General features: G+C 36.8%; 1 long non-coding RNA gene across 1 annotated transcript; it reads left to right on the top strand.

The window, feature by feature from the left end:
* Positions 1 to 71,441: 71,441 nt before the first annotated feature.
* LOC118522175 (uncharacterized) lies at positions 71,442 to 108,300 on the top strand. Its single transcript, XR_004910513.1, has 6 exons — positions 71,442 to 71,466; positions 73,158 to 73,336; positions 103,051 to 103,101; positions 105,715 to 105,757; positions 106,261 to 106,406; positions 108,052 to 108,300. It is a non-coding gene; the product is annotated as an uncharacterized LOC118522175 (long non-coding RNA).
* The last annotated feature ends 35,879 nt before the right edge of the window (positions 108,301 to 144,179 follow it).

Genomic DNA, 144,179 nt, shown 5'->3' with positions numbered 1-144,179 from the left:
TAGTATCACACACGCCACCACCTCAGCTAAGCAAATTGCATGAACTTCCTATCTTAAGACATATATCTATATATGGAGTCTGTAGTTGACACATTTTCGAGTTGTTGGCAGAGCCCTCCGCCATTTTTCTCCGAAAAATACTCTTAAATCTAAATCCCACTTCAGGCCATATATATAACTCTCTGACCCCACCCCCTAGCCATAGAAGATTGGAGTTCCCTCAAGGTGAGCCAGTCCAATGTCGAGTACTGAATGTTGTGGTGCATTGGATCCATCATACCTACCAACACTTCTTATTTTATGCTACTCTGGGTTTTTAAACCTGTCCTGAATAAAAATCACATCCTGGCAATAAACTTTGTTAAATAAATCAGTGTTATCAATACCAAAATTTTATTGGGAAAGGTCCTTATTGAATGCTTATTGTGTGTTAATGGCTGTCAATCAGCCACTAAAGGATAAACAAGATAGAGTCCCTTCCATCTGGGAGGCATGTAAAGAAATAATTACAATACATGGATAGCTGCTGAAATACATTCATGAAGCCAGCAACAGGAGCAGAGGAAAGGCCTACTTCTGCTTAGAATGTGATCCTCTGGTTTTATTCTACTCTGAGAATCCTTAACCTCCTCCGAACACAGTCATAAACCAGGAAAATGCTTGAAACAAGATTTTGGTCTCTCCCTGCCCTCCCCCCCCCCCCCCCCCCGCCATCAAAATGTAGTAAGAAATCTGCTTAATGTGAATTCAGGTTGGATTCCACAGTCAAGTTTTTATAACCTTTCTTTGTGGGTTTGTTTTTTCTCTTCTTCATTCTGGGTTACTGAGCAGAAGCTGAGTAACTCTGGCCTGTTCTTTCAGTCTGGAAACCATGTCCTTGTAGGTTGCCAGACCTCAGGGACAGATCTCCAATACATAAGCTCTTGAGGGGTGGGGGGGTGGGTGGCATCATACACCGAAGGGTCTCCAATTGGGAAACTCAGGGATGACAGGAAGTCCGGTCTCTATTCCTCCGTTTGCCCTGTTTTATTGGAATATGAGCCTCACTGAGGCAGCTGGGGTATGTGTGTTAGCAGCTAACAGGGGCAAAAGCTGCCCTGAAAGGAACTACTTCCAGAGAGGAGATCCTGTTTCCACCATTACCACTTTCCTAGGACTTACTCAGCACCCAGGCTCCAGCAAGATTTATGAGCTGCTTAAAACATTCATGTTTGCTTACTGCTGATCACTGGAAATTCAAAGGTGCGAACTGGATTGTTAGCAGTCAGGGAGCCTTCTGTTCCAGGCCCTTGGGCTTCTGGACACCCCCTTAGATTTATCTCTCTATGCCTGCCTTCACAGCTTCCCCTGAGGCATGCCACAGATTTCCTCCTGGGCTTTACTTGAACTTGCCAGAATTCAGTAAGTGTGCAACAGATGGGAGAGCTAGAAAATAACCACATAACCTGTATAAAACTCATATTTGTGAAGTAGTTTATGGTTTACAAGGTACATTCACATACATTATCACCTGGTTCATTTATTCATTCATCCAATCATGCATTCATATATTTGTTAGACATTCAATAGGTGCCAGGAACTGAGTCTTGTCCTTGTATGTTAAAAATAGAGAATACTGCTTAATTTCTGTGGACCTGTGATTAATTCTGTAAAATCTATTTATTTAACATTTTTGAAACAACTTAGGTTGTTTCAAAGTTGGTCCAAACAACTTAGGTTGTTTCAAAAAGAAAGAAATGCTCTTCATAAAGAAAAGCATTATGTATGGTACCATGAGCAGAATGTGTGGGATATATCAGAATCAGTAAGTTGGGATAAAGATAACAAAGATATGATCTAGTGAGGGAAATAGATGTGTATATAGGCAAAGCAAGGAAATGAAATGGAGTGGGCAGAGGAAATGGGACTAAATAAGGAATCACAGTTCCTAGGTTTCAAAGTGGAACAAAGGCTAATGTTGAAGTGCTGGATGGGGGAGGTGGGGCTCTTTTCAGTTCTGATTAGTAATCACAATCAGCATTAATCCCATCCAAGTCTAGTGTAAAGGGAGTTATGCAAAAGAGCTTCTTTAAATGTGGAAGTGTTGGAGTACAATAGTGGTTTTAAAAACTGGACTCCAGGTATTTTGCTTTGTTGCTGATAAACACTAGTGCAGCTTTGCTTTTTTCCTTTATTCACATTGAACTTCAAAAGTAAGTTTTTATGTGAATAAAGGGCTCTAAGGTTAAAAAAGGAATGAAGGAAGGAAGGAAGGAAAGAAGAAGGGAAGGAAGGAAAGAAGGAAGGAAAGAAAAGAAAAAAAAGAAAAAAGAAAAACAAAACAATGGACTAGCCAGTTTCTAACATCTTGTGATTCTGTTACTATCACTGTTAGTTCATCTTGGACTATTTGCATTTTATTAAAAGAAAACATCACATAAGCAATAATTCTGTAATAAATTCTGGATATCATGCTAGAATGGACATGGTAGGGGGAAGATGGCTGCTAACAGCTTCATATCCCCTCCTCCAACAACCAGCCTTGATGTCCACATTATTTAATCCTTGCCCCAGTTTGATATACTTAGGTTTTAATGGTATCAAGATACAATAAGATATGCCTTACCTTAGCTCAAAATAGAACTTTGACTCTTCTTAATTTTCAAAGTTCCTTAAGTCATCTTTTCTGGTTAATGCTTTGAGAAACTTAGGAAAGCACAAACCCCTGCTCCTAGTGTTTTTAGAATGGTCTAGTTTCTTCATCTGGGAACTCAGTAACCTAAGACTCATGGGAAGGTGGGTTTATTTCCAAGATGGCAGCCCGCAGAGGGTTGCCTTTATTGGGGAGGGCCCCAGTAGTGCTCTGAGCAAGGTGCCATGTGTGGGATATTCCATGTGTATGCAGCACCCACCTTTTAAAAGATACTAAGAAGTATGTATGGGGAGCTTTCTTAGATACCTACAGGGTATGAATAATTCTTTCATGGGGGTGTCAGGGTCTTTTCTACTTTATGAGCATGGACCCTCACCTCACTGAGCAGTAGCCTCCCAAGCTCAGTGACTGCAGGTTGCGTGCTGAGTATTAGCTGGGAAGTGCAGGCCTGACCCTACTAACCACTACCTAGATGTTTATGTCACTAGAAACAAATACAGACCCTATGCAGATGCAAGCACAGCCTTCTTGTTCCTTCTACAAGTATTCTGGGCCAAGGAAGGAGGATCCCCAAAGATGCTTATTCTTTTAGTCAAGGGAAACATTTATTCTCTGGCTTCAAGTTCCCCAGGGTCTGTTTAGCCTCATTTTCTTGTTGTTCTACATGCGTTTTCTGGGGGAACATGTATACTTTCTGGCTTCAGCTTCATTCTGAATCTTTGACGACCAATAGAAATTTTCATCTGGATGCCCCACAAGTATGCAAATTTAAATTTAATATCTGCTCCTTTGCAATGTAAACTGCTTCCCACTGTCATTTAGAGACCAAACAGTAGTCTTTAGAGATAGAAATATTTTCTTTCTTCCTCCCAACCCAGCCCATCTATTTAGGCACTAAGACCTGTGAAATCAACTTCAGAAATGTCTCTGAAATCTTCTTCTTTTACTTTATTTTTTACTTCAGTTTGTATTGAGCACCAGAGGGCTTGGATAAGACCCAGGTTTCTTTACTAATGATGTGAGTATGGGGATATGGGATAAAAAAATAACATTTGCAGTCCAGTGTGAGAGATGGTTCAATAGAGCTATGCACAATGTGCTCTGGGAGGGTAGAATCTGGTAGCAGTCCCAGATTATTGTGTATGTTCAATAAACCTGTTGAATCAAAACTAAACTCAAGTGGTGATGTACGTTCTCATTCCTGAAGAATGAATTTGTCAGACAACTGATGGGATGTTATTCTAGGCCAAAGAAATAATATGTGTAATATAAGCAGGAGACAGTGTGGCATTAGTGAGAAAGAGCAAGATGATTTGATAAAACTGGAAGGGAAGTAGTTAGGAATGGGGCTGGAGAGGTAGGCAGGGTCTTATGTTTCTCATTAATGAGCTTAGACTTTAAAGCAAGGGGACACTATACAATAATTTTAGGCATGGAACAGAACTGACCAAAGGAGTCTGAAAGGATATGTGTTGGGGGTGGGGGTATGTTGAAATAGTCTAGGGTGTCAAAGAGGCAATAAATTTCGGAAGAATTTATGAGGCAGACTCATTAAGACACTGGTAATATAGAGGATGGGGATGATGGAAGAAGGAAGAATGGGAGTCCGGAGGAGATTCTGGAGTTTCTGACCTGGACATATAAGTGGGGTACTGCTTGAGTACACACCCCCCTCTCTCCCTCTGGTGTCATCACAGTAATCCTCTAACTGGTCTTGCCTTCAGTTTCTCCATCTTCCTTACTGAAGAAAGAGTTCTTCCCTACGCTAAAATCTGGCCAGATGACCATCCTGCATAAGGCCCTGTATTGATGCTCATTGCGTGCAGTACCAGAAAGTCTAAGCTTAGTTATTGTCTTCTACCTACCATTCCAGTCTCACTCCCCTGCCACACCCTCTGAAATGCTCACCTCATAACCCCAGCCACACTGAGCTTCCCGGGCATGGTCTGCATCCCCCTGCTCTGTGCCTGTACACATGTTGTTTACTCTGCTTACAAAACTTATCTAATTCCTCTCTCAGTAATGCCACCTATTCTGGAAAGACCTTCCTTCCTCCCCCAGGCCTAGTAGCTCCCAGCCTCTTCTCTGCTCTTTTTTCTTGTTGAAATTCTGAAAATGAACTTCACGTGATACTGAATTATCATATCTAAATCCACGCCTGGCACTATTCTCTGAAGTTTGAAACTATTATTCAGAGTTACATACCTTATCCTTACTATGACTTATCGAGGGCACTTCATAAAGTTTTCTGAGTGAACAGAATTTTCTTTTTTGTGCTTGACCACTATCACCAGTGAAAACAGGGGGAGGACTGAGAAGAGAAGCAGCAGCAGCAGAAGAAGAAAAAAAGCAAGATTTTCCTTTGGATAAACCTCGTGTTGGAGAACATAGCAAGTTTGAGAGTTTGGGAAGATATTTTAAGGTCTAGAATGAACAGTGTCCTTATGAAAGCAAAAATTTTACAAATGGAGACCCCTGTAGCATGTCTGGACTTATAAAGACACTTACTCGTCAGGTCCCCCGAGAGAACATACTTTGAATCAGAAAGATTTCTGCTGGCTCAGTATTTCAATTTGAAAAGCTTTTTGTTTCGAGGCTTTGATATGTGTGTCTGTGTGTATCAGAGAGAGAAAGAGAGAGAGAGAGAAAAAAGGAAGGAGGGAAGAGAGGGATGACAGAGAAGTGTGAATGAGCATGTGACTTTTCCATTTTTTTGCAGATTTATTTGTGAGTACATTTGCAAATCTCTTTGTGTTTGCATATTATTTCCATGTGTTTATGTGGGTGTGTTTGTTTATGAAGGAGTGAACTGTATAAAAATGTGTGGTTTTCCTGTGTCCAAGTAGTTCAACAGAGTAATGTGTGCATATAGGTAGTAATCTGGTGTACTAGGTCTATCTGTGGGATATTGTGAATTTTGAAAGCATGCTTATAAACATATATAGGATTCTACCATTATATTAAATTTTGACATGTAGTAACTCTCTCAGTAAGGATTTACAAATGAACAACTGTTTGAAGTAACAGACATTAAACCCATTCAATAATACATGCGTGTATCTTTAGTTTTATCTTTCAAAATGATAAGTTTTGTGAAAAGCACAGAAACTGTAGAAGCTGGAAAAGGTGGCAAAAGGATGGTTTTCCTTAGCTTCTTGATTCTTTGGGTAAGGTTTGGGTAGGGTAGTCTGTAAGAACTAATGACTATTGTCCTGCCTTACATGTGCGTCAGTGACACAAGCCCATCTCTTTGCTCACTTTGTACTTCTAAAATAAACCAGTGACAGAAGAGAAAGATGGGGGCTAGTGGCCATTTAGGACAGAAGGCTGATGTGAGTCTGTATCAGTATCTGAGAGGATGACAGTATGGTGCAAAGGCAGAGGCTTGGGAGTCTTCTGGAACTGACTGAGCCATCTGAATCACAACTTCCCACCTGGGTGGCTTTAAGCACGTTGCTCCACCTCTTCAAGTCTTAGTTTCCTCTTCTATTCAACAAAGCTGATAATACCTACCTTACCTTTAAGGGTAGTTGTGAGAAAACTACCTTGTATGGAGACTGAAAAGAGGTGGGAGCACAGCAAGTATGAATGCCTTTGTCAGAAGGAGCAATCAAAACGTAAAATAATGGTGTAAAGAGACATACCTACTTGCCATCTCCCTAAGATCTGCTAGGAAGACAAGTGTGAAGATTGTGAGCTAGACTGGCTGAGAGGTGACTGAGAAATATATTAAGCCAGGTTGGCTGAGAATAATATTTTCAAGGGACTATAGCTCTGTGAATGATGAGGAGTGGAGAGGTACTTTAGTCAGACAGGGGCCACTTCCCTGAAGCTTCCCAGTTCCCAGCCTTCTGCCTCTGTCCCCAAAGCTCAACCCAATCAGGAGCCAGAACAGAAAGAATCTGTGCCCCCTCCCCTCCCTTTAGGGCCCACCTAAAAGAAAAGAGGTCTGAGCAAAGGTATTGCATTCATGATCAGGCTGCCCATGTGCTTATCAGAGAGTATATCTTATTTGTGGGGAACAAAACAAAACTAACCTAGGACATAAACAGGAATGTATGCGAGCTGTCTGAGTCTGGGAGTTAGCAAGTATCTTGATTCCTGCAAAACGGAGCCAGTGTGAGCTCAGCATGGTGATTAAAGCCAGTATCATATTTAATCAATTGAGTCATTAATTACTTTGAGGAGAATGAACACTTAATTTCTAATTCATGTGCAGTTTAAAAGGGGGAATGCAATCCATATGGTTCTGATTCAATTACACTTATATCATCAAAATAGACTTTTTTTTTTTTTTTTAAAAAGCTATATCTTGGCCAAAAAATTCAATGAGCTTTTTTAACAAGCAGTTTAAGCCTTATTTCTTAAAAACAGGAAGTCATACTTGACTTTGGGTAAGCCAATTCCCTCTGGACAAGTTCTAGGAGTGGCTAAGTTTTGGACACTTGCAAATCCCAAGTTGGTTTCAATCATGTGGAAACCAATTTTTTTGCACTTCTGAGCAAACTATCTCAGACCAGGCGAGTGGTGACCATATTGCTCAATAATTATGCTCTGCAAAATACCGGCCTGCTGTGTGTGGTGATACATTCAAAAATAGTTCTGTTTTCTGTAGGCGCTCTTGCCTACCTACTGTGTGATCTCAGGCAAATAAATCCCTTACAGTGGATCATTTAGATCATTCACATGTAGTGGTCTGTGATTCTATGATCAGCAGACATTTAGAAAACACTGCACTTTGGTGCTGTTATAAATCTAGATGAAAATTCTGTACTCAGACTTACTATTTGACCTTGGGAAAATTATTAAAACTCTGGGCCTCAATTTTATTAACTGTATTTGAGAAGATACATATTAAAGGATCTACCATAGCACCTAGTTCAAAGTAATTACGTGTATCTTTGCTCCTTTGTTTTGCCCTCCCTGCTTCCTTTCTCTTCGTTTCCTCCTTCACTTCTCTCTCTCTATCTCTTGTCTTTCCATCATATTTTTACCCTTTTCTAATATGGTGAAGGCTCTTAATGGCTTACACAGTTCCTTCTCAAAAGACTCATCTGTGTGATTGCATTTCGAGTAGTTGGTGACCTGTTAGAGAATTGAGCAATTACTTCTGTTTGAAACTTACCAGTGATGCTCATTGCCTCACCAAGGGTCGCCTGAATGGGCATTCCTAGGTTAATGCTATGGCTGCACTGGCCTCAATGTTTTTGATAACTCTGTATGATTATAGAGAGATTCTGTAAAAGGACCTTTTTACTCCCTTGAGGTTCACCTTGTAGCTTTAAAGTTATCACATCATCTTAAATATAAAACATGGATTTTCGGTGCTGCTTAAATTCTGTACTTACTCTTCTTAGGGTAATTTTATATTCCTGGAGAAAAAGTCATGCAAAAGGCCTTATACCTTTCTAACTATAATACTGCTAATGAAATTTAAATCCTAGAGAAAGGAAATTCAGAGTCAGACATGAAACCAATGAAGCAAGACTTATTGCCCTTCCATGAATACTCTACAAGTCATGTTGAGACTGTATCTGGGCTGTAAAATTTAGAGCTTCTGATGCCTCAACCAACTAAAGGTGTGTTGATCCTCACAACATGAACCAAGACATTTTTCAGGGACTATATTTGCTAAAAATGCCCTTTTAGCAGTTCCTATACTTATAAAAACAATTTCAGCTGCACTTTTTTGTCAAATAACCTGTCTCCTTAAGAATCCAGCATTTTAGACTCTTCATGTACAACTGTCCCTTAGAGTAATGTCTTCCAAACTTTAATGTACATGTAAATAAACTGGGGATCTTGTGAAAATATAGATTCTGATTCAGCGGGTCTGGAGTAGGGCCTGAAATTCTGCATTTCTAGTAAGTTCCCAGGCAAGGCTGAGGCTGCTGGTCCACAGACAACACTATAAGTAATAAGGTTTCTGGTAACTAAGCATTTGAATCAGCGTGGATCCCAAATCACATACTGCATGACAAGTGTGAACTTGAGCTTTCACAACAACATTGGCCTTAGTATCTCCCTGTATAGATTGGAGAGGTGATGACCTATGACCTTTCTTGTTTCAGAATTTGTTGATAATCTATAAGATCAGCAGCAGCCCATGAAACCCTTCTATTTGAACTTTAGTAAGTTTCTCCCTGGCCTTTGCTCATGTGAGTTAGAGAGAGAGCAGATATAGTATTTCTGTATATTTGGTGCTTAGGAGAAGGTCACAGTTGCCAAAGTGTTCCCACCTCCTTCTCTACAGCACTTTTGCTGAGCCAAGATAGTGCGGCTGAGGGCCCCTCAGCTTCTCTGAGGGTGATAAAGTGAGAGCCTATACCATATGTTAGGTTGTCATCTCTACCTAATCCTTGTACACAAATCCTATTAGACTATGTTTGTATTCAGAAAATTTGAGTAGGGGGTGTAGAGAGTGCTATAGAAGGAGGTATGGCTCCCCGGTTTACTAGCTGTGTGACTTTGGTCAAGGAACTTTACATCTCTTTGTTTCAGTTCCCTCTCTGTAAATTGGTTAATACCAATCTGCAGTGTTGTTGTGAGAAGTCAAGATAATTTTTAAGTGCCTGCCCAAAGAAATGGTAGATAGTACTATTGGTATAATTACATTTGTCATTAAGTGCACTCTCATATAGTTGTTTAAGGCAACTGGGGACAATGGATGAAGCCATTTTGTTATTCAGACCAATTCACTGTATAGATTTGGCCAGAATAAAGATAATTAGTCAATTCTGGTATTAAGACTTATAAATACTTCATTGTGTCAGTATTCTCATTACAGTTTTGCATTTAAGCTTATCCAGTATAATATATTAGCTTTATAATTGGTAAATGTGCTTCTAATAAGCTGACCAGGTAAAAGTAGATAAGGGCTATGTGATTTGCACTTCAGCCCCTTCCCAACACACACCTTAAAGTAGGGAATAAGCAGAAATCTGAGGCAGTTAACAAAATGCTTCCTAACTGGGTTTGGAGTACAGTCTGCAAAAGTGCCTGCCCCATTAACTCTGCCTTACTGTTTCCCTAAAAGTCCTCTGTAAGGGACATCCTGGTGCCTTCCTTAGATCTCCCAATGCAGTCATACTAGAAACACTTCAACTTTGTCCACTTTATTATCATTTGTTTCTCTTCCTTCTTCCTCCATAACTTTCCTCTCTTTTCTTCTCCATCTGACATTGGAAAGGAGTGAATGCTCCCTCATTGATCGATGTTGGTATAAAGGCCCCTAGCTTCACTTTAAAGAGAGTAAGAGGCAATAAATAGAGTGAGTGGGCTGTGCATTAAGCTAGCTGGTGCCGAGCAGAAGCAGATGCACTAGAGGACTAGACTGGGAAGCGGGGGTTCTGTGTTTGTGTCCAGGAGGCAACTCAATATCCTCTACCCTGTGTTAATGACAGTTGTAATCAGGGGAAGGCTTTCCTGCTCTTAGCCCCTTCCCCTTCTTCCTCCTGTGTTTTCATAAGTACAGTGATATTTCTGAGAAATAAAGCATGCTTTTCCATGTCCTGCACTTACCCAACCATCTAACTTTTCTCTCATTTTTTCCAAAGGACCATATTATTTAGGGAGCCCTCACCATTTATTCAGTTCAACAAAGTGAAGAAGGAAACGGGTTGTAAAAATGACTATTTCCTTTTTAGTTTTAGGAATTAACAAATCCCTTAAGCTACAGCATGAAGGCTCCCAGGCTCTTTAGTCACCCTGGCTGTTCTGTATGCACACCTTTGTATACAAACAAGTGCATTTATACAAATGTGCATAAATGGCTTCTGGGCTTGGTTATTCTGTTTAATTGAGGCACTAAAGCTAAGCACATATATGGTATACACTTGTAAATGGCTTGATGCACACATTTGCAGGTAGTATATGTCTGTGCTATCAACTTAGCATGTGCTGCTGACTGGAGAATTCATAGACTATGTAGTTTCAGAGTGGAAGAGTCCTCAAAGACAGTCTTTTAAAATGACTCATCTGATGCTTGAACCCTCTGTATGACTTCCTCATTTTACAGTCTACCAGCTGAGGCTTGAACACCTCAATTATCAAGAACCTCTCCAAACTGGATCATCTTTGATTGCGTTTCTTCACGTGGATTATATGTTACACAGGTGGATCTATTTCACAGCTACCTATACCTGTGGTGGGGCGCCTATCTATAATATGCAGAGTTGATGTCAAGTCAGAGTTCTGCCTCTGGAAGTCTGGGCACCACAAGCACACTGAACACAGGGCAGTCATCCATACCCATGCAGACAACCTTTTTGAGGAGTGTGTGCCCAGTGTGTGTGGAGCTGTGACTCTGAAGACTGCCAGTACGTATGGATTTCTCTCAGCTCCTCTCTTAACTGCACACTTGGACCAGTTCCTGCTCACCTGCAGCACTCTGTCAACAAGCAAGGAAAGCTTTAGGGCAAAAGCCTAGGACAAAGCCAGGCTCTTGAAATCCCTCACTGGGCCTCAGGGTGAACCCACACTCACAGATGGGATGGCTTCCAAACATTAACTAAAATACTCACACTTGTTTTTGACAACAGTGTTCAGGTTAAGTTTCACCAGTTGCTATTTTGGGTAGCGAGCTATGGCAGAAATGCCAGATTCTGGGTGGCTGTAATGCCTCTGTAAAGCCACCTTTCAACATGCTCCATTTGCTGTGCTTTCAAGGACTCAGCTGTATTGTTGCTTTCATAAGATTCAGCCCCAAAAGGTGAGTGGGGAGACCTGGGAAGGGCTTCTGAGGAGAGGGAGCTCCTGGGACAGGCTATTCCAGGAGTCTCCCTGCCTGAGTTGACTCATTCTTTGATATGTGGAAGCAACAGCAAGGGATGGCTTCCAAGGGCCTGTCTGTGATGATGGATGTGTTTGGCCCTGCAGCCTGGGGAACAGATAGGAGTCAGCAGAACACAGATGTTGCAAGGAAGCCAAATTAATCTTTAGTGAGAATGTACAAGTTAGGCCCTCATTAGAATATCTAATGGCTTAACCTCATTGCAAAGCAAGAGCTAACCTAACAGAATGGACTCTGGCCTAGAAGCTTCTAGGACTTGTCAAGGTTGAGGCAGCAACTGAATCATGTGTGTCAGAATTTCTTAAAAATCTCTCAACTGTGGGGGAAAGATTTCACAGCCAAGAAGAGCATAATTTGAAATGCACACTTTCTGCAGTCCTTCTGGGGGAGTTGAAGCTCTGGGTTGTGGACACTTGAGCTTTATCTGATCAGACAGGATAAGGTACAAAACAAAGTAAGACTCTAAAGCTATGGGAATCCCTCGGTGAGAAGTACCCTGTTCTTTAGAAATATTTACAGAGAAACATGTATTTAATGGGTAGGGAACTCTACTTTTTTTCTATAAATAAAAATTATATGATAATTGACCTAGATTAAAGTGGCCACTTGGCTGTGTAGAAATGTGTGGAAAGTGTTGTTGACACCAGAGACTAAATGCATCTTAGGTAGTTTTTATTCCCCCAAATTAGAAAGAAGGTGGTATATTGATCTCTGTATTTATTTGTAGAATTATAAAACTTTCAGGGAATTTATTTCTAATTCTAAGGGTGCCATGGAGAAGTGGATAGTCTGGTGAATAAATTCTCTTTTGGTTGGTAGAATTTATAAATAAAGAAGAAAGGTGAATTAGGAAAGAGATATTTGCCATAAAATGGATTAAAAAAAGTATGTAAAAAGAGAGAAGGTTACATCAGATACTGGCAAGTCCAACAGAAATTAAGGTACCATGCTTATGAGAGGCACTGATCATGCATTACATCAGGACCGCCTAGTGGGTCTTTAGCGAACACTCATAGATAAACCATCCAGAGAAAAGAGGCAGTGTGGATAATACCAAATGCATGAGATTTGTTGACAGACTGGCAGACCCAGTATGGAATTCTCTGAGCCTCAGATCATTTCTATGAAATAAGGGTAATGATACCCATCTTGCAAAGCCATTGGAGGATTTCAGATCTAATTTTTAAAGTGCTTACAAGAGTAGGCATATTCTTGTCAAGTATAATGATAAATAATACTAATGGTTGCTTCTATAGCTCATTATTATGGAGAAAAGTTTAGGTTTAAGGAGTTTTTGGCAAGACCATCAGGGCCTGGGTAGTAATCTTAACTTTCATTGCTCTCTCCCAGAAAAATAGGAGATAGAAGCACCATCCATATCAGGAATTTGGTAGAGAATTTGACCCATCTCTTCTGGAGATGATCTATCCTTGTCTTGTGCAGCCATTTTTTGTACTTTCACAAATAGAGTTAAAATTAGCACTCTCTAGAAGAAAAAAACAATAAAGAGAGAGAATTGATGAAATTAACACATGGAGACTAAATATCTATTATAAACATGCACATGGATTTAAAGGAAAAACTTTATCATAAATAGGAAACAAATAAGAATCTAAATAGAGAAAAGGAGACTAAAAAATAACCAAATGGAAATTTTAGAACTAGAAAATACAATATCTAAAATGAAAATTTTGCTGAATGGGTTTACTATCAGATTAGATACTACAGAAGAAAATACTAGTGAACTTGAAGACATTGCAATGGAAACTAGGCAAATCAAAACACACAGAGAAAAAAAGGCTGACAAGAAAATGAACGGTGAACCTCTAGAGCCTTTAGTGACTTGTGGGACAAAATGAAACAGTTTAGCATATCTGTAATTAGAGAGCCAGAAGAATAAGAAAGAGAGATTGACACAGGAAAAGAATATTTTTAAAAGGTAATAGTTGAATATTTTTCAAAATTGTTGAAAACATAAATCCACAGATCCAAGGAGGTCAATGGACTTCAAGGAGTATAAAGAGTCAGAAAGAAACACATTACAAAGTTACTAAACCAATGATAAAGAGAAGATCCTAAAAGCAACCAGAGAAAAAGACACATATAACAGAAGAACAATAAGACTTACTAATAACCTCTCATCAAAAATGATGGAAGCCAGAAGATAATGTAATGAGATCTTTAAAGTACTGGAAAAAGGAACCAACCCAGAATTTCAATTCTAGTGAAAATATTCCTCAAAATGAAGGCAAAGTAAAGACATTTTTGGTTAAATAGAGTGAAGGGAGTTTTTCCAGGAGACTTGCACTATTAGAGTTATTAATAGAAGTTCCTCAGAGTGAAGAAAAATGAAACTAAATGGAAACTCAGATCTGTAGAATACTGAGAATGGCAAACATGTGGACGAATAAGAGATATTTTTTCACTTCCTAATTTGTCAGAAGAGTATTCTCTGGTTAAAGCAAAAATAATAATGTTTTGTGAGATTTAGTACATTAAGACATAAAATGTAAATAAGAATAGCACAAGTAATGGGAGGAGGATAATTGTAGAATACTGTTGTAAGGGTCTTACATTATACATGAAGTTATATAATATTAATTCAGAGTTGATTGTGATTGCTTCAAAACTCTACAGCAATCACTTTAAAAAATAAAACATAAAGGTATAGTTAAAAGCCAGTAGACGAGATACTAAATATTTTTTTTAAATGCCCAGTCCATACAAGATTGAAAAGGAGAGAAAAGTTTGAAAAGGAGAGAAAAGAAATAACAGTAGCAACCAACAAATGCCATAACTAAAAAAAAAAAAAGAAAAATAGCAATATGGCAGACACACCAACCATACTGATAACTGTATTAGAAAGTAAGATAGACTATATCTTTACAAGTAAGACACTTTAAGCATGACAGAAATAGTTTGAAAGTGATACAATGGAAGAATAGGTATCATTTAATCAATACACACACACAAAAAAATGGCCTGGATGTATTAATATCATACAAAATACACTTAAAAACAAGTAGTATTACTAGAAATAAAGAGAAATCTCATAATGGCAAAAGGGTGAATTCATCAGGAAAAAGAAAACAAGTCCAACAAATTAGGTATAATTCCTGGTTGATATTAGTCTACTGCTTTAGTTTAGTATAAAGAAATAATGGGCCATAAGAAAAGTGTAACTAGTATAGAATAAGATGTACAGAAAACGCCAAACAGCACTGTAGGGCTAAGGGAAACTTCCTAAGTAAGAACACACTTTGAGGGGAGAATCACTGCCCAAAGCCAGAGTTCAGATCTCACTGGAGAAGGTACAGTTCAGCTCAATGAATGGCAAGGAAATTTCCTGTGCTAACCAGACCATTGTTGGAACAATTGGATATCAGTATGCAAAAACATGAACATAGACCATTACCTTGTACCATATATTTTAAAAATTAGCTAATGGATCAATGACCAAAATGTAACAGCTAAAACTATAACACTGCTAGAAGAGAACATAAAAGAAAATCTTTATGACCTTTGGTTAAGTAAAGATTTCTTAGATAGGATACAAAAGTACCAACTGTAAAAGAAAAAAAAAAATTGATGAATTGGATTTCATCAAAATTCAAATTACAAATACAATGCAAAGGTAAGCCACAGAGGTAGAAAATATTTGCAAAATAGAAAAACTGGTAATTCTCTTGTATCCAGAATATATAAAGAATTCTTACAGCTAAATAATAAGACAACCCAACTGAAGAAATGGACAAGAAATTTGAATAGACATTTAAAGTAGATATATTAATAACATAAAAGCACATACAAAGATGTTTATTGTCATTAATTATTAAGAAAGTACAAATTAAAATCACAATGACATACTGCATACCTACTATAATGGCTAAAGTTAACAAGACAAACAATATTAAATGTTAGTAAGGATGTGTTGGAGCAGCTTGAACCCTCATATGTTTCTGGAGCAATTACAGAGTGGTATGGTCAATTTAGAAAACAATTTTATGGTTTCTTAAAAAGTTAAACATTCACCTATCATGCAACCTACCAGTCTCACTGAAGAATTTACCCAAGAGAAAACAAAAACATGTGTTCACACAAAGACTTATATTTATATAGTTATTGCAGCTTTATTTGTAACACTCAAAACTTTGAAACAACTCAAATGTCTATTACATACTTAATGTATAAACAAACTACCAAGGAATGATCTATTGACACAAAAACAATGAGGGTGAATATCAAAATCATTATGCTAAATTAAATATAATTCCATTTATACCAATTTCTATAAAAAGCAAAAATATAGTGTTAGAAAATATATCAGTGGTTCCAGAAGCCAGGGTTGGCAGGAAGGGGGATGAGTGCAAAAGGGCATGACAGAACTCTTTGAGGTAATGGAATTGTTCTGTTTCATGATTATTGTGGTGGTTACATGATTGTATACATTTATCAAAACTCATTGAAATGTACATTTTAAATTGTTGAATTATATTTTATGCCAATTGTACTTCAATAAAGCTGTTTTTAAAAATATATATATCAAAAAGGAAAAATTCTCTTGTACCTGTAACTCAATATCTGTGTATTCTATTGTACGAAAATGATTAGAAAATTAAAAGGCAAAAATATGGTTATAATTATTATATTATAATTATATAATTATGTTTGTAATTATTGTGAAAATACAGATAACTGCCCGACAACATGCAATAATTTTAGAAGAATAAGTTTGATATATTTATATAATGCACAGTGTGGAAAACTGTTTTGGCTCTTGGAGAAAAGGTTGACAAGGTAATTGTGGGGCTTGATTCCATTCCCAGACTGAGAGAAGAAACAGGATCCTTGGAGACATTACTCTAACTTCCCACTTAAAGGACTGGGCCTGTGACCCTGAATTCACAGTTTAGCCCCAGTAGGTAACAAAAGGAAGTCCCCAAATATGTCATTAGGGAATGAAAGACATAGCCCGATGATGTTCAGAACTGAGACATTTTCTGGTGAGCAGCAAGGATGACAGGGTCATTGGGACAGATGTGTAAAGAAAACTGTTTCTTAAGAAACAAAATGTCCAGACTTAACACCAAAGTCACTGGAAATGCTAAATATTACACAGAAGTTCCTTCATACTGCTAGTCCAATTAGGCCAGAGTCAGCCAGCCCTAAATATTCCAAAATGTGAGAAAAGAAATCCCCAACAATCAGTTTGCAGCAAGTTTTTGCTGCACATATTTTGTTTGTTGGCTCAGTAGTTTATACTTCAGTCAAATCCAGAGTATCGAATTTGTTGTGGGTATCAGAACCTTATTTTCCTTTAGAATCTTTGCTTGCCCTGATCAGGACTGGGGTTTCAACTTCTCCCTAGCAACCACAGGAAGCCACTAAATACAGATCCTGATGGGAAAGTCTCCAAGGAATGCAAAACCTGGTATAGTGCTTAAGAATGATAACTCCAGGAGTGCACAGAAACAATCAATAACAATACTGAAGTTCAATCTCTTGGGGGAATTTGTATTTGATCTAGAAGCAGGCACTGTATGAATATTCTGTTTTTTTTTTTCCAAGAAGGATGTGGTGAGAGGTAAAACTTAGTGATTTCAAAATCTAAGAGGCAAATAATCTCTCTGTAAATGGTTCATCATTTATTCACTTATTCAACAAATATTAGTTAAGCATATCCTATGCAAATACAATACTGTAAAAGTAAAAAAATATATATAAGACAATGTCCCTGTTCTCAAAGGGCTAAAACTTTTTTCAGTAAAATAAGAAATGCATTCATGAGAAATTCAGTAGCCATACATGATAAAAATAATAACAGCAACTATTGAATTGAATGCCATCTTTTGCTGAGTAACATAGTATATTTACTATGAGAATGTATATAGGCTCTGGAGCCTAACTGAGTTTAAACCCTGGATCTCCTTTTGACTATAGAACAATGTGTGGCACAAACTAAATTCTGTTTAATTGTATTATTATATTTTGTTTTATAAGTATTATCTGTAATCTGGGGTAGCTAAATGGCTCAGTAGGTTAAGCATACAACTCATGATCTTATGGTTTTTAAGATTGAGCCTGCCTCTGCTCAGAGCTCAGTGGGGAGTCTGCTTAGGATTTCTCCCTCTGCCCCTCCCCCACATGAGCGTGGGGGTGGGGGGCACTCTCTTTCTCTCTCAAACAAATAAATAAATCTTTAAAAAGTATTATCTGTAATCCTCAAAGCACTCCTATAAACCAGGGATAATAATACCTCTTTTTGAAGACCTGAGGTTCATAGAGGTAGTAAATGATGGAACTGAAATATATTTCACTGTGGATGGAAGTAATCAGAGAAACACAATGGCTGATGTAGGATTTTATCTGAACTACGAAGGATGAAGTAGGATTTCCAGTAGATAGAGAATATAAAGAAGAATATTAGAGACTAAAGATACAGTAATAAGCAAAGGGATAGAGGCAGGAGTAAACCTGAGGGATGATTATTCCAGATTAGTTTGAGTTTTTCTGTGGGGTAGGAGTTAATTGCAGTAAAGATATGAAAAGTAAATGTAATTTAATTTTTAGAAAAATTTAAATGCCAAGCTCAAGGAGTTTAAAACTAGTACTGTAGAAAGCAAAAAGCCATTGAATCTCAATAGTTTAAAATTGTAATAACCTTAAATGTTACCTAGTTATTTTCACTCCTCTTTATTATCACCACCAGTGTCGTTCAATAGAGCAAGGGTTCTTCTGGCTTTAACCACCAGAGCAGGGCTTCTGAACTCTTGTTTGAATTTGGCACTATCAGCGCTTGATGCCTCATGGTATCTTGCTCATATTTTGGAAAAACTGTTCAAACTAACATCACAGAACTGAGATTATTTAAGTTGCCAGTCATCACAGGGAAACAGTTTCCAATATAAGTCCAGTAAAGTCAAGTACCTGCTAACACACACACACACACACACACACACACACACACACACACCCCCCAAATCAGCACTCTTCAGAGGAATATAAAAGAATCTAGTGTCTACAGCATATTATTCACAATGTCCATGATATAATATAAAATTTGTTAACATGGAAAAAAAAATTTTAAATGTGTTAACATGGAAAGAAATAGGAAAACCTGACCAACTCTCAAGGAGAAAGACAATCAGTGGAGACCAATCCTGAGATGACTTAGATGTCAGAATAGACAAGAATTTTAAAGGAACTTTTATAATTATGCTTAACAAAGTAAATGAAATATTCTCATAATGGATAAAATGGCAAAATTCTTAGAAGAGAAATAAAAAAGGAAGGGAGTAGTACTGAAAGATACAATACTTGAAATATAGGAAATGTACTAGATGGGCTTAATTACAAAATGGAGATGATGAAAGAGTCAGTGAGCTTGAAGATGAAGCATCCAAGTTGGAGAGCAGAAATAAAAAATTTTCTGGGAGATGAATAGACCCTTGGAGACCTGTGGAACTATATCAAGAAGTTTAACATACATGTACCTGGAGTCCTCCATGGGTAAGAGAGAGACCAGGGACAGAAAATAATATGTGAAGAAAGAGACATGAATCCAGTAAATGGTTAAAGTATTATTCATTAATAGTGGCCTATCTGGGAAGGGGCATTGAAAGCAGTCCTTGCTGGGCAACCAAGAGGGGGTACTCTTTTTGAGGATAATTATAAACAAAATAAAACTGAGTCAAAGTTCATCTGTTTTTTTTATTATCACTATGTCCTGGAAATTTTAAAGAACATCAGTGATAAAATACATCTTCCCCTAGAATTTTTTGTTGGTCTAAGTTCTAAACAATTGCTACAGTTAATATTGATTTTTTGTAATGAATATTTAAGCTTCTAATAAGCACATTTTTTACTTAATTTTTAATAAATATTGTATTCCACAAAGAAGTTAATTTGGATTACTCCCAGGTGCCTACTTGGTCCCCAACACAGTTAGACTCAAGTATATATATGCATTCATTCCAAGCATAAGTTAGTAAAATTCAGAATAATTTGAGTGCACTTTGTGTACAATTTCATCTATAATTCTTATAATGCTATATATAACTGCATTTAAACTGTAGATTTGAAGTAAACAGTGATAGCATTGTGATTGTAGTAATGAAGAGACAGAACTTGAATTACTTCCATTTTGTCATTCTATATGGCCACATGGAATTATTATTTGTGTTTAAAATTTAAACAGTGGAACAAAGTGAAAACTGTGAGGTGTAATATTTTTCTTTGGAAAGTGCAAATTTTATTTCATACATAAAATTTTTAAATGATCTTGGAAAATAGTTAAAAACTTTAAGTGTATTCCCTTTTAAATTGTTCACTATTTGTTTTTAAGCCAAAAAACAAATCTAGAAAATAAAACATTTCTCTAGTGGTACAATTCAGTCATTATATAAATTGACCCTTTTGAAGATATTCTGGCTGTATTAAAATTCATTTATAGTTTTTAGATAATTATTTCCATAAAAATATTTTACATAAATATTGACAAAAACACCTAAGTTAAAACTGCCAGATTGATATAAAAGCTATCAAATTCTGCACTCTTGTCCTATAGAAACTTGAAGGACCTTTCAGTCATTTGGAATATTGTTCTGAAACCAGAAAGTATTTGATAATTTTTCTGCATTTGGTAAAGAAATGTGAAGTGAAAAATCCATACCAACATGAAAGGGCAACAACCCAGTGAAGCCCAACAAAGAAAATCTTTTAAAAAAGCAAAAGAGGCAATTGTAGCAATGTCTGGATCTATTTTGAAATATGTAATGCCTTCAACATTGCATAGAGTTTATGAAAATTGTGAAGAGTGCAAGTTGACACATCCAAAGCATGGATACTAGAAACAACACAAGATTCAGACAACACAGGGATGAAAGACAACAATGAATCATTCTCTATAAGCATTGCCACCAAGGAAGAGAAAGGAAATGTTAGCATAGACACTGACAGGATTGAAAAAAATAAAAAGGAGAAGAAAATTGCACGGGTAAAGCCAAGACTTTGATGAAGATAAGACAGTGAATGATATTTTAATCTATTTTGATATTCCTGTTTGGTCAATACTATGTCCAGATGAAAAAAGTTAATCTGGTAAAGAAAGGAAGCGAACCTTTTCAGAATAAATATGGACCATTCTCTGCAGTTCAAAGACAAGGAGAAAAGAGCAAAGGAAGCAGTCAACACTTGACATCTTCATGATTTTATAAATCTTTACCAAACGCTGAAAAAAAAGCCAGTTTTTTCAAGACTGAAATAATTATTTTGTTTTGGCTGTAGACTGTGGATATTGGGACAAAAAATGAATATCCAACCTTTTAACTGCTTTAAACCTGGTAGAAATGAAATCCTAAGGTCTGTGAGATATCTGAAAAAAAAATCTCTCCTGTTTTTTTTTACCATTATTATTCATTTTATTTAATGACTGTTACTGACAATTTGTTATATAGAGGATGGTGTGTCAAGCATACTGGGTATGCCATTATTCATTAATAGTAATAATAATACACTCAGTAATTCTTCTAAAGTGATCATCTTGATAATAGATATATGAATGACTTGTTGAAGCCATATTATTTTTTGGTGACTCTTTTTTCTTAGACTTCCAAAAATCCACAGATGAGCACAAATAGAAAACAAATATAAAAATTGCTTATCCTTTATATTAACTAGAGTAGTGTAAATCAAAGCAAACTGATGGTGTCATTTTACATATATGAAGCTAGATTCTTCAAATTATCATTATAATACTCAATACTGGTAAGATTAGCACATCTATATAGTACCGATAGCAGTAAAAATATGGACAGTGACATGGCAACAAATAGAAAAGCTAGTGAAATGTTTGTACACTAGGTCCAGAATCTTAAATCTTATGTGTGGGAAAATACCTTCCCCCCATATATGTGTTATATAAAACATTGCATGTATCAGTTATAATGTATAATATGCAGATATACCATAGTTTATTCTACTACTCTCCTGTATTTAGGAATTTAGAGTATATCCAACATTTTGCAATTATAAACAAAGCTCTAATGTGCACATTTATTTTGATATTGTTGGAGGGAAACTTTAAGGTAAATTTCTAGACATGAAATTATTGAGTCAAAAGGTAAACATATAACTTAGTTGTGTTAGTTATTTTTAAACTTCCTGCCAAAAAGGTAAATGCCAATTTGCATTCCTATCAACAATATGTAATTATTCTTGTTTCCCCAAAGCCTCGAGAACAGAATGTATTGTCATGCTTTTTTCATTTTTGACAATGCTATAGGTAAGAAATGATATTTCAGGTTATAATTTTGGTTTGAGTTTTGGTTTTATTTTACCTTTGGGCCACTACAAATTTTATTAGCTTAACTATATTCATAAAAATTTTTTAAATTGTGGTAAAATACATAAAATATACAGTCTTAACTGTTTTTAAATGTACAGTTCAGTAGTGTCTTCACACTGTTGTGCAACCAATTTCCAGAACTTTTTCATCATACAAAACTGACACTCTATACTAATTAAACAACAACTACCCATTCCTCTCTTCCAGGAGCCCCTGATAAACATCATTTTACCCTCTGATTCTATGAATTTGCCTACTTTAGATACTTCATATAAATGGAATCACACAGTATTTGTTTTTTTGTGGTTAGCTTATTTCACTTAGTATAATGTCCTTAAGGCTTATCCATGTTGTATCATGTGTCAGTTTCCTTCCTTTTTAATATTCCATCGTATTATATGTGCCACATTTTGTTTATCCATTTATCTGTCCAAGATATTTGGTTATTGTAAATAATGCTGCTATATGAACATGAGTGTTCAGATATCTATTTGGGAAACTGCTTTCAATTCTTTTGGATATACACTGAAAAAGTGAAATTTCTGGATTACATGGTAATTCTATTTTTAATTTTTTGAGGAACTCCCTTACTGTTTTCCATAGTGGCTACACCATCTTACATTCCTACCAATGATGCACAAGAGTTCCAATTTCTCCATATCCTCACCAACACTTGTTATTTTCTTTTTTTTTAATAGTACCTATTCTAATGGATGTGAGGCAAAATCACATTGTGATTTTGATTTACATTTTCCTAATGATTAGTGATGTTAAGCATCTTTTCATATGCTTGTTGGCCATTTGTATATATCCTTTAGAGAAATGTCTTTTTAGGTCCTTTGCCCATTTTTAATTAGAATATATACAGTATTTGATTTGTAGACGTTCTTTATATGTTGTGGGTATGAACTCTCTCTCTATAGATGACAGATAGATAGAGATATAGATAGCTGTGATCTGCAAATATTTTCTCCCCTTCTGTTGGTTGCATTTTCACTTTGTTGATTGTGTCATTTGATGCACAGTTTTTAATTTTGATGTAGTCTAATTTATCTATTTTTACTTTTATTGACTGTGCTTTGGATAGCATATCCAAGAAATCACTACCAAATCCAATGTCATAGAACTTCCTCCTATGTTTTTTACTGAGTTTTACAGTTTTAGCTCTTAAGTCTTTGATCCATTTTTGTATATGGTATAAGTAGGGGTCCAACTTCATAATTTGGCATATGGATATCCAGTTTTCCCAAAAGTTTTTTGAAGAGAGAGTATTTTCTCCACTGAATGATTTAGCACCCTTGTCAAGAATCATATGACCATCTATTCAAGGATTTATTTTGGTGCTCTCTAACCTATTCCATTAGTCTATATTTTTGTCTTTATGCCATTACTACACTGTTTTGATTACTGTAGCTTTGTGATGAGTTTTAAATTCAGGAAGTGTGAGACTTTTAACTGTTCTTTTTTAAGATTCTTTTGACTATTACAGGTTCCTTGAGATTCTAAGTGAATTTTAGGATGATTTTTCTATTTCTGCCAAAAATGCAACTGGCATTTTGATAAAGATTGCATTAAATCTGTACATCACTTTGGATATTGATATTTTAATAATATTAAGTCTTCCAATCCATGAACACAGATGTTTTTCCATTTATTTGCATCTTCTCTAATTTCCTTTAGCAATATTTTGTAGTTTTCAGTGTACAAGTCTTTCATCTCATGGGTTAAATTTACTCCAAAGTATTTTATACTTTTTGATGTTATTGGAAATGTTTTCTTAATTTTCTTTAAAGATTGTTCATTATTAATGTATAGAAAAAAACACAACTGATTTTGTGTGTGTGTGTGTGTGTGTATTAGTGGTTATATTATTTATTTGAAAATAGTTTTAAAATGTAATTTTTTTTCATTTATTTTAAAAATTTATTTTTATTTTTCATTTATTTTAAAATTTCCCAGTAGGAGGACTTTTTTTTGTTTATTTTCAGATTAGACCTTTAAAAAAAGATTTACTTATTTATTTGAGAGAGAGAGAGCACATGTGCAGGGGGAGGGCCAGAGAGAGAGGGAGGAAGAGAATCCTCAAACAGACTCCCCACTGTGCATGGACCCTGACCAGAGGCTCATCCAGTGCTGCAGGGTTGCAGGGTTCTTGTCTCACGGAGTCGAAGAATGAATCTTGTAGACACAAAAGGATGAAGTGAAGTGAAAGTTTATTAAGTGAAGGTGAGAACATAAAGGAAAGGAAAAAAGCTCTCTAGAGTTAGAGGGGTCCCGAATGGGTGGCAACTGAGGTCTATTATGGTTGGTCTTTTATAAAAAACTGACCAGGGAATGTAAATCTTCTTGATGTCACCACTGGTAGCACCATGTTTACTTTATCCTTTGGAGTTTGGTAACTTTCAGTGGTCAATTTGTAACTTTCATGAAAATACCTTGTCTATAACATTTAAGACAAACCAGGTGGTCTTCTTAAGTTCCCTTATCTCTGGTTTTGTTTGTAACTATCATGAAAATATCTCATCTATAACATTTTTCCACATCTGGGATTTCTGTGAGCCTGGTCACATAGCCCCCTACCTATCTCTCCCTACCTAGCTCTGCCTGTCCCTTACTCACCAAGACCCTGAGATCATGACCTGAGCCAAAATCAAGAGTTGGACGCTTAACTGACTGAGCCACCCAGGAACCCCCATATTAGAATTTTTAAACTACACTTCTATACAACCTAACAGATCAACAAAGAAATCATAATGGAAATTATTAGAACTATGCATGAAGAAAAACAGCATTTGTAAAAATATGTGGGATATAGCTAACATGGTGGTTTAAAAAAATTTATAGATTTGCCTACTAATACTGGAAGAGAAAAAAGTCTGAAAATTGATGTACTATGCATACAACTTAGTGAGAAAAAAGAACAACAGAATACACCTGTAAAGTAGAAGAAAATAAATAAGCTTGCTAAGAAAAACAGAGAGAGAGAAGGCACAAATATCAGATTTTAAAAGAATATAATATAACCACAATTGTAGCAGGGATGGAAAGATAATAAAATGAAATTATGAATAACTTTATGTAACACATTTAAAAACATGAAATATTTAATTCCTAGAAGAAATATAAATTATTAATTGTATTCAATAAGAAACAGAAAACCTGAATAGTTCTACAACCACTGAGGAAATTAAATAGTAGTTTTAAAAACATCTTACAATGAAAATAATAGGCACAAATTTTTGTAGGGAACTTTAACAAAACATCTATGGGTTAGAAAATACAAATAACACAAAACTTCTTCCAGATCATGCGGGACTGGGGAGAGGGAGGAAATAATCATGGTCTAGTATACTCTTGATATCAAAACCAGACAAGAACAGTTTAAAAAATGAGAAAGAAATGTTATAGGTCAAACTCATTTATAAACATGTATGCCAAAATCCTAAATAAAATATTAGCAACTGAATTTAACAGTACATGGGAAACAGTACTATGACCAAGTAGTGAATATTTCAGAATTCAGTTTAGTTCAGCAATGGGAAAATAATATATTGATGTAATCCATCTCAAGATAAGCAAGAAAAATTACATGACTCTTTTCAATAGATACAGACAAAACACACACACACACACACACACACACACACACACACACAAAGACAAAGCCCAGTAACCACTCATGATTAGAACTTCTGTCAAACCAGGACTTAAAGAGAAATTTCTGAACATAATAAAGGATATTTGTAAAACTTAAATATCATATTTGTAAAATATTAAAAGCATTCCACTAAACTATGTCTGACATCATCAATTGTATTCAACATCATACTGGAGATCCTTATCAATGGAAAAATGTAAGAAAAAGAAAATAAAAGCATAAGAAATGGGGAAAAAAGACCAAAAGTATTGGTAAGAGCAGATAATATAACTCATATAGAAAAAAAATATAATCTAGATATGTTAGGAGAAAACAAATAGAGTGCTTGTCTGATATAAAATCAACATAAAAAGTTATTTGCAGTACTGTATAATATTTAAAACAACAGCAATATTTATTTAAATATTTAAAACCCTTTAATATTTAATATTTAAAACCCTTTAAAACAACAACAGCAAATATAAGGTGCTTTTGCTAGATATACAAGTCCTATATTGAAAAAAATTATATTAAAATTTATTAAAGAAGGTTTAAATAAATAGAGAGATATACTAAGTTCATGGAGGAGGAGACTGAAATTATAAAGAAGTAAATTTTTGTCAAATTTAGTGAAGATCTGATTAAAATCCCAACAGTGTTGTTGTTGTTTTTTTAAAGATTTTATTTATTTATTTGAGAGAGGGAGAGAGATAGCGAGAGAGATAGCATGAGCAGGAGGGAGAAGGAGAAGCAGGCTCCCTGCCCAACTCTGGGCTTAATCCCAGGACCCCAGGACCACAGCCTGAGCCGAAGGCAGACACCCAACTGACTGAGCCACTCAGGCGCCTGCCCCCCCAACAGTGTTTTTATGGAACTTACTAGCAGCTTGATTCTATAATTTATAAATTAAAATTTATACTTTATGGTGTAGTAAACAGTCAAGAATAGCCAAGTCTCACTTGAAGAACAGAGTAGTAAATTTGCCCTACATATAAAAAGACAAATTATAGGCCTAGAGTAATTAAAAACACATGATTTTGATACAGATATAGACAAATAGACCAGTGAAACAGATTAGAGAGCCAAGAAACAGAACCATATATTCATGGGTCCTTGGTTCATGAGGAATGATGGTCTTTTCAAAAAATGGTACTTGGTCATTTATCTAACTATATTACGGAAAAACAAATCCTCCCTCAAACTATATATAAAAATTAGTTTTATGTGTATTATAAATCTAAATGTGAAGAATAAAAATAAAACTACAAATAAGGGCTCCTGGGGGGTTCAGTTGGTTAAGTGTCTGCCTTCGGCTCAGGTCATGATCCCAGGGTCCTGGGATCAAGCCCCATGTCAGGCTCCCTGCTCAGTGGGGAGCCTGCTTCTCCCTCTCCCTCTGCAGCTCCCCTGCTGTGCTTGGGTGCTCTCACTCTCTCTCTGTCAAATAAATAAATTAATTAATTAAAAAAAACTAGAAAATAAACAGGGGGATGGGTGAAATAAGTGAAGGGGGTTAAGAGTACACATACAATGAGCACCGAGTAATGTACAGAATTGTTGAATCACTATATTATAAAACTGGAACTAATATAACACTATATAGTTAACAGTTGTTAGTTATACTGGAATTAAAATAAAAAATAAAATTTTTTAAAAAGAAAATAATGTAGGAGCACCAACCATAAAGGAAAATACTGATAATCTGAATAATATTAAATTTAAGAACTTCTGATAATCAAAAGATAGCATTACGAGAATAAAAAGGCAAGCCATATATATATATATATATATATATATACACACACAACACGTATAACTAACAAAGGAGTTGTATCTATTTGAAATATATAACCCAGAGCAGGTATCCAATATACATAAATTTCAATAAGAATTTCAGACAATTCATAGAAAACTAGACAAAAGACTTGAATAGATACCTCACAAAAGAGGATATCCAGTAGATCAATACACATATGAAGAGGTGCTCATATTTACTAATAATTAGGAAATTGCAGATTAAAACCAAACAAGGTACCACTACATATCCATCAGAATGGCTAAATTTAAAGACGAACAATGTCTTTTATTGGCATCGATGTGTCACACCCACAACCCTCACACACTGCGGGCAGAATTGTAAATGGCTTTGACTATTTCAGAAATCCCAAAATATCTACTAAAATTGTGCATCCCCATACTTTATTACCCAGGAATTCTACTCCTAGGTATATACCCAACAGAAATAATGGCATGTTTTCCAACAGACATGCACAAGAATGTTCATATTGATAAGTATTATTGGTAACAATGCAAACTGGAAACAATAACTGTCATCAACAGTGGAGTGGATAAATTGTACTATAATTCATTCAATAATGTATTTCATATCTCAATGAAAATCAACAAACTACTGTTAAATGCCACAACACAGATGAACATCAAAAACATATTGTTGAATGAAAGAAGAAGCTGAACACAGAACATCACATACCTTTTCATTCCGTTTACATGAACTTTGAAAACAGGCAAAACCAAACTATTGGGTTAGAAGCTAAAATAGTAGCTATATTTGGTGGTAGGCATGGAATAGTAACTGGGAGAGAATATGGGGAGAACACTGAAGGACTGGCATATCTTCTATTTCTTGACCTGGGAGGTGGTTACACAGGTGATCATTTTGTGACAATTAATTTATTTACATTTTATGAACTTTTCTATATATGATTACACTTTGTAATAAAAAATGTTTTTAAAATATTCAGAGGGCACCTGGGTGGCTCAGTCAGTTGAGCATCAGCCTTCAGCTAAGGTCATGATCCCAGGGTCCTGAGATTGAGCCCTGCATCAGGCTCCCTGCTCAGTGGGGAGCCTACTTCTCCCTCTACCACTCCCCCTGCTTGTGCTCTCTCTCTCTGTCAAATAAATAAATAAATCTTTTTAAAAAATATTCAGATAGAATAAATTTGGGATGCAAAACTTAAAACTTTTTAGAATCAATATAGTAGAATTCTTTATGACTTTAGGATAGGAAAAGATTTATTGTACAAGACTCAAAATACGTAAACCATAAAGGAAAATACCTGATAAATCTTACATTAAAATTAAGTTATTTTTCATCAAAAGATATCACAAATAAAATGAAAAGATAAGCCACACACCCAACAAATATACTTGTAACATATAACACATAAAAGAATTAGCATTCAGAAGATATAAACAAGAAAACAAACAACCCAATATAAAAATAGACCACATTAGCAGGTAATTCATAAAGGAAGACACATGAATGACCAATAATTACATCTGAATATATTCACCCTCATTAATAATCAGGAAATGCAAATTAAAACTAACAAATTGGCCAGAACTATAAAATGTGACCATTCCAACTGCTTGTATGGATATGGAACAAGAGGAGCTCATACATTTTTGGTGAAATCATAAATTGGTATAATCTCTCCATTGGTAGACACTTCCGTATAATCTGTTAAAGTCAGAGATGCACGTGTACCGAATGACCAGCAATTCCACTCCTGGAGATATTACTTGACAAACTCTGAAATGTGTACTAGAGAAGATATACAAGCAAAACACTGGAATAACCCCTATGTCTATCAATAGAAGAAGGCATTATAAATTATGTTTAGCTATACAGTGGAATATTATACAACTGTAAAATTTAAAGGACCATATGCGTCAGTATGGGTGAATTTTGGGAATTCTACACTGAACAAGAAAAAGCAAGTAAGAAAAGAATACTTAGTATGATTCCATTAAATGAAGCTTAATAAAAAGGCAAAACTAATCAATTTATTTAAGGACACATACTTTTGTGGTAATGATACAAAGAAAAGCAAACAAATGATAAAACAAAATATAGCATTGTAGTTAGCTTTCAGGAAAAAGGAGGGGAACATAGTCAGAAAGGGACCCACAGGAAGTTGTAGGTATTGGTGGTAATCTATTTATTAAGCAAGATGTTTGTTTATTGTTATTCTTAAACTCTACAACTATATTATACATGCTCTTTTGTATGCATGATATATTTAATAATAAGTTGTTTACAGTCCTTATGTATCCTCTATAGAAAATGCATCATTGGAGACCAATAACAGAAGCCAGGAAATCAGCAAGTTCCAAGTGTCCAGCAGTGGCTGATATTGAACCAGAGCATTGACAGAGAAGAGTAGAGATAGTTAATAGGTGCAGTTCTCAATGTTGTCACTAAGATTTTATTTTGCTCAATGTCTTCTTAGATTCTTAATAGGAATGAGGAGAACACATCAAGAGTTGATGGCCAGATGCCATTTCATACTGGATTATGACTCCAATTTTCTTAGCAATCCTATGCTGTTGGAATTGGGGCAGATGCTGTCCATTTTATTTGATAAATCAAGAAACTGGGTTGAGAGAGCTTAAAGCAAATTGCTTCAGGGCACACTAATAAAGGCGAAAACACTCTTGACTTCTCTTTACACTCACCAGCTTTCCTCAGTTGTCTATGCACAGAACTGTCAGCAACATCCAGCTTTGCCAGCACTCATGCTTGGAAGCACTCAGCCTGCCTCCGTCTCTTTGGGGCCATCTCTGGGCTGTGAGGGAGGTGTGATATACTGGGTATGGTGGAGGTTAAGTATCCATTTCCTCTGACTCTCTGCTTATTAGTAGTGGCTGTCCCTGAGCAGCCTTTTGACTTAAGCCCTCTGCTCTCCTGAAAGCTGAGGCACTGGGCCTACAGAGGACCTTGATATTTAAAGGTACATTTGCAGAGAGGAGACCCTTTGCTGATCTAAGGAACAGCATGTGAGAGTGGGACGGGTGAGGGGGGCCAAAGCTGGAGCATGTGAATGATAGCTTCATCAACTTGACATTCCCTCAGGTCCCACCACCTACATAGGGGTTCTTTCCTGGCTATTTCCCCACCAGATGTAAAAATTATTAAGCATATTTGGCTAGAGTTTCTTGGGGACTCTTCTTTCTCAATTTTTTCTTCATGTTATTTCCCTCTCTGCCCCCAGTTTTTATCTCCATTTTTATTTTCTCCTCTCACATATGCTATAGCCAAATGGTTCCTAAATTTGCTCAAGTACTAAGGTAGGGAGAAGGAGCTCCCAAGAATTCCCAGTACTAGTGTTGGGCCCTGAGGTATTTTCCCAGGATCCTACAGAATTCTGGGGTGAGCCAGACCCAATAACGGGGGTGTTTCTTTCCCCAACAATTCAGTAGTCCAGTAACCCTAGACTTAGAAAAGACAGAGCTGGCTTGGAAAATTCTCTACAGCTTAAAAGAATTCAAGAAGCAGTTGACTAATAAGCAGATGGGTTTACAAAACAAAGTGGAAAAGTTGTCACAGGATTTTTTCATCACTTTTCACTGAAGTGTAAGGACTTCAGGAGAAAGTAATGAGTGAGTCCAGGTCATAGAAGATACTGGGGCCTTGAACTACTGGTTCTACAGATAGGGAATTAGTCATATACACTGCATAGGTATGGCTGTATACATATATGCATATGCATAAATATGTATATGTTAGTAATATATACTCCTAATCTACACAGTGAGATTTGGAGACCCTAGATAGCCCCTTGCTTGTTCTAAAATCTATTTATTAGTGGCTCTAAAATCTCTCTGTAAATTTCTATTCAAAAGTTGTTTCTATGGCTTAACTTTTAGAATGTTCAGGATCCCAGTGTTAAAATGCATTTGCCTCTGAAAGAGTCATATTAACCACAACAAAAATATTTGTTGAGCATGTTACAATTTATAAGCACATTTACAACATAGTGCCTCACTCAAAACAACAACCTTGTTTTTTTCTCACCATCTTGAAGAGCAGGAATCTTAGAAAATTATGCATTTCCAGGCCTTTGGTATAGGAGTTAGAACTGAACCTGATATTTGACTTTTATTCTGCTCATTACTCTTCAGTCCTGATGCTAACTATTAATGTCTTAGCATAGTTTTATCATGTATGAGATGGAAAGTCAGCTTGATCTGGCCTGAACCTCGGACTGTTAGCAACCAGTCCCCAGACATCATTCAGGGCAATTTTCCCCCCTTGAACTTTGGTATGCAGATCACCTGGAATACAATTATTCTGGGGGAGAGGGGTTATTGTTAAAATTTCAGGTTCTTGAGATCTGTTCCAGGCCTACTGACTCAATTTTCAGAGATGGGAACCTGCCTTTGTAAGACAAGCATCCAGGTAAATTTTACATGCTCTAGGCTTTGAGAAGCAGTGATTTAGCAGCCACACGGTCCTTTCTAAACCCACTGGCCACATACCTCGTATGAGTTTCTGGGGCTCTGATTGCTTTGGGAGAAATATGTCACAGTCAATATAGATCCCTGAAAATTCCTGGTTAAAATTTGATTCATTGGCCAAAAATTCCTTCCCCATCCCACCCAAAAATGCAGGATTTTTTTTCCAGGCTGGCCCAGAAGAAAGGCTAATCATTGTTCTCATTCTGACTAATTGGAGACAGTCTGGCCACAAATATCCCCCTTTGTGCCTTTTCTCTTCTACAGGGCTTGGGCAGGGCTACAGAGAAGCTGTTGGAAGGCGGCCTGGGTGGGACCCAGAGGAGAATAATTACAACTGCAATGCCTTCTGTCATTAAGCCCTGAGTGGAATGCTGAGTCGAACAATGGAAAAGGTCTCTGCTGTCCTTGGGAACATTTTTGTTATAGTCCCAAGCCAAGGACTTGAGTGTCGAATGGGATTCTTTTATGTCTGTATTTTTTCACAATTTTTTGGAATTTCCTATGGTCTGCGAAGTAATGACAATTTGCTTACAACCTTGCAATTGGCTATCCTCAATTTGTTAGAGTTGGTCTGGGAGTCTTTGGGTAAACTGAGTGGGCTACAATTAGGAAAGACTATTGTTTCCTTTTGAATTCTTGGAGAAGGAAAGAGGGTAAATCATTGTCTCTAATATATGGGAAGGAACCTCAAATTTTCTACCAGCAGCAATACCTTCTTGTATGGTATAATACTGCTTTGAAAACTTTCTTCAGATATAAATCCTATGCACAAATAGTAGCAGTAGTGGTAGTAGTAAACATTTATGGAGTATTTATTTTACTCCAGTTCCTGTGCTAAGAGTTCTTTGCACTTTTTTCATTCAATCCCTCAGTAGCTCTGTAAGTTAGAACTGTTATTATTATTCTCACTTTAGAGATGAGAAAATGGAGTCTTAGAAAGTTGAAATAAGTTTTCTGAGGTCAAATAGATAAGCATTGTAATGGCGATCTGTACCAGAGAAGTCTAGCCCCAGAGCCATAGTCCTTTTTGCTACAGCCTATGTCCTTCCCTGGCATGTATAATCTCTCCTATAACACAACATACCCACATTTTAAGCCTTTGCTTAAGATGATGAGAATATTGAGTTTGATTATTGTGGTAGCTATATTTTTTAATTAAAAATTAGGACACTCTGGAGGATATAGGAGTGAAACTTTTGAATTGAAGCTGTCCACAAAAAGACAAAGATGAAATCTCTAACATCCCATAGAGACCACACCAAGGATATCAATGGGATCCTTTCCCTTAACCCTTTAATAAAGGACTTTCAAACATACATCCTCCATGTGTGGAACCATTTATAAAACATGTAGTTAGGCATATTTAATAAATATTTATTAAAGGAATGAATATATTCCTATCTTCAAAGAATTTCTAACCTAGTAAGAACAATAAGTCAAACAATTGTAATTATGTTAAATGCTATTAAAAAGGTAGCTGGTATCTTATGGGCATGTAATCAGTATTTATTGAGGAAATAAATGAATCCATAGGGTGATTAGGGTCCTGAGAGGGCCAGGAAATAATTCCCAGAGGCACAGTCAGCTATGATGGGACCTAAAAGACAAGTAGGCATAGGCCAAGTGAAAAGGAATAGGAAAGCCATACCAGGCAGAGAGGGCTGAATTAACAAAGTATCAGAGGCAAGAGAAAAAACACAGAGTGTTTACCAAATTCCAGTCTTTCAGTATGGCTGGAACATAAATAACAGTGAGGGGATTTGGGGGAAAGATGGTGAAGATGAGGCTGACAGGCTAAGCAGGATCAGATCATTAGGGTCTTTCATGCTGTGGAGCTTAGACTTTATCATGCCTTCTATGGGTAACTTTTGAAAGATATGTAGTAGCAAAATGACATAATTGTGATTTTGTAAGTGTAAGTATAAACATGCATGTTTAATAATCTATATATAATTCACTCTCCAGCATGGGACCTACTCTTCACAACTAATCTTTTTATAGCTTTGGGGACTAATTGTTGACAAACCAAGAGAGGGCTTAAATACTGTGATAGAACAGGATTTCTCAATCTTTCATGTTCATGGGATTACCTGGGAATTTGTCTAAAAGTATATTCCAATTCATTAGGTCTGCTGTGGGGCCTTAGATTCTGCATTGCTAGGTAATGCCGATACTGCTGGTAACTACACTTTTAAGTAGCAAGTTAGTAGGAAAGGAGCAAGACACTGTCTCAGGAAAAATGAATATGTTAATGGAAACCAAAAGTGGGGATGGGGCATAGAATAATGGAGGGAGCACAGAATAAAAGAGGCAGCCTTGGTGAAATAAAATTTAGGCAGATAAGAGAGAACAAGAAAATACCTAAAAAAGGCATATCAAGTAAATAGTAAGAGAGTACCCACTCTTGGCTGATGGCAAGGAGACGAGAAAAACATTTCTAAAAGGAAATGAGGATTTGCTGACACCAATGACTAAGCTATATTGGGGGCAAATCTATGATAGTGCACCATTTCCCAAATTGTTCTATAAAATCCTAGAAGTATAGGAATTTATAAGTGTTTTTGGCTAAATCTTTTATAGCCAAATAAGTTTGGCAAATGCTGTTAAAGTTAACTAATTTCTACATTTTCGTAAGGAACATCCTTGTCTTAATCTATTCAAGTTGCTGCAACAAAAATACCACAGACTGAGTGGCTTATAAGTAATAGACATTTATTTCTCAGTTCTGGAGGCCAAGAAATCCAAAATCAAGGTGCCCACAGACTTGTCGTCTGCTGATTCTCAGACTACACTATTAAGAAGCAAGGCAACAGAAAAGGAGCAAGACAATATCTCAGAAAAAATAAAATGTTAATGGAAATGAAAAATGGGGATGGGGCATAAAATAAAGGAGGGAGCATATATAAAGTGTGGGCAGGCTTTGTGGTTCATAGATGGCCATCTTTGGTCATTTTCTCCCTGTGTCTTCACATGGTGGAAGGAGGAGGGGAGCTCTCATTGGACTCTTTTATAAGGGCACTTATCCCATTTATGAGCTCTCCACCCTCATAATCCAACCATCTTCCAAATGCCCCAACTCCAAACACCATCACACTGGGAATGAGGTTCCAACATTGGAATTTTGGGGGGACACAAACATTAAGTCACAAGACACCTAACTAACATCTCAAGTCCCAGGATTTTCACTGAGCACAATATTAGAAAACTTGATTGACTGGAAAAATTTGGATTTGGAGTCAGGTTTGGGTTGAAGACTCATCTCCTTTATAAGTTACTTAACCTCTCTGAGCTACAGCGGCTTTATGAATAAAATGGGCATCCATTACCAATCTTTCAAAGCTATTATGAATATTGAATAGGAGAGTATAGGAGAAGGAGAGAATAAGAGGATAGGAGAGTATAAACTCCAAAGCATTATGATATTATGCCTCTTTTTGGCTACTTACCACATTATCTTATACAATGTTTCGTCCATTGGGTTCAATCCTCAATGAAAGAATAAATTAATTAATTAATTGATGTCAGAGTCCAAGAAATCCTAAAGGGACTTAATAAGAGATCTGGCAGTTGATTTTCTCTCGAAAAAGGCAAGAATTAGGAAGAGGCCAATGAAGGATATGGCTTGATCTGTTATTTTATTTTTCCTCCTCTTTTCTGTGTGCTCTTATATTGCTAAAGGGTGGAAGACAGGATCTAACTTCTAGAAAATAATAATTCTTTGCAATGCAAAGGATGGATACTACTTGAAACAGGAGAAATTTGGAGAACAAAGTCAGCTCCCAGGTTCCGGCGGGTGGGCCAGTATTAATTAATAACAAATGAGTGTTAGGATTTTTCATAACCCATCCCATGATGAGTAATACATAGTTTTGGCCATATAAATATCCAGCCAGAAAATTAATACTTTTCATATCTCAGGCTATGAAGGGTCTCCTTGTACCTTACCATACTTAAGCATCTCATGAAAGAGGTTAACTATTACAGGGGGGAAAATGAAAGGAGGTAACTCATCCACAATTAGACTACATTTGAAGTTTAAAACATCTGGATATTTACAAAGCATTCAATTGATTATATATTTGGTGGTCATGTCGCAAAATGTTGAGTCATTTGAAAACATCTGGATGACTGAATGTTTATCCAGATGTTCAGGCTTGAGTAGATGTTTGACAACTGCAAAATACAATTTTCCAGTTGCTTGGTCTGAATTTTGCTGAATTTTTTTAAAACAATAAGTCAAATAGTTGTTCTCTATCTGTGCCATTGGCCTGGCTTCAGACTGGTCAACTGAGAACAGGCTTAGGAATAAAACTCCTAAGTCAGTGTGGGAACAATCCCACCTTGCCCAATAGTAGGTATTGCTCTTTTTTAGTTTACTTGGTGGTGTTGAGCAAGTATAGAGAAGCCTTTGTAAGGGTTTAGAGAAGACAGTATGTGATAACAGAACACTGTGATTGGGCATCAGAAGACCTGAGTTCAAATTCTGACTGTACCTCTTACCTACTGTCTAAACTTGGGCAGCTATCATGACCGTTTAGGAGCAGTTATTCTATAAAATAAGCAGTTATTCTATAAAAATAAGTGTAATAATAATGATAACTTATCTCCAGCTTTGAGGTTTGTTGCAATAATCAAGTAAGACAATATCAAGTAAGACAATAATCAAGTAAGACAAGAAATAGGAACTTGTTAATTGCTACATGTTTTATCTGTGTATGTAGATATTTATGTATATGCTTATGCCTATGTAAGATGTAAATACTCTCATTTCTATTTCACGCCAGATAAGTACAATTAGTATTGCAAGTGACCAGCTTTGTGTTAATACGAAGAATTTTAAAAAGTGACTGGAAAACACATTACAATTTAAAGCAGAAAAAAAATTAATGTGGCCAAAAATGTTGATAAACATTGTCAAAAGATTCTGTACTTGGCCTTGAATTTCATCTCCCCACTCTTTTAGTTAATAGGTGCTTTGCCTCTAAGCCTTCTTCATTTTTCTAACTCTGGTTTTCTAAAGCTATTCTCAATACTTGGAATATTCTTCCTTTATGTTTCCACATGTTTGAGTCCTATGAATGTTTCATGTTCCATCTAAGATGTCAGCATCCCCTATGAATATTGTATTCATCCTTCTACCTAACAGTCATTACTTTAAAGACCTGGATTTGAAACCTGACTCTTCCACTTAATAATTGCATGACATTGGCCACTGCAATTATTGTCTTGAAATTTTGATTTCTTCAGTAGAAAATATCATATATCATAGAATGAACTGAGAATTGAGTGAGATAATACATATCCTTCTAATAGCACCTATCCTTTCCAAGAAGCCCTATTAAACCTTCCGTGTCTCTAAAGAAACAATTCAGTTTCCTTCTTTCATTTTTACTTTTATCAATATGTATTCTTTAAAAAATCAAACAGTGCCACATGATTTATCAGAAAAAAGAGTTTCTTTGTATCCCTAACTACCGTTATTTTATTTCCATTGGCAACTACTTCCAACTCTTTCAGTCATTACTTTTATTTGCCTCCAGATTTCTAATTACCATCTTTATACTGCAATTTATTGACTTTTCAATTTTAATTAGTAGGAAAATGAGGATCAACCTCTTCTTCCATGACATGCATATGTTTGTCCTCCCCAATTCTCTCAATATATCTCACTGTTTATTATTATAATTGTTGAAATATTATTCACATGTAAGGTAAAAAGAGGACAACAATTTTATTTCCTTTTTTGTACCATTTTTTAATTTTCCCTGGAGTTAATGATTGCTTTATTTTTTAATATCAAAGTTTACATACTATTTACTCTTCTACTTTCTTTTCTAATAATATTTCTTTGACTGCCTTAAACCTTTTGGACAGTCTGTTTTTTGGTGCAGTGGTAAAATTGAATACAGTAAAATGTGAAATGTACTTTGACTTGCAGCTGTGCTCTTATCAAGCCCATATTACATTGATTCATTGGGTTAGTCCAATGTGATGACACCAATCTAAATATCCTCTCAACAAGAAAAGTATTCTTGTTGAAATCAAAGTATCAGCTAAGAATTTTCTTTACTAACAACAGCAAGTTTTTAGGTTTTTAGGAATTAGTTTGCAGCTCTCCAAAAACATACGTCCACTTTGTATTTATGTTTGTTTTGGTAGACCAACTGTCAATCAGGTCCTTTGCACCTATAAATCCATCATATAGTCTATTTGTGATTCTCATGATTTCTGTTACCTGGTGTACAGGCCATGTATAATCCCCTCATGTTGAGTGTGAGTGTGACTTTGCATAGGATGTAGTTCACTCTCATGATGAAGTTATGTTATATGACAAAGGCAAATAATTTTGCAGGTTAAATTAAGGTCCCTAAGTCAGTTAACTTTGAGTTAATCAGAAAGGAGGTTATGCCTGGTGGGCCTGACTTGATCAGGGGAGCACTTTAAAAGGCCTTCCTGTAGGAAGAGATTCAAAGTGAGAGAGATATTCTCCCGGTGGCCATGAAGAAGTAAATTGCTATGTTATAGATAGGGCCACCTGGGCTGATGACAAAGGCCATTAACAGAACTGAGAGCAGTCCCCACACAACAGCCATCAAGAAAGCAGAGACCCATAAGCTTGGATAAGGACCATGAGTTATCTGATACTTTGATTTCAGATCTACGAGATTCTGAATAGAAGACCCAGGTAACACCATGCTTAGACTTCTCATCTATAGAACTGAGAAATGATAAATGACATTGTCCTAAGGCACTAAGTTTGTGGTAATATGTTATGTAGCAATAGAAAACTAGTGCACTATTTGCATCTAAATTGTCCCTCATTGGCAGACAGTCTCCTTTGCTGTCCTGCCTGCTGCTTCCTTGTAGTGTATTCAATAAACTTTTATCTTTTTTTTAAGATTTTATTTATTTATTTGACAGAGAGAGACACAGCGAGAGAGAGAACACAAGCAGGGGGAGTGGGAGAGGGAGAAGCAGGCTTTCCATGGAGCAGGGAGCCCGATGCGGGACTCAATCCCAGGACCCGAGGATCATGACCTGAGCCAAAGGCAGATGCTTTACGACTGAGCCACCTGGGTGCCCCTTATCTCTTTTGTTCTGGGTGAATTCTTTCACTGCCTCTGCAGCCAGCCTCCACCTGAATGGGTTGCCCCATATTTGGTGGCCCATATGGGGACCCTCTGCTGTCCAGGGCCTTCCCCAGGTTCTCCAGGAATTTCTTGGGACTTTCCTTCAGTGCACCAACTCTATCACTCCTTTGGGAACTGATGACCTCCAGCTGAGGTTACTCCTTGGTGAGGATATTAAACCCAGGGGAAATCCTCAGACCAACCTTGACCAAAAGGGTGAGAGATTCCCCCTGTTGCCCTTCAGAGGAATCCTTCCCTTCTTCTTTCTCTTTTCAGCCCTTCCATGGTTTAACCCTAGTATTACTCAGATAACTGAAGATCTCTGGCCAGGGTGGCTCCCTGGTGTGGTCTAAAGATCTGAGGGCAAACAGGTCAGACTGCCCACGTCTATGAGTGCAAAGGACCCCTTTCTTTTCCTCTCCTACTCTGTCTGCAGCTCATCCATGGTGAATCTGCACATGTTAAGGACTCAGTTGGAACCTTTTTCTGATGCTGGCTGACTCTCAGCCACCTTGCTTCTTTTGCCCCACCCCCCTTTCCCTTTGTTCTTGCAGATCCAGCTGCCATCTTGATCTATAGGCAAAACACATTCCTATGTGTCTGAGTGGTGAGTCCTCCACCTCCTTTTTCTGGCCTGGTTTGGCCACCCAGTTGGCTTTTCCTGTTGCAAGGGATGCCCCCGTAGGCACTGCTATTGCCTTTTGCCATGACCCTCTCCTTAGTGGGACACCCCAGTAGAGTCAGTCAGCCTGTATAAGGTCCAGTCTTTTTCAGGTCAGTGGGATGCTCTGACTAAAATTATGACCATGAGTTAGAGCTCCATTCCCCTTGGTGGGATCCTTTCAGAATCGGCAGCTGGTTTTTCCCATTATGGGACAAACCCCTCTCTATTCCTTTGGACTTGTCCTTGGGCTGTATTCTTAAAAGCTGGAAGAAATTTGACCCCCCCTCTCCAAGACCTGAGGAAAAAGTCTCATCTTTTTCTATAATGTTTCCTGGCCTCAGTACAAACTCCCAGATCAAAGGGTATGGCCCCTTCATGGAACTCTTTCTTATAATACTATTTTCCAGCTTGACCTCTTTTGCTGGTTGGAGGTCTCATATGTGCAAGTCTTCATGACACTGTCCCAAAAATTCCATTCTCTGCAAAAACTATAGAATGTGTCTTACTCAGTTTCATGGTCCATTTGACCCTGCATTTAGATTTCAAAATCTTTGGTAACTTGAAACTTTAAGTTTTGCTAAGTTAAGTGATAAATTGGGTTTAATTCATTGGATGTTTAAGTCTTTTCCAAATAAGATAAAGTACTGAAACATTAATTACTAAACATAAGGTCCATCTGCTTTTGACTTCTTATTGAAGAGAAACTAAAGATACTTGGGTCTGTTGGAAAACATGCTTTGTGCATTATTGAAACACTATACTATGAAAAATGCATATTCCTAAAAATTATGAAATGTATTCATAAATTTGCCATCTAAAGAATCTTGGTGTAATAGATAGTTCACCATTGGTTACTACTTAGTTTTCACTGGAGACTGTTTCTTAGAGCTAAAATTCTGCTAAAGGTAACTAAGACTGATGGAAATGATAAGGAAAGCCAATCTGTATGTAGGAAAGTAGGAGATGGGTAAGAAAGATATAAGGAATGAGAATAAATTTTTGTTGAGGGGAAAAAGAATGTAATTTTGTCCTAAAATGAGACTAGTGTTTTGGAGAGAAAGGCAAAATCTGAATGCAAAAGGAGGTTGTAGAAGGTTTATGAAGAGAAAGTTTTAGGAAAGAATTTTATGTGTGGTCAGGATGGACTAAGATTGAAATGACAAAGTTTTCTTGGATTGTTTGTCCACTCTTGGCCAGAAAATATAATTTTCTTTAATTTCTATAAATTTTTTCTTTTCTTTATCTGCCCAGAAAACCAAAACTTCTATGTTTTGTCCTTATTAGGTCTTTGATTACTTCAGAAAGTTAAAACTCCTCAAGTGTTAAAGGAGCTAAGTTTTGCTAACAACTATATAGCTTCCTATAGAATCCCTTTTTGCCACCTTGGTTAAATGTAAATAATCCTAGTTAGGCATGTGCTTTAAAACTTCTAAGGTTTTTAACAAACTTCTCTAAGATTTGAATTGTAAATGAAGTCCTTTTTTTTTTTTTTTTTTTACTAATTAGGCTTGTTTATTTGGTATATTATGTTCTAGTATAAGGTCATACTTGATATTCTGATTATTGAAGTGTTATGTGTCATAGAAATAACTGGATTTCCTGAGTTAATATAGTGGAGGAATAGGGGACCCTAAGTTCATCTAGTCCCTGGAATTCAGCTAGAGAGTTATCAAATCATTCTGAACACATGCAAAATCAATCGGAGATCTGAGAAAAGAACTGCTGAAATTCTACAAATAGAAAAGCAACCACTTTTTGGAAGGTAGGAGGTGTGGAGACTTAAATTTGGGGCGATATAGCAGAGGATACAGAGAAGGGAGACAGCCAGCTTTAGGAGGGTATTGCAAAGTATTATAAGCAGTGGAGTGCAAAATCAGAACTTTCAGAAGTCTGCTACAGTGGGGGATGTCTCTGGCTTAAAGGTGCTCAGGTGGTAAAGCAGGGCAGAATCCCAGGTGGGACAGCCTGGTCTCAGGATCTCTGGATTCACAAGAAGAATTGGGGTGCCTGAGTGCAGCAGAGTTCCCAGGCATTGGAGTGGGGACTTTCTGCACAGTGTTGCCATAAACTGCAAACTGCTGCATGGTCCTGAGACCACTTTCCTGGCTGGGGCCCAGCAAAAGGCAGAAGCCTGGCAAGACCCTCCTCCCTCCCCCAGGAGGAAGAGTGTAGGTCTGCACCACAGGAGTCCCTAAAATTTGGATTCTTGAAACTCAGTCATGTGCCTGAGAAAAAAAACATTCAGTCCCAGGCTGGGTGAACACAGAGTTTGGAGGGAAACCAGGGAGACAAAAATAATTGACTGCTGTTCTGTGAGGGCTTACTAAAGAGTGAGGGGGTGCAAACTTTCAGCTCTGGGGCTAGAGAGCAGGGCACCGCCATATTCATCCCCCCTATCAGTGCTGAAAACCTTCAGGGAGCAAAACAGTGCCACATAGTGCAATCTGGAGCCCCTTACACTGAGCCCAGCCCCCTGGCAAGGGAGGTGCTCAGCACATCAGGCCCCTCCCCCAGAAGACCAGGAGGAACAACTGGCTAGCACCAAGTTTATGGATCATAGAGAAATGTAAAACCTCAGCTCTTGGGGAAAACATATAGCATTCTTTTTTAAAAATTCTTTAATCTTACAGTTTTATTTTTTTCAGCTATTTTCTTATTTTCTCAATTCCTTTTTTATTCTTTTTTAATTTTTATTTTTACATATGTATTATATATATATATATATATATATGGTTTCCACTCATTGTATTTTATTTTACTTTATATTTGTATATATTTAAGTTTTTCTTTCTTTCACATTTTGGGATCTACTTCCTTTTAACAAGCAAACCAAAATACACCCAGGATCTAGTATTTTGTTTCATTCTGTTTTGTTTCTGGTTTGATTTTTTCTTATTTTGTTTTCTTCTGGTTTGTTTATTATTTTTTTCCTGTTGTTGTTGTTGGTATTGTTGTCTTTTCTCTCTTTTCTATTATTTTCTAAATATAATGATGAAATGGAGAATTTCACCACAAAAGAAAGAACAGGAGGTAATATTCAATGCCAGGGATTTAATCAATATGTATATAAGTAAGATGTCTGAACTAGAATTTAAAACAATGGTTATAAAGATACTAGCTGGACTTGAAAAAAAAGCATAGAAGACACTAGAGAATCCCTTACTGTAGAAATAGAAGAACTAAAATCTAATCACGCCAAAATTGAAAATACTATTACTGAGATGCAGTAAAAAATGGAGGCTCTAACAGTGAGGATAAATGAAGCAGAAGAGTCAGTGATAGAAGACAAAATGATGGAAAATAAGGAAGCTGAAAAGAAGAGAGAAAGACAACTACTGCATCACAAAGGGAGAGTTCAAGAAATCAGCAATTCCATAAAGCAAAATATCCAGATAATAGGGGTCCCAGAAGGAGGAGAGAGAGAGAAGGGCAGAAGGTTTATTTGAACAAATTATAGCTGAGAACTTCCCTAATCTGGAGAAGGAAATAAGCATTCAAGTCCAGGAGTACCCCCTTAAAAATCAATAAAAATAGATCAACACCTAAACATATAATAGTGAAGCTCACAAATTTCAGAGATAAAGAGAAAATCCTGAAAGCACCTTGGGACAAGAGGTCTCTAACCTACAAGGGTAGAAACATAAGGCTGGCAGCAGACCTGTCCACAGAGATCTGGCAGGCCAGAAAGGACTGGCATGATAAATTCAATGTGCTAAATGGGAAAAATATGCAGCCAAAAATACTTTATCTAGCAAGATTGTCATTCAGAATAGAAGGAGAGATGAAGAGTTTCAGGACAAACAAACACTAAAGGATTTTGTGAACATTAAACCAGCCCTGCAAGAAATAAAGAGGATCCTGTGAGTGAAGAGAGAGCCCAAAAGTAACAAAGATCAGAAAGGAACAGAGTTGCAATAGCAACTTTTATAGGTAATACAATGGAACTAAATTCATATTTTTCAATAATTACTCTGAATGTAAATGGACTCCATCCTCCAATCAAAATACATAGGGTAACAGATTAGATAAAAAAAATAAGACCCATTGATAAGCTGTCTACAGGAGACTCATTTTAGACCCAAAGACACCTCCAGATTGAAAGTGAGGGGGTGGAGAACCATTTATCATGCTAATGGACATCAAAAGAAAGCTGGAATAGCAATCCTTATATCAGAAAAATTAGATTTTAAGCCAAAGACTGTAATAAGAGATGAAGAAGGATGCTATATCATAATAAAAGGGCCTATCCAACAAGAAGATCTAACAAGTGTAGCTGGGAGCAGCCAGATATATAAACTAGTTAATAACAAAATTAAAGAAACACATTGATAATAATGCAATAATAGTAGGGAACTTTAACACCCTAATCGCAGCAATGGACAGATCATCTAAGCTAAAGCTCAACAAGGAAGCAAGGGCTTTGAATGACACAGTGGACCAGATGGACTTCACAGGTATATTTAGAGCATTTTATCCTAAAGCAACAGAATACACATTCTTCTCGAGTGCACATGGAACATTCTCTAGAATAGATCACATACTGGGTCACAAATCAGGTCTCAACCAGTACCAAAAGATTTAGATTATACCATGCATGTTTTCAGACCACAGTGCTTTAAAACTTGAACTCAATCACAAGAGGAAATTTGGAAGGAACACAAATACATGGAGGTTAAAGAACATCCTACTAAAGAATGAATGGGTCAACCAGGAAATTAAAGAATTTTAAAAATACATGGAAGCAAATGAAAAAGAAATCATGACAGTTCAGAACTTTGGGATACAGCAAAGGTGGTCCTAAGAGGAAGTATATAGCAATACAAGACTTTCTCAAGAAACAAGAAAGGTCTCAAATACACAACCTAACCTTACACCTATAGGAGCTGGAGAAAGAACAGCAAATAAAGCCTAAACCCAGCAGGAGATGAGAAATAATAAAGCTCAGAGCAGAAATCAATGATATAGAAACCAAAAGAACAGGAGAACAGATCAATGAACCTAGGACCTGGTTCTCTGAAAGGATTAATAAAATTGATAAACCCCTGGCCAGACTTATTGAAAAGAGAAAGGACCCAAATTAATAAAATCATGAATGAAAGAGATCACAACCAACACCACAGAAATACAATTATAAGAGAATATTAAAAACAATTATATACCAACAAATTAGGCAATGTGGAAGAAATGGATGCATTCCTAGAAACATATAAATTGCAAAACTGAAACAGGAAGAAATAGAAAACCTGAACAGATCCATAACCAGCAAGGAAATTGAATCAGTAATCAAAAATCTCTCAATAATTTTGAGTCCAGGGCCAGATGGCCTCCCAGCAGAATTCTACCAATCATTTAAAAAAGAACCAATACCTATTCTTCTGAAGCTGTTTCAAAAACTAGAAATGGAAGGAAAACTTCCAAACTCATTCTGCAAGGCCAGCATTACCTTGATCCCACAACCAAAGACCCCACCAAAAAGGAGAACTGCAGACCAATACCCTGATGAACGTGGATGCCAAAATTCTCACCAAGATACTAGCCAATAGGATCCAATAGTACATGAAAAGGATTATTCACCATGACCAAGTGGGATTTATTCCTAAACTACAAGTGTTTCTATATCTGCAAATCAACCAGTGTGATACACAATATTAATAAAAGAAAGGACAAGAACCATATGATCCTCTCAATAGATGCAGAAAAAGCATTTGACAAAATTCATCATCCATTCTTGATAAAAACTCTCCATAGTGTAGGGATAGAGGGAACATACCTCAATATTATAAAAGCCATCTATGAAAAACCCACAGCAAATATCATCCTCAAGAGGGGAAAAACAGAGCTTTTCCCCTAAGGTCAGGAACACAACAGGGATGTCCACTCCCACCATTGTTGTTCAACATAGCACTGGAAGTCCTAGCCTCAGCAATCAGACAACAAAAAGAAATAAAAGGCATCCAAATTGGTAAAGAAGAAGTTAAACTCTCATTCTTCACAGATGACATGATATTCTATGTAGAAAACCCAAAAGACTCCACCCAAAAACTGCTAGAACTGATACATGAATTCAGCAAAGTGGCAGGATATAAAATCAAAGCACAGAAGTCAATTGCATTTCTATACACTAACAATGAGGCAGAAGAAAGAGAAATCAAGGAATCAATCTCATTTACAATTGCACCCCAAACCATAATATACCTAGGAATAAACCTACCCCAAGAGGTAAAGGGTCTATACTCTGAAAACTATAGAACACTTATGAAAGAAATTGAAGAAGACACCAAGAAATAGAAAAATATTCCATGCTCATAGATTGGAGGAACAAATATTGTTAAAATGTCTCTGCTACCCAAAGCAATCTACACATTTAAAGTGATACTTATCAAAATGCCATCAGCATTTTTCATAGAGCTGGAACAAACAATCCTAAGATTTGTATAGAACCAGAAAAGACCCTGCATAGCCAAAGTAATGTTTAAAAGAAAACCAAAGCTGGAGGCCTCAAAATTCCGAACTTCAAGTTGTATTACAAAGCTACAATTATCCAGACAGTATGGTACTGCCACAAAGACAGACGCATAGATCAATGGAACAGAATAGAGAACCCAGAAATGGACCCTCAACTCTATGGTCACCTAATCTTCAACAAAGCAGGAAAGAATATCCAATGGAAAAAAAGACAGTCTCTTCAACAAATAGTGTTAGGAAAATTGGACAGCCACATGTAGATGAATGAAAGTGGACCACGTTCTTAACACTTTACACAAAAATAAATTTAAAATGGATGACAGACCTAAATGTGAGACAGGAATCCATCAAAATCATAGAGGAGAACACAGGTAGCAACGTATTTGACCTTGGCCTCACCAGCTTCTTGCTAAAAACATCTCCAAAGGCAAGGGAAACAAAAGCATAAATGAACTATTGGGACTTCATCAAGATAAAAAGCTTTTGCACAGCAAAGGAAACAGTCAACAAAACTAAAAAGCAACCTACAGAATGGGAGAAGATATTTGCAAATGTCTTATCAGGTAAAGGGCTAGTATCCAAAATCTATAAAGAACTTATCAAACTCAAAGCCCATAAAACAAAAAATCCAACACACAAAAAGCAAAAATCCAAAAAATCCATGGTCAGAAGACATGAACAGACATTTCCTCAAAGAAGACATACAAATGGCCAAGAGACACAGAAAAAATGCTCATCATCACATGGCATCAGGGTAATACAAATCAAAACCACAATGAGATAACACCTACCACCAGTGAGGATGTGAAAAAAGGGGAACCCTCTTGCAATGTTGGTGGGAATGCAAACTGGGTCAACCACTCTGGAAAACAGTATGGAGGTTCCTCAAAAAATTAAAAATAGAGCTACCCTATGACCCACAAATTGCACTACTAGGTATTTATCTAAAGGATACAAACATAGTGATTCGAAGGGGCACGTGCACCCTGATGTTTATTGCAGCAATGTCTACAATAGCCAAAATATGGAAAGAGCCCAGATGTCCATCAACAGATGAATGGATAAAGAAGATGTGGTGTATATATATACAATGGAATATTACTCAGCCATCAAAATGAAATCTGACAATTTGCAATGATGTGGATGGGACTAGAGGGTATTATGCTAAGTGAAATATGTCAGTCAGAAAAAGACAAATACCATATGATTTCACTCATATGTGGAATTTAAAAAACAAAATAGATGAACATAGGGGAAGGGAAAGGAAAATAAAATAAGATGAAAATTGAGAGGGAGGAAAACCATAAGAGATGCTGAACTCTAGGAAACAAACTGAAGGTTGCTGGAGGGGAGGTGGGTGGGAAGAAGGGATAATTGAGTGATGGGCATTAAGGAGGGCACTTGATGTAATGAGCAGTGGGTGTTATATGCAAATGATGAATCACTAAATTCTACTTCTGAAAGTAATTTAAAAAAGTAACTGTTAAGGATTTATCAATAGAAAAAAGAGTTAATTATATTAGTACTTATTTCTCTTCCCTTTTGAACAGGTTAAATTATTGTATTCATTTTTTATGAATTGAATTCTTCTTTGGAAGATATGTCATCCATCTGTATGAAACAAATATCACAAGAAAAAAAGGATAATTATATATACACCCTCCCAAAAAGTAAAATTTTAAAAATATGTGTTTTAATAACTAGAATTTAAGTAAAAACTTGATATGTAAAAAAAAGAAATAACTGGATTTCCTTGTCAGCTACATTATAATGAACTCTCATATCAGATCTTTAACCATGTCTATTTCTGAGTTTTTTTGGTCATTTATAGTTATTGTTCTGATGCTTTTACAAAATGAGTTTTACCTTCAAGGAGATTCATGAAAAGGATTTTTTTTTTTTTTGACAATATAGGTATTTGATATTTTTAAGATCATAAAACTGAACTGGGTAAGGATTTCGAGAACTAACAAAAAAGCTGTGAACAACTAAAATTGGTAATATGGGACTAAATGAATTGAGAAAGATGATTATAGTTTTTGTGACCTTATTTGAAACATTGCTGGTTCTCTACCATTTGCTCTTCCAGATTGAGAAAGTTTTCTCTTAAAATATCTATGACTTACAGAAATATGATAAAGTATTCCTTTGGCACAAACTGAAACATTTAACTTTTCTCCCTACCTGAACCCTCTGAAATTCAGAAACTCTCAGTGACTATTCTTTCTTTCATGGCAATTAGTTATTTGCATAAGTTCAATGAGAATCTGTTCTCCTTGTAATAGGACACCATTGGAAACACTGGTTATATTACCAAGGTTTTGACTGGAATGTCATATTTGAGAAAGCCATACATAGATTCAGATATGAACAGACAGCTCTAAGGAATTAAGGTTGACTTTATGGAGCCAATGAAGCTCCTTGAAAATACTGCCCTGATACCTTGCTTTCAGAGTACCCAGCAACCTTACTAGGTGAGTAAAGAATGTCACTTCCTGGCCGGTGCAGGAAGCTCAGTGTATTTTGGGGACCTCAAGAAGACGAATTCACCCAAATCTACAGGTACTGCAGACATGTATGATGGCAAATTCTTGGTTTGGCTTTTGGCCTCTAGTGTCTATTAAAAGTTCAATCTAGAGATTCCTTATAATACATTTCAGTAAAACAAATTTTAAAGAATGTATATGGTAAATCATTGTTCTTGCTGAGCTTATGTAAATAATTAGGCCAAGTTTGTTAAAACTTGTTTTACAAACAAATTAATCTTGATTTGGCTATCTCTGGAAATAAGGGTGAATTTAGAGAGAAAAATTGTTTCAATAACACACCTTTGTGGATGTTAAATTCTAGTTCTGATTGTCCTTAAGTGTTTGTTGTTTGCCTAAGCTAGACAATTTGAGGTAAACTTCAGAGAAACTACCACAATAACTCATGAACAGACAATCTTCATGCTTGTTACTCTGTGGGGATAATAACAGGACCCCATGGACATATGATTATTTGAACATTAGAAAATGGGATGGACTCCTCCCCAACAATTGTATAACTCAACTACCACCTTGACCAATTCTGGGTGGCTGGGATGACAAACCACTCCTTAAATATCAGAGCATACCCACTCCATAAGTTAACTAGGTGCTTATGGAAATAATGGATGACCCCACATTCCTTATGATTGGATTGGATGGTGCACTTGGGGATGCCCTTATCTCCTGAGACAAGTCTTCTCCCGCTTGCCAGCAATTCCTCATAATTAGGATTATAGAGAGCAAAATGGAGTCCCTCAGGTCAAGCAGGGGCCTGTGTCAAGCAATGACGCAAGCAGTTAAGGTACTGCAGCTAGGAGATATCGCCGGACCAACATCAGCTGACTCTCCAGAACTGATAAGGAGCAGAACCAGAGGAGGTCTGCAGAGACCCAAAACTGATGAAATCCCTTTAAAAAGGGAAGGATTTTGGCAGCAAACCATCAGACTCTTCAGACCTTGACCCCTCTATGTCTGACCACTTAAAAAAGGCAACTGCCCTCGAAGCCTCTGCCCGATGGATCTCTGAACAGAACTGAGATCCTTCACTCCTTGAACATCAGAAGCCCTAAGTGCTGAGAGCTGACCCGGACCAGACTGAGGCCTTATCTCAACTGCACGCCCACAGACTGACTTCGCGTTTGGTTCATTAACTTCCTGCACCCTTCTGTTATCTTCTTTGTTGCGTGGCTTGTCTTCTGTCCTGCTTTGTGTGCTGTGTAAGAAGCCAAGTTTAATCACATGGTGAATTGTCATGGAGTTCGGAATCGTGAACCTGCTTTATAATTGTGATTTAATTTTGCTTTATGATTGAATAAAGCTGACCTTGTGGAAAGACACAACTCATGTATGTGCCTTCATAGTGTGCTCATGACAAGGGTATTGTTAAGGCTAGACACCAAAGAGAGCTTCTTGATGGTTTTATCCCTTAGCTGTATTTGTCCTAGGAGCAGCCTTTATTGATATAAAATTGCAAAGAGATGCTTTAGCCAAGCATAAAGCAACCACCTTTAACTAAACCCAACATGAATTCACCCACAATTCAAAACACGGCCCTCCAAAACTGAATGGCCCTTGCTTCATCTCAAAGAGGAACCTATGTTTTCATTAAAACCAAATATTATATATATATTCCAGATTACCACCATAATGTGACAGGGTTACTAAAAGACATGAATACTCAAATTAGTGCTTTAAACCATCTCTCTCTCTCTCTCTCTTTTAATTGGTTAAACTCCTGGACTGGAGGAGGATTTTGGTCAACTATCAGAGGTCTTTTATTCTGGCTTCTCTTTCTAATCATCATCATCATCATCATCATCATCATCATCATCTTATTTTGTTGTCTTTTCCAATGTCTTTCTGCCTGCTGCCAAGAGTCCTTCACCGCTACAACTTCAAGCTGACAGATGATCATTTCTACCCAGGGAGATTCATATATGCATTCTACCTTGGATTTGGCTGCCTCTGCCTCTTGTAATTCCTACATACAAATTCCCAACTGACCAATGTGAACTCATAGGTGGGGACATCTCTGCACCCCCCATTCAGCAGGAAGAAACTAGTGAAGATGAGACCTCTGCCCAAATGCCAAAGATCTGTCATTATTGATTTGTCAGGGGAATGTGGAGGCCACTTTTAGGCAACAAATCGGCCCACAGCGACCACTAAGCTGAACATAAGCAGGCTCATTAAGCGAACCACCTCAAAATCACTGTAGGCCCTAACTAACCAATGGGCCTCTTAAAACCAGGCACAGCTACCAAAAAAGGGAAAATTCCAATGTTCCTCCTCACTCTATCCTATAACGTGGCCTCTCACCACTGCCTTGCGGCAGAGAGTCTCTCCTTTTCCTGTTGCTCCCTGTAGCATATTCAGTAAACTTCTATCTCTTTAGAAATAAGTAATAAGAGGCCCATCATTTTCAGACATTATTTCTAAAGTACACTGAATATCATCCTAAGTTAAAGCTCTCTTTTTCAGAGAGATTTGTTTTAAAGCACAAAAGTTATCTGAATTTATGAAATTGAAGTTGGATTCAAAATAAGCCATAGTTTTAGCAAAGAAATTTAAAAAGTAAAAAAAAAAAAAAGAAATTTAAAAAGTTCTGTTTGACTTGATTGCCTTTTTATGGTAACTTTGTGTTTTGTTTTTGTTCTTTAGGTCCAAAGCAGTTTTGTGTCCAACAGTATGAATTTTTGTCACAACATCTGTAACATCAAACAATCCAGGTGCCATTAGTTCATCCTTTTCAAGGCTCCTTAGGGTTTCTTCAAAGACTGTTAAACAATTTTGGTAAAACAGCATATACATTTCTGTTTTGCTGTAATTCTTTTCTCTATGCTCACCCTCAATATATTTCTAAATTAAATAAAAATATTCTTCTTATTCCACACTTTGAAATACAATTTTACTTCAGGTCAACATTTTAATATCTTTCCCATGGCTGGCCACAATAGCCATCTCATAAGCATATGTTTAAGAAGGCTATCTTCTCTTTCCATTCAGTCAAAAATCTCATTAACTGCTTCTTCACACTTCAAAGAAATTTTTAAAAGTAACCAAAAATTTCACTATGGAAGTCTCAATATCACTGGTAAACAGGTCATATTCCTTTTTGGCAGTGTTGTATACAAGGTGCGTAGGATATTTAGCAAGTAATAGCTTTTTGTTTTCTTTAGAAAAAAGTTTATAGGCTGAATGGAATTTGCCAAAATTTACATTTGTACCATCTGCCAAATATGTAGATGGATGAGCAATGTCTAGTTTGTATTTGGATGTGTTTCATTTTCTGCAGTTTCATTAAAATTTTTATAGAAATTAAGAGGACAACTAGAAACTACATGGTATTTATGGTTCCACATAAATTACAGGATTGTTTTTTCTTTTTCTGTAAAAAAAACTCCATTGAATAGAAGCATTATTGATAAGATATAATAGAATCAGCTTTACACTTTAGAGGGCTAACAAAATTTCCCTATTTTGATTTATATTCCCTCTTGAGATCCCAGTATAAAGATAGTAAAGGAATTTCTTAAATTTCAATGCATAACCATGAATAAATGTGAAAAGAGATGAGTAAGGAATGAGAGATGTCAACAAAATTTGGAGGTTGAAAGTAGATGGCCAGGGAACAGGAGCAAGATGGCAGAGGAGTAGGAGACCTAAATTTCTTCTGGTCCCAGGAATTCAGCACATAGGGATCAAACCATTCTGAACACCTATGAACTCAACAGGAGATTGAAGAAAAGAATAGCAGCAACTCTCTGAACAGAAAAGCGACCACTTTCTGGAGGGTAGGATGTGCCGAGAAGTGAATCCAAGGCGATATTTGGGAAGATAGACAGCGGGGGAGGGGACCTCCATCAGCCACTACCGGCAAGTGATAGAGCAGCAGAGCACAAAATCGTAACTTTTAGAAGTCGGCTCCGCCGGCTAAGCGGGGGGATGGAACCCTCGCTGGGACAGTGTGGTCTCAGGACCCTTGGGGTCACAGAAAGACCGGGGGTGCCTGAGTGCGGCAGAGCTCCCAGGTATCAGAGGGGGGAAGCTGGCTGCTGAGATGGAGCCGAGGAGCAGGCTCTGAGCTTGGGGTTGCCATAAACCATGATCCACGGCACAGTCGGGCCACTGCTCTTCCAGCAGGGACCCAACAAGCGGCAGATCCGGGGAGTCTCCCCTTCCTGCCCTGGGAGGAGTGGTGCAGGAGCGCACTGCAGGACTCTGCTGTGTTTGGAGACTCCACACCGAGTCGGGTGCCAGAGATAGAGATGCTTGGTCACAGGCCAGGTGAGCATGGAGTGCAGCCGGAGACCAGGGAGATGGGAGTGATTGACTGCTTTTCTCTGGGGGCTCACTGAGGAGTGGGCCCTGAGTTCTTGGCTCCTCCGAGGTGGAGATTAGGAGGCCACCATTTTCACTCTCATCCTCCAAAACTGAATAGAAAGCTTGCAGGGAAAAAAAGCTCCCGAGAGCAAACCCGAGCAGATTACTTAGCCCGGACCGGCATGTGTGGGGCAATTGCACCTCCAGCAAAGACATTTGGGAACCACTGCAACAGGCCCCTCCTCCAGAAGATCAGCAAGAACTGCCAGCCAAGACCAAGGTTACCGATCAATGAGAACAGCAGAACTCCAGTGCTAGGGAAATACAGCACATAGAATTCATGGCTTTTTTCCCATGATTCTTTAGTCTTTCAAAGTTAATTTTTTTTTTAACTTTCTTTTTCTTTTGAATTTTTCTTTTTCCCTTTTCAACCAACATCTTATCAATCCCTTTTTAAAAAAATCTTTTTTATTTTTCATTTTTAGAGTCATATACTATCCCTTCATAGTAGTTACCCTTATTTTTGGTATATATATATAAGTTGTTCTCTCTTTAAGATTTTGAGATACAGTTTCTTCTAACAGACCAAAATATACCCTAAATCTCTAGTGTATGGCTTTGTTCTAGTCTCCTGCCTGATCACATTCTCTCCCCTTTTTTTTTAATCCTCTTCTTTCTTTTTTCAACCAACTTCTTATCAATTCTTTTATAAAATCTTTTATAATTTTCATCTTTACAGTCATATTCCATCCCTTCATTGTATTAAACCTTATTTTTGTACATATATAGGTTTTTTTTCTTTAAAATTTTGGGAGGCACTTTCTTCTAACAGACCAAAATACGTCCAAAATCTAGTGTGTGGCACTGATCTATGCACCAGCCTGATCATATTTGATCATATTCTGGTGTTTGGTTTGTTTGTTTGTTTGTTTGTTTTTATCTTTTTCTTTTTCTTTTCTTTTTTCTTTCTTTCCCTTTCTTTTCCCCTGGTTTCAGGTCCCTTTTGATTTGTTTGGTGTATATTTTTCTGGGGACGTTGTTACCCTGTTAGCATTTTGTTCTCTCATTCATCTATTCTCCCCTGGACAAAATGACAAGATGCAAAAATCACCTCAAAAAAAAGAACAAGAGGCAGTACCAACTGCCAGGGACCTAATCAATATGGACATTAGTAAGATGTCGGAACTAGAGTTCAGAATGATGATTTTAAAGATACTAGCTGGGCTTGAAAAGAGCATGGAAGATATCAGAGAAACCCTTTCTGGAGAAATAAAAGAACTAAAATCTTACCAAGTCGAAATCAAAAAGGCTATTAATGAGGTGCAATAAGAAATGGAGGCTCTAATTGCTAGGATAAATGAGGCAGAAGAGAGAATTAGTGATATAGAAGACCAAATGATAGAAAATAAAGAAGCTGAGAAAAAGAGAGATAAACAACTACTGGATCATGAGAACAGAATTTGAGAGATAAGAGATACCATAACACGAAACAACATTAGAATAATTGGGATCCCAGAAGAAGAAGAAAGAGAGAGGCAGAAGGTATATTGGAGCAAATTATAGCAGAGACCTTCCCTAATTTGGGGAAGGAAACAGGCATCAAAATCCAGGAGGCGCAGATAAATTAAAAAAAATAGGTCAACACACTGACATCTAATAGTAAAACTTATGAGTCTCAGAGATGAAGAGAAAATCCTGAAAGCAGCTCGGGAGAAGAGATATGTAACCTACAATGGTAGAAACATTAGATTGACAACAGACTTATCCACAGAAACCTGGCAGGCCAGGAAGGACTGGCATGATATATTCAGAGCACTAAATGAGAATAATATGCAGCCAAGAATACTAGATCCAGCTAGGCTGTCATTGAAAATAGAAGGAGAGATAAAAAGCTTCCAAGACAAACAAAAACTAAAGGAATTTGCAAACACAAAACCAGCCCTACAAGAAATCTTGAAAGGGGTCCTCTAAGAAAAGAGAGCCTAAAAGCAACATAGACCAGAAAGGAACACAGACAATATACAGTAACAGTCACCTTACAGGCAATACAGTGGCACTAAATTCCTATCTTTCAATAGTTACCCTGAATGTAAATGGGCTCAATGCCCCAATCAAAAGACACAGGCCATCAGATTGGATAAAAAAACAAGACCCATCAATATGCTGTCTGCAAGAGACTCATTTTAGACCCAAAGACAGCCCCAGATTGAAAGTGAGGGGGTGGAAAACCATTTGCCATGCTAATGGACACCAAAAGAAAGCTGGGGTGGCAATCCTTATATCAGAAAAATTAGATTTTAAACCAAAGACTAATAAGACATGAGGAAGGACACTATATCCTACTTAAAGGGTCTATCCAACAAGCAGATCTCAATTCTAAATATCTATGCCCCTAACATGGGAGCAGCCAATTACATAAGGCAATTAATCACAAAAGCAAAGAAACACATTGACAACAATACAATAATAGTGGGGGACTTTAACATCCCCCTCACTGAAATGGACAGATCATCTAAGCAAAGGATCAACAAGGAAATTAAGACTTTAAAAGACACACTGGACCAATTGGACTTCACAGATCTATTCAGAACATTCCATCCCAAAGCAACAGAATACACATTCTTCTCTAGTGCCCGTGAAACATTCTCCAGGATAGATCACATCCTAGGTCACCATCAGGTCTCAACTGGTACCAAAAGATTGGGATCATTCCCTGCCTATTTTCAGACCACAATGCTTTGCAACTAGAACTCAATCAAAAGAGGAAAGTAGGAAAGAACTCAAATCCATGGAGGCTAAAGAGCATCCTACTAAAGAATGAATGAGTCAACCAGGAAATTAAAGAAGAATTTAAAAAATTCATGGAAACCAATGAAAATGAAAACACAACTGTTCAAAATCTTTGGGATGCAGCAAAGGCAGTCCTAACAGGAAAGTATATAGCAATACAAGCCTTTCTCAAGAAACAAGAAAGGACTCAAATACACAACCTAACCCTACACCTAAAGGAGCTGGAGAAAGAATAGCAAATAAAGCCTAAACCCAGCAGGAGAAGAGAAATAATAAAGATCAGAGCAGAAATCAATGAAATAGAAACCAAAAGAACAGTAGAACAGATCAACGAAACTAGGAGCTGGTTCTTTGAAAGAATTAACAAGATTGATAAACCCCTGGCCAGACTTATCAAAAAGAAAAGAGAAATGACCCAAATAAATAAAATCATGAATGAAAGAGGAGGGATCACAACCAACACCAAAGAAATACAAACAGTTATAAGAACGTATTATGAGCAACTCAATGCCAGCAAATTAGATAATCTGGAAGAAATGGATGCATTCCTAGAGACGTATCAACTACCAAAACTGAACCAGGAAGAAATAGAAAACCTGAACAGACCTATAACCACTAAGGAAATTGAAGCAGTCATCAAAAATCTCCCAACAAACAAAAGCCCAGGGCCAGATGGCTTCCCAGGGGAATTCTACCAAACATTTCAAGAAGAATTAATACCTATTCTTCTGAAACTGCTCCAAAAAATAGAAATGGAAGGAAAACTTCCAAACTGGTTTTATGAGGCCATCATTACCTTGATCCCAAAACCAAACAAAGACCCCTTCAAAAAGGAGAATTACAGACCAATATCCCTGATGAACATGGATGCAAAAATTCTCACCAAAATACTAGCCAATAGGATACAACAATACATTAAAAGGATTATTCACCACGACCAAGTGGGATTTATCCCTGGTCTGCAAGCTTAGTTCAACATCCACATATCAATCAATGTGATACAATACATTAATAAAAGAAAGAACAAGAACCATATGATCCTCTCAATAGATGCAAAAAAGCATTTGACAAAGTACAGCATCCTTTCTTGATCAAAACTCTTCAGAGTATAGGGATAGAGGGCACATACCTCAATATCATAAAAGCCATCTATGAAAAACCCACAGCAAACATCATTCTCAATGGGGAAAAACTGAGGGTTTTCCCCCTAAGGTCAGGAACACAGCAGGGATGTCCACTATCACCACTGCTATTCAACATAGTACTAGAAGTCCTAGCCACAGCAATTAGACAACAAAAAGAAATAAAAGGCATCCAAATTGGCAAAGAAGAAGTCAAACTCTCACTCTTTGCAGATGTTATGATACTTTATGTGGAAAACCCAAAAGACTCCACCCCAAAATTTCTAGAACTCATACAGGAATTCAGTAAAGTGGCAGGATATAAAATCAATGCACAGAAATCAGTGGCATTCCTATACACCTAAAACAAGACAGAAGAAAGAGAAATTAAGGAGTCAATCCCATTTACAATTGCACCCCAAACCATAAGATACCTAGGAATAAATCTAACCAAAGAGGCAAAGAATCTGTACTCAGAAAACTATAAAATACTCATGAAAGAAATTGAGGAAGACACAAAGAAATGGAAAACGTTCCATGCTCATGGATTGGAAGAACAAATATTGTGAAGATATCAATGCTACCTAGAGCAATCTACACATTCAGTGCAATCCCCATCAAAATACCATCCACTTTTTTCAAAGAAATGGAACAAATAATCCTAAAATTTGTATGGAACCAGAAAAGACCCCGAATAGCCAGAGGAATGTTGAAAAAGAAAAGCAAAGCTGGTGGCACCACAATTCCGGACTTCCAGCTCTATTACAAAGCTGTCATCATCAAGACAGTATGGTACTGGCACAAAACAGACACATAGATCAATGGAACAGAATAGAGAGCCCAGAAATGGACACTCAACTCTATGCTCAACTCATCTTTGACAAAGCAGAGAAGAATGTCCAGTGGAAAAAAGACAGTCTCTTCAACAAATGGTGTTGGGAAAATTGGACAGCCACATGCAGAAGAATGAAACTGGACCATTTCCTTACACCACACACAAAAATAGACTCAAAATGGTTGAAAGACCTAAATGTGAGACAGGAGTCCATCAAAATCCCAAAGGAGAACACAGGCAGCAACCTCTTCAGCCTCAGCCGCAGCAACTTCTTCCTAGAAACATCGCCAAAGGCAAGGGAAGCAAGGGCAAAAATGAACTATTGGGACTTCATCAAGATAAAAAGCTTTTGCACAGCAAAGGAAACAGTCAACAAAACCAAAAGACAACTGACAGAATGGGAGAAGATATTTGCAAATGACATATCAGATAAGGGGCTAGTATCCAAAATCTATAAAGAACTTCTTAAACTCAACACCCAAAAAACAAAGGATCCAATCAAGAAATGGGCAGAAGACATGAACAGACATTTTTCCAAAGAAGACATCCAAATGGCCAACAGACACATGAAAAAGTGCTCAACATCACTCGGCATCAGGGAAATCCAAATCAAAACCTCAATGAGATACCACCTCACACCAGTCAGAATGGCTAAAATTAACAAGTCAGGAAATGACAGATGTTGGCGGGGATGTGGAGAAAGGGGAACCCTCCTACACTGTTGGTGGGAATGCAAGCTGGTGCAACCACTCTGGAAAACAGTATGGAGGTTCCTCAAAAAGTTGAAAATAGAGCTGCCCTATGATCTAGCAATTGCATTTCTGGGTATTTACCCCAAAGATACAAATGTAGTGATCCGAAGGGGTACGTGCACCCTGATGTTTATAGCAGCAATGTCCACAATAGCCAAACTATGTAAAGATCCAAGTTTCCATCGACAGATGAACGAATAAAGAAGAAGTGGTATATATATACAATGGAATATTATGCAGCCATCAAAAGGAATGAAATCTTGCCATTTGCAATGATGTGGATGGAACTGGAGGGTATTATTCTGAGCGAAATAAGTCAATCAGAGAAAGACATGTATCATATGACCTCACTGATATGAGGAATTCTTAATCTCAGGAAACAAACTGATGGTTGCTGGAGTGGTGGTGGATGGGAGGGATGGGGTGGCTGGGTGATAGGCATTGGGGAGGGTATGTGCTATGGTGAGCGCTGTGAATTGTGTAAGACTGTTGAATCTCAGACCTGTACCTCTGAAACAAATGATACATTATATGTTAAAAAAAAAAAAAAAAAGAAGAAGATAGCAGGAAGGGAAGAATGAAGGGGGAAAAATCGGAGGGGGAGACGAACCATGAGAGACTATGGACTCTGAGAAACAAACTGAGGGTTCTAGAGGGGAGGGGGTAGGGGGATGGGTTAGCCCAGTGATGGGTATTAAAGAGGGCACGTACTGTATGGAGCAGTGGGTGTTATACTCAAACAATGAATCATGGAACACTACATCAAAAACTAATGATGTAATGTATGGTGATTCACATAATATAATAACAACAACAAAAAAAACTATACGACAAAAAAAAAAAAAAAGAAAGTGGATGGCCAAGTGGTAACCAATCAGAGCAGAAGAAACCCAAATGTGATGGGGAAGACAGAAAGAAGCATCAAATAATTTATACCCTCCAAGTAGGAATTAACAGAAACAAAGTGAGACTGATTCTTTTTCCAGTAAAGTCCCTCCTGTTTGAACCCTCCAACCTGGTACTTTTCCTACCCCTATCCTCTAACAGAACTTTACCAGTATGACCCCAATTATGTTGATTATTTTAACATAACACCTTAACTTTTTTTCCTCCAGTGGTCTTTTGCTAACTTTTGAATTGGAGTGGAACCTGCCAGTAAGGTTCTATTTTTTTTTAGATGCTCAGAATGAAGCTTTATCCTAATATGGAAATTATAATCAAGATGCTCATAAACACAGACTCGCTTATGCAGTACTTAATGGAAAGTAAATTAGCAGGTTGATAATTACAGCCCTTAGTAAACAAATATATGTCAAACGAGAATTGAATGAAGTAAGTGAGAGCTCTATTAAACTCTAAAGTACTATATTATGGTAAACAGACATTTGAATTGTCCATTGAATTCTAAGGAGGTACTATAAAAGGAAATTCATCAAGTTTGGCCTTAAGAGTTACACATATCAAATAAATAAATAAATAATAAATAAATAAATAAATAAATAAAAGCTACACATATCCTTTATACTGTGTGGGGTTTCCTCGTTATTTTTCTCTTTCCAGTTTTGCATTCTGTTTCTTAATTCCAGATAACAGGTCTACATCTACATGCCCATTCTCTTCCTACTGTTACATGATCAAGGGATGGAGATGGGGTCTTGGCAGGGATTACTGCCATGGAGGAACCCACTATGATCTAGTATTACTGGGATGGCCATTTGAGAAAATAATTTGGACTGTGAATTTTGCTAAAAACTTTTTCAATAAATAACAAGGTAAAGATGTCATTCATCTGCTTTACCACTTTGTTTTTATTCCTGATCATCACCATAACTATCCTACTTGTCTTCTTTCTTCAAATATATTTAAGGAACTTCTCTGTTGTCCTGGAGTTTGCAAAGCCTGTTAGGCTGTCTTGTTTTTGGTGTACACCTGACCTGCAATTTTAGCAGACTTCCCTGTTCTCCTTAGAAGTCTCAGGTTCTCCTTTCAATTCCATGCTAACTAGATATTGGGGAGACTACAGACTTTGTATGTGTGTGTGTGTGTGTGTGTGGCCAATATCCAGTTAGATAACATACTCCCAGGCCTGCAAGAGTCCAGGACATTCCACTTACAGATTAGTGTCAGACACTCTAGTTCTAAAATGCATTTTAAAGAGGACAAATAGCCCGATAATTATATGATAAATAACAGCAGATGCCCAGGGGTAAGACAAAAGTAGAAAAGGTGGTTTATACTGTCATTAGTGGGAAGACATGTTTTAGGGGGCAGGGATTCCTGGGTAAGGACATATGCCAAGGCACAGTGATCCAAATAAGTCAGGCCAGGACAAGCCTTGAGACTTACAGGATAATTGAAGACTTCTTTAAAAAAATAAAATCAATGGGAAATAGACCACCAAGGTCTTTAAGCAAGGTGGAGAGCAGGAAGAGAGAAACCAACTCATACTTGACCCCAGGCTCAGATAGCTAAATTCTTTGCAGGGAGGTATTTTTCTCTCCTCCTTGAAATGTACAATAAGGTAGATCAGAGGGAAAAAAGGCAATGAATGTCCAGTTAAGAGACTGGTTTTTCATATAGTTCTACTGCTAAACAGGCTCTGTGACCTTGACCAAATTTCCATTCTGAACCTCAGTTTTTTTCATTCCCAAAAGGAAAAGGTTACACTCACAAGGACCCTTTGAGCTCTGACTTTCTGTGTTACTGATTCAACCTGTCACCCAGGCTTGGGAGCCCATAAAAGTAGGGTCTTTCTCATTTTCCCCAAACATAGTGAGAGTATTTCTATAAGGAGGGATGACTAGGAGAGTGGGCTTTTTTGTGTTTTTTTTGTATAAGTTTACTCAAGAATTCAAAATCCCATTTTACTTGTTGATTAGCATCGGCCTTAGCCTAACACTGAAAATAGTGGTACGTAGCAGTTGTTTAATAATTACATGTAGGATAAATGAATGAATGAATGGCAAAGGAGAGTCCCATACAAACACTCCTGGGAGTATCCCTTTTACTCCATAGCTTACATTTGTATATTCAATGCAGGCACAAGTATTTGTCCACACTCCCTCTCACCCTTTTCCTCTTAGGATCTTTTACCATCTTAAAGCTATTTGCAATTCAAAGGAAAAGGGAAAGATGTTCTTTTTTCCAAAATGCAAAGATAATTGTATTTCTCAATTACCAGGCAGATACTAAAGTGAGTTCTCTTAACTAGGTAAGAACACTGAACCAAGAGGAATAGAGAAGTAAAACAGTAGTAAATCTGTTCTTACTCATGAAAGGCAAGGACTTACCTACTAGGAGGCATGGCCTTTCCAAGGAGCTGTACCACTGATGTTCTGCAGAAGCTAAGTTCTTAAGCTGAATTGAATCCTTTCAACCCAGTGGGGCTTATAAGTTTGTTCAACAAACTTGTATAGGTGAATAAATAAAGGCCACATTTGTATAAATGAGCAAAAATAGTATTTTTAGGTCCTAAATTCTTGGGAAAGGGCAATGGAGTATGGATTTAGAACATGAATGATGGTTGAATCCATATTTATTTTATTTAGCTGAGTATGAAACAGTTACATCAATCTCCTTTGGGTTCATTTGTCCAGAGATGGAAAATACATGGTCTCTTTCTGGCCATCATACATTGGACGGTATCTACATAAGTGGCAAATACTTGTGCATGTGCTACGTACTTGCAAGATGTTCATAAATATCCAGCTTTTCCAGGTTTTGTCCTGATGTTTGCTATAGTAGAGGCTTTCTTTTCTTTTTTCTTTCTTTTCTATCCATCATTTGTTTCCAAAGGACTATGTTTTAAAATTCTTCTGTACTCCTTGCCAGAATAATCTATATTTACAGAGAAAAAAGTGGGAACCTATAGAGAGGGTACATTCTGTTCCCTCATGATATTGCTACTATGTATGAAATCTGTACTGTTAATGTTACACAAAGACAAGGTTTCTAAAAGACACTTATTAGAAGTCATTCATCTATTCATTTTTTATCATCCCAGAAGTATTTTCAGAAACCTACAATATGTATCACTTTATAACTAAAGTTGATAGACCTTCTTTTTGACATCTTTTCATCATTCAGGACTGTTTCTCAAACATCAACTTTTTTTTTTTTTTTTTTTATTTGAGAGAGAGAATGAGAGAGAGCAAGCACATGAGAGGGGGGAGGGTCAGAGGGAGAAGCAGACTCCCTGCCGAGCAGGGAGCCCGATGCGGGACTCGATCCAGGGACTCCAGGATCATGACCTGAGCCGAAGGCAGTCGCTTAACCAACTGAGCCACCCAGGCGCCCCTCAAACATCAACTTTTTAAGTCAATTTCTTCTTGATTGCCAATGTAAAGAATTTGTCATAACACTCTAAGCACAGCATCATGGTTTTTTGTTGTTGTTGTTTAAAACTTTTTTAAATTATAATGCAGTCAAATAGACATTTGTGGGAGGAAGGCAGTTAGTTCTATGACTCTTAATACATGCACAGATTCATGTTAATCACCACCACAATCAAGACACAGAACAGTTCTATTACCTCCAAAAAAAGCTCTCTTGTGTTACTCCTAAAGAGTAATAAACTCACCCAGTCCTACCCTCTGGCAAACAATGACCTGTCCTCAGTGGACTAACTATAGTTTTGTCTTTTTGAGAATGTCACACAAATGGACTCATACAGCATATAACCCTTTTTTTAATTTTTTAATTTTATTATGTTATGTTAATCACCATACATTACGTCATTAGTTTTTTGATGTATTGTTCCATGATTCATTGTTTTGAAACTGGCTTCTTTCACTCAGCATAATGCCTTATAGATTCAACCAAGTTGTTGCTTATATCAATAATTCATCCCTTTTTATTTCTGACTAGCATTGCACTATGTGATTTACTAAAATCTCTTTATCCATCCACCTGTTGAAAAAGATTTGGATTGTCTTATTTGATTATTATGAATCAAACTGGTATAAACATACTGCATAGGTTTTTGTGTGAACATAAGTCTTTATTTCTATAGGGTAGATACCCAGGAGTGGGACTGTTGAGTCATATGTTTAACTTTATGAGAAACTACTGAACTGTTTCCAGAGTGGCTGTATCACACTGCACCCCAACCAGCAATGTGTGAGAGTTCCAGCTGCCCTTAATTCTCACAAATACATCATATTATCAGTTTTTTAAAAAAAATTTGCCATTCTTATAAATGGATAGTGAATTTCATCATGATTTTAATTTACATTTTTCTGATGGCTAATAATGTTGTACATCTTTTCATGTATGTAATTACAGTTATCCATATATTCTTTTTTTGAGGTGTATATTAGAGTCTTTTCCCCATGTTTTAATTGAGTCCATTGTTTTCTTATTGTTGAGTATTGAGATTCCTTTCTATATTCTGGATGAAAGTCCTTTTCTCATCTGTGTGATTTGTAAATATTTCTCCTAGGCTATAGCTTGTCTTCCCTATTCTTTTAATAGGATCTTTGGCAGAGCAAAAGTTTTTAATTTTGAGAGACTTCAATTTATCAGTTTTCCCTTCATGTATCATGTTTTTCATGTCATGTCTAAGAACTCTTTACCTAACTCTTCAGCATGAAAATTATCTCCTGTGTTTTCTTCTAAAATTCTTATAGTTTTACATTGTCCATTTGGATTTATGATTCATCTTGAGTCCATCTGTTCATCAGATATGACATATAGGCCAAGATTGTTGTTGTCATTGTTGTTTGCATATGGATGTGCAATTGTTTCTAAACCATTTGTTGTAAAGACTATCCTTTCTCTATTGATTTGCTTTTGTACTTTTATCTAACATATAATGGCCATATTTGCATCGGTATATTTCTGGACCCTCTATTCTCTTCCATTAATCTATATGTCTATCCCTTTGCCAATACCACACTGTCTTTATTACTATAGCTGTATAGTAAGTCTTAAAATTAGGTAGTGCAATTCCTCAAACTTTATTCTTCCTTCTCCAAATTGTCTCAGCTAGTCTAATGTCTTTGCCTTTCCATATTCATTTTCATATACATTTTGCCTGTATCTACAAAAAAGTCCTGCTAAGATATTAATTGTAATTGTGTTAAATCTATAGATAAATTTGAAGAGAACTAACCTCTTTACTATGGTGAGTCTTCCAACCCATGAATATAATATGACTCTACAGTTATTTAGATCTTTTAAAATCTCTCTTATTAATGTTTTATAGTTTTAGAAAACATCCTGCACATGTTGTGTTAGATTTATACCTAAGTATTTCAGGTTTTTTGGAGCTATCATAAATGTTATTTTTTTAAACATTTCATTTTCCAATTGTTTATTTTAGAATATAGAAATATCACCTTACTAAACTCACTTATTAATTGTAGGAGGTTGTTTTGTTTTTGATAAAATTTGGGGGTTTTCTATAAAGCCAATCATGTTGTCTATAAACAGAGACATTTTTATTTCTTTATTTCCAATCTGTATGCCTTTTACTTTATTTTTCTTGCCTTATTGCACTGGTGAGGACTTCTAGTACAATGTTGAGTAGGAGTGGTAACAGCAGGCATCCTTAACTTGTTCCTGATCTTAGGGGAAAAGCATTCTGTCTTCCACCACTAATTATAATGTTAGCTGTAGGGGTTTTTTGTTGTTGTTTTGGTTTGGTTTGGTGGGGTTTTTTTGGTATATGTTCTTAGGTTGAGCAAGTTCCTTCTGTTTCTAGTTTGCTGAGAGGTTTTGTTATTTTTTTAAATAGATGTTGAATTTTGTAAGGTGCTTTTTTTCTGAATCAATTGACATTATCATGTGCTTTTTCTTCTTTAGGTTTCTCAGATGGTGAACAACATTGGTTAACACTAGGATACTAAAACAGCCTTACATTCTTGAGATAAAACCCACTTGGTTGTAGTACATCATTCTCTTTATATATTGCTGGTTTAATTTGCTAATATTTCATTGGGTATTCTTGAATCTACGTTAGTGAATGCTATTGATGGTTTTTAGCATACAGATTCTATCTAGGTAGTTTTCTACTTTTTCACTATCTTTGTCCAGTATTGTTATTAAAGTAATTAATGCTGGCTTTATAAATATGTTGGGAAGTATTTTCTCATCTACTGTTTCTTGGAAGAGACTTTGTAGAATCAGTGTTATTTCTTTTATAAATGTTAGTGTTCCACAGTAAAATCGGAGGTTTCTTTATTGAAAAATTTTAAACTACAAATTCCATTTTTAAAATAGTTGTAGGACTATATAGGTTATATATTTCATTTGGGTGAGTTTTAGTAGTTTGTAGTTGTGGCAGACAGACTATAAGGTGGTCCCCAATACTGCTTGCCTCCCAGTGTTCTCACCTTTGTGTAATTCACTCTGTCTGAGTGTGGGTAGGACCTGTGTCTTGTATTTAACCAGTAGAATATAGTAAAGGTGAAGAGATGTAACTCCCATGATTAAGTTAGCTTATGTGGCAAAGGTGATGGGTTGTCAGTCTTGTATTACATTGTTATATGACTCCATCTTAGTAGACTTTCTCTAGAGACTCCTTGTGGGCTGAAATATATAAGTGCCCATATTGAATAAGTTGATGTGGCAAGGAACTATAGGCAGGCTCTAGGAACTGCTGTGGTTTCTAAGATCTTACTCCAGCCTCTAGCCAACAAGAGGGCTCCAAAGAAAGAGCCCTCAGTCACACAGTCCAAATGAGTATGGAAGCAAATTCTTCCTCATTCAAGTTTCCAGATAAGAATGTAGTCCACTTGACACTTTGTATAATATACGTGTCCAGTAATTAGCTTTTTAAAAAAATAATATAATGTCAATGCCTAACATTAAATGTTTGATTGCTGAGGCATCCACTTCAAAGACACCCATCTTGAATAAACATATTTTCAGCTAAACAACTAGATAAAGAGCCAGACCACTTCCCCCATGAAGTTTCCCTTTTTAGAAAGCTCTGGTTAGCCCAGATGACCTTGGAGTTGTTGTTGACTTTTAAAATACAACACCAAGATATTATCCATGAAAAAAAGTAATTAATAAGCTGGAATTTATTAAAATTAAAAATTTCAGCTCTGCAAGAGATACTGTCCAGAGAATGAAAAGACAAGCCACAAGGTCATCTAGATTTTCTCCTATGTTATTTTCTAGGAATTTTATAATTTTGCATTTTACCTTATAGGCCTGTGATTCATTTTGAGTAGTTTTTGTGAAGGATATAAGGTCTGTCTCTAGATACCTTTTTTTTTTTTTTTTTTGTATGTGGATGTCCAGTTGTTCTAGCAACATTTAGTTGAAAAGATTTGTAAAGAAAATACTTGCAGAAGATATATCTGAGAAAGGACTAAAATCCAAAATATAAACTCTTAAAACACAACAATAAGAAAACAAACTCAATTAAAAAATGAGCCATATACCTTAACAGACACCTTACCAAAGAAGATAGAATACAGATGACAAGTAAGCATATGAAAAGACACTTTACATCATATGTCATCAGGAAAATGTAAATTAAAACAAGAAGATACCCCTACACATCTATTAGAGTCACCAAAATCCAGAATACTGACAACAACAAATCCTGGTGACAGGAACTCTCATTCATTGCTAGTGGAATGCTAGTGGTGCTAGTGGAATGCCAAATGCTAGTTTGGCAGTGTCTTATAAAACTAAACACACTCTTACCATACAATCTGGCAATCATGCTATCCGGTATTGACCCCCAAAAGCTGAAAACTTAGGTCCACACAAAACCCTGGGCATGGATGTTTCTAGCAGCTTTATTCATAATTGCCAAAACTTAGAAACAACTAAGATGTGTTTCAGTAAGTGAGTGGATAAATAAACTGTGGTTCATTCAGATAATGGAATATTATTCATAGTTAAAAAGAAATAAGCTATCAAGCCATTAAAAGACATGGAGGGACCTTCAATGCATATTGCTAAGGGAAAGAAGCCGATCTGAAAAGGCTACCTGCTGTACAATTCTCACTGACATTCTGGAAAAGGTAAAACTGTGGAGGCAGTAAAAGATCAGTGATTGCCAGAAGTGAGTGGGTGAGAGGGACAAAAAGGTGGAACACTGAGGATTTTTAGGGCAGTGAAATTATTCTGTATGATACTATCATGTTTCATAAATGTTATTATACATTTGTCTGAAGTCATACAAGTACAACACTAAGAATGAACCCTATTGTAAACTATGGACTTTGGGTGATGATGGTGTGTCAACGCAAGTTCGTCAACTGTAATAAATATGCCACTCTGGTGGGGGAATATGGATAGTAAGAGAGGCCATGCATATGTAGGAACAAGTGTAATACATGTACCACTCTGGTGGGGGATGTTGATAATGGGGGAAACGATGCATGTGTAGAGGTATGATACTGGAGGAGGTTATGCAAATGCAGGGGAAAAGGGTATATGGGAAATCTCTGTACCTTCTGCTCAATTTTTCTATGAACCTAAAATTGCTCTAAAATGTAAAATCTATTTTTTTAAAGTACCACTTTTTTCTGGCCTCCATGATTTCTGAGTAATCCATAATCATTCAAATCATTGTAGTCCTATAGGTAATGGATTGTTTTTCTCTGGTTGCTTTCTTTTCTTTTCTTTTTTCTATTTTACTTGTAGCTTTAATCAACTTTCGGACTTTAAAATTACAAATTGCATAACACAGATGTACAAATTTGAACATTATCAACATTAATAATATTAACTCTTGACATTTGTAAAGCATTTTACATTTTACTGAATGCTTTGCCATACTCATTTCTATTTGATCTTTCTCTGGCTGCTTTCAGATATTTCTCTTTGTGTTCAGTCTTCAGTATTTTGATCATGATACATCTAGGCATAGACTTTTTTTTAGGCTTATTCTGTTCAGAGTTCACTGAAATTGTATCTGTAGACTTAAGTATCTCACCAAATTTGAGAAGTTTTTGGTTTTTATGTCTTTGAATATTTATCAACAAGTTACCTTTCTCCTCTCCTTCTGGATTCTCCCATAAAATGAGTATTAGATTTTTTTAAAATCATCTCACAGGTACCTCAGGTTCTATTGGTCTTTTTTTCTGTTTTCCACATTGGATAATAGCTATTGATCTAGCTTCAAGATCACAGATTCTTTACTCTGTCATCTCCATTCTGCTATTGAACCTATCCAGTGAGCTTTTTAAAATTTTGCTTATTGTCTATAATTTTCATAGCATCTTCTTTATAACTTCTATTTCTTTGCTGTGACTTTCTATTATTCCATTTATTTCAAGAGAGTTTTCAATTGCTCGTCTGAAGCATTTTTAAAATAGCAGCTTTAGTGTCCTTGTCAAATAATTCTAACATCTGTGTAACCTAAGTGTTGACATCTATTGATTGTCTTTTCTCATGTAATCTGAGATATTCTAGGTTCTGATGTTGAGTAATTTTGGATTTTATCCTAAAGATTTTGAGTATTATATTTTGAGACTCTGGGTCATATTTAAATATTATGAGGTATGTTGATATTTTTGCTTTTGTAGGCAGATGATCTGGTTAGACTTGGTCACAATTTCTGACCCTTCTATGTACCGTCATTCCAATGTCAGTTCAGTTTTTGAAGCCATTGAAGTGTTATGCAGACACATTCTTCATGTGTACCACCTCATAGCCAGTCTGGGACTTGAAATATGGTCTGTTAGTTCATTTCTTAGTGTCTGATATGTGAAAATGATCAGTTCCATGTATACATGGCAAGAAGGTTAGCCTGAGAATTCATAAATAACTTTATGGAGGAGCTTTCCTGATTTCCTCTGTCTGAGCAATCTCCTTGGTACTTTTTCCAGTCCTTGGGGCTCCTCTTTTTGGTGCTCTGGTTGGAAACTGGGACTGTAGACTTCCTATTCTGTTACAAACTTCTACAACTGTAACTACATCAGGGGCTAAGCATAATAACAGTGAAGAGAGAAAACATGCAACAAGTGTTGGCCCTATCCTCTTGAAACCGCAGCTCCATTGAATGGAAAAGAGTAATTCCTCTCTCAGAGTTTTGGCTCCTGCGGGCTCCCATTACCTGCTACTACTACCATGGGATTGCTTAGGGCTTGAAAACTGAGAGAATGGAAAAAAGGTGGGAAAAAAAGGGGAAGGATTTTTTCATTCTCTCTCTGCCTTTCCCTACTTGTTGAGCAAAAATTCCTGGTGTTCTTTGTCTGCATTCAGATACCTAATTCTGGGTTCCTAGTACATTGAGTTAGTCTGGAGGATACTAGAGGAAAAATATGGTAAACCAATTGCTGGCTCAGCGATACTTAGAATTCTAGTCTTCTTCTCAAATACATCTGCTGCCATTTACTTTTCAGAGTCCTGAAATAGCTGCTTCATGCATTCTGTCTAGGTTTTATAGCTGTATTCAGCAGAAGAGACAAGGTGCAGTGTGCTTACTCTGTTTTACCCTGAAATGGAAACCTGTTTTCCTCATAGCTCTTGTTATTACCTTTATTACCTTTATTCTCTTTATCTTCTTTAAATTATTTATTTTGTTATTTCTCCCGTTAAAATGGAAGCTCCATGAAAGCAAGGCCCTTGTCTATCTTTACACCACTATATACTCACAGTCTACAACAGTGCCTTAATTTAATAGATATTTGTTGAATGACCAAATAAATGGAAGTAGGCTATGAGTTGGCCCTTAAAGCATGAGATTATGGTTTTGAAAATGTGTAGAGAATAAAGGAGGAGTTTCTGTCATTCAAGCAAGTGTGTAAGCGGCAAAAGAAGAGCGAAATTATTTTGAAGGATAGAGATTAATTATTTTATCTGAAGCAGAAGGCTCATATAACAGAGGTATTGGTAGTACGCAATGAGACTGGAAAGATAAATTGAATCTACTTATGTAGAGATTTTAGTAACAGGCTTTTAGATATTATTCAGTAGGCAAAGGGGAATGATAAAAGTTTTAAACAGGTAAACAGTATGATCAAAGTTGTAATTTAGAATGATTGCTATGGCAAGAGCAGAAAGAGACTGAAGGCAGGGAGACTAGTTAGAAACTTTCCACATTGGGAGGTGATAATTAGAAGAAATGAAGAGGGGGTTGATACATAAACAAAGCCCTCACTGATTGATTGGTTGAGCCAGGGTAGAGTACACAATTGAAGGAAATGTCCTTCAAAGGTGAATGGATAAAGAAGATGTGGTTTATATATACAATGGAATATTACTCAGACATCAGAAAGGATGAATACCTACCATTTGCATTGACATGGATGGAACTGGAGGGGATTATGCTAAGTGAAATAAGTCAAGCAGAGAAAGACAATTATCATATGGTTTCACCCATATGTGGAATATAAGGAGTAGTGCAGAGGACCATAAGGGAAGGGAAGGAAAACTGAATGGGAAGAAATCAGAGAGGGAGACAAACCATGAGAGACTCTGGACTCCGGGAAACAAACTGAGGGTTACAGAAGGGCAGAGCACATAGGGAAAGACTTTAGCAATGTTTCTCTCTGAAAGGCAAAACTCCATTTTTTAATCTTTTTTGAGATGGAATGTGACCAAACACTCCTCCCCCTCCATTTCTGTTCTTTGGCTCCACAAGCCTATTGCTCCAGAGGCTCTGACCTTTCCTTAGTTGCCTGGCATCCAGGCAAGTTCTTAGCTGTCAAATTTCTATCCAGGTGGCCTCCATAAATATCTCAACAGAATTTATTTTCTTTAATTTTCTTTGGCCTTGCTTGAGAATTTGCTGATTGGGAGACTGTTTGGGGGCCAGTATGCCCAAAGATGGATAGCCACATCTGCTAGCCATTTGGATTAATTATTACACCTGTGTCATAAAACCTGCATTAATAAAGAGGTGGCAAGGAAACTCATACTGCAGCCTAGACAGGACCCTCATTCCTTCCTAACTTTCCATCCTCATCAATGGCATGCTACCATCCTACTTTCCTGGCACACCACCTGGAGTGTTACAGATTACTTCCTCCAGAATCCCCATGACTAGTGTGTCTCTAAGTCCTCCTATTTCTTTATCTGAAAGACCTTTCAGAGCCATCCTTTTCTACCTCTTTCTAGTCCATGTACTAGTCTGGGCCTTCTCTAATCACATGACACCTAAAATATTACAAATCATCCTCCTTGCCAGCTGCCTGCCCCTTCTGTCTGCCCTTTATACAGTAGAAAAAATTTTCCTTCTCACACATTTTGATCAAGTTACACTCCAGTGCCTTGACTGGTAAGCATGAATCTCATCTTTGATCTATTGATAGGTTCTCAGGAATTTACATGGTTTTCTGTTGTCTTTGTCTTTTTAATCAAATATGAATGTTTCATTCTGGTCTTTAAGACTGTATATCAACATCCCTTAGTATTCTTGTTCTTGTTTATGATTGACCTTTGACGTATAATTTATGCTCTGGCCAAGTAAATCTGCTTGTTCTCTCATGTGTGCAAATGTTTGATTCTTGGCTGCTGGGTGGTTCAAACTTAATTGCACACAATACCCCTAAATACCTTCCCCTTTCTTTCCACCAAGCCCCTCTGCAAGATGCTCTCCAGGAGTCATTGCTGACACAGCCTTCAGACCCCAGTAGATGGGGTCCATATTAACAAGAGATCTATAGGCTTATGGGAAGCTGTTGAGAATCCAATGCATGAAAGCCCAGAGTAGGTACTGAAGATGAAGAAGGGGAATAGCCTTTGTACCTTTAACATAGGCTGAGGCTGATGAGAAAAGATGAGCTTTCATAATGTATAAGCTCTTGGCAGAAGTTTTTTCCATGCTGCAGAGCCTTTGACACATGTGGGGAAGTGGTCTAGGCAGTCAGATCTGGAAAATCAACTGTGTCAATAAATGAGATGACAGATGTTACAACCTCACATCCCTCATGATATGATACAGATAAGTATAGATATATCATATATATGCAACATAGCATGCTATATAAACGATATATACGAGAAATAGGGGGCCTGGAGGAAGCAAGAAGAAAGGTTATCAACGTGCCAAACATCACTCCTCTCAATTCCTTGCCCCTCCCAGTGTATTTAAATTCTTAAATTACAACAATTAATCTACAATTATAGAGAGTGATAAGGAAACTTCATTTCTTTTTGAGGTCAGGTACGGATGACTTAAAAACAAAAGTTTTGTATGGGGATAAGGAGCCTCTTTTAACTTTCCTTTCCCTTTACAGTTCTAAGTAGAGTGTATTATTTAGATAAGATTGACCTAAATAACTTGACATTCTTATGTAGGGTAGAAGTGGAATCCTTTATATTAGGAGAAAATATACAGTTCTAGCTAATTCTATGAAATATTCTCTATTTAATATTGAAAGATCGTTTTCTTTCCTCTCCTCCTCTTATGTGGTTTCCCTGTTTTTACTTTTGCCTCTCTGCTCTCTCCCTCATCCCCCTTCTTCATTCTATTTCTCTCCCTTCCTTTCTAAAACACATTGCTCTTAAACATAAAGGGAAAGAAAAATCATTAATCACCCTGCAGGACACAGTGCTTAGATGGCTATAGTTGCTGAAGGAGGTCTGTTTAGCATCAGCCGATTTTTCATTTCCTTTTGGTGGGGACAGTGGGCTGCTCTGCATCCCTGGGGCCAGCCAGCATGAATGCAGGTATTGAGTGTTCAAGAGGAGACAATTAGGACCAAGTGCTGGAGATAAAATAGCATTTAAATTAATCTAGTACCTGGGCTGGAGTTCTTTGGCCCCTCTTCCTTTCTCTGACTTAAAGATACAGATTTAACAGGCTAGACATCAGTCATTATTAACTCTGCATTATCTGATGGACAATGATTCCTTCCCACAGAATTTATTCTCCTCCTTAGTTGAAACTTGCGTTCCTCAATTCTAAAAACTAAACTCTAGAGTTTGAAAAGGATTGAAATACATGACCAGGTTTTGTTTTCCCAGCAAAGCATTTACTAAATTCTGGGACTGCAGAAGAGCCTAGGAAGCTGGAGTACAAACTTCTAAAAATCAGAATGAAATCTCCATCATCTTGGGGGACTTAGGAGACAAAGTCCCAACAGAGGGGAAGACTCAAGATTATTGCTATATTTTGAAACTGCATGGGGCAGAAGCCTCAAAAGGTAAGTTTGAAATCTCTTCAGGGTAAAACCAAATCTCACATAGTATTTCAGGGCCCAAATTTCTCAGGATGTCAATCACAAGCTAAGATGTAAGAAGCATTATACATTATGACTAAGTAGGATTGGTTTATTCCAAGGCTGGCTTAACAGTCAGAAAAATCAACCAATGCAATTAACCATATTAAGAGAATAAAGCAGGGGGAAAAACATGTTTATTTCAATAGATGCAAAGCTTTTGAGAAAACTTAACACGTTTATGTTAGAAACTCCCAGCAAACTAGGAATAGGAGAGAATTTTGATCTGATAAAAGTCATCTACAAAAACCCTACAGATAGCATACTCAATGTTGTGATGTTCAAAATTTCCTCGTGAGATCAGAAACAAGGCAAAAATATGTTTTCACTACTTTCATTCACTCCTGTACTCCAGTGTAATAAGAAAAGAAAAACTAAATAAAAGGTATAAAGTTTGGAAAGGAAGAAGCAAAACTGCTTTTATTCATAAGTGATGTGGTTTTGTACTTTTAAAAGTCCCACTATCTATAATTTAAGTCAATAGGTAATTTAACAAGGCTGCTATTGATAAATTAACTCATTCAAGATGAATATATAAAAATCAGTTGTACTTCTACATCCTAACAGCAATTTGAAAGTGAATTATAAAATACCATTTACAATAGCTTCAAAAATAATAAATACGAGGCTAACAAAATACTAATATCAAAGCTAACAAAACACTGCTAAGGAAAATTAAAGATCCAAATAAATGGAGAGATATCCCATGGTCATGGATTGAAAGACTCATGTTGTTAAGATATCAATTCTCATCAAATTTGTCTATAACCAACATTTAATTATTTGAAAACTTTAATAAAATTGGTAAACCCTAGTGGGGTTAATCAAGAAAAAAACACATATATATAGTGAAATATATTTATAATCACAGAAAATATAAGTAGCCTTAACTCACCTAAAAGATAGAGATTTTCAAATAGAATGAAAAACAAATAGCTATATTTTATTTACCTGAGATTAACCCACATATAATGACACAAATAATGAGAGCTGTTTACCACAAAGAAGAAGAAATCCAAAGGGCTAGTGAACATGTGGAAGGTTTTGCAATCTCACTGTTAAAAGAGAAATACAAATTAAAACAGTAATGAAACGCCACCCCTCAAGTGATTCTATAAGTACTGATGAAAGTGAAGGGAAACAGTAAGTCCTATGCATAATGAATGGAGATGTAGATTTGCAAAGCAATATGTCAATATGTAATAAAGTGAAAATATGCATATCTATGGCTTAGAAGTAAAATGTTAGAAAATACTTGCCCTTGGGCATCAGGACACATTTTTAAAAATATTCATTGCATCATTGCTTATACTACCTGAAATTCGAAACAATATGTCAGTCAACAGAGATGTGTAAAAATAGTACCATAATCAGGGTGACCCTACCTCCTGATTTGCCTGGGATAGTCCTAAATTATGCCTATTTTATTAATGTAAGTATTAATCGAGCCTATTTTAATTTTCAAAAGAGGGTGCTTTGATAATAAATTATATAGTCATCCCATCCTAGATATACCCATATAATGAAATAATGAATAGTTACCTAAATGAAATAAACACATTGGTATAACATACGTTAACCTGGATAAATTTAGAAAGAAAGTATAATTTTGAATGAAAACAGTCAAGTTGCAAATAGATATACACCATTGTTGTTACCATTTATGTACAATTTACAACAAAAAGCAACACTATATGTACATATATACATATATATGACATATAATAGGCGTATATGTATATACATACCTGTGTACGTAAAATTTCATTTTTTTAAAGATCTGTCAAAAAAAAGTTTTGTTAAATCTGGGGTTTGCTATATTATTGAAATTATTTCACAATTAAAAATGTTTTTAATATTTTTATTTATTTTTACTATTATATTCAATTAGCCAGCATATTGTCTTTAATATTTTTAAAACATTGGTGGTCCCATCCATCTTTTGTGCTTTAGAAAATGTTTTTGCTATGGCAAGAAGATTGGGTTGGGCGAGCTTTAAGATACTTTTGAATTTCTTTATTCCATAAATATAAAAGCCTTTATTCATTAGAAGATGAATTGTCTTTGCTTTGAGGTCATACAACAGCCTGACTTTGAACAAGTCTATATACTTAAAAAAGGGCTGGATGTGTTGGTCTTGGATAGGTCTTAAGCTTGGAAAATATTTCTTTAACCATTTTCCATTACCCTTTGTACAACAAAAGCAGCTTTCTGTATTTGGTTAGATCTGAGAGCACTCTTTGGTGTCTGGTCTGATCCGACCCATTGATAAAAGGAGGAGGCAATTTTTATTAGAGTGAAAATTCCATGTTATTACCCATCTGTTTGATATGATAAGTTTATGTCTGGGGAGCTCACAGGTGGGGTCACGAGCCTTCTCATAGATCACAGATCTAAGAATGGCTTTGTGATGAACAAGTTTGTTGCTATGGCAGGTGGAGCTGCATTTTAAAATAAGATGGTTAACAGCTGCACTCTGAACTTGTTTCTTCTTGCTTATTGAGTTATTTCTTTTGATAGAATTTGGAAAAGGTTGAGGCTGTCTGAGCACAGGAAATACCTCAGCCTAGTCATGGGCAAGAGAAAATGTCTAGTGTGCCTCCTGCACTGGGTTTTCAGGCCTGAGTGACCAAACACTGGTGTGAACCTGGGTCCAGGTGTGCTTCTAGGACCTGCATATAGCCTTGGTGAAGCAAGAAATCTGGGCCAGTGCCCCAGGCCTTTCTCTTCTCATGGGCCAAGGCTGTTTCCTTTAGCATAAAGCTCAGTATAATAACAAATGCGAGTCAATAGGACATTGAAGATAAACTCCCACATAATTCATAAATTATATCACCTCTGTGCAGATCTAGTGCCCAACATCTCTCAAAACATAAATCAAAGGGTGCTTTCCCTAATTATCATCTCATTAAAAACAAAACACAGGAGACACATTGCAATAGAGTTTGCCTATATTATTTAATATAGTGAAGAGCATAGGAATATCTGGAGTCAGATCTTGGGTTGAATACTAGTTTTATATCCATAGGAAATAGGTTTAAGTCTGCTAACATTTACAATTATTCCATGAATCATCTTACTCACTATAACAATTTCACTATACTGAGTCAGTGTCCTTAGCATACCATCTGCTCTACCTTAGTTTGCCCTCATTTGTGTTTACTTTTCTAAAGCTTTTCTTAGTGTGTAATTTTGATCCCCAGGGAGGCAACTCTATGAGATAGAGTACATATCCTGGTTTTACTTATTCCAATTCCTAAGCTCCATCATATATAGTGCATATTTGGTTTACACTGGACACTCAGTAGATTAGGAAAGTTCTAACTTCAGGCAGTACCTCAATGACAAAGATAAAATGGCTCCGGATCTCCACTTTTGGTGCATCCAGTTTGCTGTGTGTTATTCTCTCCTATATGTGCACACCCAGCTAAGCAAGGTACATCTAGTTTTGTGCTACATTTTTAAAGAAAATATCTTAAAACTGAGAAGCAGAGATGGAGTGGTAGAAGCAAATAATTTAAAAATAATAAGGATGGAGACACATACACACACTTTTTTTTTTTTAAAGATTTTATTTATTTATTTGACAGAGAGAGACAGCGAGAGAGGGAACACAAGCAGGGGGAGTGGGAGAGGGAGAAGCAGGCTTCCTGCGGGGAAGGGAGCCCGATGTGGGGCTCGATCCCAGGATCCCGGGATCATGACCTGAGCTGAAGGCAGATGCTTAACGACTGAGCCACCCAGGTGCCCCACACATATACATACTTAAAGGGAGAGAGAAAGAGGAAGAGAAAGACGAATTCTATAATGTGTCTGCCAAATAGAATCTAGCCCTAAAATTTTTCAGAAATTGTGGAAGTATTTTATTTTAGGTGTTTAGATATTTATGTACTTTAACATGAAAAACTCCAATAGAATATATAATTTTTCAATGGAAAAGATACTAGTCAGGCCTGCAATACTGATTTACAGGTCATTAATGACACACACTAAAAACTGATTTGCTTTTTGACAAGAAACAAAAAAAAAAAGAAGAAGAAAAGGAAATCACTTAAAGCACTTTACTGTAAATAAAATAGACTAGTAAGGCAAGAATGTTGAGGGTTAGGAGGTAAGATACGGTATGCTTTAATGGTAATGTAAACCAGTTACTCTGATCATTTACCAGTTGAATTATTCTTTTAACCAGCTTCCCCTACTTCTAAATATCCATCCAAACAAAAATAACATGGACAATGCATCTGGGACCCCTTTCAATTTAAAGGCTGGAGATGGATGGTAGATGATGGATAAGAGGTAGTTAATGCCAACAGACCAGTGTGTTATATTGGAATGACCACTGGATTTGTCTTCAGGAGACAAGGATATGCCTCTTATTCCACCATTGGCTGGCTAGCTAGCCAATAGTCAGATTTATCATGCATGTCTCACACATAGTGGGTGGGCAATATAGAGGGGAAAATGTTTATTTTAAGGTGTTTTTATAGCATTTAGTTGTACTATATATTTCTCTACCACATATTCACCACCATTTTTCTTGTTCACTTGCAGAGGAAGAAACTATAGCTGAGTGACTTGTCCAAACTGAGGCAAGTCTAGAGATAAGCCCATTTCCAGAGGTGTTGTTGGGAGACCTGGGTTCTAGCCTGATTTTACTTCTTACTAGCTGGTAGGCTTTAGGTATCTGAAGTCATCTTTTTCTTTTTTTTTAAGATTTTATTTATTTACTTGACAGAGAGAGAGAGACAGCGAGAGCAGGAACACAAGCAGGGGGAGTGGGAGAGGGAGAAGCGGGCTTCCTGCCGAGCAGGGAGCCCGATGTGGGACTCGATCGCAGGACCCCGGGATCATGACCTGAGCCGAAGGCAGACGCTTAACGACTGAGCCACCCAGGCGCCCTGAAGTCATCTTTTTTGAGCCTTAGGTTGTAGTTCTATAAAATGGTAATTATCAACATAATAATAACACATGACAAGAATAGTGATAGAACTGGATTTACCAATTACTGACTGAGTACTGACTACCAAGATTAAAGAAGACATACATGATTAAATCTGACACAAGATAGTGAAAAATGCTATCAAACCATGTGCCTTTGGACTATGGACGTATAAGTAAAGAGATAGGACTTCCAGTTGGGGAAATCTGGAAGGACTTCATGGAAGAGATGGGATTTCCACTGGGTCTTAAAAGAAAACAGTGTTTTGATGGCAAGTAATGAACAGTGAATGGGTAAAGAAGGATCAAACAAAAGGAATTTATATGTTGTAGAAAGGCACAGACCAATGAAAATGTAGATTTAATTCAGAGAATTTCAAGTATATGATCAGCTCTTTAAGAATTGGGACCATACGTGTATCTTGTTCCTTGCTTATCTCTGGGACCAGCAAAATGTCTGAAGTGTAGTGATAGCTGAAGTTTACTTGACAGTCACTTTACCTATATTATTTATTTTAATCCTCATAACAATATAAGGTAGAATTATTCTCCCTCATTCGAAATAGGGAAATTGAAGATTAGAGAGATTAATTTACCCAAGGCCATGCAACTAGGAAGAGGTAGAACAAGAATTAGAATCTGGGCTTTTAACCATTACACTTTGTTACCTCCCCAGGTAGTAGAGAAGGTTTAGTAATAGTCTTTGAATGCTTGCATTAGTGCAAAAATGATATGTCTATATACAGAATAAATGGGAAAGTGTTTTTAGAAGATGACAAAAATGGGAGCCACACTATGTGTATGTAGACTTTAAAACCTGTCTGCATACAGTTTCAACCAGTTAGAGGAATAAACCCTTCAGCACGTGGTCATAGGTAGAATCATAATGTCCTTTTATTACTTCTTCCTTTCAAAGAAAGCTAGTCTAGAGCCATGAGACTTTAATCAGGACTGTGACATTTAACTAGTTATGTGACCTTGAGAAAGAAAACCTCCCTGGGTCTCAATTTCCTCCTTGGTAAAATTAGGGGACTGGACTGATTTACTTTAAATCCCTTTCAGCTTCCTTATCCTATAACTTTATGATGTTAGGAATTTACTCAGTTTCTGCCATGTGAATTATCTATCTTTAAGGCAGTCCTGGCTGCATAGTCCCTGGAGCTGCCTAATCTAGCTTTCTGCACCCCATCAGTCCAAATCTTCAAGTTTCTTTCTTTCTTTTTTTTTTTTTTGGTAAAGATTTATCTATTTATTTGACAGAGAGAGAGTGTGCACAAGCAGAGGGAGTGGTAGGCAGAGGGAGAAGCTGGCCCTCTGCTGAGCAAGGAGCCTGATGCAGGACTCAATCCCAGGACCCTGGGATCATGCCCTGAGCTGAAGGTAGACACTTAACTGACTGAGCCACCCAGGTATCCCTTTCAACTTTCTTTATCAGATGTGAATATAAGACTTTTCTCACCCTTTTTCGGATACATATAAAATATACTAGAAAATGAATGCCCACCAGGGTGCCTGGGTGGCTCAGTCAAGTAAGCAACTGCCTTATGCTCGAGTCAGATCCCAGGGTCCTGGGATCAAGCCTCACATCAGGCTCCCTGCTCAGCTCAGCAGGAGTCTGCTTCTCCCTCCCTCTGCCTCTTCCCTGGTTTGTGAGCATTCTCTCTCTCTCTCTCTCTCTCACGCACATGCTCACTGTCTCTCTCAAATAAATAAATAAAATCTTTAAAAAAAAAAAAGAAAATGAATGCCCACCAATATGGGAATGGTTGAGTATGCATATTATGGACTATTATATATATCATATAGCTGTTCATAATAATAAGTTAGATACGTGTATATGGGTTTTTATGAACAAGAATCTATTTTTTTCTTAATAAATTTCTGTATAGTTTGACTTTTTACAATAAGCATTATCTCTTTTGTAATTAAAATAAGGAGAAAAGAAAATAATAATCTTAACTTTCAAAAAAATTTACTTTCATACCCTCTCTACAAAATACTGATCACCCCTCATCTTCCTTTCTCTGATATTATGACTCTTCCCCTCTCCCCACACAGAATCACTGCTTCCATATATTCTTCATGAGCTAAGCAGACTTCTGTAGAGGTTTACTTAATTTTAGCGAAATAAAATGCTTTCCCCCCATTTTTCCAAATAGCAGACTTTTATTGTGCTGTTGAATATGCTTTTGCAAAAAACCTTCCTAGAGACTGACAGCTGCTCCCTGTCCCCACAGAAAGCCCTCCTCAGTAATGAGCTCCCACTCCAGGAGAGCAATTTATGACATTTTATGTTCCTTGCAAGGTATCACTAAGATCACATGTGTGTTCATATGTTTCAAAAAGAAAATGTCTCTTTAACATTCTTAAGAGAATGTTAAACTATCCTTTTTAATGTCTGACCCACAGAGAAAATCTGGGAATGTTATTGCTATCCAAATCAAATCCTTTTGTGGTTCATAGACCAAAAAGGATGCGAGGGAAACAGAACAAAAGAAAAGGAGCCCATCATAATTTTTCTTTGCCAGTAACATTTGATATGTTGAAATCCACAAGGAAATTAGGGGCGATTTAAGTGTCAGAGTATTAGGATGGCAAGGGTAAATGAGAAGTTAGAAACAAATGAATCCAACCCCTATATTTTACAAATAAAGAAATTGAAGCCCAGAGAGATGAGATTATTTTCATGAGATCACACAACAAAGTGGTGGTAGAGTTGGAATTATGCCCTTCATCTCACTTCCCTGTTTATAGGTTTAACATATGCAGAGGCTTGGGATGCAGGTAGACCTGATTTGAGGTCTTGGAACCTCTGCTGAGTAGTTGTGTGACATTTTGATTCATCATCTATAAAAGGGGGAATGCATCTCCAACTCATGAGTTTATTGTAAAATTAAATGAAATAATGCATATATATGGCTTAGTAAAATGCTTGGGGCTCAGGAGGTATTGATAAAATGTTAGGCTTAGTATCCTTTCAAACGTTCTGTTCACTGTGTATGTTTTCTTTGCATTTCATGGATTACCTCTACTTCTAGCACATTTTATCTTTTCTTAAATTCATGAGGCAAAACAAGGCCATCCAAAATCATCCTCTTACATCATTGTTCTTATCTTCCCATGTTTATCATGGCCCAGACATTCTTAGTCTTCATCTGATTACATTCTACTGTAAACCTGCCAAGTCACTCTGTCTTAGAAAAAACAAATATAACAGGGTCTTTGGGGTCTAGGCCATGATAGCAGACTGTCTAGATAGCTTTCTTATCCAAATTATCTCTGAACTGCTACTCTTTAGCCTAGAAATGGCCGAGCATGAAAGGAAAGTAGAACTGTGCTCTCCAATATAGTAGCCATCTCCCATATATGATTAAATAAACTAAAGTTAAGTAATATTAAAAATTAAGTCCTTCAGTCACACAAGCTAATGGCTATCATATTGGACAGTGCAGATTATAGAACATGACCATCATTGCAGCAAGTTCTATTGGACAGTGCTAGAATTGAATATAATGCTTGAATAAATGAATGAATGGAGGAAATGTAGTTATTAACCAGAACCTGTGGATTATGGTCATTATAAGCATAGACCAAATCTTAAGGAATTAGGGAAGTGACCTTAGAGATGCAAAATGATTAAGACCAAACTCATGTGACAGAAAAAAGATGATAAGCCTTGAAATCAAATACAATTAACAACAAAAAGAGTAAGTCCGTCAACATAAAAATGACTACCAAAAGAGAGTGGGGTTCAAAATCCGCAGAGCTTCAACTGTTTCATGTCCACAGTGAGGGTGTTTTTAATAGTCCCTTTCTGATTCCAGCATTCTAGGATTGTAATCTCCAAGGGGCACTCTCAGTAGAAAACAAAGACTGTCAAGAAATAGAGGGTCTTGGGTGCCTGGGTGGCTCAGTCAGTTAAGCTTCTGCCTTCAGCTCAGGTGATCATCCCAGGATCCTCAGATTGAGTCCTGCATCAGGCTCACTGCTGAGCGCTGCTGAGCACACTGCTTCTCCCTCTTCCTCCGCCCTTCCCCCCTGCTCATTCTCTCTCTCTCTCTCCCATTTGGCTCTCTCTCCCTCTCAAATAAATAAATAAAATCTTAAAAAAAAAAAAAAAGAAATAGAGGGTCTTGAGATAAGCACCCTAGAAAATTGAAATGTAAGAACAGGAATTTCTTTTGGGCTGAGGGGGAGGGCTGGGGAATGTTCTCCTGGGTGTGTTCTGAAGGTAGCCTGGAAGAAGGCTCAGTAAGCAGTTTGGTATGTCCACATTCAGAGTGGCACATTCCTTTCTAAAATGATCGTAATCATTTTCTTTCTCTTGAAAAAGGCTGAGATGGTGGGAAAGACAGAAGTCAGACTTATCGTCTTGTGCAAATATAAATGGGATCCAGCTGTATCTCAGCCAGTTCAGACCCTCTCCAGTCATGTAGGACTCCTATTATAACTCCTTTCTCCCCTCACCAGGGCCTACAATCCCAGGTCTTCATTCAGGGCTGCCTTAGAAAAGCAAACAGTATTATAAACAGTCCATGACAATAGTCTCTCCTGCCTTAATTTGTGGAGTGGCAGAATACACCAAATAACTCAAGTAAATTCACTGTGCCTGGTGTTGAGTCTAAAACTGTGAAGAATATGAGATATTTTCCTGCTTGAAAGATAAGAAGTTAACCCTGTATAGTTACACACACACACACACACACACACACACACAATTTACAGAAACACAAAATTTCTGAATCAGGGAAAAGACCTTTTATTTATTCACAGAGCAACTTGCATCAGTCTCCCATATCACAATTTGTTACAGGATGATGTACTGAGAGGCAGATATAAGTGTATGTAAAGCAGGGTTTGTACTACAGAAGAGGAACACTGAAATTATGAAACTTGGAGCTTATATAGGAGCTGCTAACACATGTGACCTTTCTGCCCAGGGCAGCAGGGGGCAGGGGGAGTGGAGAAAGAAAACTTTGCTCTAGAATATAAACAGATCTCTAAGGAGAAGAGTGATCTCCAGCTTCTTTTCACCATCCTGGGATGTAAACAAAGGGCTCCAGAGGAAAGACGACCTTAAATTTCTCTAGAACAATACATATTTTCCAATTTCCAAGGCTTGTTTGCCATTCAATAATTCTTTAATCCAACTTTCCAGAAATTTCTGTTCAGTAAGCTTTGACCATGCAGACAGAAGAATATTCATGAAGCGTTTTTTAAATTATTTATAATAATTATATATGACTATAAGAATGCATGGCCCTTGTTAAAAAACAAAACAAAACAACTAATCAAACAGTACAGAAGTATATGGAATAAAAAGTTAAATTTTTCTTTGCTACTCCCTCCATTCTCATGCCTGCCCCAGAGATAACAGTTATTAAAAGATATCTGTTTATCCTTTCAGAACTCTTTCTTTACCATTACACATATGTAGATTTCTCATAAACAAAGGGAATCATACTAAATACATTTTTCTACAACTTGATTTTTGTAACCATATTATAACTTAGAATCTTTCTATGCCAGTCTATTTTATCAATCCAAAACTTTTAATTAATACACAGTATTACAGTGTGTGTACATATTACATATATTTATTTATAAATATTATAAACATTTGTACATTATATATAACACATTATAAATAAATATTATAATTATGTAACATAATCAATAGATTATTATAATTATATATAATATAGTAATTATAACTATATAGATTTAGAGTATTTCCAATTTGTCATTATTACAAACAATGCTGGCAGGGAACTTTCTTATACATATAACTTTGTGTGTGAATATATGTTTGGGAATATTTTCTATAAGACTAATTTCTAATAGTAGAATTTCTGGGTTCAAAGATAGGGCAATTCAATAGATTCTGCTAAACTGGCCTTTTAAAAGGGACAAAAGATGGAGGGGAGGATTCTACACAGATGGCTGAGGAGGAAGCATCAGGAATATGTCTCTCCACCTAGATAACAATTATACTGGCAGATCTGTCTGATGTAACTATGTTGGAATTCTGGAGTCTATTGAAGCCTTGTAGCTTCCAGTGGAAGACTTGGACAGTTAGCTGCAATTTATTTTATCAGTTTTAGGTTTTAGTTCAGAAAAGGCTTCACATTCCCCACTTCCTAGCCCCATGGCAGGCAGCTGTGAATGTACTCCTAGAGAAGTTTGCAAGAACCAGAGTGGGTAATAAGGATCCTGGTCTCCAAATATTAGGGATCTGTATTCTGATTGCTGCTTCTGATCATGGAGGTGATCATAGAGGCAGGTAGCTATTTTGCACCCCACACACTCATCCATTGTTGCAAGCCCCTCCCTCTCCACCTGAAACAATTTCCAGAGAATTTAAACAACTAGTATCTTTTTTTCACACTTCTTTTTTTCCACATTTCAGAAATCCAACATTAAAGACTAGGACATTCAAAAGCAATTGCATACATACATGAGGGAAGTTAAAGTCACTGCACATGCCCAGGGAAACGCACAGCCTCAGAAAAGACCTAAGAAAAACCTAAGTTTACACCTCAGACTGATCCTCACCATGGAGATAGTCTACAACAATAAATCATTTTTAAACAGGCTAACCAAAACAAAACAAAAACAGCCAAACAGGGGAAGGGAATCTGATTTCCAGAGGTCAATTCTGTGTCAAACATCATTAAATTCAAATGTACAGTTTACAACAAAAAATTATAAGACACAAAGAGACATGAAAGTGTCTCCCATTCAAAAGAAAAAAAAATAAACCAACAGAAATTGTCCCAGAGAAAGATCAGATGAAGTATCTAGTAAACAAAGACTTCAAAATAACTGTCTTAAAGATCTCAAAATACTAACGGAGGCATGGGAGGTATGGAGAAAGTTAAGAAAATGATGTATGGACAAAATGGAAATACACATAAAGAAAATAAAGTCTTGAAAGAAACCACAGAGAAATTCTAGAGCTAAAAAACACAATAATTGAAAAGAAAAATTCACTAGAGGGATTCAAAGTTAGACTTAAGTAGGCAGAAGAAATGTCACTGAACTTGAAGATAAGACAATTGAAATTATCAAGTCTGAGGACTAGAAATAATGACTGCAGTGAACAGAGCCTAACAAACTTGTAGGACACCACCAAGTGAATCAACATTTATACCGGGAGTTCCAAAAGGAGAAGAGACAAAGAGGTAAAGGGATTATTTGAAGAAATAATGGCTAAAAACTTCCCAAGTCTGATGAAAGACATGAACTTAAACATCCAAGAATCCCAATGAACTCTAAAGAGGAAAAGATATCCACACCAGGACACATCATAATGAATCGATCAAAAGACAAAGACAAAGAGACTCTTAAAAGCAGCAAGAAAGAAGTGTTTCCTCACATACATGGGATTCTCATTAAGACTACCAGCAACTTTCTTATCAGTGACTTTGGTGGCCAGAGAGCAGTGGGCTGATATATTCAAAGTGCTAAAAGGAAAACCAAACCAAACCAAACCTGTCAACTGAAATCCTATATCTGGCAAAACTGTCCATCAAAAGTGAAGGGCAAATTAAGAAATTCCCAGATAAATGAGATGAGAGAGTTCATTATCATTAGACTTGCCCTTCAAATAATGCTAAACAGTGCACTGCAGGTTGAAATGAAAGGATACTAGACAGTAACTCAAAGCCATATGAAGAAATAAAGAGCTCAGTAAAAGTAAATATGTAAGTACTTATAAAACCTTGTATTATTGTAAAAATGGTTTGCAACTCCACTTTCTATTTTTTATGATTTGAAAACTAATACATTAAAAAATTATTAGTCTAAAGCTAGTATTATTGTGATTTTCTACATGATTTAAGAGACTGATACATAAAAAAATATTAGCTATGTTTTTTGATACAGTATGTATAAAGATGTTCTGTGACATCAAGAACTGGCAGGGGTATGGACAGAGTTGTACAGGAGCAAAGTTTTTATATTATTGAAGTTAAGCTGGCATAAATTCATATTAGAGTATCATAACTTTAAGATGTTAAATGTATTCCCCATAGTAACCACAAAGGAAATAGTTATAGAATATGCACAAAAAGAAAAGGGAATATATTTCACTACGAAAAAATCAACTACATACAAAAGAAGACAGTAATATAGAAAATGAGGACAAGAAAGCTATAAGGCATATACAAAAGAAACAGCAAAATGACAGAAATGAGTCCCTCTTTATTGATCATTACTTCAAATGTAAATGGACTAAACTCTCCAAACAAAAGACAGAGACTGGCAGAATGGATTAAAAAAAGACACATGATTCAACTATATGCTATCTACAAGAAACTCACTTTAGATTCAGACACAAATGGGTTGAAAGTGAAAAGATGGAAAATAATATCCATGCAAATAGTAACCAAAACAGAGGAATAACTATACTATCAGATAAAACAGACTTTATCAAAAAATGTTACATGAGAGACACAGACACTATATAGTAATAAAAATTCAATACAGCAAGAAGATGTAATAGTTTTTTTAAAAAATTTTATTTATTTGTCAGAGAAAGAGAGAGAGCACACACAAGCAGGGGGAGTAGCAGGCAGAGGGAGAAGCAGGCTTCCCTCTGCACAAGGAGCTCATGTGGGACTTGATCCCAGGACTCTGGAATTATGACCTGAGCCAAAGGCAGATGCTTAACTGGTTGAGCCACCCAGGCATCCCGAGAAGATTTAATAGTTACAATCATTTACATAGCTAATAACAGACCACAAAAATAGACAAAGCAAAAGTTGACATAATAAAGGAAGAAATAGAATTGTTCAAGATTTCAATACCCCATTCTCAATAGTAGACAGAAGAATCAGACAGAAATATTGTCATTTGCTTATGCTAAGCAAAATCAGTCAAAGACAAATACAATATGATTTCACTCATATATGGAATTTAAGAAATAAAAAAATAATCATGGGGGCGGGAAGAGGCAAACCAAGAAACAAATTCTTAACTATAGAGAACAAACTGATGGTTACAAGAGGTGAAGTGGGTGGGGGTATGGGTTAACGAATGAACCAAAGGAAAAATCACAAATCACAAAGGAAATTATAAAATACTTAATGATGAATGAAAATGAAAATATAGGATACCAAAACATCTGGAACAGTGATAGTAATGCTACAGAGGAAATTTATACCTACAAATACACATTAAAAATGAGATCTTAAATGAACAACCTAACTTTACAACTTAAGGCACTAGAAAAAGAAGAACAAATTAAACCCAAAGCTAGCAGAAGGAAAGAAATAATAAAAATTAAAGTAGAGATGAATAAAATAGAGAAGATAAAAACAATAGAGAAAATCAACAAATTTAAAAGTTGGTTTTTCAAAAGGATCAACAAAATTGAGAAAACTTTAGCTAGATTAACTAAAGAAAAAGAGACAACCCAAATTACTAAAACCAGAAATGAAAGTGGGGACACGACTACCTGTTCTAAAGAAAACAGATTATAAGCGAGTACTGTGAAAATTGTACACCAACAAACTGGATAACTTAGATGAGATGGACAAATTCCTAGAAATACAAAATCTACCAAGACTGAAGCACAAAGAAATAGAAAACTGATAGACCTATAACCAGTAAGAAGATTGAATCAATAATCAAAAATTTCCCAACAAAGAAAAACCCTGAACTTGATGGCTTCCCTGGTAAGTTATACCCAATATTTAAAGAAGAATTAACATTAAACCTTCTCAAAGTTTTCAAAAATTTTAAGAAGTGGGACTACTTCCAAACTCATTTTATGAGAACAGCATTACATTGATACCAAATCTAGAAAAAGACACTACAAGAAAAGAAAACTACAAGCCAATACCCCTGATTAACACATATGCAAAAATGCTCAACAAAATTCTAGCACACCAAATTCAATAGCACATTAATAGGATCATAGACCATCATCATCAAGTAGGATTTATCCCTGAGATATAAGGATGGCTCAACATGAAAATCAATCAATGTATTATGCCACATAAACAGAATGGAGGACCAAAACTTCATCATTATCTCACTGATGTAGAAAAAAGCATTTGGCAAAATTCAACACCGTTTCATGATAAAAAGCACTCAACAAATGAGAATTGGAAGGAAATTACCTTGGGGCACCTGGGGGGCTCAGTCAGTTAAGTGTCTAACTGTTGGATTCAGCTCAGGTCATGATCTCAGAGTCCTTGGATCAATCTCTGCATGGGGCTCCCCACTCAGAAGGGAGTCTGCTTCTATCCCTTTCTCTGTCATTCCCCCTGCTCATGCTCTCTCAATCTCTAAAGTAAATAAATCTTTAAAAAATAAATAAATAAAATTTTTTAAAAAAAGAAAACAACCTCAACATAATAAAAGCCATATATAAAATCTTAGAATGAATATCATATTTAACCATGAAACACTTAAAGCTTTTCCTTTAAGATCAGAACATGGCACTGATGCTAACTTTTGCCACCTCTATGCAACATTTGGAAGTTTGGGGTTTTTTTAAGATTTATTTATTTGAGAGAGAGAGTGTATACACGAGTGAGGGGAGGGTCAGAGGGACAGGGAGAGAGAGAATCTCCAGCAGACTCCTTACTGAGCACAGAGCCCAACACAGTGCTTGATCCTATGACCCCAAGACCATGATTTGAGTCAAAATCAAGAGTTGGACGCTCAACTGACTGAGCCACCCAGGCACCCTTCAACATTTGGAAGTCTTAACCAGAGCAATTAGGCAAGAAAAAAATATATAAAACACATCCAAATTGAAGAGAAGTAAAATTATCTCTCTGTGCAGGTAATAGGATCTTATATGAGGAGGACTTTCCAAGGTGGTGAAGTAGGAGACCTTAGTTTTGTCTGGTACCAGGATTTCAGCTGGAGAGCTATCAAATCATTCTGAACCCCTGTGAACTCAACCAGAGATCTAAGAAAAGAATTGCTGCAATTCTACAAATAGAAAAGCGACCACTTTCTGCAAGGTAGGAGGTGCGGAGAAGTGAATCTGAGGGGATATATCAGAAGATAAGCCACTGAGGGAAGGAGCCTGTGTAAGCTGACTACTGGAAAGTGATAGAGCAGCAGAGCACAAAATCACAACTTTTAGATGTTTGCTCCTATGAAGGATGTCCCTGCCTGAAAGGTGCTCAGGTGGCAAAGTGGGGCAGAATCCTAGGTGGGACAGTGTGGTCTCAGGATTCCCAGGGTCACAGAAAGAACAAGGAGTGCCTGAGTGCAGCAAAGTTCCCAGGCTTTGAAGCAGGGAAGCCAGCTGCAATCAGCGAGCCCAGGAGTGGCTTTCAGCTTGGTGTTGCCATAAACCACAAACCATGGCACAGTTGGGTAACTGCTCTCTGAGCAGGGGCCCAGCAACAGGCAGAACTGTGGTGAGACACCCCCACCTTCCCCCTGGGAGGAGCAGTGTGGGTGTGCTCCGCAGGAGTCTGTAGGTTTTAGACACTCGAGCCTGGGTTGCATGCCTGAGATAGAAATGCTCAGTCCCAGGCTGGGTAAGCATGGAGTGCAGTCCTAGACCAGGGAAACAGGAGTGATTGACTGCTTTTCCCTGAGGGTACACTGAGGAATGAGGCCCCGAGCTCTTGGCTTCAGGGCTGGAGATTGGGAGGCCACAATTTTCATTCTCATCCTCTAAAGCTATGTGGAAAGCCTTCAGGGAACAAAACCCACATAGAGCAATCCAGAGCCACTTACTTAGCCTGGCCCCCTAGCAAGGGCAGTGCAGTTCCGCCCAGGGCAAAGACACCTGAGAATCAGCATAACAGGCCCCTCCCCCAGAAGATCAGCAAGAACATCCAGTTAAGACCAAGTTTACCGATCACACAGAACTGCAAAACTCCAGTGCTCAGGGAAAACAGTATATAGAATTCATGGATTTTTCCTCATGATATTTTATTTTATTTTATTTTATTTTTTTTTTTTTTAAAGATTTATTTATTTATTTGAGAGAGCGAGAATGAGAGAGAGCACATGAGAGGGGGGAGGGTCGGAGAGAGAAGCAGGCTCCTTGCTGAGCAGGGAGCCCGATGCGGGACTCGATCCCAGGACTCCAGGATCATGACCTGAGCCGAAGGCAGTTGCTCAAACAACTGAGCCACCCAGGCGCCCATCCTCATGATATTTTAGTCTTTCAATTTTATTTTATTTTTCTCTTTCCTTTTCAGCCAATTTCTTATTTTATCACCTCTTTTTTAAAGTCTTTTTTAATTTTCATTTTTACAGCTACATTTTATCCTTTCACTGTATTTAATCATACATATATGTTTTTCCTTCTTTACACTTTTGGAATGTAGTTTCTTCTAAGAAACAAACCAAAATATACCCAGGATATAGTGTATTGCTCTGTTCTGTTCACCTGTCTATTTATATTCTTTCTCTTTTTTTTTTGTCTTTTAATTTTCATTGTTACAGTTATATTCTATTCTTTCATTGTATTTATTTTTAAATTTTTCTTTCCCTACAATTTTGGGATTTAGTTTTCTAACAAACAGACAAAAATACACAGGGAGCCAGTGTGTTGCTCTGTTTTTTTCACCTGTCTGTTTATATTCTCTCTCTCTCTTTTTTAATTTTTTTTTTTTTTTTTTTTTTTTTTAGGTTTTGGGTTTCCTTATTTTAGTGTATATTTCTCTGGGGTTGTTGTTGCCATTATAGTATTTTGTTCTCTCATTCATCTGTTCTCTTCTGGAAAGAATGACAAGACCAGAAAAACTCACCTCAAAAAAGAGAACAAGAGGAAGTACTGACTACCAGGGAACTAACCAGTATGGATATAAGTAAGATGTCAGAACTAGAGTTCAGAATAATGATTATAAAGATACCAGTTGAGCCTGAAAAAAGGATAGAAGACACCAGAGCCTCCCTTTCAGGGGAAATAAAAGAACTAAAATCTAATCAAGTTGAAATCAAATGGCTATTAATGAGATGCAATAAAAAATAGAGGCTCTAACTGCTAGGATAAATGAGGCAGAAGAGAGAATTAGTGATATAGAAGACAAAATGATGGAGAATAAAGAAGCTGAGAAAAAGAGAGATAAGGAACTACTGTACCATAAGGGGAGAGTTCAAGAGATAAGTGATACATTAAAGCAAAACAATATTAGAATAATTGGGATCCCAGAGGAAGAGGAAGGGGGGAAGCAGAAGTTATACTGGAGGAAATTATAGCTGAGAACTTCCCTAATTGGGGGAAGGAAACAGGCATTCAAGTCCAGGAGGCACAGAGAACCTCCTCAAAATCCATAAAAATAGGTCAACAACTTGACATATAATAGTGAAGCATGCAAATCTCAGAGAAGAAGAGAACATCCTGAAAGCAGCTCGAGACAAGTGGTCTGCAACCTACAAGGGTAGAAACATTAGATTGGCAGCAGACCTATCCTCAAAGACCTGGCAGGCCAGAAAGGATTGGCATGATATATTCAGGGTGCTAAATGAGAAAAATATACAGGCAAGAATACTTTATCCAGCAAGGCTGTCATTCAGAATAGTAGGAGAGATAAAAAAGCTTCCAGAACTAACAAAAACTAAAAGAATTGGTGATCACTAAACCAGTCCTGCAAGAAATATTAAAGGGGATCCTTTCAGTGAAGAGAGAGCCCAAAAGAACAGAGACCAGAAGTGAACAGAGACAATATAAAGAAACAGTGACTTTACAGGTGATACAATGGCACAAAATTCATATCTATCAATAGTTACTCTGAATGTAAATGGGCTAAATGCCCAAATCAAAAGACACAGGGTATCAGATTGGATAAAAAAGCAAGACCCATCAATGTGCTGTCTGCAAGAGACTCATTTTAGACCCAAAGACACCTCCAGATCAAAAGTGAGGGGGTGGAGAACCATTTATCATGCTAATGGACATCAAAAGAAAGCTGGAATAGCAATCCTTATATCAGAAAAATTAGATTTTAAGCCAAAGACTATAAGAGATGAAGGACACTATATCATAATAAAAGGGTCTATCCAACAAGAAGATCTAACAAGTGTAAATATTTATGCCCCTAACATGGAAGCAACCAGATTTATAAGCTAGTTAATAACCAAATTAAAGAAACACATTGATAATAATACAATAATTGTAGGGTACCTTAACACCCCACTCACTGCAATGGACAGATCATCTAAGCAGAAGATCAACAAGGAAGTAAGGGCTTTGACACACTGGACCAGATAGATTTAACAGATATATTTAGAACATTTTATCCTAAAGCAACAGAATGCACATTCTTCTTGAGTGCACACAGAACATTCTCCAGAATAGGACTCACTATTCTATACTGGGTCACAAATCAAGTCTCAACCGCTACTAAACATTGGAATAATTCCCTGCATATTTACAGACCACAATGCTTTGAAGCTTGAACTCAATCACAAGAGGAAATTTGGAAAGAACTCAAATACATGGAGGTTAAAGAGCATCCTACTAAAGAATGAATAAGTCAACCAGGAAATTAAAGAAGAATTTAAAAAAATACATGGAAGCAAATGAAAAAGAAATGATGACAGTTCAGAATGTCTGTCTGGGATGCAGCAAAGGTGATCCTAACAGGGGAGTATATAGCAATACAGGACTTTCTCAAGAAACAAGAAAGGTCTCAAATACACAACCTAAGCTTATACCTAAAGGAACTGGAAAAAGAACAGCAAATAAAGCCTAAACCCAGCAGGAGAAGAGAATAAAGATTAGAACAGAAATCAATAAACTAGAAACCAAAAGAACAGTAGAACAGATCAAAGAAACTAGGACCTGGTTCTTTGAAAGAATTAATAAAATCGATAAACCCCTGGCAAGATTTATCAAAAAGAAAAGAGAAAGGACTCAAATAAATAAAATCATGAATGAAAGAGATCACAACCAACACCACAGAAATACAAACAATTAAAAGAACATATTATGAGCAACTATATGTCAACAAATTAGACAATTTGGAAGAAATTGATGCATTCCTAGATATGTATAAATTACCAAACATGAAACAGGAAGAAATAGAAAACCTGAACAGATCCATAACCAGCAAGGAAATTGAATCAGTAATCAAAAATCTCCCAACAAACAAGAGTCCAGGGCTGGATGGCTTCCCAGGGGAATTCTACCAAACATTTAAAGAAGAATTAAAACCTATTTTTCTGAAGCTGTTTCAAAAACTAGAAATGGAAGGGAAACTTCCAAACTCATTCTGTAAGGCCAGCATTACCTTGATCCTAAAACCAGATGAAGACCCCACCAAAAAGAATTACAGACCAATATCCCTGATGAACATGGATGCCAAAATTCTCACCAAGATACTAGCCAATAGGATCCAACAGTACATGAAAGGGATTATTAGCCATGACCAAGTGGGATTTATTCCTGGACTGCAAGGTGATTCAACATCTGCAAATCAATCAATGTGACACACTACATAAATAAAAGAAAGGACAAGACCATATGATCCTCTCAATAGATGTAGAGAAAGCATTTGACAAAGTATAGCATCCTTTCTTGATTGAAACTCTTCACAGTGTAGGGATAGAGGGAACATACCTCGATATCATAAAAGCCATCTACGAAAAGCCCACAGCGAACATCATTCTCAGCTTTTCCCCTAAGGCCAGAAACACGGCAGGGATGCCACTATCACCACTGTTCTTCAACATAGTACTAGAATTCCTAGCTTCAGCAATCAGATAACAAAAACAAATAAAAAGCATCCGAATCAGCAAAGAAGAAGTCAAAGTCTCACTCTTCACAGATGACAGGATACTCTATGTGGTAGACCCAAAAGACTCCACCCCCAAATTGCTAGAAGTCATACAGAAATTCAGCAGCGTGGCAGGATATAAAATCAATTCACAGAAATCAGTTGCATTTCTGTACACTAACAATGAGACAGAAGAAAGAGAAATTAAGGAATCTATCCCATTTACACATGCACCAAAAACCATAAGATACCTAGGAATAAACATAACCAAAGAGGCAAAGGATCTGTACTCAGAAAACTATAGAACACTCATGAAAGAAATTGAGGAAGACACAATGAAATGGAAAAAACTTCCATGCTCATGGATTGGAAGAACACATATTGCTAAAATGTCTATGCTACTTAGCAATAATTGCACCTCAGATAAGCCTCATTGTCTATGCTACTTAGAGCAATCTATGCAATCCCTATCAAAATACCATCAACTTTTTTCATAGAGCTGGAACAAATAATCCTAAAATTTGTTTGGAACCAGAAAAGACCCTGAATAGCCAAAGGAATGTTGAAAAACAAAATCAAAGCTGTAGGCATCACAATTCCAGACTTCAAGCTACATTACAGAGTTGTAATCATTAAGACAGTATGGTACTGGCACAAAAACACACATACAGATAGTGAAACAGAAGCGAGAACCCAGAAATAGACCTTTAACTCAATGGTCAACTAATTTTTGACAAAGCAGGAAAGAATATCCAGTGGAAAAGAGACAGTCTCTTCAACAAATAGGGTTGGGAAAATTGGACTGCCACATGCAGAAGAATGAAACTGGACCACATTCTTATACCACACAAAAATACTCAAAATGGATGAAAGACCTAAATGTGAGACAGGAATCCATCAAAATCCTAGAGAAGAAGACAGGTAGCAACCTCTATGACCTTGGCCACAGAAACTTTTTGCTAGTCACATCTTCAAAAGCAAGGGAAACAAAGGCAAAAAATGAACTATTGGGACTTCATCAAGATAAAAAGCTGTTGCACAGCACAGGAAATAGTCGACAAAACCAAAAGATAACTGACAGAATGGGAGAAGATATTTGCAAATGTCTTATCAGATAAAGGGCTAGTATCCAAAATCTATAAAGAACTTAACAAACTCAACACCCAAAGAACAAATAATCCAATCAAGAAATGGGCAGAAGTCCTGAATAGACATCTCCCTAAAGACATACAAATGGCCAACAGACACATGAAAAAAATGCTCAACATCAGTTAGCATCAGGGAAATAGAAATCAAAACCACAGTGAGATACCACCTCTCACCTGTCAGAATGGCTAAAATTAACAAATCAGGAACCACAGATGTTGGTGAGGACATAGAAGAGGGGAACCCTCTTACACTGTTGGTGGGAATGCAAGCTGGTGCAGTCACTCTGGAAAACAGCATGGAGGTTTCTCAAAAAGTTGAGAATAGAGCTATCACCCACAAATTGCTCTACTGGGTATTTGCCCCAAAGATACAAATGTAGTGATACAAAGGGGCACCTGCACCCCACTTTTTATAGCAACAATGTCCACAATAGTCAAACTGTGGAAAGAGCCCAGATGTCCATTGCCAGATGAATGAATAAAGAAGATGTGGTATATATATATATATAATGGAATACTACTCAGCCATAAAAAAAATGAAATCTTGCCATTTGCAACAACGTGGATGGAACTAGAGGGTATTATGCTAAGTAAAATAAGTCTATCAGAGAAAGACCATATGATCTCACTCATATGTGGAATTTAAGAAACAAAACAGAGGATCATAGGGGAAGGGATGGGAAAATAAAACGATGAAATCAGTGAGACAAACCGTAAGAGACTTTTAATCAGAGGAAACATACTGAGGGTTGCTGGAGGGGAGGGGATTGGAGGGATGGGGTAACTGGGTGATAGACATTAAGGACAGAGGGTGATGTAATGAGCACTGGGTATTGTATGAGACTGATGAATCACTGAACTCTACCACTGAAACTAATAATACATTATATGTTAATTAATTGAATTTAAATAAAGAAGGAAGAAAAAATAAAGAAAAAAGTTTAAAAAAGCCATTAGGAAGTATTTAAAAGAATCAAAGTTAAATAAAGCTTATTGCATGGAGAAAAAAGAAAGGATCTTACATGTAGAAAACTCTATAAAGTTTCCACAAAAAAGTTAAAAAAATACAGCAAAGTAGTAGGATAAAACATGAACACACAAAAATCAATTGCATTTCTATACACTAACAATGAACAATCTAAAAAGGATATTAAGAAAATAATTCAATTTACCAAAGCATCAAAAAGAATAAAAGTGCTTAGGAATTAACCTAACCAAGGAGTTACAAGAGTTGTACAATAAAAACTACAAATCACTGCTGAAAAAAACTAAAAAAAACATAAATTATTTGAAAGACATCCCATGTTCATTGAGTGGAAGACTTAATATTGTTAAAAAGTCTATACTCCCCAAACCAATCTACAGATTCAATGGAATCCCTGTCCTAATCCCAATGATTTCTTTTTGTGAAAATAGAAAAATACATCTTAAAATTCATATGAAATCCTAAGGGACTCCAAGAAAAAGAACAGATTTGGAGAACTCAACCTCCTGATTTCAAAACTTATTACCAAGCTTCAGTAACCACAGCAGTGTAGTACTGACATAAAGTTAGACATGCAGACCAATGGACTAGAATAGAGAGCCCTGAAACAAATAATGGTCATATGAATTTTGACAAGAGTTCTGAGACCATTCAATGGAAAAAGATGGTCTTTTCAACAAATAGTGCTGGGAAAGCTGAATATCCTCATGCAAAAGAATGAAGTTGAACCTCACACCACATACAAACATCTAAGTATGAGAGTTAAAGCTTTAAAACTCTTAGAAGAAAATGACAAAAGTTTTCAACATTGAATTTAACAATGATTTCTTGGATATGACATCATAGGCATAGGCAACAAAAGAAAAAAAAGACAAAATGGATTTCCTGAAAATTAAAAACTTCTGTACCTCAAAGGACACTATCAACAGAATAAAGAGGCAACCCATAGAATGGAAGAAAATATTTACAAAAATATGTGATATGGGATTCGTATCCAGAATATGTAGAGAACTCCTAAAATATTACATCAATCAATCAATCCATCAATCAATAAAATGGGCAAAGGACATGAACAGACATTTCTCCAAACAAGCTATATGAATAGCCAATGAATCCATGAAAAAATGCTCAACATCACTAATCATCAGGGAAATGAGAATCAAAACCAGTGAGATACCACCTCATACCCATTAGCATGGTTACTTTCACAAAAACAAAATAACCAGTGTTGGTGAGGATGTGGAGAAATTGGGAGCCTTGTGCACACTGTTTCTAGGAATGTAAATTGGTACGAGCCACTATGGAAAGCAGTATGGTGGTTCCTCAAAAAATTTAAAACAGATTTATCATATGATCCAGCAATTTTACTTCTGTGTGTATACCAAAATGAGTGAAGGCAGGTTCTTGAAGAGGTATCTATACACCTCTGTACACACAGCATTATTCACAGTAGCTAAAATGTGGAAGTAAAGTGTCCATCCATATATGAATGAATAAACACAATGTGATACACACACACACACACACACACACACACAAAATGGAATATTATTCAGGTTAACAAGGAAGGAAAGGACTTTTTTTTTTTTTTAGAAGGAAAGGAAATTCTGACAAATGCTACAATATGGATGAACCTTGAGGACATTATGTTCAGTGAAATAAGCCAGTCACAAAAAGACAAACACTATATGATTCCACTTACATGAGGTACCTAGCTAGTCAAAATCAGAGGCAGAAAGAATGGTGGTTACCAGGAGTTGGGCATGGGGTAAATAGGTGTTCTTGTTTCATGAGTATAAAATTTCAGTTTTGTAAGATGAAAATAGTTCTGGAGGTAAATGTATTTAATACCACTAAACTATACATGGGATAATTTTTTTTTTCCCTTGGTAAATTATTTTTTTTTAAATTTTTTTTTATTGTTATGTTAATCCCCATACATTACATCATTAGTTTTAGATATAGTGTTCCATGATTCATTGTTTGTGCACAACACCCAGTGCTCCATGCAGAATGTGCCCTCCTCAATACCCATCACCAGGCTAACCCATCCTCCCACCCCCCTCCCCTCTAGAACCCTCAGTTTGTTTTTCAGAGTCCATCGTCTCTCATGGTTCTTCTCCCCCTCCGATTTCCCCCCCTTCATTCTTCCCCTCCTGCTACATTCTTCTTCTTTTTTTCTTTCTTAACATATATTGCATTATTTGTTTCAGAGGTACAGATCTGAGATTCAACAGTCTTGCACAATTCACAGCGCTTACCAGAACACATACCCTCCCCAGTGTCCATCACCCAGTCACCCCATCCCTCCCACTCCACCCCCCACTCCAGCAACCCTCAGTTTGTTTCCTGAGATTAAGAATTCCTCATATCAGTGAGGTCATATGATACATGTCTTTCTCTGTTTGACTTATTTCGCTCAGCATAATACCCTCCAGTTCCATCCACGTCGTTGCAAATGGCAAGATCTCATTCCTTTTGATGGCTGCATAATATTCCATTGTATATATATACCACATCTTCTTTATCCATTCATCTGTTGATGGACATCTTGGCTCTTTCCACAGTTTGGCTATTGTGGACATTGCTGCTATAAACATCAGTGTGCACGTACCCTTTCGGGTCCCTACTTTTGTATCTTTGGGGTAAATATACATGGGATAATTATTAAGATGATAAATTTATTTATTTTTATTTTTCAAGGATTTTATTTATTTATTTGAAAGAAAGCATGCACATATGTGTATGGGGGGCACAGAGGGAGAGGGACAAGCAGACTCCCCACTGAGCAGGGAGCCTGATGCAGGGCTTGATCCCAGGACCCTGAGATTATGACCTGAGCTGAAGTCAGATGCTTAACCAACTGAGCCACCCAGGTGCCCTGATAAATTTATATGTATTTTACCATAATAAAAAATGTGGGGCAACAGATGAAGCATACATTTTCCCAACAATTTCACTTATACTTCATCTTATTGATTTTGTCAACTTGATTGGCCCTTTTTCCTATAATCTCTTAAGAGGAAAATATCTCCCTTTGGCCTTCAAAATACTTAATGTTCTTTTCATGGGAACCCTGGTTTCCAGGGATCATTCAATGAACTCACTGTGTTGTCCCAGCTCCCAGAACACGTACAGATGAATGTACTATGGACTTCCAGTTACCACTTGTTCTTGCCCCTTCTGAGTGCCCTTTTACACAACAAGCCTGAAAACTGTTGACTTACATGGTTGTGGGCTGGAGTCTTTTTTGGCTTGGGGTTCTAGTCCTTCCTTCCATATCCAGTGATTATTGGACATCAATTAGTCCCCAAATGGTGATTTAATCAGGGGTGAGGAAAAGTCAACACAGATGCTCTCCAAATATATCAAAAGATTAAAGAACTCGAAGCAAGAAACTTTAAGTCATAATTAAAATAATTTAAATTTGCTGAGCAACATTGGACACCAGTTGGTAGTTTGTTTTCTCCCCAAAACTCTTGTATTCTTTTCTATTTCACAGTCAAAGAAATTAAGACTCAGACTTCTTCATGAATATTACCAACAGATCAACTCTCACTCCCTTAGGATCCTAGTGTTTATGGCTATGTTAGATAATTATAAGCAGAAACTCTCCATCTTAGGTGCTTTTGAATTCATCTCAGAAGTGAGCATACTGTCTAGCACGTACTCAGTTTTCAATAAATACTTTTTAAAGGAACAAACATCCTAATAATCAGGACACATGTCCTGGCTATTTTCTGTTTGAGATGTTTATGTACAAGTTATCTAATTTTCTAAAACCCAATTGACAGGGTTGACTATTTCCTGAGCTTTCTTAGCTTTGCTTCCACCATGAGGAAAAGAAAAAAAAGATAGTAAAATAAACTCTTTCTTTAGACAAATAAATTATTATTTTTTTAAGGTAACAAGGCATTTGCAGTACTTAAACTGCCATTTCTCCTTTACTCCAGTTCTGGCTGATTTTATGCATTTTATTGTAAATTCAATTCTGCAAGAGAAAAATGCTGTCGTATTCTTTTTTAAATCTGCTTTTTACTTTGATCAGCTTCTCAAACACCTGGAGGACTAATGTGGACCACCCAGAGGAACACTATCTGAAACCTACTAGCAGCTCATGGTAGTGTAAGATCAATGGTTGACACTACGGTCCTGAGATATTATTATTTCATCTCTGCCATTACGTGGCTGTGACATTGAACAGGTCACTTAACTTCTCTGTACCTCTCTTTCCTTGCTAGGGTTATTATGAGGCTCAAAAGAAATAATGTATTTTTAAAAATTTGTACTTTGAAAAATATAAAATGTAATGAAAGTATAAAGCATTGTTACAAACTTTTATAAAGTAGAGTCTTACAAATTAAACAAAATCTTATGGGTCCTTGTGACCACCCACATTGCCATCTGTGGAAGAAAGGAGAAATTTTTTGTTTTGTTTTGTTGCTGCATTCTTTGGCAAAAGGGACAACTTGTCTAGCAGCTAGAACCATAATAGAAGCAACAATAGTAGCAGCAACCTCCATTTGGTAATCAACTACCCATATCTATAAAATCTCTCATACTTCCAGTGACTATAGTTAAATTCTCACATTAAAAATCCATGTACTTGGTTCTTTCCCTACTTACTTCAGATTGTGTGCTAAGCTTATGGGACAGCAGATCTGAGTGTTTAAATACATAATTTGGTAAAAAAAAAAAAAAAAAAAAGAACTTTTAGAACAAACGCCACCTTCCTCCAAAATAATCAGGCCTCATGATTATTATAATTTTGCAGGAATTCTCCCTAGGTAACTAATTTTGTGGATATTGCTATATGGCCTATTTCCTCATCTTTAGCCTTCTTGAGAATATCTGAAATAACAGATTTTTTAGATTAATCTCTTTGGGTTATAAATGATGGAAACCTAACTCAAAGTAGCTTAAGCAAATAGGGGAATTTACTAACTTGTGAAGTTCAGGACTTATTTTAACATTGGCTTATTCCTGTGATATAAATATTTCCCCATAATTAATTTTAAGCTACTGATGTGACATTACAGACTGTGGAGCTGAGAAGAAAGGTACACAATTGGCTCCATTATGAGCCAACTTGAGCACACCTCTGCTTATATGCTGGCATGGTGCTGTGTGTTAGTTACAGAGTAAAACACGGCCCTCTCCTGACACAGGGAATGAGAAGGGAAGAAGGGGACTCTTAACATTTATTACAACATTAAGAACTTGCCAGACGCCTGGCACCCATTTCCATTCTCCATGTGTTGTAAGAGCTTAGACTCTGAATCCAGACTGCCTGAGTTTAAACATCAGTGCTACAGTTTGTTTAGTGTTTGATTTTGAGCAAGTTACTTAACCTGTGTGTCAGTTCCCTATTCTATAGAAAGAGGATAGTAATAACATCTGCTTTATAAAGTTTTCTGGTAATGAAATGAATTGATACATGTAAGCATTTAGAATAATTTATCATTCATGATGATTACTCATCGGTTCACTGTTCACACATTATTATTGTCATTTTCTAATCCTTTAAAAAGAGCCCTTTGACTGATGTGTACAATTACCTCCAGGGAAGAAACTGAAAGGTAAAGTGGGTTTCTCAAAGACAAATACAATACAGTTAAGTTGGTATTTGATCCTGAGTCTGTATAATTCCCAGTTTCATACTTGCTGTACATAGCACACTAAAAGCAACAACACTATTTATCATATGCCCATTCTGAACCAGTAGCTTTAAATATAATTTCTAATGTATTATTCACAATAGTATAATAGATTGGGATTTTTTACTTCCACTTCACAGATAAGGAAACTGAGGGTCAGAGGGTTAAGTAATTTTTAAGGGTATACAGCCAGTTGGGATTTAAAGCAAGTATGTCAGATTCATAGAAGTGTAGTTTTAATTCTCTGTTAAATGACTTACAACTATTTTTACCATTATTTAGAGCCAAAGTTCTTCATTTTATTCTGACAAAATATGTGGATCATGGGTAATGTGGAGAGTGCCCTATAAGAGATGGGAATCTAATGCATAACAGCAACAGAAAGAAGGGAAAGAGATTTAGTTTTTGTTTTCCTTACTGTAGGGTTGAGAGGACTTCACAGAGGAGGTGGCGTTTTAACTGGGTCTTGTTAGATAAAATTTAACAGGCTGATGCTGGTGGGGTGTGCATTTCTTATATAGGAAACTATCAGAACAAAAGCATAAAGGCTTGAAATTATGTGTATATTTAGTGTATACAGACTAGAGAGGCGTTATGGAATGGGCAGCTGAAGATAGAAAGGTCAGCCTTGATTGTAGAGGGTTTTTCTGAGCACCACACTAAGGAATTTCGGCTTAATTATTTGGCACTAGGAAGCCCCTGAAGGTTTCTGAGAAGGGGAATTACATGAACTGGACTGTATTGAGGAAAATAAGGCTTGTAGCAATGTGTAGGGTAGACTGGAGTGGAAGGAGTCTGGAGCCAGGAGGATGAGTTATATGTTATTGCAATAGCTTATGCAAGAGATTATGAAAGCCAGAATTAGGGTGGAGTTGGATGGCAAGGGATGACTCTGAGAAATACTAAAAAATATCATTAACAGAATCATCCTCACTAATTAAAAAAAAACTGCATGCGTAGGCTACTGGTGGTACATCAGTAACAACATTTTAATTCACTACATCTTTATTGAGCACCTATTAGAGACAGGTTATATTAGGCACTGTCAGGAATATAAAGATAAATATGAAAGAATTTCTAACCAAATATTTTTTTTCATTACTTACTATTTGCCATGTACTATTCCAAGCATTTTGCATGTATTTTCTAAATTAATCCTCGTAACAACCATAACAACATAGTTAGTATTATTTTCTCCAATTTGCAGATGAGGACACCAAAGATCAGAGAGGCAGAATGACTTGCTGAAGACCACACGGTATTCCCAGTACCTTGCACAATACACAAATAACCATATTATAATAATAACCAAGGCATTCCTCTCTGGCCTGGACATTAGCATCTTAGCTGGTCTTTGTGCTTCTACTCTTCCTTTAATATCTCTTCTTTACTCGGCAACCAGAATAATATTTTTAAAAACAAATGTAAGTCACTTCCTTGCTTAAAACCTTTCTGTGGTTTCACTGTGCTTAGAATATAACCCCAAGTCCTTTCCTGGGACCACCCCACCCTGCATAATTGGCCCTGACCATGGGCCATCATAGTCCAACAACACTCACTTTTTTTTGCAGGCTCTGGACTATTCTAAGCACTTTCCCACATCAGGGCCTTTGTAAATGCATTTTCTCTACCTGGCCTCATCCCCATTCTTTTTTTTTTTTAGGCAGAGGGAGAGAGAGAATCAGAAGCAGGCTCCACACCCAGCGCAGAGCCCAAAACAGGGCTCAATCTCATGACCCTGAGATCATGACCTGAGCTGAGATCGAGTCAGACGCGTAACCGACTGAGCCACACAGGCACCCCAATGACCTCATATCCATTCTTTATCAGCTAAAATTCTTACATATACTTTTTGTTTTTGTGTGTTTATTTTTTTGTTATCTGAAGCATCACTGAGCCATACTGGAGGCTGGGGCAAAAGAAAAAATCAGTAATATTGATCCTAACATTATTTAATATATATATTTTTAATTTTATAATGTTATGTTAGTCACCATACAATACATCATTGGTTTTTGATGTGGCGAACCACGATCCATTGTTTTCATATAACACCCAGTGTTCCATGCAGTACGTGCCCTCCTTAATACCCATCACCGGCTAACCCATCCACCCTCCCCAGTCCCCTCTAAAACCCTGTTTGTTTCTCAGAGTCCATAGTCTCTCATGGTTCATCTCTCCCTCTGATTCCCCCCACCCCTCATCTTTCCCTTCCTTCTCCTAATGTCCCCCCTGCTATTCCTTATGTTCCACAAATAAGTGAAACCATATGATAATTGACTTTCTCTGCTTGACTTATTTCACTTAGCATATTCTCCTCCAGTCCCATCCATGTTGATGTAAAAGTTGGGTATTCATCCTTTCTGATGGCTGAGTAATATTCCATTGTATATATGGGCCACATCTTCTTTATCCATGCATCTGTTGAAGGGCATCTCGGCTCTTTCCACAGTTTGGCTATTGTGGACATTGCTGCTATGAACATTGGGGTGCATATGGCCCTTCTTTTCACTACATCTGTGTCTTTGGGGTAAATACCCAGGAGTGCATATGCTGGGTCATAGGGTAGCTCTATTTTTAAATTTTTGAGGCACCTCCACACTGTTTTCCAAAGTGGCTGTACCAACTTGCATTCCCACCAACAGTGTAAGAGGGTTCCCCTTTCTCCACAACCTCTCCAACATTTGTTGTTTCTCTCCCTGTCCATTTTTGCCATTCTAACTGGTGTAAGGTGGTATCTCAATGTGGTTTGAAATCAAAGAACTTAAACAATTCATGGAAATCAATGAGAATGAAAACACATCAGTCCAAAACCTATGGGATACTGCAAAGGCGGTCCTACGGGGGAAATACATAGCCATCTAAGCCTCACTCAAAAAAATAGAAAAATCCCGAATTCACCAACTAACTCTACACCTTAAAGAACTAGAGAAAAAGCAACAAACGATGCCTAAGCCACGCATTAGAAGAGAAATAATTAAAATTAGAGCAGGAATCAATGAATTAGAAACCAGAAACACAGTAGATCAGATCAACGAAACTAGAAGTTGGTTCTTTGAAAGAAGTAATAAGATCGATAAACCACTGGCCAGACTTATCCAAAAGAAAAGAGAAAGGACCCAAATTAGTAAAATTATGAATGAAAGGGGACAGATCACGACTAACACCAAGGAAATAGAAACAATTATTAGAAATTATTATCAACAACTATATGCCAATAAACTGAGCAATCTGGATGAAATGGAGGCCTTCCTAGAAACCTATAAGCTGCCAAGACTGAAACAGGAAGAAATTGACAACCTGAATAGGCCAATAACCAGTAACGAGATTGAAGCAGTGATCAAAAACCTCCCAAAAAACAAGAGTCCAGGGCCTGATGGATTCCCTGGGGAATTCTACCAAACATTCAAAGAAGAAATAATACCTATTCTACTGAAGCTGTTTCAAAAAATCGAAACAGAAGGAAAACTTCCAAACTCATTCTATGAGGCCAGTACTTAATATTTTTATTTGTTTCTACATGGGATTTTTGCATTGATTTTTATTTTTTTTAAACATTGCATTAAGATATTATTGATCTTGATTATTGAGTTTTTTAGGTACCCCCTTAAAACTTACACCAGAGGCAAGTGCCTCACTCTCCTTACTCTTGTCCTAGTCTTGGTTATCTGTCTCTCCAACTAACCTGCAAGCTTCAGGATAGAGGGACCATGTCTGTTTTGTTCACTACTGAATCCACTGTGTGTAGCAGAGTGACTGGCATAGAAAGAGCAAAAAAGAAATTTGCTGAATGATTGAATGAGTGTTCAAATGTATCATCATATTTCATCATCATCTAACCCTGTATTTGGGTATTCTCTCCTGTTTATAGATGAAGAAGCTGATGCTTAAAGATGTTAAGTAACCTGTCCAAGGTAGGTACACAGTTAATTAGTACACAGGCGAGCTGGAATTGGAATCCAAGCCTCTGACTTCAGACCCAGAGCTTTCCTAGTTCACAAGCCCCTACCGGAGGTCCATTCAAACAAAAGCTGAATAGACATTTACCAGGGCTACTGCAGAAAGAGTTTCTGCATTATATGGGAAGTGGACTAGTTGACTTACCAGTTCTCTTCAAATACCTAATGTTCTTTAATTCCATGATAATCTCCTTGTAGTATGACCCACAGTCTCTGGCCTTGAATAGAACTTGGTAAACTCAGTGTATTCATCTGCAAAGTAGGAAAATAGCACCCATCTAACTGACTTGCTGGGAGCTTTAATAATGGTATATGTCAGTTGCCTAATACAGCGTTTGCCATATAATAGATGCCAAATGTCACTAATATCAATAATAATAAAAATAATCAACTTTGGTAAAAGTAAGAACCCTGGAGTTTGAGAGTAAAATAATGTCTCTTTCCATTTACTTCCACAGAAATTACCAGTTTTCCAGTTGGAAGAAGAGAATTAGAATTGCTATGTCACTTCTGTACTTGCCTTCCTGATTAGAGGCTGGTCAACCTTGTTTGGAAGTTGAGAGTCTTAGGCTCTGAAAGTAACAGAAACAGAACCAGAAATAAGGTCGCCTGGTTTTCACCTAACACTCCTGCCTCCTTACTTTCTCAAATGGAACCAATTTCCAGTAGCCTGTAACCAAGCCCTCTTTCCTGGCCCTTCTTTTAGTCAGCCAAGTGACCTGGTGGTTGAGAGGAACAGAGAGAGGAGCCTCCACTTTACAGAGACCTTCTCACCAGTAAAAGCAGCGTTATCTATAAAACATCTTCACATGGGAAGGAGGGAGAAGAATGATGTTTTATCTCCTGACAGTAAAGCCAGAATGAGTGTTTCAGGTGTGAGAGTATGGTTTCAATCAGTTGAGGTTGCACGTGGGAGCCTCCTGGTTCCTCTCTTTCACTTTTTCTTATGCCAGAATCTTACTCCAAGAGGACTGAACCAGGCCAGAGATAGAATCATATCCAGTGCAATACTCACCCTTGGGGTCAACTTCATAACCTCTAGAATGGTGTGGGTCTCTTAGCACACACCTAATAAACACATGTTGAGTGACTGATAAAACCTAAGTGTATGATAGACAACTTTACACACATACTCACACATTTACAGGCCTCTGGAATGAGGCATCTGTCTTCAGATACTTTCTCCTTTGAATTCCCTTTTATGTTTTTTCTTTCACTTTCTTGGTTCATTTCTTTGCCCCATCCCATATTTACATACACTCACACTTACACATGCATGTGCGGGCACACACAAACACATACATGCACACATCCTTGAGATAAAAAAGATATGGAGGTATAACAGTTCAATATTACTCATACTTAAGCAAACTGCAGACTGACAGTGTGATGTACTGCAGCAAAGTTTCCTGTTCTGCTGCTAGTTCAATCGTTACAAAAATGAAAGCTAGGCTTGACTGAGTTTGCTTCAATATCTAGATAATTTAATATTTTATATCATTTTAGAATGAGCTGCTGAGGCATACTGGCTATTCAAATCTAAGTAAAGCACACAAGAGAGCAGATTCTGAGACTAGAAAATAAACAGAGGAGAAAATGGAGTAAGAATATGTGTTGACAAGAGGTAACAAGACAGATCAAGGGCAAAAAAAAGCAGAGGCAGAATAGAGAGAGACTAGAAAAGGTAGAGTACTTACCTAGCTCTCATTGCTAAAAACAGTGTAATATGATAGACAACATAAGAGACCCACCATGTATTTTATGTCACAGTGAAAACAAGTACCAGTAGCCATGGGAACACAGTGGAGGGTATTTAAGATAATATAAAGGATATACTATGAGTTTAAAAAAAAAAAAAACCCAAACACAAAAAAACAAAACAACAACAACAAAAACCCTGGAATGGGGAATCCAACGTGTGTAACATAAAGGAGTCCAGATAGGTAGCAAGTTGGAGATCTGCCAGTGGATAAGTGTGCCCCAAGCCACAGGGACTGGCACTTGATGTGGGGCTGACCAGTAAGAGCAAGGCATGCCCCAAAGTGACTGGAAGTGCAGTGCAGTTGATTACAAAAATGGCCCCTTTACAATGTAAACTATATAGCTTATCCCTTCAAGAGGTATGATCTATTCTCCATCCATTGATTCTTCACCCATTTGACCATTTAATCTATTTTGTCATGTTGCAAGTGGATGCTTGAAAATAATGTGCTCAATGGGGCTTGCCTCTTCTCTCTTGCTTATCTTAGAACCCTCGCCATCACCACCATGTGAAGATTTCCAGGCTAGCTTATTGAATGACAGAAGCTTTTCCCTGTCACCCTTATCACCCAAGCCAACAGACACCTGCCAACCATCAGTAGCAGAATCATCTACCTGACCAGCACATGAGTGAGCCTGGCCAAGACCAGCAAAAGAATCACGCAACCAAGCCAAGTCCAAATTGCCAACACACAGAATGATACATTAAATTGAAGGTTATTGTTTTGAGCCACTAAGTTTAGGAGTGGTTTGTTTTTGTTATGCAACAAAAAAACTAACTGATATACAAGCGTATCAGATAGTTCATTAGTCTAGGAATTTGGGAATAAGAATTCAGTAAACAGAAGAACTCAGACTTAGGAGCAAATTAGGAGGCCAGTAACAAGACCTTGAGTAAAAGGGAGGGACAAGATCTCAGAAACAGAAACAAATTTGTAAGATTATGGGACCTTGCAATAGGGTTAGGCAGTCTTAAAAGTGAACATGTTCAACAGCATAATGCGGACTAAAATTTGCTAAGTGCCTCCAAGATCAGGTCAGGATTGTTGCCAGAAATCTTGAGTTTTAAAATTTTCCTACCCATTTCTTTTATGATTATTATCCACAGGAGTTATCCCAAACCTTTTCCAAACTCCTCAGGAGCTACATCATACTTCATTTTTCTTACTCTCTTTCTTGAGGACCTTACCTCCCATGTCACAAAGAAAACAAGAGCACCCAAATAAGGACTCAAAGTTCTACCACAAAAGGTATAGACTTAACCAAGGGCAACCAGATTTGCCTCCATCTCGCCCACATGATGGAAGCAATGTCCTCCTTGTGCCTGACATTCCTCATCTTACCTGTGCTCTAGAGCTACAGAGGGGATTTCTATCACTTATTTCCTTTCTTCCATAACTTCACTCTCTTTCCTTTTACTCAGTTTTTTTTTCCATCAGAATGGAAATATTCCAATAATTTTCATTTTAAAAAGCCTCCCTTATTCCACTTTGTTCTTGTGACCACCCTGTTTGTCTCTTCCCCTTTATTATCAAACTTTGGGGAAAAGTGGTGCACTTATTGGTCCTATGTCCTCCCCTCGTTTAGCTTCCAACTTTGAATTTTTTTTTTCACTTCTGCCCTCAACACTCCATGAAATTCTCTCACCCAAAGCTGGGGACCAGATTAAGCCTGACATATGCAATGACATTAACCTTGTTCTTCCTGATTACATGTGAAAGGTGACAGTAATTTGTCAGACTTTCTAGTTTCCCTTAGGATATTTTCCTGGAAGTGATCTACAGTTTCTCCAAACTAGAGGATATCTGCTCAATTATTTATTAGGAATTGTACTCCTTGGTTTAAGAATTAAAAGGGATGGACTACAAGGCTAGAGCTGAATTTTGGTCAATCATGAGGGATGTGTGTGATATTGAGGTTCTTTATGACTGAAAAGTCATAGACAGAAGGTCACCTACTTTTAAGAAGGCCATGTTAATATACCATTAGTCCAAAAATAGTCACTGGGTCTAAAGTCCAGGAGATCAGTATAGATGAGAAGAGAAAGAGTATGTAGTCTAAGTTCTGCATCTGGGAGTTAATCATATCTAGAAAGGACCATGCAATAGGTTTTTCCACTGGAACTTGTAGCCTACAAGTTCAAAACACTCACATGTCTCTGATTTTACTTGCCACCCTGCTGGTGCCAACCTGTCTGGTTTACTCAAGTTTTTGTCACTGGCCTCCTGTCACAGTTTTGTTCTAGGAAAAAACGAATTTCCAATCAAACCCAGCAGCAGAAGAGAAAAGAAAATGGAGTTCTTTTGTTTCCGACTTCTGCAATTCAGGAAAATACATAAGTGGGGAATGGAAATGGCCAGAGTGTTAAACAACTACATCCAGAAACAAATCTTCCTAAATATTAAAAGAAGCACTCATAAAAACACAAATAGGCAAGACCCTCTAATAGCTATTTAAATAGGGGAAATTCCAGAAATTAATAGGCAACACTGAAAATAAACATTTATGTTAAATAAGTAAATGTAATGCACTACTGTTACCTAATAAAAGAAAAAGTCTTTCCAATTGGAGAACAAAGCAAAACTCACATTTATACTAAATACAAGGCACACACCTAAAATAAAGTTACTGAAAAAGATTGATAATCAAAGACTGTGCAAATATACGGAAGGTAGATGCAAATAAAAAGGTGAAGATCTAATCTTAACACAAGATTAAATTCAAGTTTAAAAAATTAGAAAACAAAGAGTACTCGGTAATGTTAAATTTTCTATCAACATTAAATATAAAACAGTTACAGTTGGGGTGTCTGGGTGGCTCACTCAGTTGGGGGTCCAACTCTTGATTTTGGCTCAGGTCATGATTTCAGGGTCAAAGGGTTGAGTCCCATCTTGAGCTCTGTGCTCAGCGGGGAGTCTGCTTGAGATTCTCTCTCTCCATCTCCCTTTGCCCCTTCTTCCCACTCATGCTCTCTCTCTCTCTCTAAAATAAATAAATAAATCTTAAAAAAAACCCAGTACAGTTATAGCAAATATTTAACATCAACATCATAAAGCAGAAACTATAGGAGATGAAAAGGAAGAATTGGTAGAAACAAACTAGTGATAACAGACTTTAATTACCCCATCTACAATAACTCCCATCTATATTACTCTCTGACCATGACAGATCAAAAGCCCATAACGTATTTCCCACAATTAACCAAATATTAAAGCACAAAGAAACTTCAAAAATTCCCCAAAGTGGAAACTTCACAGATTATAGTCTTTAGACATAATATAATAAAACTGGAAATTAACACCAGGTCAGAACACAAAGAACATCTCATCACATGGAAATTAAAATTCTTAATGAATTCTTAAATGATAAAGAAAACTGTAATACAAATTACAGTGAATCTAAACAAACAGAAGTTCCTAAAATGCTACATATCAGAACTATGAGATAGCAAGTAAAACAGGCTCCCAAGAAAATTTATAATCTTAAGTATTTATATTAATAAAGAATAAAAATAAGTATTTAACCTAAAAATTTGGAAAAAGAAAAACTAACAAACAGTGGGAAGCAGAAGAAAAGAATAATAGAGAAAAGGCAAGAATTTGTGAGCTAGGTAATGGATAATAAATAGAAAAGATATCAAAAAAATTCAAAGCTGACAGTTGGAAAAAAAATGCTTACCACTAGCCAACAAATTGAAGAAAATTACACAAAGAGAGAAAGCACAAAAATCACACACACACAAAATTATTATGAAGAAATAATCATAGACTTAGAGAAAAATAAAAGGTTATAATATTCTTTGCTTAATATTATAAAAACAAATTTTAAAACTTGATTGAAATGGACATTTATCTAGAAAATATAAATTATAAAATCTAACTCTAGAAAAAATGGAAAATCTAAGCAATTTCCATGGAAGAAAGCAAAGTTGTCAATGAGGTACCCTTTCACAATTTATTGTGATGAGCATTCAGTAATGTACAGAACTATTGAATCATTATATTGTACATCTGAAACTAAGAGACTACTGTATATTAATTATACTAGAATTTAAAAAATACTCTAGATCCAGAGGTTTTCATAAGCAAATTGTGCCAAATATTTAAGCTCTTAACTGGTCCTGAATGTAGAAAATGCATGCATTTTATTAAGTATTACATTTATATCAAAACATGTAAAAGATTCCCTTAGAAAAGGAAACTACAGACCAAACTAATATATTAATATCAGCACAAAAATCCTAAATGAAATATAAACAAATATAATTCAGGTATTAAAAAACTAATAGCTAGATGAGATTTATTCAAGAAATGCAAAGAAGATTCCATTGGAATAAATCTAATATAATTTACTGTATTAACAGATGGAATGAGAAAAATAATAACAATAATGTTAACACTTCTCTAGTGCTTCCTATGTACTAGTCATTATTCTGAGCACTTTACATATGTTAACTCACTATTTTTTGCAACATCCATATGAAATAATAAGAATCATTATTCTATTTTATAGATAAAGAAATTGTTATTGAGAAGCATTAAGGAACTTACCCAGGATTATATACTAAGTAAGTGACAGAAGGACTTTCCAGAACCCAAGCAATGGGTTTCAGACTCTATCTTCCAAACCATTATGGTGTGTGCCTCCCTTTTATCATTTTCATAGATTCTAAAACCCTGTTCAACATCCCTTCCTGATTTTTAAAATATACTCATGAAAGAGAAAGACATGAATATTTCCTTAATATGATAAAATATATCTATTTGCTTGAAACACAGGTTACATTTAATAGAGAAACCATTAGAAGGATTCTAACTAAAGTCAAGAATAGAAGAAGAATTCTGTTCTTTTTGTGCTCTTCTAAATGGATTGTCTTCTTTTACTTTCCAAATAGTTCCTTGTTTGTATGTATAAATGCAACTGATTTTTATATGTTGATTTTGTATCCTGCAACTTTACTGAATTAGTTTATTTGTTCTAACAGTGGTTTTGATGGTTCTTTAGGTTTTTCTACATATAAGATTGTGTCATTACCAAACATATAATTTTATCTCTTTCTTTCTGATTTGAATTACTCTTATTTCCTTTTCTCGACTAATTGCTCTGGCCAGTACTTCCAGTACTATTTTGAATAGAAGTGGCAAGAGTGGGTATCCTTATTTTTTTCTTGATCTTAGAAGAAAACTTTCACCATTGAGTATTATGTTAGCTGTGGGCTTGTCAGAAATGGCCTTTATTATGTTGAGGTACATTCCATCTATGTCTAGTTTGTTGAGCATTTTTATCATGAAAGTTGTTCAATTCTGTCAAATGATTTTTCTTCATCTATTGAGACTGACTTTTATCCTTCATTTTGTTACTGTGGTATACCACATTAACTGATTTGCATATGTTGAAACATCCTTGCATTCCAGGGATAAATCCCACTTGATCATAGTGTATGATCCTATCAATGTGTTGTTGTGTTAGTGTGTGCGTGTGTGTGTGTGTGTGTTTTGCATTTATGTTTATCAAGAATACTGGCCAGTAGTTTTCTTTTCTTGTAGTGTCTTTGTCTGACTTTGGTATTAGGGTAATGCTGGACTCATAAAATGAGTTCAGAAGTTTTCCCTCCTCTTCAATTTTTTGAAAGAGCTTGGGAAAGATTGGCATTAATTCTTTTTTAAATGTTTCGTAGAATTCAGTAGTGAAGCCATTTGATCCTGGGATTTTGTGTTGGGAGGTTTTTGATTACCAATTCAATCTACTATTTATTATTGGTCTATTTAGCTTTTCTATTTCTTCAATATTCAGACTTGGTAGTTCGTATGTTTCTAGGAATTTATCTATTTCTTCTAGGTTATCCAATTTGTTGCATATAATTTTTCATAGTATCCTTTATGGACTTTTGTATTTCTGTGGTATCAGATGCAATGTTTCCTCTTTCATTTCTTATTTTATTAACTTGAAGATTCTCTTTTTTTCCTTAGTGTAGATAAAGGTTTATCAATTTTATCTTTTCAAAACACCACCTATTGTTTCATTGCTTTTTTTACCTATTGTTTCCATAGTCTCAATTTCAATTATTTTCACTCTAAATGTTTTTTAATTTTTAAATTTTTTCCCATTTTTTTAAATTTCAATTCAATTAACATATAATGTATTATTGGTTTCAGAGGTAGAGGTCAGTGATTCACCAATCTTATATAATACCCAGTGATCATTACATCACATGCCCTCCTTAATGTCCATCTACTTTAAATTTTTTAATGATTTTATTTATTATTTGAGAGAGAAAGTGTATGTGCACTTAAGTGGGGGGAGTAGCAAAGGGGGAAGGAAAGGGGCAAGCAGGTGCTGTGCTGAGTGCTGAGCCCAACGCAGGGCTTGATCTCACAACCTTGAGATCATAACCTGAGCTGAAACCAAGAGTCAGACACTCAACCAACTGAGCCACCCAGGCACCCCTCTACTCTAATTTTTATTGTTTTCTTCCTTCTGCTAACTTTGGGCTTAGTTTGTGTTCCTAGTTCCTTGAGGCATAATTTTGGGTTATCTATACGAAACATTTTTTTAAAGTAAGTGTTTATTGCTATCAATTTCCCTTTTAATTCTCCTTTTGTGGCAGGTAAAACACTTGTACATTGAAAACTATAAAACATAGATGACAGAATTGAAGAAGAAACAAATAGAAAGATATCCTGTGTTCATAACTTGGAAGTTAGTATTGCTAAAATGTCTGTGCTACCTAAAGCAATCTACAGATTCAATGATATCCCCATCAAGATTCTAATGGAACTTTGTACAGAAATTGGAAAAACAATCCTAAAACTCATATGGAACTGCAAAAGACCTAGAACAGCCAAAGTGATCTTGAGTAAGAAGAACAAAGCTGGAGGCATCACACTTTCTGATTTCAAAGTATATTACAAAACTACAGTAATTAAGTAAGTAATATACTGGCATAAAGACAGGCATATAGACCACTAGAAGGGAAGAGAGATTCCAGAAATAACCTGACACATATAGTGTCACTGATCTTTAACAGGGGTGCCAACAACACACGGTGGGGAAAAGATAGTTTCTTCAACAACTGGTGCTGGAAAGCTGGATATCCACATACAAGAGAATAAAATTGGACCCCTACCTTACACCATATATAAATCAGCACAAAATGTAAAGACTTAAACATAAGAACTGAAATTGTAAAACTAGAAAAAAATAGACAGTCTTCTTGACATTGGTCTTGGAAATGATTTCTTGAATATGACACCAAAAGCACAGGCAAAAAAAGCTAAAATAAACAAGTGGGACTACATCAAAATAAAAAGCTTCTGCATAGCAAAGAAAACAATGAACAGAATGGAAAGGCAACCTACAGGCAGGGGAAAATATTTGCAAACCATATCTGATAAGGGGTTTTCAAAATATATAAGGTACTCCTACAAATCAATAGTAAAAAGTACCCTGTTTTTAAAATGGGCAAAAGACTTAAACAGACATTTATTCAAAGAAGATATGCAAATGACCAGCATGTATATGAAAAGATGCTCAACATCATTAATTATGATGGAAATGCAAATCAAAACTACAATGAAATATCACCTCATGTTTGTTAGGGTGGGAAACGGGTTGTGGAGAAATTGGAATACTTGTACATTGTTGGTGGGAATAAAAATTGGTATAGCCACTATGGAGACTCCTTAAAAAATTAAAAATAAAACTACCAAATGATCCACCAATCCCACTTCTGTGTATATATCCAAAAGAATTGAAAGGAGGATCTTGAAGAGATAGCTCCACTCCCATGTTCATTGTAACACTATTCATAGTAGCCAAAATATGGAAACAACCTAAGTGTTTATTGATAGATGAATGAATAAAGAAAATGAGCAGTATATATACAATGGAATATTATTCAGCCTTAAAAAAGGAAATCCTGCAATTTCAATATTGATTCAATATTCAAAGATCAACATTCAATATTCAAAGATGAACCTTGAGGATATTTGCTAAGTGAAATAAGTCAGTCACAGAAGGATAAATACTGCATGAGTCCACTTACATAAGATATCTTAAATAGTCATAGAAGCAGAGAATATAATAATGGCTGTTATGGGCTAGGGAGGGGGAGATTTGGGGAGTTGTTATTCAGTGGGTATAAAGTTTCAGTTATGCTAGATTAATAAATTCTAGAGATCTGCTACATATCAGTGGCTAGAGTTAACAATATAGTATTGTGTACTTCAAAATTTAAAAGGATACATCTCATGTTAAATGTTCCTACCACAAAAACTAACAAAGGGACACAAGGAAATGCTGGGAGGTTTTGGATATGTTTATTACCTTGACAGCAGTGATGATATCATGGGAGTTTGGATATGTCCAAACTTATTAAATTGTACACATTAAATATGCTCAGTGATTTGTAATAATTTATACCTCAATAAAGCTGTTTAAAAAAAAACAGAGGAAGGACACCCACTATTATTTAACATTATTTGGAAGTACTAGAAAACCCAATGAAACAATAGAAATAAATTTTAAAATGTGAAAATTAGTAAGGAGAAAAAAACTATCATTATATGTAGATAATATAATTGTTCAACGGAAAACCCAATATAATACATTTTCTAAAATTATAAACAATAAAATACATTCGAGGAAGTAGCAGAGACCCCTTTGACCAACCAATCCCCATCACCCGAGTGACCTGACATGAGAGCAGCAGTACAACTGCCCAGCTGAGTCCAGTCCAGATTGTTGACACACAGAGATGTGAGAGCAAATAAAAGGTTGTTTTAAGATGCTAAATGTTTGAGTGATTTGTTATGCAGCAGTAGGTAACTGATGCAATATATGACAAATGTACTATATCAGATCAGTGAAGAAAAGACTCAGTATTTAACACACCTATTTGGAGAACTGGGTAGTCATCTAGAAATTAATTAGATATTTATTTAAACCATACCTTAAATTTTAAATCCATACCTTATATTTTACCAGGATTAATTCCAAATAAAGAATATATTAAAGGGGCACCTGGGTAGCTCAGTCAGTTAAGCGTCTGCCTTCGACTCAGGTCATGATCCCAGGGTCCTGGGATCAAGTCCCACATTGGGCTCCCTGCTCAGCGGGGAGTCTGCTTTTCCCTCTCCCTCTGCTGCCCCTCATGCTCACTCTCTCTCTCTCTCTCAAATAAACAAATAAAATCTTTTTAAAAAATATTAAAATTAGAAATATAAAAACATAAAGTACTATAAGAAATCATGGGAACAGTTTTATAATATTGGGAGCATGAAGAGCATTCTATCTACATATTAAACACAGAAATCAAAAAAATAAAATATTGATATATTTAACAACACAAAAATTAAACTTCCTGTGTGGCAGAAAATCATGATGGGAAAAAAGAATAAAAAGACCAATTATCTTTAAAGTAGGAGGAAATATTTTCTACACCTATCCCAGAAAAAGGATGAATTTCATTACTATATAAAGAACTCTTATAAGATTATTATACAGAATGAATAGATCCAATAGAAAAAAAATGATTTTAATATACAAGTCACAGAAAAGGAAATACAAATAGCCCTTAAATATGTAAAGATACATATGGTAAGAAAAATAACATACTAATGGTAAGACAAATTTTATTTCAGGATTCACTTCTGCACTATTTTTCACTTAAGTTGTACAAAGGGCAAAGTTTGATAACACAGTATATTGGCAAATGTGAAAAAATGGACATTTTGTTTCAATTTTTAATTTAAATTCTAGTTAGTTAAATATAGTGTAATATTAGTTCCAGGAGTGGAATTTAGCAATGCATCACTTACATATAACACCCAGTGCTCATCACAAGTGCCCTCCTTAACATCCATCACCCATTTAGCCCATTCCCCTGCACACTTCCATACAGCAACTCTCATTTTGTTCTCTATAGTTAAGAGTCTGTTTTATGGTTTGCCTCTCTTTTCCCCCCCATATTCATCTATTTCATTTCTCAAATTCCACATATGAATGAAATTATATGGTATTTGTCTTTCTCTGACTGACTTATTTCACTTAGCTCCATCCACTTCATTGCAATGGCAAGATTTCATTCTTTTTAACGGCTGAGTAATATTCCATTATATCAATGGATCGATCGATAGATACAGATATTCCATATCTTCTTTATTCATTCGTCAGTCAATGGACATTTGGGCTCTCTCCATAGTTTGGCTACTGTTGATAATGTTGCTATAAACATTGGGGTGCATGTGCCCCTTTGAATCAATATTTTTGTATCCTCTGGGTAAATACCTAGTAGTACAATGCCGCTCCAGGTCCCTGACTCTCTGAGGTCGACAAGTGAGCGTACAATTGCTGGATCATAAGATAGTTCTATTTTTAACTTCTTGGGGAACCTCCAGACTGTTTTTCAGAGTGGCTGAACCAGTTTGCATTCCTACTGTTAAGGGGGTCCCCCATTCTCTGCATCTTCACCAACATCTGTTGTTTCCTGCGTTGTTTAGCCATTCTGACAGGTGTGAGGTGGTATCTCATTGTGGTTTTGATTTGTATTTCCCTGATGATGAGTGATGTTGAGTATCTTTTCATGTGTCTGTTAGTCATCTTTATTCATGTCTTCTGCCCATTTCTTACCTGGATTATTTGGTTTGGGGGTGTTAAGTTTGATAAGTTCTTTATAGATTTTGGACACTAGCCCTTTATCAAATATGTCATTTGCAAATATCTTCTCCCATTTCACTGGTTGCCTTTTGGTTTTGTTGACTGTTTCCTTTGCTGTGAAGAAGCTCTTCATGTTGATGAAGTCCCAGTAGTTCATTTTTGCTTTTATTTCCCTTACCTCCAGAGATATATCTAGCACGAAGTTGCTATGGCCAATGTCAAAGACATTGTTGCCTGTATTCTCCTCTAGGATTTTGATGGATTCCTGTCTCACATTTAGGTCTTTCATCCATTTTGAATTTACTTTTATGTATGGTGTAAGAAAGCAGTCTAGTTTCATTCTTCTGCATGTTGCTGTCTAGTTTTCCCAACACCATTTGTTGAAGAGACTGTCTTTTTTCTACTGGATATTCTTTCCTGCTTTGTCAAAGATTATTTGATCTTATACTTGTGGGTCCATTTCTGGCTTTTCTCTTCTGTTCCATTGACCTATGTGTCTGTTTTTGTGCCAGTACCATACGGTTTTGATGACTACAGCTTTGAAATATAGCTTGAAGTCCAGAATTGTGATGCCTCCAGCTTTGGTTTTCTTTCTCAAGATTGCTTTGCTTATTCAGAGTCTCTTGTTTGTTCTAGCTCTGTGAAAAATGCTGGTGGTATTTTGATAGGGATTGCATTGTGTAGATTGCTTTGGGTAGCATAGGCATTTTAATAATATTTGTTCTTCCAATCCATGAGCATGGAATGTTTTTCCATTCCTTTGTGTCCTCTTCAATTTTATTCACAAGTGTTCGGTGGTTTTCAGAATACATATCTTTTACCTCTTTTAGGTTTATTCCTAGCTATCTTACGATTTTTGGTGCAATGGTAAATGGTATTGAGTCCTTGATTTCTCTTTCTGCTGCTTCATTATTGGTGTATAGAAATGCAATATATTTTTGTATGTTGATTTTGTATCCTGCAACTTTACTGAATTCATGTATCAGTTCTAACAATTTTTTGGTAGAGTCTTTCGGGTTTTCTACATAGAGTATCATGTTGTCTGTGAATAGTGGAAGTTTGAGTTCCTCCTTGCCAATTTGGATGCCTCTTATTTCTTTTTGTTGCCTGATTGCTGAAGCTAGGACCTTCAGTACTATGCTAAATAACAATGGTGAGAGTGGACATCCTGTTTTGTTCCTGACAATATAGGAAAAGCTGTTTTTTCCCATTGAGGAAGATATTAGCTGTGGCTCTTTCATATATGGCCATATATGGCTTTATGATGTTGAGGTATGTTCCCTCTATCCCTACTTTGTTGAGGGTTTTTATCAAGAATGGATGCTGTACTTTGTCAAATGCTTTTTCTGCATCTATAGAGAGAATCATATGGTTTTTATCCTCTATTTTATTAATGTGGTATATCATGTTGACTGATTTGTGAATATTAAACCACCCTTGCAGTCCAGGAATAAATCCCACTTGATCGTGGTGAATGATTCTTTTAATGTACTGTTGGATTCAATTTGTTAGTATTTGGCTGAGAGCTTTTGCATCTATGTTCATCAGGGATATTGGCCTGTAATTCTCCTTTTCAGTGGTGTCTTTTCTGGTTTTGGAATTAAGGTAATGCTGGCCTCACAGAATGTGTGGAAGTTTTCCTTCCATTTCTATAAGGAATAGCTTGGGGAGAATAGATATTAATTCTTCTTTAAATGTTTGATAGAATTCCCTTGGGAAGCCATCTGGCCCTGGACTTTTGTTTGTTGGGAAATTTTTGATTACTGATTTAATTTCTTTGCTGCTTACTGTATTGGTCTGTTCAGATTTCTTAGATTGCTTTTAGGAATGTAAATTGATAGCAATAACCATCAAGATTATAAATGCATATAGAGTTTTATTTCTTGGGATTTATCCTATATAGAAATATTTGCATTGTGTGAAATGTATGTTAAAGGTTAGTAATGTCAGCATTTTTCTAATTTCAAAATATTCAAAAAGAAATAAACTCAATCACTAGGATAAAATAAATTATGGTATAGTCTTAAAATGGAGTATTTTTTTAACCATAGAAAAGGGAAAGCAAGTTCCTTATGTACTGATAAGAAAGATATATAAATATATTATTAAAGATAAAGTAAAATATTGAATATCCTAAAAGAGCACTTACAATCATTATAAGAAACAATATTCACATATATGCTTGAAATATATAAAATGTCCTAGGGATCCTTGGGAAGACCCTGAAGAAACTAATAACAGCTATTTATAGGGATGGAAGTGTGGAGCTGGGGAACAGAGACAGGAGAATGAATTTTTGCAGCATACTCCCTTATACTTTTAAAAAAATTTTTTTAACCATGTAAATGTATTATCTATGCAAAATTTAATTTAAAGAAAAAAACATGGAAAGCATAGAACAAACATGAAAACAACACAAGATGCTCTGAAGAAGAATGAAGGGTGGGTAGGTAAATTTGTGTTTCCTTGTCAGAAAGTTTTAGAAAGACAGAATTATTAAGATAGAATTATACTATCTATTTATGGATAGATCAACAGATCAATGGACCAGAATAAACAGTCCAGAAAAAGATTCACACAAAGAGTGATACTTAAACTATAACAGAAGTAGCACTGCAGGTAAGTGGAGCTAAAATACTTGGTTTTCCATATAGGAAAAAAAACAACAACTTGAAATTAGATCCAAAAATTTGAAATTGGACCCCTACCTCCCATTAATACAAAAATCAATTCTAGACAAATTAAGAATATTTTCATGATGCTAGGATAGAAGACTTTTTGTAAAAGACAAAAATTGCAATTCAAAATGGAAGGAATTGATACATTTGACTACATTAAAATTAAGAACTTTGGTTTATCAAAATTCAAAACATAAAAGTAAAATGCCAAGCCACAAATACACACACACACTATGAATCAATAAGAAAAAGATGAACAAATCAAAAATGGTCAAATGTCATGAACAAACATTTCACAGAAGAGGAAATGCCAATAAACATAAGAGAAGATGTATTTTTACCAATCAAGAAAATACACATTAAAACCACAATGATATCTTATGTTCACCAGATTATCAAAATCTAACTCATATATTGAAAACTCTTATATATTGCTGGTAGCAGTGTATTTTGGTACAAACACCATGGGATATAATTTAGGGTTATCCAGCCAAGTTAAAAGAGCACAGACACTACAACATAGCTATTTCTCTTCTAGGTACACACCCTTGGGAAACTTGCCTTACTGCAACAGGGCAGGCGGATAAGAATGTTAATGGCAGAATTATTCTTAATAGTAAAAAACAAAATGAACAAAAACAAAGAAACAAAAAAAATGGCAACCAGCCACATTTCCATTCTCTGAAAAATTTAAAAACAAATTATAGAATAAAAAACAAAATATAGAAAAACAAAATATAGAAACTTAAAAACAAAATATAGAATATAGTATATAGCAGTGAAAATGATCGAACTTATTCAACACATAATAGCATAGATGAATCTCTCAAACAATGTTGAGCCAAAAAGAATTTCAGATTAGTATTTACTTCTAGTAGTGAAGGAAAGTTGCTGTGATTTGGAAAGGAAGCATCAAAGGAACTGTTGAGATTTTTTTTTTTCCTGAAACTTTGTGCCTTTTTCCTAATTGCTCCCTATTTTCCCACCATCCAGCCCCTGGCGACCACTCTTCTACTGTTTCTATGAGTTCAAATTTTTTTTTAGACTCCACATATAAGTGATACCATGTGGTATTTTTCTTTCTCTGGCTTATTTGACTTAACATAATGTTCTCCAAGTTCATCCATGTTGTCTCAAATGACAGGATTTCCTTCTTCTGGGAGGCTGAATAATATTCCTTTTTCTATCTCTACAGATATATCTGTATTTTCTTTATCCATTCTTCCATCAGTGGACACTTAGGCTATTTCCATATCTTGGATATTGTGAATAATGCTGTGGTAAACATGGGAATGCAGATATCCCTTTGAGATCCTGTTTCATTTCCTTGCCTCATCTCCAGAAGTGAGATTATTGGCTCATTTGGTAATTCTAGTTTTATTTTTATTTTATTTTATTTTTTTGGTAATTCTAGTTTTAATTTCTTGAGGAATCACCACAGTTTTCCATAGTGTCTGCACAAGTTTACATTCCCACTATATTTCTCCACATCAAAAGGGTTCCTTTTTCTCCATATCCTTGCCAGCATTTGTTATCTCTTGTGTTTTTAATAATACAGGTGTGAGGTGATATCTCATTGTGGTTTTGATCTGTATTTTCCTGATGAGGAATGATGTAGCACCTTTTCATATACCTGTTGGCCATTTGTATGTTTTTTTTTTTTTTTGTAGTGGGGATGTCTATATTATATAGGTCCTTGGCCTATTTTTAAATTGTGTTTTTGGTTTTTGGTGTTTGTTTTTTTTTTTTGCTATGGAGTTATATAAGTTCCTTGTATACTTTGGATATTAACCCCTTATTGGATATATGTTTTGCGAATACTTTTTCCCATTCCCATGACTTTTCATTTTGTTGATGGTTTCCTTTGTTGTGCAGAAGTTTTTAGTCTGATGTAGTCCTATTATCTATTTGTGCTTTTGTTGTAAAATACATATTTTTTAAGTTGAGTGATGGGTACATGGTTTTCTTTTATTATTATTATTATTATTTATTATTGTTTTTTTTTAAATCACATATAGATATACGGTCACAAACCACTTTTTAATCTAAAATAACATTTAATAGAATAAAATTCCCAGGAATTTGTAAATTATTAGAGTTTTGTAATGGTCATGTTCAGGACTTAGACAAATCAAGAAAGCGAGATAGTAAGTATTTGTACATAAGCTTAGATGGGATAAAGTAATTAGATAGTAAGTTTTATCATCAGCACATAGCTATAATCCTGACATATAACAGACATTCTATAAATGTTTCCTGAATGAATGGGCAAAAAAAAGCAGGGATTGAAAATTCTTGGGTTGGGCCTTAAAAACTATAGGCTTCATTTTACGACTAATTGGAGATAAAGCTTTAAAAGAAAATGATAGAATACTTTTGAAAATGTTCCATATGGGATATAGGCCATTAAAATTGAAGAATAATAAAATGCTTATGGTTAGAGGGAGTCATAGGCATAATAAAAATTCATCAATTCATTTAATCTGTCAGGTTTGTAGCCCTCACACAGATATACAGCTTAATAATTTTATTCATATAGCAGATTAATTTTAGGAATATCCTGTGGGAAAATTCAATCTTTATAAGAAAATATTTAATAACATATTCCTAGAAATATAGCTCTCTTATGTAGCATTTAGTGTTTTATATGTATAAAATGCTGTCAAATACTTGTGTCAATTACTTGTAAAATTGCTATGATCATATTCATATTTCACATGAAAAACAGAAAGACCTAATGTATCACCTTGTCACACAACTAATTATATAAATAATTCAGCTGAGCCCAGACTGCCCTAACATAGCAGAGTTTAAGTGCTCATAATAAAGCGATACGTGGTTCAGGATACACATATGTAATCTGCTTAAATTTACTTGAAGCTTTAATGCCCAAATGATTCATTTAACTAAAGTAGGGAGTGAACTAGACAAAAGGTGTCTTTGGAATCTGTTACTATGTTGTGTCTGTAGCCATCTCCCATGTTTGTTCTCTCTAGGCTCTTTGTGTTCCTCTGCTGTTTTGATTATTCCCCACCATATATTGTACCAATCTAAAACCAGGCTTTCCTAGCAACACCCCATAAAAAACAAAACAAAACAAAACAACCTACTATCCTTTTCATCCCATCCTTAACAAAAACTTGCCAATTTCATACCTAATCTCTCAGTAACCTGATGACTAAATTTTGTCCTAATCAATGATAAACAAACTCCTAATTTTGTTTTTGATTTGTACTGATTTAGCATGTCATCTCTCCCAAGAACATCACCATCTTAACAGATGATGGTAGATGATTAGATACTTTATTGTGAGGTATTTGACAAACTCTCTTCCTTCCCTACCACTGCTAAAATCCAGTATGCCTCTTTAGCTTCCCTGAGATGCACTTTTCCTGCTTATCACCTATATGATTCACATTCTAGACAATCTCTCTCAAAAACTACAATTCCAAATATGTGCTACTGCTAGAAGTAGCTATTCTTCTGTAGAGGAAGCACTTAATAGTTGACAAAGTGTACTAACTCTTTTGGTTCTGTCAACTCTCATATTTGCATGATATATTTGCTTACAGTCACACTCCGGAGCAAGTCTTTCATGTAGCAGAAAGACTGCTACACACACAATCCCTGATTGCCCTGTCCCCCTAAACCCTGAAATGTCATACCATTAGAAATTCATTCCTTTAAACTGAAGGAGACTTAGACACACTTAAAAAAATTTCTTGGCATTTTTGGAAGAGGTAGCACCTTGTAAGTCCTTAAAATCTAAGTACTCACTATTTGTTTTCCTACAGATCAGTAGTCAAGAAGGTTCCCAAGGGAATATGTTACAACTGAGGGATGATGACCTGGGAGAAGCTGAGGCTAAGTTTCATGTATGAGAGCACTGCCCAAGGAAGCCACTCTGGTAAAAGCATTGAGCAGAGAGATTCAAGACTAACAGAGGAAGCAAGAGATAGTCTGCCATCCTGAAAGGGTACCAAAGGAAGAGATATACTGCTGAATAACCTAATGGAATAGCCCCAAAGTCTGATGCTGTCTACTCTACTATTAGACACAATGCCTTCCTGTTCACCTGCTCAACACTTCCTAGGAGTTTAAGAAAGAGGAAAGTACCCAGAGAGTTTCAAAGGGGTCAAATCATAGCCCAAAGAAGGCTAAAGGATGATTTTTTAAAAAATAAAGTGGTGCAAAATCAAGTCTTAATATCAGGAGAAAGGATAGAGAATAAAATGTGAAAGATAACCGGTACAGTTCATTTCAGAGTTCTTCATTCTGTCAATTAGCTATTTATTGAGTAAGCACTGGTAGACACTACTGTGTCCAGTAATGAGGGGAATCCAGAGAAGAATAAGACATGTGGATATCTGATAAGGCATGAAAATCAATCAACAGTGTAGACTGTGGACACTATAGAAATTTTGAGGAAAAAGAATTCCTTTTGGATGCATGTGTTTAATGGAGGAGTAGACGTCTGAGTAGAACTTCAAAAGTGCTTGAAATTATGTTAAAGAAAGGAGGCAAGAAGGCAGTCTGAAAAAAAGGGTAGTAGTCCAGCAAAGGCAGTGAGGCAGGAGGGCACAAGATATCTGCAGGAGGCAGAGGAAGCTGTTACAGAGAGGTGGTGGTACAGTTTCTAAGAGCCTGTAGGATCAAATTCCAGCTCTGCCATTGGTGATCCTGAGCAAGACACATAGCTTCTTTATGCCTCAATTTCATCATCTGAAAAGAAATAATAATAGTACCTACCTCATGGGAATGCTGTTAAGAACAGAAAGACGAACTATGCACGTAAAATGCTCAGTACAATGATGGATACATACATTTGATAATTTTATTACTATTTAATGTTATTTTTGCTAACACAGAATATTTATATCTGTTACCAGTAGGAAATGGAGCTATAAAAGCAAGATCATTCCTTAAATGCCAGATGACAGTATGTGGATTTTACTCTATGGGAAATGAGGGAGTGATTGGAGCTTTTGGAAGCATGTCATACTTGGGGAAATTTACCCTGGCAGCAAGGTGCTGGGTGTGTCATAAGTGCCGGATGGAATGGGAGTTTAGAGACTAGAGGGAAAGAAATTGAATGGGAAGCAATGGGTGCAGCTGATGCATGAGATAATACAGTCTTGAACTAAGAAATGATAGCAGAAGTGAGAAGGAAGTTATAGACTTGAGCGACGCTGTGAAAGAAAGGAGAGTGTGTAGGGTCTATTTGAATCTGGAAAGGAAACCAAAGTTATAACTGATATTTTGAGCTTTAATGACTAAGCCTACTTAGTCATAATAAAAAGCAGAAAATCAAGATAAAAATGATTTAGGAAAGAGGGAGAATAATTTGTTTAAAAGGTACTATGAAATTTAAATGAAATGTACAATAGACAGCTGGAAATGCAGAATGAGAATTCAGGAGAGGGCTTGGGCTGGAGATGTACTGCCCCTTCCAAGTAACTGAGAGGGGGTTGATTGATGACTTCTCTGCAAGCAAAAATGTCAAGGTAAGAACATCACTAATGTCTGAACCTTGGGGATTATGCAGATTTGGGCTTTGGAAGAATAGCATTATTTTATTTTCTCTTGCTGAGATTATGCTGTTATAGAGCTATTAGCAATGAGGCGTAAATCCATGTTTTTCATTCATATATTCTTTCATTCATTTGTTTACTTATGAATATTGTATAATAATGTACTTATACCATTTTCGTGGTGTCTAATGCCCAGTAACTACTTGATAAATGAATGAAATCTATGGTTACCTACTGAATCCTATATAATTGCTTATCTGACAACACTTCAGACTGTTATCACCTTTAGGGTGAGCATTCTATAGAGATTTGTCTGACATCTTTGGGGCCCACAGCCTCTTGGCCATGCATATGCAGACTGTAGCTTTGGAGAAGTCTGATATCCCTTTTGAAGAGCTTCTCTTTTCTTCATGACCAAGCACTTTCATTCAACATATTCCAAAAATATTTTGACTCCATTCCATTTGTGTAATCAACAACCAGACTTGGGAGTGTGAAGGGGACGGACTGCCCCTGGGAGCCTCACCTTGGCAGCACATGCTCCACAACTCACCCTTACTCACTTTGGCAGGAGTAGCTCCCTAGTGGGACACTGCTTTGCATTTTAACACTTTGAACTGAGGTTGTAATTAGCATAAAATCACCAACTAAACACTGCTAGGTCCCTCACTTCTTTAAAACAAAACAAAACGCTACAGCTAACTGTCCTTAAGTGCCTAAGCCACACTGAGGCAAAGAGTACTTTGTATCCCTTCCTATCACCAAGCCCTGCCCCCATCCTTTCTCCACCATCTCCATGGCAACCTCTAAAACAAGCCGTTACAATCCTGACATGGCACCAGGCTGACACCTTGGGCTGGGATTTAATTTTGAGTTATGACCGCGTTAGGAAAACATATGATGTGGCCATTTGCTTACAGAAAGAGGAGGGAGAATCATAAAACCCTCTTTTTTTATGAGCTGTCGCTTGATTCGTTCCTGGAGCCCCAAGTAGCAAGCTTCTAAATCAATGCAAGCAGCTGTTTTGGCTTCTTGGAGCCCAGCAGGTGTATTGCTCAGCTCGGCTGCCATCTCCCTACACTCACATAACAAATAATAACGTCTTACACACACCAGCCATCCATCAGAGTTACTACTGGTCCCTGAGAGGCTTCCTTCCCTCTTCTCTACAACCCTTTATCCTCCTCCTTTCTTTTTTCCTTTCTTTCTTTTTTTTTTTTTTCTCTTTAACAGTAGATGTACTCCATCCACGGATTTTTCGTCACACTTTCTGGACACCTTTAATTGAATAACCTTTGGGTCTTTTGGCAAGAGGAGAGAGGGAGAAGGAGGAGAAAAATCCACCACAGTGTTTATTTGTGTTTTTTTAAAAAATAAAACAATAGAAGTATTGTGACTAGTGAAATCAATTAGTCTTCCTAAGCAGTAAAGGCCCACATCTGGTGTGACTTAAGTTAATGTAAGGGAAAGGGCTGCAGAGGCCCAGAGACCTTGCATTCTCATTTCAACAGGTGAGAGAAGGCATAAAAGGCTAATAATATACTACAAGTGCAGAGATGGTGTGATAAATACTGGGGGGCTTGCCTAGGAGGTAAAATCCTCACTGGCCCATGACAGCCAAATAAATGCTCCTTCTTAAGGTTGACCATCAACTTCAGGGAACTGAAGGGCTGAGACTATTCTAAAGGGTCGAGAGTATTCCAAAGGGTCAGCCAGCCCATTTGCCAGGGCAATGCAAAGATAAGAGCCTAGAACTCCAAGACTAGTGGTGGTGGGCAGGGGGAACAAGTGAAGACAGATTTGACAACTTGTGGACTCTCTGATCCGTGCGGGTCAATTGAAAGAAAGCTATGGCAATGCCAGGCATGGTGATTATTGCATAGTGGAGGCTGCTAGATGATTCAAGCATATGGCTCAGAACTTGACCTTTTAGTAGGATTGCTAGATTTAGTGAATGAAAATATGGGCAACCAGTTAAATTTGCATTTTAACTAAAGAGTGAAAAATTTTATAACTATCCCATGCAATTTTTAGACATTTTTATACTAAAAATTAATGTGTTTTTTGTCTGAAATTCAAATTTTACTGAGTGTCCTATACTTTATCTGGCAATCCTACCTTCTAGGAACTTATATTTTTTACTTTGATGCCCTCCTCAATGGTTTTCATATTGTGTTATGGGTCAAAATAAGAAATGGCCATAATGAAACCATGTCTGCCATTTCTACAAAGCCACTGCTCATGACAATACCCATCACATTATCTAGTACCCTTTGAATTAGGACTCATGAAATAAATCCTTTTAAAACTTACTTTGAAAACTGTCATTCTTATCTAAAGAGCTGTATTCCTTCTTCATAAATGTCCTTTTTTGCCTCGATGCCTTGGAATTTAAATTGCGCTCTGTTCCAGAAATCATTTTGGCATAGGTCCATTTTTCACAAAGTATGTTCTGCAGAACACTATGAAAAAAACATGTAGTGGTATCCCTCTCTTGAAAGTTTATAGAACAAATTAAAAGAATTAAGCAAATTAAAGAATCTGGAGAATTTTTCAGTAAAAACATATCTGTTTAAGCTTTTCTCCACTCAAAGAATCTGGGGAATTTTTCAGTAAAAACTTATCTGTTTAGCTTTTCTCCACTAAGAGTTTAATTTGATTACAGAACAACCTTTTCAAGAAATACATATTTACATCCAACAGAACTAACTGAGCAAGTTAACGTAGTTTGACAAATACTGGTTTAAGGTTTTGTTATGTTTATTTTGTCCTCAGTCTACATGATTTCCAACCTTCTATTTAAATATTAACTGACTATTCTACATGTATTTTATTGCAAGCTGTCTGAAGTCTTTCTTCAAAGAATGCAACAAATAAATTCTAAACAAATAAGTAATAAATAAATGCCTTGAGGCGGTTGACAGGTATCACATTTATAGAACACAAAATACTTACAAAGAACCTGTGACTCAGAACATTCAGAGAATCATGGTCATTAAGGAGACCTCTTACCCTTTTCCCTCTCTGTAACACTGCTCATGTATGTGAGGCTGCCCCACCCGCCAACAACCTGCTCCTTTTTTTCTGCCATTGGCTCCTGCCCCTATGATAACCCCTCACCTGGGTGGGAAGCTTCATAGCGTGCTGGCACTCCCTACATGCACTCTTTCCAGGTGATACCTTCTACCCCAGATATAGCTGAGTTTAGCAGGAGTTCCAGGCTTGGGAGTACGTTACGTATGCAGTACTTGGGGGCCTTTCAGGGATAAAGGAGGTGGGGACCATGTGAGTTATTGTTCTAACAGTCTCAATTATTAACTTAGCCCTCAGGCAGGATCCCCTTGGTACCTACCAATCATTCCAGCACAATATAAATCCATTTGTCACACAGAAATCTCATTCCAAGGGGGAAAGACTCCCTTATTTATATCAAGGCTGATGGCAGGTACTAGAAACCTGGAATGACAGGATAGTCCAAGAGTATTTTTATTTTTATTATTTTCTTAAACCAGTTTCCAACAGCTGGTCGCCAGTTGCCCCCTAATGTGGACACATAAAAGCAAAGCCTCCAGCACTGTGCCAGCCAGGATCAGGGAAGAAACACAGCCCTCATAAATCAAGGCTGCACTATTCTGCAGTGTTAGTTCAATGAAGTGCATGTGCATGGCATAAAAGGGACGAGCTTTGGGGGAAAAAAGAGAAATCTTCTCCTATGAATAAACCAACACCAGTTTGGATGAAGCTTTTGTTATCCTCTCAGTCTCCCTGCACCAGTCAAATCACTCATTCAAGAGCCCATGGGCAAAGGTGTCAAGAGCCTAGTCCTGGATCTTTTTAAGGAGATGCCTGATCCCTGTCGTTTGAGCTTCGGAAAGGAAGATCTCTAAGAGAGAAGAGCAGAGATCTGAACAGGGTTCATTCCTGATCTGCTAGGAGGCAGTTCACTAGAGATAGTGATGCAGATTTGGGGCTGGGTTTTAGGAAAGAGAGGAGAAGGAAGGTCATAAATAAGTGTTTTTTATATGGCTTTTATTATGTTGAGGTAGTTTTCTTCTTTTTTTAAATTTTATTTTCTTATTTTTTAAAAGATTTATTTATTTATTTTAGAGAGAGAGCACAAGCAAGAGGAGGGGCAGAGAGTGGGAGACAAGCAGACTGAGTGGGGAGCCCCACGCAGGGCTTGATCCTAGGACCCTGAGATCATGACCTGAGCCAAAACCAAGAGTTGGATGCTCAACCTACTGAGCCACCCATGCACCCCCCATATTGACTTTTAATAACAGTGATCCACTTAAATTTAGGGGCAGAGTGAATACACCATCCACATTGCTAGATGAAAAGAACCAGAAATATGTCAGTCAAAGAATACAATCAAAGGAGAATTTACCAGGGCATTCAGTCTTAGGTTATTGTCCAGCACTGTCATACTTAAGACCATCCACTGGTAAAGCATTCACAATTCCTCAGCATAAACATATACCCTCACCTGACCTCCCAGAGCTAGTAATATTGGCCAGGAAAAATGCGGCCTTGACCCCAAAAGGGTCTGGATACTAATGTAAGGGAGAAAATATTAATGAATTCAGTGTGATCCATAATTTAGTCATTCATTCACATGTGAGGGTCAGTTCTATGCCAGACATTGTGCCAAGTGGCTGTCCAGGTAGGGTGGGAATCCCAGACCTAGTATTCCTGCCACCTCCCAACCTTATTCTAGCACAGATGCCCAGGTCTGGAGGATGTGAGCCTGGGTGCCCTTAGAAAGAGCAGGAAACAGAGGGCATAAGATTCTAAACAGAGGTTAGAAATCATGTGGTTAATATTACTCATTTATATTTTTAGTGTCCCAATACACCTCTGGAGTAGTCAAGATAGACCATGTTATTTCTACTTTACTGCTGAGAAAACTGAAGCTCTGAAGAGTTAAAGGATTAGCCAAAGGTCACCCAATCCCTAAGTGACAGATACAGCCTGACTTCACCAACCAATTCCACCTTCCCAAAGGGCATTCTCTTCTTTAACTGGTTAAGGTCAACCAAGGATCTCCTTACACCTCCATATCTCCACTGTCTTCGTTTCCAACAACATCTCTCTGCACTATGACCAATGGAAAGCCAGCTGCAAAAAAGGGCAGGTGTTTGTACAACTACATCAACTAACAACTTCTCAAAGTAAACTCCCAAACTCAATAGCCTTCTGCAACTGGTGGATGATCCTAAAAGAATTTTAAAACCAAGAGAAAAAATTAAACCTATAACACAATAACCCTTATTCCTATATACCCTTTAACAGGAAACTCTACCTCATCAACCATAGGCCAGAAAATAGAAGGCATAACACTGGACAAAATTTAATCATATGTAGTAAATTTGATAATAGAGAAAAGGTAATATCATAAAGCTCACTAATCTAAGTGTAAAAAAATACCCAGGATTCTAATTTTTTAAAGATACCATCAAAACTCAAAAAACAAACTGAGGGTTCTAGAGGGGAGGGGGGTGGGAGGATGGGTTAGCCTGGTGATGGGTATTAAAGAGGGCATGTTCTGCATGGACCACTGGGTGTTATACACAAATAATGAATCATGGAACACTACATCAAAAACTAATGATGTAATGTATGGTGATTAACATAACATAATAATAATTAAAAAATTAAAAGAGAGATACCATCAAAATCAAATCTTTCTATACACAGCTTCTCATCTTAAAAAGAAAACAGTGACTCACTCTGACAAACTAAGATGTTTTGCATTAATGTAAGATCTGGAAAAATATTTAAAAGAAACATCATTCATTTCTTCTAATTAAAATTGGGGCAAATTATTTTTATAATTAATAAAACATATTTGCATGTTTTCTCAACCATGAATTGTAGATGATAGTGTATATGCTATTCTTGAATGCCAGATGAGAAGAGAGGTTCTAGAAAGGGTTTGATACCCTTGTAGAATTAAAGAGAGAGCTTTGCTGTATTTTGCATCACTATTATTGTTGTGTTTGTTTATGGGATCTACTAATTTACCATCCTATAGTATCTATTCTTACCTCTTAAAGCTCCAGTAACTAAAGTTCTTCTATGGATTAGGGAGAATAATTCAGAGGTCTGTCGGTTTTTACAAGAATATTTACGAAAAAAGAGTTATTTTTAATCTACTTTTGTCATATTTTTATGACAATATTCATATAGATAATTCTTTAAGTTCACTCCCCACTCAATTTCTTGAACTTCTCACCCCTAATGGTATTGTCTCACCCTACTTCAGCCACTCACACACATGCTTATCCCTTGTCATTAACAGTAACTGCACATTGCATCTCAATTTTAAGTATACTACTTTTCAGCCAGTAGTTCCTATCTCTCCATTCTATTTACTTTTGTACCCTGATTCCCATCAATTCTTTGATTTTGCTAAGACCAAAAAAAAAAAAAAAAGAAAGAAAGAGATTATCAGTGTATGATTTTTAGTACCTTCTGACCTCACCTCCTTCTTAACCTAGTTTAGATATTCTGGTTCATCATTACAATCACTTTCGTGTATAATACCATCAATCCCCTTGGCCAGCTCTCCATTTATCATACCTTTTTGGCAAAAATTGCAATAATGATTAAATCTTAAATTCTGTCTACTCCATACTTGCCTTTATGCAGCTGAATATGGAGAAAAACACACACCTATATTGATGAGTCTCATTCTAATTTCCTCACCAGTAACACCAGGAGGACCCTAGTGCTACCCAGCAGTCCTACTGCATCCTTTTCTAGTCTTACATACCTTAACCCTTTCTTCTCCAAAACTCCATCATTTCCTCCTTCATCTTTACTCTAAGTTGATGAGCTTATTTCCTATTTCACTGAGAAAAAAGAAGCAGTCAAAAGCGATCCTATAAGAGAAAAAAAAATGTAGAGCTAAGAAACTAGTACGGAGAAGAAACAAAAATTTTACAATACTTAATCAAAAACAGTAATTATATATATGTTAAATATGTCAATGAAAAGAAAGATCAACAAACTCAAAAAAACTAAAACCCAACTACATGCTTGCTCATAAGAGGAATATTTTAAATATGACATAGAAAAGTTGAAAGTAAAAATGTCTAAGAAAGGGGGGGCGGAGCAAGATGGCGGAGGAGTAGGAGACCTGGATTTCGTCTCCTCTCAGGAATTCAGCTGGATAGGGATCAAACCAATCTGAACACCTACAAACTCAACAGGAGATCGAAGAAAAGAATAGCAACATCTCTCTGAACAGAAAAGCGACCACTTTCTGGAAGGTAGGACGTGCGGAGAAGTGAATCCGAGGCGTTATTCGGGCGGATAGACGGTGGGGGAGGGGCCTCCGTCGGCCGCTTCTGGCAAGTGATAGAGCCGCGGAGCACAAAGTCGGAACTTTTAGAAGTCTGCTCCGCTGAGGGACGTCACTCTGGTGGCTAAGTGGGGGGTGGAACCCTCGTGGGACAGTGTGGTCTCAGGACCCTCGGGGTCTCAGAAAGACCAGGGGTGCCTGAGTGCGGCGGAAATCCCAGGTATCGGAGCAGGGAAGCTGGCTACAGAGACGGAGCCGAGGAGGGGGCTTTCAGCTTGGGGTTGCCATAAACCATGATCCGCAGCACAGTCGGGCCACTGCTCCTCCAGCAGGGACCCGACAAGCGGCAGATCCGGGGAGACTCCCCTTCCTCCCCCGGGAGGAGCAGCGCGGGAGCGCACTGCAGGGATCTGCTGGGTTTGGAGACTCCACCCGGGGTCGGGTGCCAGAGATAGAAACGCGCGGTCACAGGCCGGGTGAGCACGGAGTGCGGCTGGAGACCGGGGAGACGGAAGTGACTGACTGCTTTTCTCTGGGGGCGCACTGAGGAGCGGGACCCCGAGTTCTCGGCTCCTCTGGGGCAGAGACTGGGAGGCCACCATTTTCACTCTCCGCCTCCAAAGCTGTACGGAAAGCTTGAAGGGAACAAAAGCTCCGGAGAGCAAACCCGAGCAGATGACTTAGCCCAGATCGGCAAGGGCGGGGCAATTCTCCCTCCGGCAAAGACGTTTGGGAACCATGGCAACAGGGCCCTCCCCCAGAAGATCAGCGAGGACAGCCAGCCAAGACCAAGTTTACCAATCAATGAGAACGGCAGAACTCCAGTGCTAGGGGAATACTGCACATAGAATTCATGGCTTTTTTACCATGATTCTTTAGTCTTTCAAAGTTAATTTTTTTTTTAACTTTTTTTTTTTTTTTTGGATTTTTCTTTTTCCCTTTTTCAACCAACATCTTATCAATCCCTTTTTTAGAAAACATTTTTATTTTTCACTTTTAGAGTCATATTCTATCCCTTCATAGTAGTTACCCGTATTTTTGGCATATATATATAAGTTGTTCTCTCTTTAAAATTTTGAGATAGTTTCTTCTAACAGATCGAAATATACTCTAAAACTCTAGTGTAGGGTTTTTTCCTACTCCCCCACCTGACCACATTCTCTCCCTTTTTTTTTTCTTTTTTTTTTTTAATCCTCTTCTTTCTTTTTTCAAACAACTTATCAATTCCTTTTATAAAATTTTTTATAATTTCCATCTTTACAGTCATATTCCATCCCTTCATCATATCAACCCTTATTTTTGTACATATATAAGTTTTTCTTTCTTTAAAATTTTGGGAGGCACTTTCTTCTAACAGACCAAAATACACCCAAAATCTAGTGTGTGGCACTGATCTATATACCAGCCTGATCATATTTGATCATATTCTGTTTTTTTTTTGTTTTCTTCTGTTTCTGTTTGTTTTTATCTTTTTCTTTTTCGTTTTTTTTTCTTTTTCCTTTTTTCTCTCTTCCCTTTCTTTTCCCACTGCTTCAGGTCTTTTCTGATTTGTTTAGAGTGTATTTTCAGGGGGTGTTGTTACCCTGCTAGCATTTTGTTCTCTCATTAATCCATTCTCCTCTGCACAAAATGACAAGACGGAAAAAATCACCTCAACAAAAAGAACAAGAGGTAGTACCGACAGCCAGGGACCTACTCAATACGGACATTAGTACGATGTCAGATCTAGAGTTCAGAATCATCACTTTAAAGATACTAGCTGGGCTTGAAAAAAGCATGGAAGTTATTAGAGAAACCCTTTCTGGAGAAGTAAAAGAACTAAAATCTAACCAAGTAGAAATCAAAAAGGCTATTAATGAGGTGCAATCAAATATGGGGGCGCTAACTGCTAGGATAAATGAGGCAGAAGAAAGAATCAGTGAGATAGAAGACCAAATGATGGAAAATAAAGAAGCTGAGAAAAAGAGAGATAAACAACTACTGGATCACGAGGGCAGAATTCGAGAGATAAACGATACCATAAGACGAAACAACATTAGAATAATTGGGATCCCAGAAGAAGAAGAAAGAGAGAGAGGGGCAGAAGGTATAATGGAGCAAATTATAGCAGAGAACTTCCCTAACTTGGGGAAGGAAACAGGCATCAAAATCCAGGAAGCACAGAGAACCCCTCTCAAAATCAATAAAAATAGGTCAACACCCCGACATCTCATAGTAAAACTTACAAGTCTCAGAGACAAAGAGAAAATCCTGAAAGCAGCTCAGGAGAAGAGATATGTAACCTACAATGGTAGAAACATTAGATTGGCAACAGACCTATCCACAGAGACCTGGCAGGCCAGAAAGGACTGGCAGGATATATTCAGAGCACTAAATGAGAAAAATATGCAGCCAAGAATACTAGATCCAGCTAGGCTGTCATTGAAAATAGAAGGAGAGATAAAAAGCTTCCAGGACAAACAAAAACTAAAGGAATTTGCAAACACAAAACCAGCCCTACAAGAAATCTTGAAAGGGGTCCTCTAAGGAAAGAGAGAGCCTAAAAGCAACATAGACCAGAAAGGAACACAGACAATATACAGTAACAGTCACCTTACAGGCAATACAATGGCACTAAATTCCTATCTTTCAATAGTTACCCTGAATGTAAATGGGCTAAATGCCCCAATCAAAAGACACAGGCTATCAGATTGGATTAAAAAACAAGACCCATCGATATGCGGCCTGCAAGAGACTCATTTTAGAACCAAAGACACCCCCAGATTGAAAGTGAGGGGGTGGAAAACCATTTACCATGCTAATGGACACCAAAAGAAAGCTGGGGTGGCAATCCTTATATCAGACAAATTAGATTTTAAGCTAAAGACTGTAATAAGAGATGAGGAAGGACACTATATCCTACTTAAAGGGTCTATCCAACAAGAAGATCTAACAATTGTAAATATCTATGCCCCTAACATGGGAGCAGCCAATTATATAAGGCAATTGATAACAAAAGCAAAGAAACACATCGACAACAATACAATAATAGTGGGGAACTTTAACACCCCCCTCACTGAAATGGACAGATCATCTAAGCAAAAGATCAACAAGGAAATAAAGACTTTAAATGACACACTGGACCAAATGGACTTCACAGATCTATTTAGAACATTACATCCCAAAGCAATGGAATACACATTCTTCTCTAGTGCCCATGGAACATTCTCCAGAATCGATCACATCCTAGGTCACAAATCAGGTCTCAACCGGTACCAAAAGATTGGGATCATTCTCTGCCTATTTGCAGACCACAATGCTTTGAAACTAGAACTCAATCAAAAGAGGAAAGTCGGAAAGAACTCAAATACATGGAGGCTAAAGAGCATCCTACTAAAGAATGAATGGGTCAACCAGGAAATTAAAGAAGAATTAAAAAAATTCATGGAAACCAATGAAAATGAAAACACAACTATTCAAAATCTTTGGGATGCAGCAAAGGCAGTCCTAAGAGGAAAGTATATAGCAATACAAGCCTTTCTCAAGAAACAAGAAAGGTCTCAAGTACACAACCTAACCCTACACCTAAAGGAGCTGGAGAAAGAACAGCAAATAAAGCCTAAACCCAGCAGGAGAAGAGAAATAATAAAGATCAGAGCAGAAATCAATGAAATAGAAACCAAAAGAACAGTAGAACAGATCAACGAAACTAGGAGCTGGTTCTTTGAAAGAATTGAAAAGATTGATAAGCCCCTGGCCAGACTTATCAAAAAGAAAAGAGAAATGACCCAAATAAATAAAATCATGAATGAAAGAGGAGAAATCACAACCAACACCAAAGAAATACAAACAATTATAAGGACATATTATGAGCAACTGTATGCCAGCAAATTAGATAACCTGGAAGAAATGGATGCATTCCTAGAGATGTATCAACTACCAAAACTGAACCAGGAAGAAATAGAAAACCTGAACAGACCTATAACCACTAAGGAAATTGAAGCAGTCATCAAAAATCTCCCAACAATCAAAAGCCCAGGGCCAGATGGCTTCCCAGGGGAATTCTACCAAACATTTAAAGAAGAATTAATACCTATTCTTCTGAAACTGTTCCAAAAAATAGAAATGGAAGGAAAACTTCCAAACTCATTTTATGAGGCCAGCATTACCTTGATCCCAAAACCAGACAAAGACCCCATCAAAAAGGAGAATTACAGACCAATATCCCTGATGAACATGGATGCAAAAATTCTCACCAAAATACTAGCCAATAGGATCCAACAGTACATTAAAAGGATTATTCACCACGACCAAGTGGGATTTATCCCTGGGCTGCAAGGTTGGTTCAACATCCGCAAATCAATCAGTGTGATACAATACATTAACAAAAGAAAGAACAAGAATCGTATGATCCTCTCAATAGATGCAGAAAAAGCATTTGACAAAGTACAGCATCCTTTCTTGATCAAAACTCTTCAGAGTATAGGCATAGAGGGTACATACCTCAATATCATAAAAGCCATCTATGAAAAACCTACAGCGAATATCATTCTCAACGGGGAAAAACTGAGAGCTTTCCCCCTAAGGTCAGGAACGCGGCAGGGATGTCCACTACCACCACTGCTATTCAACATAGTATTAGAAGTCCTAGCCACAGCAATCAGACAACAAAAAGAAATAAAAGGCATCCAAATTGGCAAAGAAGAAGTCAAACTCTCACTCTTTGCAGATGATATGATACTTTATGTGGAAAATCCCAAAGACAACACCCCAAAACTGCTAGAACTCATACAGGAATTCAGTAAAGTGGCAGGATATAAAATCAATGCACAGAAGTCAGTGGCATTCCTATACACCAACAACAAGACAGAAGAAAGAGAAATTAAGGAGTCGATCCCATTTACAATTAAACCCAAAACCATAAGATACCTAGGCATAAATCTAACCAAAGAGGCAAAGGATCTGTACTCAGAAAACTATAAAATACTCATGAAAGAAATTGAGGAAGACACAAAGAAATGGAAAAACGTTCCATGCTCATGGATTGGAAGAACAAATATTGTGAAGATGTCCATGCTACCTAGAGCAATCTACACATTCAATGCAATCCCCATCAAAATACCATCCACTTTTTTCAAAGAAATGGAACAAATAATCCTAAAATTTGTATGGAACCAGAAAAGACCCTGCATAGCCAGAGGAATGTTGAAAAAGAAAAGCAAAGCTGGCGGCATCACAATTCTGGACTTCAAGCTCTATTACAAAGCTGTCATCATCAAGACAGTATGGTCCTAGCACAAAAACAGACACATAGATCAATGGAACAGAATAGAGAGCCCAGAAATGGACCCTCAACTCTATGGTCAACTAATCTTTGACAAAGCAGGAAAGAATGTCCAATGGAAAAAAGACAGTCTCTTCAACAAATGGTGTTGGGAAAATTGGACAGCCACATGCAGAAGAATGAAACTGGACCATTTCCTTACACCACACACAAAAATAGACTCCAAATGGTTGAAAGACCTCAATGTGAGACAGGAGTCCATCAAAATCCTAAAGGAGAACACAGGCAGCAACCTCTTCGACCTCAGCCGCAGCAACTTCTTCCTAGAAACATCGCCAAAGGCAAGGGAAGCAAGGGCAAAAATGAACTATTGGGACTTCATCAAGATAAAAAGCTTTTGCAAAGCAAAGGAACAGTCAACAAAACCAAAAGACAAATGACAGAATGGGGGAAGATATTTGCAAATGACATATCTGATAAAGGGCTAGTATCCAAAATCTATAAAGAACTCATCAAACTCAACACCAAAAGAACAAAGAATCCAATCAAGAAATGGGCAGAAGACATGAACAGACATTTTTCCAAAGAAGACATCCAAATGGCCAACAGACACATGAAAAAGTGCTCAACATCGCTCGGCATCAGGGAAATCCAAATCAAAACCTCAATGAGATACCACCTCACACCAGTCAGAATGGCTAAAATTAACAAGTTAGGGAAATGACAGATGTTGGCGGGGATGTGGAGAAAGGGGAACCCTCCTACACTGTTGGTGGGAATGCAAGCTGGTGCAGCCACTCTGGAAAACTGTATGGAGGTTCCTCAAAAAGTTGAAAATAGAGCTACCATATGATCCAGCAATTGCACTACTGGGTATTTACCCCAAAGATACAAAAGTAGGGATCCAAAAGGGTACTTGCACCCCGATGTTTATAGCAGCAATGTCCACAATAGCCAAACCGTGGAAAGAGCCAAGATGTCCATCAACAGATGAATGGATAAAGAAGATGTGGTATATATATACAATGGAATATTATGCAGCCATCAAAAGGAATGAGATCTTGCCATTTGCAACGACGTGGATGGAACTGGAGGGTATTATGCTGAGCGAAATAAGTCAAACAGAGAAAGACATGTATCATATGACCTCACTGATATGAGGAATTCTTAATCTCAGGAAACAAACTGAGGGTTGCTGGAGTGGGGGGTGGGGTGGGAGGGATGGGGTGACTGGGTGATGGACACTGGGGAGGGTATGTGCTCTGGTAAGCGCTGTCAATTGTGCATGACTGTTGAATCTCAGATCTGTACCTCTGAAACAAATAATGCAATATATGTTAAGAAAGAAAAAAAAAGAAGAAGAAGAATGTAGCGGGAGGGGAAGAATGAAGGGGGGGAAATCGGAGGGGTAGACGAACCATGAGAGACGATGGACTCTGAAAAACAAACTGAGGGTTCTAGAGCGGAGGGGGGTGGGGGATGGGTTAGCCTGGTGATGGGTATTAAGGAGGGCACGTTCTGCATGGAGCACTTGGTGTTATGCACAAACAATGAATCATGGAACACTATATCTAAAACTAATGATGTAAAGTATGGGGATTAACATAACAATAAAAAAATTTAAAAAAAAAAAGAAAGAAAAAAAAATGTCTAAGAAAAGATATACCTTTTAAACACCAACTAAAATAGACCTAGTGTAGGCTTGCTAATATTAAACAAAGTAAACCTTAAGAAAATAAGCATTACTAAACATAGATATTTCATGTAATAAATGCTTAATCCCAAGAACATAAAACAATCCTAATTTATATGCACCTACTAAGGTAGTTCCCAAATTTACAAAGCAAATATTTTCAGAAATGAAGAATAAATATAAATAAATCTACAGTGATAGAAAGAGATCTTAACATACCTCTCTCAGTTACACATAGATCAAGGATCTAAAAAGCAGTAGGATGAGCACAGGGTGTTGTATGTAAGTAATGAATCACTAAATTCTACACCTGAAACTTACATTACACTGTATGGTTTTTGCTTCTTGTTTTTTTTTTGTTTTGTTTCTTGTTTTGTTTTGTATTACACTGTATGTTAACTAACTGGAATTTATTTATTTATTTATTTATTTATTTATTTATTTATTTATTTATTTTATTGTGTTATGTTAGTCACTATACAGTACATCATTAGTTTTTGATGTAGTGTTCCATGACTCATTGTTTGTGTGTAACACCCAGTGCTCCATGCAATACGTGCCCTCCTTAATACTAATCAGAATTTAAATAAAAATTTGGAGGAAAAATACATAAGTATAGATGCAAAAAAAAGAACAGCTCTATTCCCACATGCTTCTACACATAAGTTTATAACAATTATATCTGAAAGAAAGATGTTACCTGACAGTTTATACATAGTGTAGTTTCAAAGAGGTCAGCACATTTCTCTTCCCATTTGCTTCCACACATGTTTACAACACTTATATCTGAAAGAAAGATGTTACTTGATAGATGGTTTGTACACAGTGTAGTTTCAAGGAGTTAAGCATACAACTGTTTTCATATGCTTCCCTACAAAAGTTTTCATACACTTCTATCTTAATGAAAGAAGATATTACCTGAAAGATTCTATATAGTTTTGGTCAGTTAAGAACAGCAATTGTGAACTGCAGGATACCATGCACATACCTTAGCCTTAACCAAACCCTAAACCTAACCAGTACCATAACCCTAACCCTAAACCTAACACTCTGGAGAGGTCTCTGAACTGCAGGTTACCAGGCACATATCCTCACCCTAACCCTAACCCTAATCGTAGATCTGACAAAATGGGTTCCTGAGCTCACAATAAGGAAAGCTGAGAAGCAGCCTAGTTATTCTCAAGAAGATACCAAACTTTTTAGAATTGGTAATATTTATGGAAATGAGTGTAAAGGTAGAGATAAAAAACAGAAGGAACAACTGAATATTTATTTAAAGAGCATTTAGAGGCTCAGATCCCCTCCCTGCCTTGGCTCAATAGATAGCTGCCATGACTATTCCACCCCAGCAGAAGTCTAGGGTTTTCTTCTCTGGAGAGGTCTCTGAACTGCATGATTATCAGGCACATACCATAACCCTAACCCTAACTTAAACATAACTATAACCTATAACCCCCACCATCTAACCCCTAACCTTTACCCTAACACTAACCCTAAACCTAACTCTCAAGAGGTCTCTGAACTGCAAGACGCCAGGCACATATTCTCACCCTGGTCCTAAACCTAACCTTCACCTGTCCCTCACTCTATCCCTCACCCTAACATGAACCCTAACCCTAGATCTGAGGGGGAAAAAGGGAAGACATGGTATATATAATGGAATATTACTCAGCTATTAAAAAAGTATAAAATCTTGCCATTTACAATGACATGGATGGGGCTACAGAGTATTATGCTAAGTGCAATAAGTCAGTCAGAGAAAGATAAATACCATATGATGTCACTCATATATGGAAATTAAGAAACAAAACAAATGAACAAAGGGTCAAAAAGAGAGAGAGAGAAACCATGAAACAGACTCTTAACTATAGAGAACAACTGACTGGTACTAGAGGGGAGATGGGTCCAGAAATGGGGTAAATATGTGATGGAGATTAAGGAGTGCACTTGTGATGAGCACTGGGTGTTGCATAGAACTGTTTAATCACTATATTGTACACCTGAAATGAATATTACACTGCATATTAACTGGAATTTAAATAAAATCTTTTTTAAAAAAGCAGTAGGATATAGAAGAATTGAATAATGCAATTAAGAAAATGAATATATAGAGAGAGAATATATAATAATATAGAATATTACCAACAACTATAGACTATTTGTAAGAATGACATATGCTGGGTCATAAAAAGTGACTGAACAGGGCGCCTGGGTGGCTCAGTTGGTTAAGCAACTGCCTTCGGCTCAGGTCATGATCCTGGAGTCCCTGGATCGAGTCCCGCATCGGGCTCCCTGCTCGGCGGGGAGTCTGCTTCTCCCTCTGACCCTCCTCCCTCTCATGCTCTCTGTCTCTCATTCTCTCTCTCTCAAATAAATAAATAAAATCTTTAAAAAAAAAAAAAAGAAAAGAAGGAACCTTTAAAAAAAAAAAAAGTGACTGAACAAACATCAAATGAGTGAAATCATTCAGAGTCCACATTCGGAATACAGCATAATTAAGCTAGAAATTAATAACAAAAAGATAACTAGAAAATTGCATGCTTAAAAATTTTTAAAAAAAACTTCAAGACATTGATAAACTAGGGGGAAAATCACAATAAATTTTCTTTTTAGATTTTGTTTATTTATTTGACAGAGAGAGACACAGCAAGAGAGGGAACACAAGCAGGGGGAGTGGGAGAGGGAGAAGCAGGCTTCCCGCGGAGCAGGGAGCCCGATGCGGGGCTCGATCCCAGGATCCTGGGATCATGACCTGAGCCAAAGGCAGACCCTTATGACTGAGCCACCCAGGCACCCCACACTAAAATATTTTAAATTATTTGAACTGAATGCTAATAGCCCATATCAAAACTTCTGCAATGCAGCTAAAGTTTTACCCAGAATGAAATCTATGTACTTAAAGAAGAAAAACTAAAAACTATTTTTCTCAGTATCCATCTTAAAAAGTAAAAGACAACAGCAAATTAAACCTAAAGCAAAGGCAAAAGGAAGAAAATAATAAAGGTAAGAAATTAATGAACTGGAAATATATATATATATATGCAATAAAAAGAATCAATTGTTCCAAAAGTTGTTTTTTTTTTAAGACTAATAAAATTGAATTAAATTAAAACTTCTGGCAAAGCTGGTCAAGAAAGAAAAGACAGAAAGACTGCCCATAGCAAGAAATTTAGCTATTACTGCAAATCCTATAGAGGTTAGAAATATAATAAGAGAATATTAAGGACAAATTTGGGCCAATAAATTTTAAAATGTAGTTGCAATAGACAGTCCTAGAAGAATGAAACTTACTAAGACAGATGCAAGAAAATCTGGGAAATCTTATATATATTAAAGTAACTTAATCCATACTTTGAAACCTATCCACCAAAAAAACTCCGGACTCAAGTGATTTCAGCAATGAATTCTACCACATTTAAGCAAAAAACATTAATCTTATATAAGCCCTTCCAAAAATTAGAAAAATAAGAAACAATTACCAACTACTTT

Source organism: Halichoerus grypus, chromosome 5, assembly GCF_964656455.1.
Source record: "Halichoerus grypus chromosome 5, mHalGry1.hap1.1, whole genome shotgun sequence".
Taxonomy (NCBI): Eukaryota; Metazoa; Chordata; class Mammalia; order Carnivora; family Phocidae; genus Halichoerus; species Halichoerus grypus.
This window is presented reverse-complemented; position numbering and strand designations above follow the sequence as displayed.